This window comes from Amblyomma mixtum, chromosome 4 (genome assembly GCF_055824585.1).
Source record: "Amblyomma mixtum isolate Tamu chromosome 4, ASM5582458v1, whole genome shotgun sequence".
Classification (NCBI taxonomy): domain Eukaryota; kingdom Metazoa; phylum Arthropoda; class Arachnida; order Ixodida; family Ixodidae; genus Amblyomma; species Amblyomma mixtum.
The window spans coordinates 46012360-46156538 of NC_143015.1; the positions used below are offsets into that span (position 1 = coordinate 46012360).

General features: G+C 47.1%; 4 protein-coding genes and 1 pseudogene across 9 annotated transcripts; 1 reads left to right on the top strand and 4 right to left on the bottom strand.

Moving 5' to 3' along the window:
• Positions 1-10478: 10478 nt before the first annotated feature.
• Positions 10479-24497, bottom strand: LOC149346409 (uncharacterized; annotated as a pseudogene).
• Positions 23291-117740, top strand: Eip63F-1 (Ecdysone-induced protein 63F 1). 6 transcript variants are annotated; one of them, XM_089586408.1, is made up of 9 exons: positions 23291-23868; positions 24213-24232; positions 33381-33505; positions 58319-58427; positions 63583-63628; positions 112437-112580; positions 114400-114533; positions 114921-115032; positions 117418-117740. In XM_089586408.1, the coding sequence occupies exons 3-9, from the start codon at positions 33390-33392 to the stop codon at positions 117438-117440; spliced, it is 684 nt and encodes a 227-aa protein (XP_089442534.1). In that variant the 5' UTR covers positions 23291-23868; positions 24213-24232; positions 33381-33389; the 3' UTR covers positions 117441-117740. The 6 variants fall into 6 exon arrangements, with proteins under 6 accessions (XP_089442534.1, XP_089442533.1, XP_089442536.1 ...); XM_089586407.1 differs by having other exon boundaries at positions 23292-24232; XM_089586410.1 differs by lacking the exon at positions 33381-33505 and having other exon boundaries at positions 23296-23868.
• A 5201-nt stretch (positions 117741-122941) lies between these two features.
• On the bottom strand, positions 122942-123495 carry LOC149346411 (uncharacterized). The gene has a single exon (XM_089541319.1). It carries the CDS (start codon positions 123493-123495, stop codon positions 123136-123138), a length of 360 nt encoding a protein of 119 aa, XP_089397445.1. The 3' UTR covers positions 122942-123135.
• A 1696-nt stretch (positions 123496-125191) lies between these two features.
• LOC149346412 (uncharacterized) lies at positions 125192-129341 on the bottom strand. Its single transcript, XM_089541320.1, has 3 exons — positions 129338-129341; positions 127513-127766; positions 125192-125449 (listed from the first exon to the last, which is right to left on the bottom strand). Exons 1-3 carry the CDS (start codon positions 129339-129341, stop codon positions 125192-125194), a joined length of 516 nt encoding a protein of 171 aa, XP_089397446.1.
• A 69-nt stretch (positions 129342-129410) lies between these two features.
• Positions 129411-133079, bottom strand: LOC149346413 (uncharacterized). Its single transcript, XM_089541322.1, has 3 exons — positions 132868-133079; positions 131906-132192; positions 129411-129460 (listed from the first exon to the last, which is right to left on the bottom strand). The coding sequence occupies exons 1-3, from the start codon at positions 133077-133079 to the stop codon at positions 129411-129413; spliced, it is 549 nt and encodes a 182-aa protein (XP_089397448.1).
• Positions 133080-144179: the final 11100 nt, after the last annotated feature.

The following is a 144179-nucleotide window of genomic DNA, read 5'->3' on the forward strand; positions in this document are numbered from 1 at the left end:
GAAATATGGCAATTGCAGTTTTTCTGTTTACCAGGTTTTCGATTGTTAGCACATTGTTCTTCTTGAAAAGCGGGGCAGAAAGAGTCCTGTAAGGTGCATTCTCTATAATGCGTACTATTCGTTTCTGTAATGTATATAACCTATCTAAGTTGGTTTTTGTTGTAGTTCCCCAAACGGATAAACAGTACTGAAGGCGTGAATGCACTAGACTATAATACAGCTGAATTTTCAGTCCAGCTTACGTTAAAGGGGTCCAGCTTAAGCTAAGAACAACGCAGCGAGTTATAGAAAGAAAACGATACGTGACACGTTTTGAGCCCGGAAGCGGGCAGATTGGGTTAGGGAACAAACGCTGGTTACTGATATCATAGTCGAAATCAAGGGGAAGAAGTGGGCTTGGGCAGGGCATGTAATCCGCAGGCAAGATAACCGCTGGTCCTTAACGGTAACGGAGTGTATTCCAAGAGAAGGCAAGCGTAGCAGGGGGCGGCAGAGAGTTAGGTGGGCGGATGAGATTAAGAAGTTTGCGGGGATACAGGGGCCGCAGCTGGCAAAGGGCAGGGTTAATTGGAGAGACATGGAAGAGGCCTTTGCCTTGCAGTGGGCGTAGTAAGGCTGCTGCTGATGATGCTGGCGCGCTTTGACCACATATGGCTTTGCGCCATTAGAAGTCACCACGCTCAACATCACTGCTGAACTTGCACCCGCCTATTCTACAAGAGCATGCTTAGGTGAATGGGTGAGATAGAACCGCTATAAAAAATGCGAGAGCACTCATACTAGGTGTTGCATGACTTCCAGGATGTTTTAAAAGAACAATAAAGCCCTTTTGCACGTACAGATCTCTTAAATATGAATGAAAACAAATTATGAAGACTCAGTTAAATACTAATACATATTTCTGTTTAAAAGGCACACTTTTTACTCCTTTTCAAGTAGATTTTCCCATGTATAAACGCGCTGTCTTGTGGCTTCGGTCTCTCTCCGTCTCCTGTCATGCTGAAAATGATACTGTAAAATTGCGCAAAGTTCATCTCAACTACAATCCAATAAATCGCCTTTTTCTACTAGCTGGTTCTTTACTTTCAATTTGGAGTATCTGTAAGTTATGAGAACAGGCAAGTACAAAGTGATAGCAAAATTTGGAGTTGGAGTTCAAGTTGTTTATTTTCTTTCTTACAAAAAGGACCCCGGACGAAAACTTGTGGCAACAGCTCAAAAAGGATTCCCGGCTCTTTGAGGTAACTGAGAACACAGCAGTAAGATGACTGCGGTTAAAGATAATTACATAATATTACAAAAGGAGGATGACAATCGTCGCACAGCATTTCATATTTCATACCCCGCACCTCCACCAAATATGTTGCGGGAAAGAATATATTTACAGATATTTACAAATAGACAAGAACAGCTGCGAGCGGCACCGAGAACACAGTCCGAACTTCGTTGTCGTCTTCTACTCTTCCCACTCGTGCCATCGCTGTTTGTCGTCGTCGTCTGCCCGCTTCAATATAATTGAAAACTGAAATGTATATCTGTTTGACCACAAAGAATAGAAAGAATTACAGTGGTCGCTCTTGAAAATGTAATTTTATGTTATGTTGGCCACGTTACTGGAATGTAATTCAATAACAATTTTAAAATCTAATTTTGTAATAAATCTCCCAAATAACAAATGTTAATAGTCATCTTGGAGGAGTTCCCTGGTACGAAAAATCAGCGACAAATTTTCAACAAAAGAAGTCTAATTACGCATGCAAGCCTATGGTGATCGACTCGAAACTTGTGCGTGTTGTAGAGCAAATATTCCACATGTCGATTTTATGACTCGAGGCCCGACTCGTCCTGTACTCTCTTCTTCGACGTTTTTGCATTTTCCCTCTAAAAGTGAACTGGAGTCCACTTCAGTTGCATTCATGTAAACGCGGCTTTACACAGAAATGTCGACTTCAACTCGCTGTCCGCAGGCGAAACATCTGGCCTCCGGAGACAAGCTACGTAACTCTAAGTCTTCGTAATAACTGCACGACCTTCATGTCGTACATAGAGAAATATTATCTTTTGTTTGTGATGACAAAAGCAAATAAACTGGCGCCGCATATAAGGAGAAAGGAGGCGTAATTTCCTCTATCTACTGGACATGTTTTCCGAGCTCGGCCATCATGTTACAGTTTGCTAGACGTGTCCGAACAATGCCGCTTCTCTGAGCGTCATGAGTGAGCGTCATGAACGCTTCCACACGACAGGTGGGCGTAACGGAGCTGAACGCTCCATCTCGCGCAAACTAATCGCGCGGAATGCTGTCCGGCGGCGGAATGAACCCTGTTTTTAAAACAGCCGTTGAAAAAAAACTATCGTGTTTCTTATTGGAACTGAGTGTCCTTTATTCGAGTACTCTTGGAGAACATGAGTGCAAAATCAATTCGTTTCCAATAATTTTCAATCGCACCTATGTGATTCGTCCGGTGAATCAAATTGTAGAATTTTTTATTCGTATTCGACAATTTAGAGTATTCGTATACCTCCACTTAGGGTGTGGCAATTACGTATAAGCCTTTGATGCGTCGTGCACTTACCTTCTGGTCTGTCGGGGTTTTACGTCCCCAAGTGACTCACGCTATGAGAGACGTCTCAACTATTTTCTTTGCACCTTAGTTCTTTGCACCTTAGTGTTCCGCGCACAAATCCTCCGAAAAAAGATGCCAGATTATAACTCCTTTCCTCGCTGGCTTTGCCTTTGTCCCACAAACCCGTGGCGATTAGAGATCTGGCAGTTATGTACAAAAGTTTTAAACCCACTAAGTTTGCAAGGCCAGTTATATGGAGGAAATTTAGGACGACGTGTGGCGTGTAAGACCTCCGTATGGCTGAAGAAAAAAGCTGCCCCTCAGCCTTTTCTGATTCGCAGTGCTAACAATGCCACATACAGGTGCGCCATAGGTCTCCAATGCATATTCAGGGGTCCGGGTGTTTTTAAAGCAGACGGTAAGTGCGCCGTTTTCCATATGTCATGCGGGTTGTCTGCCGCCTCTCTGCGTCACAGCTTTACTCAAGTAGGCCCTCCAGACAATTCCGGTCGGAATTTACCATCCTGGGGAATCCTGTGGCACTGAAATCTTTCTTTTTTTTTGCTTATATATGCTGCGTTCTTCATAGCCCCGGTTTTTACATAGCATGGGCCGGGAGAAGAGCTGTTTAGAAATGTAATATTTCTGTTCAATATTGTGAAAAGAGCAAAAAAAATGAAATTCTTAAATTCTACGGCGTAATTCAAGGGGCGTTGATGAAAAATATCAAACTGGGCGAGAGTGGCAGAGAGAAAGAGAGAGAGACAGATTTTATTTATTACAAGACAGATGTGCCTGGTAGTTAACCTGGCGTACTACTCCAGATGAGGGTGATCAAAAAGCGTGAAGAAGAAAATAAAAATAAAAGGTAAAGTGCCGCATACAGAACACTCGCACGGTCACAAATACAGAGCACCTTCAAAGTGTGTCTTCTCAAACCCGTGTTCCTAAGATAAGGCAACAAGGCTTTTGTCCCACGCGCAGCCGAAGTCCCGTGCGCTCCAGGATCCAAGGACACAGGGCGTCGTCGTGGAGTCCCAAAGTACTTAATAATGTCATGTGTTATGCATTAAAATCTTGCCATCAGCAGACCAAACGTTGAAGACGGGTAGAATATTCCACAGGAACACTACCGACGTTTTTCCCACCATCAAAGGTAGCTGAACTGCTGAAAAAACTGCAAATGACAGTCCCGTAAGCTTTCCGGATTCAAAGCGCCGGCGAAAAATGAACCGCGGCGACGTCATTTCTATAAATCCTATGCGGTGCGACCAATCACAAGCGCCACTCGCATAGAGCAGAAACGCGGCCGGATACCAAGAAACGGAAGTTAACAAATCAGTGACCACGGCGGCAGTGCAGGCCGCCTCTACTCTCCACTATTCTGATGGGGACTCTCCTCTGCATCGCGTGCGTCTGTTTAGGTTTGGCCACGGTGGCTCAGTGGTTACGGCGCTCGGCAGCTGACCCGAAAGACGCGGGTACGATCCCGGCCGCGGCGGCTGAATTTCGATGGAGGCGAAATTCTAGAGGCCCGTGTGCTGTGCGATGTCAGAGCACGTTAAAGAGCCCCAGGTGGTCGAAATTTCCGGAGTCCTTCACTACGGCGTCCCTCATTGCCTCAGTCGCTTTGGCACGTTAAACCCCCATAAACCAAACCAAACCGTGCGTCTCGCTGCAAGGTCCGTGGATTCAAAAGAAACTAGGTGAGTTAACGGGGCATTCGCAGACTGCAGAACAATACTGCTGATCACACACACGAATATATACATCGGTGACGATGACGCGAACGTGTGGCCTTCGGTGTGTTGTGTGCTGTCATGAAGTGCATGCGCAAGCTTCGAGGCATCCTGAAAAGCGTGCGAGCATCTGTGGTTTTCTCATCACATCATCTCAGTGAAAAAAGTGAATACTCACTTTTCATCAAACGGCGCAATGTGCTGTCGATTACCGCGTGTTTGATGATTACCTACGCCGTAATTACGACTGCAGACATTTGTGATTGTCTCTGCTTGGTCGTTGCGACTTGTACGTTCATGAATTGCTGCCTGTTGGTTGTAGGCGGAATGAATAAGGGTATGTTCTGCCTGATTGTAGCCTGTCACCTCCCGGCTTTAACTGTCGGCAGGGGATGGACGCGTAACAATGAAGAACGCGCATCAGCCAGGTGGATGTTTTTCTCGCGGAAAGCCCTGCCTGGCATGCCGGCGCGTCGCGTACTACGTGTACGATGACCCGCACTGGCAAACGATTTTCTTTAGTGATGGTGCATCCATGTCATCATCATCAGCCTGATTACGCCAGCTGCAAGGCTCTCCCATATCCCTTCAATTAACCCATTCCTGTGTCAGGTGCGGCCCCGTTTCCCCTCCAATTTCGTAATCTCATCCGACGACCTGACTTTCTGCTGTCCCTTGCTACGTAATAAGGGAGTAATTACTGATCAACGAAGGCTATATATTGAAGCGATGTACCGGGGTGTCAAGCGGTACAGGGCTGGCTCGACGGCTGCCTGGAGGGGTCTCTTGCATGGGCTCACGGGTACCCAGCACACTCCACCAGACTGTAGCGTACTTGCTGACGAAGAGGGCTTTATTAGCAGGCACGAAAGGGAAGGCCAGGCCAGCTGGGGCAACAAAAGCGAGAGATTCCACACGGCGCGAGCCGTACTTCGTCGTCGTCGCCCTACTTCGTATGCGCCACCTGGCAATACTAGGTGGCAATATAGGGGTTGGTTATATTCCGCGCATTTCTCTATCACCTGATTGATAGTGTGAATGTGGTCTATTGTCGAGTATCCTTTACGAAAGCCTGCCTGATCATTTGGTTGACTGAAGTCCAAGGTTGTCCTGACTCTATTAGCGATTACCTTAGCAAATACCTTGTAGGCAACGGACAATAAGCTGATTGGTCTGTAATTCTTGAAGTCCTTGACGTCTCCTTTCTTATGAATTAAGATAATGTTAGCGTTCTTCCAAGCTTCTGGTACTCTCGAGGTCACAAGGCATTGCGTATACAGGGTGGCTAGTTTTTGTAGCACAATCTCTCCTCCGTCCTTCAACAAATCTGCTGTTACCTGATCCTCACCAACTGCTTTCCCTCTTTGCATTGCTCCTAAGGCTTTCTTTACTTTCCCCTTCGTTACTGGCGGGATGTCCGATTGCTGTGCTCGACTGCCTCCCTCAGTAACTTGATGATTACATTCGCTACTGTATAGATTTGGCGTACGCTACCGAGCGCACGCCGACCACGGCGGGCCTTGCTCTGAGGGAACAAAGGAACGACACACTGGCTGACACAAACAAGGCATTTATTGCTACAGCAACAATAACGCCAGCTAGCAACAAAATACACTGAGGAATCTAGGATGTCCGACTCACCAGCACGGCTACGAGCGAACGTTCGCCCACGGTAGGGCAAAGGGAAGATCCGAGGCCCGACGGGACGGGGTGGCGGGAGCAAGTTCCAACCACAAGACGCCCGCGGCGAAGAGCGGACCGGCGCGCGGAAACGTCCGCGTGCTTCCTTTCTTGAGTGCGAGGTGTATTGCGCTGCAGCATGTTCGAACTTTTCGACATGCTCAGCATGTTTTTTGTGAAGTTTTCTTCCTGGAGTTTCTTCAAGAACCACTTGGTCCGCATCGAGAGAGCGCGAGGCCTAGCGCCCGCGGAGTTGCCGAGCCCGAAGCGAGTGAGTACGGAAGCCGCGTGGGTGGTCCGAGTTTTCTGTATATATTTTCTCGCTGTCTCTTTTTCGACTCTGGGAGTCGCGGCTCCGGGAGCCGGGTGGCCTGAGCCACGGGTGCCGTAACGAGCTCGCTGGTATTGCAGCTCGGCACCGGGCGTTCCGACACCGTCCGATACGGTGGGCGCCGATCGCTCAGAAGCTGCTTTGTGCAGTGAGCGGGGAGGACCACCCCACAAAGCTGATGTCTCCTCGCGGCTGCGCGCACGAAACCCGTTTCGGGTCTTTCTTTTGTTGGGGTCGTCGACCGTCACTATGGTGGTGAGGCCTAAGGCTATTCATAGCTGCCTGCACCTTGTCAAAAGTGACATGACCACCGGACCGTGGTGCTGAGAGGGGGCGCACTTTGCTGGCCACCCGTTTTTTTTAACCTCGCATGAACCGAGCATTCTCGTTCAACTCAAGAAAGGGCTTTGTTCACTCGAACTTTGCGTTGCACTGCCGCCCGACACGTTTTGCTAGCGAGTTGAGCATTGAGCCACGAGGCCCTTGTGTACGCCGTTTCCCCTCCCGTGACCTACGTTAAAGGCATGCGGAGTGTGTTTTGGCAATCTTTCAGATCCAGTGGAGCCACTCCGGCTTGCTGGCGTGTGCACATCATCTCGCTGCCGCCTGCTGCGACGGAGCGGCCTGTATCCTGTTCGCCGCATCCATCCGGGGCAGCCGTGGCGAGACCAGACAGCAGCCACCTCTGGCTGCTGTTACCCTGGCGACTACTGCGGAATCTTGGCCTGCAGTGGTCACATGGCCCTCTTCGCGGGCCTGCGGACACATAGTCCGCGGGCCATGCGAGCCGTCCCAGCGGAGACCTTCACGCCGCCTTCGGAATACCGCGGAAGACTGCGTGCACGCTGTCGGCGTGACCTCCGCTGCAAGACCTGCCTCAAGTGCATGAAGACCAGGAGACTCCTCCATAGCATGTAACTTGCAGGCGCGGGGGTCTATTTAAGGTTGGGGGGATGTGGGGACGCTTTCGTCCCCTGCGTTCGATTTCCCTCAACGCGCTAGTTCCCTGTGGTTAGCTCCTCCGCAAAGCACTCCTCTCGGTTCGGTGACTTTCCACTAACAGGGGAGGGCGCTCGCGTCGCAGCGACACCAGCGCCACGGATGGCGTTTTGCTGCGCGCTCGCGGGGAGCTACGGGGTCTCTTCTCCCTCGGCACCGGGAAGCGAACGGACGTTTCGCTCGCAGCTTCGCTCTTCGTCGACGAGCGCCTCTTGGTCGGAACTTACTCCCGCCGAGCCCGTCCCGCTCGACCTCGGAGTTTATCCCTTTGCCCTACCGTGGGCGGACGTTCGCTCGTAGCCGTGCTGGTGAGTCGGACATCCTAGATTCCTCAGTGTATTTTGTTGCTAGCTGGCGTTATTGTTGTTATAGCAATAAATGCCTTGTTTGTGTCAGCCAGTGTGTCGTTCCTTTGTTCCCGAAGAGCAAGGCCCGCCGTGGTCGGCGTGCGCTCGGTGCGCGCTTTGAACTGTCAGCTGTGCTTAAACGGGGAATACGTGTTTATCCCCCCAGTTTCAACCCCACAAAGATTATCATTCATTGTTTCAACACTGGTCGTCTTCTTCAGTTAAAGCGGAAAATCTCTTTTCCGCTTTAACTGAAGAAGACGCCCATAGTCATGCCTGAATGTCACAGGCTAGTGATGTAAAGAACCAGTGCCGAGCTTGGTGACCGTGACCTTTATGCCAGTGTCTGCAGTCGAAAGGTTCTAGAAGATGGTGAAATATCTGCACGACACTGCTGTCGCAACCTCTGCCGACGCTGGGACTATGCCTATCAACGTTAGCGACTTTTTATAACCTTAACATGTCCGTAATCGGTATGCGCTATTATTTATTTTGAGCTTATTTGCTAATGGCCGCTCATGTCGGTTATCAATGGTCTGAAACGAGGCCCGTGAGCACGGCGATCCCCAGTATTTCTTATATACTGAGAAGTGACTCGGCAAAACTGGAAGCAGTTTCACGCCCTCCTTTATTCTAAATGTTCTTTGTTTTGAAAGGAATTCCGGCTGCAACCATCTCGATGAACTACGTTAGCGTAATCCAGTTCACTGCCTTGTTCTGTATCCCAGGAACGACTGCTTGGTAAGGAAGTCCCTTGTATCACTTTGCTCATACATGCATAACTGAGCCGAAACACCGCACTAGAGAGCAAACCCATTCGGTGCGTTCCACAGGCGACAACGACACTTTGTTTGTCTAGCCTAGAACATGCTGCCGGCCTTGAAAAGATTTCTAGCGTCAGCATTCTGACATTTTATTTTGCAGCTGTGTTTATGTCATGCTGGCCGTGAGACGTTCAAACGGTTTTATCCCAGCGGTAAATCTGTCATATCTATAATCTTGCTTTGTCCCTGGTTATATGTTTTCACCCCAAATGCAAAACATGCGGAGGCCAATTAATTTTTTCTATTCAAAGTCGAATCACTTCAAGCAATTTTGAACAAAAGCATTTTTTGAAGAAAGAATTTCTGAACGCATTTTTTTCATACAGTGTAAGGTTTCACTATAACAATAAATATGTCCATTGATCTCCCCTCGGAAGGCTTGCATTTTTTGCTATTAACGTTTTTGCTATTATCAAAAACGTTCCCCATTGCTTTCATATGGCAGTGTTAAGTGTTGAGGGCGAGAGATAGAAAAGCTGAAATATTTTGGTACGCTTTGGAAGAATAGATCATAATCTTCAATATTTGCATACAGTGTCTTACCATATTGAAATATTCACAATTTTTCCCCGAGGATGCAGTATTTGAACAAATGAAACCTTTTTGGAGGATCGCGCACAAGGATGGGAAAATTCCGTGTCTATCACTTTCCGCTAAAAATCTAACAAACTGACAGGCTGTTAACAAACTCAGTTACTTGTTTTTCCTCAAGCACCACGAAATACCGTTTCGTGTATGATATTGTCACGGAACCAAGGCAGGAGACACCGTTCGCCAGCAGCGCTAACAGAATCAGCCCTCAGGGCGCGTGAGCCAACTCGCACCTCTTTTTCTTCTGATGCCACCAGGGGCCACCTGGTGGCATTACTCCCCCTCCCGGAAAAAAAGAAAGGAAATACGGAAAACCACTACGACGCCACGAGCTAACTGAAGGAAGTAGGGGAACAACAATCAAAGGGGCAAAATGACAGGGGGAAAACGGGCCTGTGCGAAAAAAACAAAAACCGAAACAACTGTGCAAGCGCTGTCAGTGCGTGAAAAAGGGCTTCATACGCAGTACGTGCACTACTTCTGGCTGGGGTCGACGGCGCGCACTGTGCACAGAACCGTCGGGCAGAACTTCATAAGTCACATCTGTTATGCGACGCAACACTCTGTATGGGCCGAAGTAGCGGCATAGGAGTTTTTCCGACATGCCTGGGCGACGGACAGGGGTCCACACCCACACTTGGTCGTCCGGTTGGTACTCGACGTGGCGGTGTCGCTGGTTGTAGCGGCGTGCATCTGAGCCCTGTTGCCTCCTGATGTGCATGTGGGCGAGTTGGCGGGCTTCCTCCGCGTTTTGGAGAAATTCTTCGGCGTGTGGCGTGAGCGCCCGGTCGTCAGTAGTGCATGGAAACATGGCATCCAACATGGTGTGCACATCGCGCCCATAAACAAGGCGAAATGGCGTAAAGTGAGTGGTTTCTTGTAGTGCCGTATTGTACGCGAAAGTCACGTATGGAAGGATCTTCTCCCAAGTCTTGTGCTGGACGTCTACGTACATAGCGAGCATGTCTGCTATAGTTTTGTTGAGTCTCTCGGTGAGCCCATTGGACTGCGGGTGGTAGGCAGTAGTTTTGCGATGGCTGGTATGGCTCAACTTGAATACCTCGTGCATGAGCTGCGCTGTGAAAGCCGTTCCCCGATCGGTGATTACGCTGGACGGGGCGCGGTGTCGCAGAACAATGCGATGCATGAACAACTGCGCAATTTCAGACGATGTTCCACGCGGCACCGCTTTGGTTTCGGCATAGCGGGTCAGGTAGTCTGTGGCGACAATTATCCACTTATTGCCGGCCAACGATAGGCGGAATGGGCCGAGAATATCCATGCCGACTTGGTCAAAGGGCATACGAGGAGGTGCAACTGGTAGGAGTAAACCCGCGGGCTTGAGGGGAGGCGACTTGCGGCGCTGGCACTGACAGCAACCTCGGACGTAGCGGCGGATGGTGGCAGCAAGTTTAGGCCAATAATAGGCCTTGCGTACTCGAGCGAGAGTGCGTGTAAACCCCAAGTGACCAGAGGTGGGCTCGTCGTGAGAGGCAAAAAGGATGTCGGCACGGAGGTCTGCCGGCACGACGAGGAGATAGGCGCGGTCGCCGTGGCTCGAGTTTTTCTTGAACAGTATGCCATTGCGCATGCAAAAAGAGGAGAAGTTCCGGGAAAACTCCCGGGGTATGGTAGCAGTGCGGCCCTCCAAATGGTCAATGACGGGTCGTAAGGTGATGTCATCTCGCTGCCTCGCCATTACGTCAGAATCGCTGACCACTCCAAGGAAACGACTGTCGTCCTCTATGCTGTCATCAGCTAGGCCGGCTGGTGCGCGGGAGAGCGTGTCGGCATCTTCGTGCTTGCGTCCAGATTTATAGGCTATGGTGTAGTCAAATTCCTGGAGGCGGAGGCTCCACCTTGCTAAGCGGCCCGATGGGTCCCGTAGATTGGCTAGCCAGCACAATGAATGGTGGTCTGTGACGACTTTGAAATGGCGGCCGTAGAGGTAGGGTCGAAACTTCATCGTGGCCCACACAACCGCGAGGCACTCCTTCTCCGAGGTAGAGTAGTTAATTTCGGCGCGAGACAAAACGCGACTCGCATATGCAATCACGCGTTCCACGCCATCTTGGTGTTGGACTAAGACAGCCCCCAGGCCGATGTTGCTGGCGTCTGTGTGGATCTCGGTGGCAGCCTCCTCATCAAAGTGAGCAAGAACAGGGCTGCTGTGCAGGCGTCGGCGTAGCTCTATGAAAGCCTCCTGTTGTTCGGTAGTCCACACGAACGGGGTATCGTCCCGCGTCAAACGGGTCAGGGGTTCGGCAAGTTGGGAGAAGGCGGCGATAAAGCGACGGTAGTAGGCGCACAGACCAAGGAAGCGTTTCAGCGCTTTCTTCGTGGTAGGAACCGGAAATTCGGCCACGGCGGCAGTTTTGTCGGGATCGGGTTGGACACCGGTGGCGCTCACAACGTGGCCTAGAAACTTCAGTTGTTCGTAGCCGAAGTGGCATTTTTCGGGCTTGAGCGTTAAACTGGCCGACCGAAGGGCATCTAATACAGTCCGCAAGCGTTTAAGATGTTCGTCAAAGGTTTCGGAGAATACGACCACGTCATCCAGGTAAACTAAACAAGTTTGCCATTTGAGACCAGCGAGAACTGTGTCCATCATTCTCTGAAACGTTGTCGGCGCTGAACAGAGGCCGAAGGGCAACACCTTGAATTCGTATAGACCGTCGGGAGTAATGAAAGCTGTTTTTTCCCGGTCCCGCTCATCAACTTCAATCTGCCAGTACCCGCTCTTTAAATCAATCGAGGAAAAATATTTGGCGCGGCGAAGGCGGTCGAGCGAGTCGTCTATGCGGGGCAGTGGGTATACGTCCTTTTTAGTTATGGTGTTCAATTTCCTGTAATCGACGCAAAAGCGCAGCGTTCCATCCTTCTTCTTAACTAAAACAACAGGCGATGACCACGGACTCTGAGATGGTTGAATAATACCGTCAGTGAGCATCTCCTTCACTTGTGTTTGGATGGCCTCGCGTTCTTTAGGTACGGCTGTTGGCGTATGGGACGGGCGTCTTCACTCGTGAAGATACGGTGTTTCGTAATGGCTGTCTGTTGAACTTTCGAAGAAGACGCAAAGCAGGCTGTGTATTGGTGTAGTAAGGTACGGAGAGCGCGGCGTTGAACCTGTGACAACCCTGAGCTGATGTCAATGTGATCGAGAGACATATTCGGAGATTCCACGGCTGTGCACGCAAAACATTCCGAAACATCAGCTAATTGGTCGGCGAACGCGATCGCTGTGGCGCGGAAGAGGGGCCGAAGTTCGTGGGTGAAATTAGTAACCAGTAATTGGGTCTTACCATTGCGTATGTGGACGAGGCTTCGGGCCGTACAAATGCCGTGTGTCAGCAACATTGAAATATTGCCTTCGGCGACTGCAGTTCCGTCACGGAGCCCATCGCAGTCGACAGTAACAAAAACGCTGGAGCGTGGCGGGATGAAAACACTCTCGGAGGAAATGCGAAGGGCAGAGCGACATGGGCGAGTGTGGGAAGTGTCATCGGCGTTGTCTGTCGAAAAAGTAACTGTGCGCTGACGGAGATCGATGATGGCCCCATTTTCACGGAGAAAGTCAACGCCCAGGATCAGGTCACGAGAACAATCACGCAGAACCAGGCAGCTGACAACGAACGTGGAGTTGCTGATCTGGACCCGAGCTGTACACTGGCCAAGCGGAGTGACGATGTGGCCGCCAGCCGTGCGGATCTGCGTGCCAGACCATGGTGTCGTGACTTTTTTGAGGCGAGCTGCCAATTTGCCGCTTAAAAAGGAAAAATCAGCTCCGGTGTCCAGCAGCGCGCTAATGTTGTGACCGTCAATAAGTACAGGTATGTCGAGTGAGAACCGGTCCTCATGTTCTGAAGCTGTGGGCGTCGATGTCGTCACGTTCCTGCCAGCCGATGTTCGCGTTGTGGGGGGGACTGTATAGCGTCGAGTTCCAGCGACCCCGCCCCCGGAGGTCGCTGCCGTCAGTTTTCCCGGCGAGGGCTCGGCGACCGGCCTTGCGCTGGTCGTGAGAAGTTATGGCTTGCCGATGATGGTGACGGTCGGCGAGGTGACGGCGATCTTGACTGCCGTCGCTCGGAGGGTGGCAGACGCTGCAGAGACAAGTATTCTTCAATATCGCGGGGTCGTTGACCATATGGAGGTCTGGGCGCGTCGGCGGGGAAGCCCTGGAGGCCGAGCTCACGATATGGGCACTGGCGGAATAAATGACCGGGCTCTCCACAGTGGAAACACAAACGCCTGCGGTCGGGGCCACGCCAGACGTCCGCCTTGCGCAGAGGTGGCCGATCATTCGGGAAGTACTGCGCCGGTTGCACGGAAGGTAACGGGACGTGATGGTCAGGAACAAATTACGCAGATTCTGGGGCAGGGCGTCGCAGGGCCTCAGCGTATGTCGGCCGGTGGTCAGGAACACATGACGCAGATGCTGGGGCAGGACGTCGCAGGGCCTCAGCGTATGTAAGGTGGTGGAAGTCATTCCGGTAGGGCTGAGGTTTGTCACCCAGCAACGGAGGTCTGATCACTTGCTGCACCTCCTCGCGGATGACACTAGCAAGAGAGCCGACCGCTGGCTGCGACGCACCGCAAATTTTCTGGAGCACTTCACGTACAATAGAGCGGATCATTTCATTTCATTTATTTTACCCTCAGGGCTTTCGCATTACAGAGGGGGTGGGACAGTGAAGAAAACAATACAGAGATCAAAAACAGGGCTATATATACGAACAATATTGAAAGATCCTAGAGACATAGGATAGACCCTGATGTCCCGTAGGAGATCAAGGTTTTGTCCGAATGCCGGGAAGGACTCTGTCACGGAAGCAGCAAGTACTGGCCTGTCGTATACGGTGGACCGCCTCTGAAGGACCTGCTCCATTGTAACCGCCTCCTTCAAAAACTCAGCGACAGTACTGGGGGGGTTGCGTACGAGGCCAGCGAAAAGTTGCTCTTTGACTCCACGCATTAAGTGGCGGAGCTTTTTGTCTTACGACGTAGCAGGGTCAGCTCTCCGGAACAGCCGCGTCATGTCTTCAACATACATGCTGACAGTCTCATTGGGCATCTGTATACGGGACTGCAGAACCCGCTGAGCTCGTTCCTGACGATCCACGCTGTTGTATGTCTCGAGCAGACGACGGCGGAGCTCATGCCATGATGTTAGAACTTCTTCACGATTCTCGTACCACGTACGAGCGCCGTCTTCCAGACTGAAGAAGACATTCCGAAGTTTTGCGGCGTCGTCCCACTGATTGAAAGTTGCGACGCGTTCAAACTGCATGAGCCAGTCTTCCACGTCCTCAAGCTGACTGCCGTGGAAGGGCTTCGGCACTCGTGGATTCTGAAGGGTGTAGTAGAGTACCTTGCATGGCAGGTCGTGGGGCAGGCGCCGAAGTAGAATCCAGTGGCCCGTGCGCAGGGGGTGGTAGTCCTAAGTTGCGGCGACTGACTCGGTGCACTGGTGTGTCGACCGGCAGAGGCGCGAGGTCCGCAGTGCGAGGAGGTGTGTGTGACATAGGCCAGGAAAGTACCCAGCGCACTCCACCAAAAATATGTCACGGAACCAAGGCAGGAGACACCGTTCGCCAGCAGCGCTAACAGAATCAGCCCTCAGGGCGCGTGAGCCAACTCGCACCTCTTTTTCTTCTGATGCCACCAGGGTCCACCTGGTGGCAATATTGCCGGAGTTCTGATGCTTTCCATGCTAAACTGCTGTAACGGGTGTACAGATTAAAGAATAGAACAACCGACATAATTAGCGGTAAATGAAGTTTAACAGAGTACACTGTGGGGCCAGTTGGTCATGCATAATCTGAACGAAAAAACGTAACCTTGAAACAGGACACAGAAAGATGAGGACAGGACGGGGCTACAACTCATTCATTCAGTTGTAAGTTTTAACCCCGTCCTGTCCTCATCTTTCTGTGTCCTGTTTCAACGCTACGTTTTTTCGTTCAGATTAGCGGCGTATATTAGGTTGGGGCTACATAAAAAAGAATTAAAAATAATAAGCCCCTGCCTGCACAGCTGTTTCGCTCTTGTTTTCTCCTTTCTGCTCTTGCCCACGCTGCAAGTTTAGGCAACTCTATGAAAGCGCTGGAAATCCAGCCTGCCGCTTCCCATCCGAAGCATCACGACGACCACTTTCTGCTCAACGTCATCAGAGCGAATCGCGACAACGTGGGAGCCGACAACGGAAGTGACGCCACAGAACAGCAGTTTGGGGCCAGTTGGTCTTCACCGAACGTGACGGTCACCGCTTCGCCGCGCTGCCGGCCAACCTCCTCGCAGCCGAGGCCTTTGTTGGCAGGAGCTCGGTGCCGTTGCCAGACTACGCATCACTTGGCGCAAGACTGCTGCTCGAGTGGCTCGAGTTCGCCCGAGCGGCCGCTCGAGAACCATGGGCTACCCTTGGCTCGCCGATCGGTTCATATGCGAGTCTGTATCTGAAATCTTCGATGAGAAACTGGGCGACGAAGAAGGGCGCCTCCTGATTTGTGAGCAGTGGGCCTTGGCCGGGGCGTTACAAGCAGCCGACGCGCATCGTCGAGACACCAGTGCCGCCAACGGTCTGTCATCGCTAGAGGAAGCTAGCCACCTGTATTTGTACCCCCTTTGTCAAAAGTAACCGAGCAGGTTTTTATTGCGAAAGCAGTACTACTTGCACTTTCACGCCTTTGCCGTGCCGCGGCGGTGACCACCATTGACCTTCATTTGACCTTGATTGCATTAGATTGGATTAGATTGGTTTAGATTGGATTGGATTGGATTGGACTGGATTGGACTGGACTGGACTGGATTGGATTGCATTGCATTGCATTATATTAAATTAGATTAGATTAGAATACATTAGATTAGATTAGATTTACATTGGATTGGATTGGATTGCATTGCATTTGATTAGATTAAATTAGATTGGATTAGAATATATCAGATTAGATTGGATTGGATTGTATAACCGATGCATCACCACAAGTCTAACCACAAGCACCATCACCAGCTACACTACCAGCTGAACCATGGCGTAGGTACGGATATTGCTTTCGCAATTACCGGGCTTAACCAAGCTACGCCACAGCGAATTATTGTTTCTCAACTGTATAATGAAGTCGTTATGGCACCCCTAAAGAACAAAAGGTGTCACACCGTGAGAAAAAGAGCTCACGTTACTTTACACAGATCCTTAGCTTAAGGGCTGCCGTGCGTGCTTCGCTACGCGGCTAAGAGACAGACCACCTGTGCCCGGTTACTGTTGACAGAGACTGTACATGTGGTTCTGCCACACACTGCGCGGGGAAGAAGGTGCTCTTGCGCGCGTTTGCCGATACCTGGCCGCTCACAGTCGACACTTTTTCTTCGCGTTCCAGTGCCATGTGGCGCCACCGCTAGACTGCTGAAGCATGTATTTTTAATTAGTTCTCGTCATTTTTGTTCGCACGCTTCTTGGCTCTGTTTGAGTATTCGTTTAAATCGTTACCACGCGGTTTTTTGTATATTAAGCTAACAGACGCAGTTCAAAGTGCCCGGTTTTAGTAGCACCGTTCCTTGCGACAACTTACCACTGAAACCTGAGGGAATTCTTAGGGCAGTATTCGCTGACTGCGAGTCAAGGCACAGCTGTTCATTGCTCTGTTCTGCAAATAATTGCTGTTGTTATGTCGGTTTTAGCTAACTAAAGCTACGCCATGCAGGAATGTCTTGCATATTTGAAATGAGCTTCATCTACCCCAGCAGCCTAACATCATTACTCTGTGCCGAGCACAGCAATACTGCATTATTCAGAAGGAGCGAGCCAGATTTAAGAAGCCATGGTTATTTGGAAACACAACTAGCTTTGACTGCTAATCATTTTTGGCTGCTGTTGTGCACAGCTACAAGCCTGAGCTTGTGAGCTGAGCTTGTTACAGTTGAAAATAGCCAGGATAAATAAAAAATTTCTTTGTGGGGAATAGGAGAACAGGAGGGGCGGGGGGGGGGGGGGGGGGCGTATTGAACCGTGTTTATTCGAAGATGAACACTTAGGTCGCAATCTGAAGAATCCTTTCGAAGCAGCCTTCGTACATTTTAGCCTTGTCAACAGCGCGAGCATCTTCGTTGCAGTTGAAATCTTAGCATTGCTTAACCTGCACTTTTTGGACCAGAGCCAATCTTTCAAGAGTTGAGCAATACTTACGTCGAGCACGCAGCCCGTCGCGTAAACATCCAGAAGTTGAACGTCCGTAAAGACGCGTCTTCAAGACGCTGTACAGCAGGTCCTATGTTTCTTTTTTTTTTCTCAAACCCTTCACGCCTTGGTCTCCCATCGGAAAGATATTCCTGTTCTTCGATTCATAGCAAACCGCTTGTTCCGTTATAATTCAGCATAACATTATGCACAACACAGCAGAAACTCTCGAGCGACTGCTGGGGACTGTGCACCGAGAGTTAGCCTCTTTTACTCTCATTGTTTTTCCACTCATAGCATATGCAGATCAGCAGAAGTAAAGCCGATTTGCATACCGGCCTACAGATCCTTTTGAAGCAGTAGAATACACTGCACAACCGCGAAACCAAACGGCTTAAACGCAGGTGGTCGAAATTTCCGGAGCCCTTCCCTACGGTGTCCCTCATAGCCTCAGTCGCTTTGGGACGTTAAACCCCAATAAACCAAACTAACATCAATACGAATTTGTGTTTCTGCTAGAGATCATTCCGGCGAAGAATGCGCGAGCTCAAAACTTGCGTAAATTTCACAGTGAGCGGAAGTTTGCATTTTGAAATCTTGCAGATCATATTTTGACGCAGCTAATGACAGCAGCGACTAATTCTGTGCGGTACCATCGCTTGATATACGTTTGTAGTAGCATGTAGTAGCATGTTTATTTGGCCATATTATATACAATATGCCCTCGAGGTGAGGCTAAAGGAGGTAGACCAAGCATGCCTCCTGACAAGGCCTACACCCCGATCACACATCATGGAAACGGGGGCCGAATGGACAAAAGATAAAAAACAATGAGCAAACATGATCACAGTAGAAAATAGTTAATGATAGACAATAATAAATATCAATTAACAATAAACAAAACATTCCATAATATGCACATTCAAAAAAGCAGAACACAAACACACACTCAAAAAAAAAACTAAGTATACAGAATTAGCTAAATTTAACCGGGGGGGAAAAGAATCGTCAGTTTTTTCTTGAATACAGACACACTATAGCTTTCTAAAGCAATTTGAATAAGAGACTGGTAGGCATTACACAATGTTATAATTTGATAATCGGTTGTTTGTTTACCATAATTTGTTCTGGGTCTTGCAGTAGATAGGGCAACGGAACGTAGACCATACGCAACGTTTCTAGAATTATAAGTATTAGAAAAAGAGCTAAAGTCATGCTTGACTTTATAAAAAATGTGAAGAGCCAAACTAAAATTGTATGAATGAAAGAAATTGCGAACATGAAATGTTTCGAAAAGATTTGCTTCAACAGATGAACTTGAACTTAATAAACGTAGAGCTCTTTTCTGGAGAGAAAGCAATTTGTATGAATCGGTTTTGTTGCATGTACCCCAAACTAGGTTGCAATACACCAGGTGAGAATGAACAAGAGCAAAATATAACTGTTTTTTTAACTTGTAGTGGGAGGAGATGTCTAACACGATAAATAACATAAATAGATCTGGCCATCTTTAGTCTAATGTAGTTTATATGATCAGTCCAACCCAAATCGCTACGAAAAAACACACCAAGGAACCGGCAACTATGAACTTCCTCGATGTTAAAGTCATTAAAAAATAGTTTGATGTGATGATCTAATGGTTTGTTTTTTGGATGGAAGAGCATAAACTTTGTTTTGTTTACGTTTAATTGAAGTTGATTAACATAGAGCCAAACCGTTAACTCCTCAAGCCAGGCATTACATTGGTGTTCAATTACTTGGAGACTGGAGCCGGAAAAAAAGACATTAGTATCGTCGGCATACATCATGATATTAGGAGTTAATGGAATGTTTACAATGTCATTAATATAGAGAATAAATAAAAGTGGTCCCAAAATTGAACCCTGAGGGACACCGAACTTTATCATACCAAAACTGGATTTTAAATCATGAATCTGAGTGTACTGTACCCGTGTAGTTAGATAGCTTTTCAAAAGTGAATTTGCCACTCCACGGATCCCGTAAGTCTTTAATTTGTGGAGCAGTATTGTATGTTGCACAGAATCGAAAGCTTTGCGCAGATCAAGAAAAATTCCAACAGTAGAAAGCTTAGTTTCAAAATTGTTAATTATAGAGTTCTTAATATCTAACAGAGCAGATTCTGTTGATTTACCGGCCTGAAAGCCATACTGTTGGGGGCAGATAAGATGTTTAGCTTGTAAGAAATTGTTTAGTCGCCTATAGAGTACACGCTCAGCTAACTTCGAAAACAGAGGCAATACCGAAATAGGACGGTAATTATTTGGGTCATTTTTGTTGCCTCCTTTGAATAAAACGGTAACGCACGCGACTTTTAATTTGCTAGGGAATACACCAGAAAGTAGCATTCTGTTACAAATATGCGTAAGAGGGCCAGCAATAATATTTACAGCACATTTGATAGGAAAAGCAGCAACTTCGTCATCTCCAGGTGAGCAGGTGTTCCTAAAAGAATTAATGATAGAAATAACTTCATCTAATGAAGTAGGGGACAAAAATATAGATTCAGTACTGCAAGAGGGTAAGTATGAGTCTACAGTCCGAGTTGAATGACAGCTAGCAGAGGGTCGGGATGCTCCGGCAGCTAAAGAGTGTTCATTCAGCATATTGGCAAGTGAAACTCCAGCATAATTCACCCCATTGACTTTCAGCTCAGAGGGAAGACAATTCTTCCTGTTCCCTATAATAACGTCAATACCTTGCCAAAGTAATTTAGGATTGTGTAAGATTGACGAAAACTTATTAATATAGAAAAAATATTTAGCTTTCTTTAGATCTGAGTTTAATTTATTTCGAAACTTCTTAAACTTAACTAAATCATCCGGGCATCGCGTTTCCAAAAAACGAGAGAACATTTTGTTCTTTTCTTTAATTTGTTTCAAAAGTGTTCCTGTCATCCATTCTTTTCTAGCCTTTCTATGTTTTTTGATAGTTTGAGTTGGGAACGCAGCGTGATAGCATTCAAGCAGCTTCTGAATAAATATATCATAAGCACGGGACGAGTCATTTTCACCATATACATCTACCCAATTAATTGTAGACAACAAGTGACAAAATCTGGAGAGATGCTCTTTTCATCATTAACTCTACGAGCGTAAACGGGTTTATTCAATTTGGTCGTATCAGGGAAAAGTGAAAAGAAAGGCAAGTTATCACTAATCCCAGAAGAAAAAACACCGGATATGCAACTCTGAGGTGGGAAATTAGTGAAGCACAAATCAATTAATGTTTCAGAGTGCAAGGATATGCGAGTAGGCAATTCAATAGTATTGTCACAACCATTAGACAACATTATTTCATTTGAAGTAATCTTCAGAGCGTTATCCTCCAAAAAGTTAATATTGAAGTCACCTAGCACAATGATACGCCAGTTGTTTTGGTTTGCAAACTTCAGAAAACAATCAATGCAGCGAAAAAAAATTGTCAGAATTTCCTTGAGGGGGGCGATACACAACCATAATAGCAACTCTATGAAAAGCAATGCAGACAGTTTCAAATTCAGTACAAACAAGTGAATAATCCGACAAGACCTCAAAGCACAAATGATTTTGCACATATAAAGATACACCACCACCACGCTTTCCATCTCGAAATACTGAAATGGGTTTGTAACCAGGAAACTCGCTGACATCTGCATTTGAGGTAAACCATGTTTCAGTGAAGGCAATAAGGTCAAAATTAAAGTTCAGTTTAGCTAATTCAGCTTCTACTTCTTCTGATTTATTTTTTAGGCTTTGACAGTTCAAGTGGTAAAGAGATAGTGTGTTGCGAGGATTGTAAGCACCGTCCTTTAGAAAGTGGGTGAATGACTCGGCAGTAAAATAAGCCATTGTTGAGCAGGTGTACTGCGCAGTCTCGCAGCAACAGTGACTAAACCATCTTATCAATGTCCTCCTCACAAGCGATCCTGATGGCTCGTGCACCAGGTTGCTTTCGAGCGTAGATCTTTCCTTCCTTTGACCAGACGAAAGCGTACTTCATTTCCTTAGCCTTCATTTTAGCGAGCCACAGTAAATTCCTGCTAGAAGCCGTCAGGTTATCAAAGAATCGAATGTCATGTTCGCATTCTTTGCGCTTCGAAATCCAGTCTGTTTTTGTGGATCGGCTCTATCTCGTGCATAAGGACAGCTTTCTATGAAGTGTAGTACCGATTGAAGGGGAGCTGTTGTCACCTACTTACTCCATCTGTTATTGATGTTTAAATCTGCTGGTAGCATTTGAATAGTAATGCAAAAGTTATTTTGTATTTTCATCGATTGCGTCTATTCAGATCAATGCTTTGGGATTATGGGTGAAAATTCTCCAGATGTGTGCACCGGAACAGAGCAAAGGTATGGCTTCTGTTCGACAGGAGGTACTTCTTGGTCTGGTTTCAAAAAAGTCTGGCTGTTTGTCTTAGGCTGAGTAATTTGCGTGTGCGTGTGTGCGTGCGGGCGTGTGTGTGTGTGTGTGTGTGCGTGCGTTTGTGTGTGCGTGCGCATGTGTGCGTGTGTGTGTGTGTGTGTGCGTGTGTGCGCGCGCGCGTGTGTGTGTGTGTGTGTGTGTGTGTGTGTGTGTGTGTGTGTGTGTGTGTGTGTGTGTGTGTGTGTGTGTGTGTGCGCGTGTCCGTGTGTGAGTGTGTGTATTAAATGGTTTATAAGTCGATGAGTAGCAGTTTATTGATGGCTTGGTTTATTGTTTATAGCATTTAATTTCCCAAAACTACTCAGGACGCTGCAGTGGAGGGCTCCTCCGGATAATTTTGGCACGGCAGCACACGGGCCTCGGGCATTTCGCCTCCATCGAAATGAGACCGCAGCGGACGGGATCGGATCCGCTTCATTCGGGTCAGCAGCCGAGCACAATAACCCCTGAGCCATCGCGTTGGCTGAGTTGATTGTACCTAGTAGTAGTTGACTTGACGAGTAGTAGCTTAATCTACCGAAAAGGAGTTTCAAATTTAACGCAGGAAGAACACATTTCTTAGGTATTGGCAGTATCTGTTCATGTAGTTTACTTCTTCTTTGGCTCAGATGCTGCTTGGAACAAAATGTGCCATGAATATACCGGCAGATTTTGTTTTAGAAACTTTTCGTTACATTTGATGCGTGGTACTTCAGTGAACGCAGAAAAAAAGTTTTCATATAAATATCTACCGAGTTTTGCGAAGACTGCATGAAGTGTATATATTTCCTTCGGTTTGTTTTGCAAATGCGAGTGCTTTTAAATGCTTGAAATTTGACGATTTGTTTAACATTGGCTTCTTATGAAAAATGGGTTAAAAACGTACTTTCCTCCTAAATGCACTCCTTATAAATGATCTGCATGTGTTAGTGCGCGACAGAAAATGTCAGATTTAATCTTCTTCGAGGATGGGAATTTCCTCTGTGCAACCTTCGCTTATGCTGTTCACGAAAGCCTGACAATACAAAACAACTTTTCCTCCTAATGGGTTTCTTGACAGTTCGTGGCTGGAGCGCATAAAAGATAACGGTCTCCCAGGCCCACCTGACAGATGCACCGCTTTCTACGATACGACGTGACTTGCCATTTGGTCAGCATGCCTTCAAAGCTCGCGGCGCGTTACACCGCTGGAAATGCGATGACAAACCGAGGTCGTCCTGGGGATTATTTTTACCCGAGCAGCGAGTCGCCGCGCGTTCTTCACGATGATGGATACGTGGCATATTGCTTTGAGCGCCAGACGAGAGAGGGGCAGCACAATGCCCTTGCGCTGCTTTCATTGCACCCGCGCTGTTATTTTATGCCAAGCACGGAGCATAGCGGATGGGCACAAGGGGTGACAAGCCGCTGGCAATCCCTATCCACGCGCACCGAGCGTGCCTCTATTCGAAACAGCGAAAAACACACGCTGAGCTCAAGAGGGGCTCAGTCGGGGTAAAAATAGCCCGGCGAGCAGAATTGTCCCGGCTTGCCCCCCTTTTTCTTCTTTTTGTAGTCGTTGATGTTCTTGTTGATGCGGCCTCTCTTCTCAACTCAGTTCCTTCACTTTGGTTCTTCAGACCCCTCAGTGTTTCCAGCCGCGACTGAGGATCCGGGCGGACAGGCTTTTTCTCCGGGACCCCGCCGGCACCCAGAGTGCGTGTGTGTATTCCCGGCCCAACCCCTTCCCTCCTCATTTCCTCACTCGCCCCCCAACTCCATCGTCGATTCCCGCACCAGCTCTCTTCGTCGTCTGCTACTTTTGGACGGCGCCATTACGCGGCTCGTGGCCGGGACCCGGGCCTGCCAAAACGAAACCGCTGCCCCCGACGAGCGGACGCAGAGCACGCCGACCGCTTCCTTCGCCTCACCGTCCGTCCCGAAAGGCCTTCGCTGTGATGCGTGGTGCCCATTGACCTCCGGCTTTCAAGCTCCGCGGCGCACTTTCGCCCTGTGATCGAAGCGTGGGCGCGCCCTGCCAATTTTCAAGTCCGCCGTGGTTTCCCAGTACCGGCCCAACCATAGCAGAGGACGGGCAGCAGCTGCCCGTGCTAGTGGCCGCCTGTTCGACGGCCGTCGTCTGCTTCAGCGTGTCGCTGTGCGTCTGCTTCTTCTGCTCCACCGTGGGTCGTCTGCTGCGACGAGTGATCTGCTGCCTGACGGTCTGCCCCGCCAAGGTGCTTCTGTTCTGACCCACCAACCGTCCCGTCGTAGCCCTCTCTCTTTCTCTCACTCTCACTTCTGTCTGCCTGCACACCTCAACCACCCTTAAAACAAAAAGCCTGGGTTAGCTCGTCGCCAGGCCCGCACGTCTTGCCCCCGTTTCTCGTCGCACCGCCTTGTCTCTTCTTGCCCGTGTGTCCCGCTAGTCTCGTAGTCCCGTCCGGCCCCGGTGAAAGAAAAAGTGCTCCTCTCTCGGTGCTCGGTAGATTGTTGAGTGTCTTTGTGCCGTGTTTTTCTGTGTTGCGAGTGCGCGAGTGCGCGTTTTTAATCCTGCCTGTGGTTTCGCCCTTCGGTCAAGATTGAGAAGAAGGAGGAAGGGTGAGTACCACTGTTGTCTATTTTGCCGGGTCCATCATGCTTCGTGTGTACCTTCCTGCATGCGTTTGACACATTGCTAATGAAAAAATCAAGAGTTTTATTGGCTTTGATTGCAGTGTGAAAGATATCGAGATTCTAGAGTGGATTAATCTCAGTGTGACTGATCAAGCTTGCTACTGATGCGCTTGCGGCGGTAGAGAGACGCGCGACCAGCTAATATTAGCGGAAGACTATCCCGATAAGCACTCACCATCTCCCTATGCATCCCGTCATATTTTGGGCTTAGTCAGCGTGCGCAATGGGCCGGTTGATTTCAAGGTGGAAGCGGATATCTTGCGCGCCATGAGCAGGAAGGTTTTAGTCGCCATGAGCAGGAAGGTTTTAGTTGTTTGTTTTAGCATGATATAAGCAATGTAGAAAGAGCGCCCGTGTCTGAAAGCTGCAGCCTTTAAACGAAGCTACTATGCGGAACCAGTGTTTCCCAGCTCTTGCTATCTCACAAAAAAATAGAAACTAATTTCCGAAAACCTTTCATGTCCGCGTAAGCAGCCATTAGAAACTGCAGGAAGGCTTTGAGCGGAATGACTGGATAAATAGCACGAAAAACTTGTGTGGCGTTCAAAAGTAGGAGCGTGAGAACAGGGCCTGGTTGGTTCTACATAACTTTACATTGCTTTTGACGTACTCTGCACTTTTGAGGTACTACCACAGAATAATTAAAATGGACCCGCAGAGCGATAAACTAACAACTGTTTGTTACAGTCATGAACGTTTTCAATTTTTTGTAGAGAAAAATACTTATTAACGCATACACTACGGCTATTAATGCGGTTTCTACACTTCTTGATTAGTAGCTAATTTCGATTTTTTTTTCGTTTCTGGGCATTTGTAATTGAACACCTTTTTTTCATACTGCGCTTCACCGCTCCATATTTCATTCTTTGTTATTCTGCCTCTGGTGTTACGGTTGTAAGACTGTGAACATTATTAGGCTTCGCGTATGCTGTGTAGCGCGTTCCTTGCTTTTATTCACTGGATAGCGCCCACCTTTGTTAGAGCAATATTTTGATAACGATATTTGGAAATTAGCCGACAACAAAGGTGATTTCCCGTCCATAAACTTAATGCGTACGCATCTTATCTGGTCCATGTAGCCGACAACAAATAAGATAGCGATAATGAGCGCGTCAGGAGACTCCGCTGCTTACCAAAGATGACTTTCGTTTTCTTTTTTAATTAAAGTTGCACAAAAGGAGGTTTGCTCAGCAGGTGGTGGCACTCAGATATCTTCATATGGAACTGAGCGCTAGTTTAGTATTGGTAATAGTATTAGTGCATTTAATGAAAAGCAAGCGAGCGATTATAGGCTACCGTAACTGCTTGTCTGTGGGCGAGCACACGAGTGACAAAGCGCTCCAATTGACGCAAGAAAACATCGACACTAAACCTACTCCCTATAAGTGCTCGCGTGAAGTGTTGCTGTCGAATATTTTTTTAATGGACAGATATGTTTGTTCAAGCAAGCTACTTTATCATTCTGCTTGTAGTTAGTTAGTGTCATTCCTTCATTGTCCTTCTGGGTAGCCGACCTTGTTTTGGTTTGCCAGCAGTGCGGAGATTAAAGCAAGGTTAACATAATATTTATCTGTAATGGTTTAGGTAAACAAAAATAAAGCATTGTTAGCAGAGTGCCTAAAAAGTCTTAAAGTGTCACGCTTGGGCAGTGTGCTGAGGTGCAAGAATCAATTTGCGTAGGGGTTCCCCATTGGGCACTTAGTTCCACTTGCGTAATAACGCGAATAACATCAAACTGAAAAATTTTCCTAAGCAAAGCACAGGATGTATTTTTCCTCACTTTCTTGATTACTTCCACCTTCCTCCAAACACTCGCTTTTTCGTAGACTCCCAATACATTTTGTCAAAGTCTTCCACAGCACCCACCGGTAGAGAAGTAGTGAATCTTTACTTCTTCCTGTGGCAAATACTACTGTTCTGTAGTTTTGAATGCGCCCTCCATGTGTCAGCCATTATATATGAAGCGCTGGTGAAAGTCAATGCGGCAAAGTGTTAAAGCATTTCCGGATTGCAATCTGCAGCCGTAAGCTTGCTACGACGGTTTCCTTTTTAGCCTACGGACTTGTCCCGAGAGGCGTTATTATTATAAAGCAGTTTTTTTTTTTCAGTAACCAGTTCCTTAACAGGGTCAGTGCCTCTCGATTGTAATCGCAGATCCTGTGTGTAAGGCTCTGCAAGTATAAAACCGTTAAAGTAAAACAAAAATAATTCACAGTTAGAGGGCGAAGAGGAGTATGCTAAAACCTCAGCAAAACCGTGCAAGCTTGTGTCATCACTTCGAATTCAGATTTAATGAAACGCCGGTCGAATGCATGGCTGCTTGTGCTTAGCTTACAATCGCACAAGTTTATCACAACATAGTATGAAGAAAACTGCACCCTGACTGTGTTCTAGTGTGTATATATTACACAGCCTTACACCTCTCAAAACTTGCGCAGGTTAACTAAATCAACTGTATAATAGATGTTGCATATTATAGTTTGTGTTTCCACTGATCTTCTGTGAAGGCTGTGCCAAGCGCCCATTTCTTCGATAATTACTGAACATTGTCGTTATTCGTGCTCGGTATAAAAAAACTGTCGCCCTTACTAAAAAAAAGCTAGCAACGGATTGTCGCAATTTAGAATACAGGCTCCTTGCCATAGTGACAACTATGCTAAGCAAATGTACCGTACATATTTGCAGCGGTGCCACAATTTTAGTGCCCGCAAGATGCGCATTGCTTTCTGTTCTTTGGCCTATTCAAACATGCAACGATAAGAAATAAACATGCAACGATAATTTTCCAAAAAGCCCACTGAGAGTGCAAAACGATGGCACCTTATGCCGCACAAGGCCGAAAGAAGATAAGGAACCAAGCTTAGGTGTCTTTGCAATGAACTGTACACATTTTTGAACTGGAGGGAAATGAGGAAGCAAGATGAACACAAACTCCACACAAGAACAGCAGCGTACCACGTGCGCTCACACAGCGCACTTCCTTTCTCCACGTTTATATATTTCTTATGTCCGAGAAGCCGTTAGAGCTAGTAGGATTTCGCACCTGAGCCAAGGTAGTTATTTAAATCAATACTTCGACATCTGAAACGGCCGCCACAGTGGCTGAAGGCACCAGTACTTCTTAACAGGAAGTCTATACCATTAAACGCTAAGTAAAGAGAGGGAAGGGCCACCGTGGTGGCTCAGTGTTTACGGTGCTTGGCTGCATGCTAATCCGAAAGACGCGGTTTCTATCCTGGCCGCTGCGATCGCATTTGGGTGGAGGCGAAATGCTAGAGGTCCGTGTACTGTGCTTGTCAGTGCATGCTAAATAACCCCAGGTGGTCGAAATAATCCGGAGCCCTCCACTGCGACGTCTCCGATGTTCTGAGTCAGTTTGGGGCGTTAAACACCATAAACCAAACCGAACGTAAGATAGTGAAGGGCAGAGGAACTTCGAGGAGGTTAACAATAAGAATGTTCCTGGACCCCATACTACATTCGTCTTTTATAAGCGTCGTAGAAGCTGTTAAGAATGCCTAGAAGCTCGTTTGCACCCAGAAAGTGTCACCGACGGTCTCCGCGAAGTTGCATTATCGGGAAAACACGAGGGTTTTGGATGTTGAGTCCGAGTTAGCCGGAGCAGAACTTAGCAAGCCAGAGCTCTATAGCCTATGCGCATTACTCAACTCCAAGTAAATTCCACTTGGTGCTAGCGTAAGTGCCTATAATGTGAACCTCACTCCACGCGAGTTCGTTGAGCCTCGGTTGAGGTCCCCGTTTTAGCCTCAATTAGTTTAACCATTCCCCAACTTCCGCCGACCGTGGAGCTAACAAACCCTCGCAGCCACCAAGCTTCGTAGAAAAGAGTACCGCCGAGAGTTTCGTCTGCACAATAGCGGATCATGCTTTTGCTCCGGGCGTGCTCAGACGAAAGAGAGAGAGCGTCCACGGGGTGCGTCTCTGGGCGTAAACAAGCTGGCTGGAGCAACTACACGCCCCGTCCCCGTTGCTTTCGAAACATTTTTGGCCGCGCGCCCCGGGGTCACTCTGAAAATACGCCCGGCGCCATGAGCGGGGATAGCCCAGTCCCCCGTGTATAGCTTGTACCGGCGATATATATAGAGAGCGGTATACATTTATTAGCGGTGCGGCGAGATGCAGGGCAGGTGAGCGTAAAACACGGCTAGCGCCGGACAGGCTGGGTATAGAGCGAGGAGTTTATTTGGTGACCCGGAGGTTTGCAGTCACCTCCTATCTTCGGAATCATTATAGCGACGGCGCAGTTATGGGGACCGGTGGAGGCGCCCCGTAGTAGCTACTGATGTTTGTGCGCGGTGCTGAGTTGCACTGCGCAGCGGTAAACGAATGTATTACACTGAGGAGATCTGTATCGGCATTGCTTATAAGATCGTTGCGGGATTTGAGGAGGAGGCGTGCTGACGACGTGCATTGTATACTTTTCTTCTTGCGTTCGGCATACAGTCTTCGCCCTGCAGTTCTTTGAACTTTACAGTACGTCTTAATTAATCTTAGATAAGCAACGAAACAGCGAGCCGTACATAGCGATCAACCTGTTAAGGCACCGAACATCTGGTCAGCTAGCAAACAGTTATTCTCTAAAGACGAGTTTTGAACTACGCTGGCGTGCTAACACATCGCCCTATTCTTACTGCCTAATCAACATTGTGTTACCATTCTTTTTCTCTGTTCAGTGCATAACTAAGAAAGGTTATATTGGTCTCTTGATTGTAGTGTAATGACGTGTGCCGTCATTAAAGCTTATCTTTCAGGGAAAGGGCAGCTTACTAGAAAGCGTGGCTTGCCTGCGCACTATTCGTTCATCGAGGACCACTTTTCTCGATTACATGCGCTTCGAAACCCAGTCCTATAATGCTCACTACTGCTACACAGTCACAAGTACATGCGTTTACTGTGACTGGATTGGAAAGTAGTTCTTTAATCGTTGTCCTGTTACCAAAGACTGCTAGCTACCCGCGCGACAAACCGCGCACAAATAAAAGCGACAGTTGGCCACCTAGTATTGTGAAGGACAACACTACCAGGAAAAGGGCAAGTAATTTTATCCCTGTCAGAAGCAATTATTTTAAAGTGTAGGGAAAACGCAAAGGATAGAAGTTACTGAGCACGACTTAATGAAATGCATGGGGAATTTACATTTGCAACTTGCGAAATCCGACTGGTCGTTACATAACCCAGTCCAAAAACCCAATTCAAAAGTTTATATTTGAGTGTGGTACATTTGCAGGCTCAACGTCGCCCCCGAGTTGCGATTACTCGTTACTAATTGCGATTTTTTGTATTTTAAGACGAATGGAATACTGTCTCAATCGCTTGAATTAAAACGTTATTCACGGCAGAAACGTTCCGCACTGATAAATCTGTGTGCAGACGTAAGTTACGGCACTAGTTGTGCAGAAGAACGCTTTGCAGATCAGGGCAGTGCGCGATTTCTTCACAACAGCAAGTGCAATAAACTTGCGTGAAATCAAAAAACAAAGTGCACACATACCAAGAACAAAAAACAACGGTTTTTGATAGTGGCTGTGACGGCAACTTTTTGGAATGCATTGAAGAAATACTTCTTAACATTCCTATGTTTCGCAGAAGAAGCCTTTGTAAGAGCAACTTACATGTTCCCGCCTTAGTAGTGTTATATAGCGCTTGTACTAGACTCGTATGGTCGCATACTGCAACCAATAGCATCCACTTTCCTCGGATACTGCTCTTTAGATGAGCTTCAGCAGGAAGGATAAATATCTCACTTCGTGAAAGGAATAAGAGCAAATAGGGATGATCAAATTTTTTTCTAATAATAAACAGTAAACAAAAACAGTGTGTTTAAAACTGCATACGCACACATAATAAACGACCGGGGTATTGCGTGACGTTTACGTAAAGACAAACATTTCCAGTGCATGTATATACGGCCCACGTAAGATAGTATTTGACCTGTACTCCCAAACAGAAAACAGTGTAGCCACTTGAAATTAGCGTATATATTAATATGATGAAAAAAAAAACAAATCAACGTTAGGGACGTCTTTTTGAAAGCACGCCAGCGGTAAATCAAGTGGTTAATTTGTTAACGAAGAACTTCTGCCGATCGAACAATTTCTGTGCAGCTTTTATGCGCGCTAGTTCACCTCGATAAGTTCGTGTTTGTTTCGAAATAACTACACGACAGAACTTTACGAAAACTGTGCAAGATACCCAACACCTAAAACGAGTGGGAAAGGAAACAGGCGACAAACAGAGCGCCATGCTCACAACATTTTTCGTTTTGTGTTTGTTTTATTTTTCGTTTCTGTTCAGGAGCGAACGACCATTTCGTGCAAGCGCGTGCTGGTCAAATGTACGGTCTGTTTCTTTCCAGCATTAAACATATTAGATGACGCGTACAGCGGTGCGTCTGTCGCGTCTATGTCCGTGTTTTTTTAAATAAATATTTACCGACTAGCCGATTCGTATCTTAAACGCTCTTTAGCCGAAACCAAGCGACCACTGCAGCTCACCTTTCTCGAATGGGCGCTCTCCGTGTTGGTTTCGTCTCAACAAAGTTTCCACCTATTCTCATAAAGCTATCCTCAGTGTACAAATATATGTACACGTGTACTCTGTGTCACATGGCGGACCACTCCATTTCACGCTACTGAATGACCCCCGAGTTCCGCCCTCCCTTTCAACTCTTCCGAACCGCCGCCACAACGCTCTTACTGCAGAGCTACCACGGGTCTCGTCGCTCGCTTCCAATGCGGGTCACGTCGTCGTCGTAGATTTATACACGTGCTGCAGTGAGAGGCGATAGCCGATTCAGTTCACGCGCGCCTATCGCGACGCACGCGGCGGTCGTGTTGTGGTTCCCCGCGTGAACGACAGGCCGTGACGGACAGTGCCGGGGACAGGACCTCCCGTTCGTCCCCCGCTTACACTACGGTACGGCGGGCGGCCGCTGATCGAAGGCCGGACAGACTGACCCTCGGCCCCCGCTGCGCCGACCTTGGCTTTTGTTTTGGTGCCGTCCGTCAGCGTGATCCTGTCAGTGGACCGCGCTGTACAGTGAACCCTACTGTCGGCGCCATCCTCGCTTCTGCCGCAGAAAGCAAGGAGTATACTCTCGAAACGTGCGGCTAGCCGCGTACACAGGTTGCACAAGCTGGCTTCAACAGCGTTCTGGAAAACGTAATTTTCTTTCGCCGTTATCTGAGAGTCAATAAGGGCTCTCAAAGAAACTCGCCGAACGTTTCATCATAGCGAAGTAACATCGCATTCCACAGCTGAAGGGGCAGTGTGTAGCAAATCTTGTTCCTGAATCACCGGCTTCAACAGAGGCTTACTTTCGCCAGCGCCCGTGTCGTAACTGCGTTGAAAAATGAACTAGCCTGCTTGCAAAAGAGCGGTCTGCGGAAAAGTGATGTGTTTTGCCGCGAGCCCGCGTGTTTCCGCGTTTACTGCAGCCGAAAGAAAACAAAGAGAAGGGAATAGAGAAACGCGTGAGCAGTTTTTTTTTTTTTTTCGGAGAACTAAATCGCGCAACCGTTTCTCAGCTTGCAATTATTGGAAACTTCTTAAATTGTGATCGTCGGTAAGTGACACAGCTACTTTGTGTATAGAGGAAAACGGAAGAAAGGCAATTTAAAAAAAAATCGAAGCTTTAGCCCATCCTTGGGGTGAAGAGAAAAAAAATAGTAGGTATGCACCCTACCCTTGTCCATCGTGCGTACTGACTTGCATGAGTATCCTCTAAAGTGCCCACACGCCAGCGGAGCCGAATAACATCACACCATATCACACCACTTTGGTTCCTTGAATGCTACCTTTGGTTTGTTCAGTTGAGCGATTGACAGAGTGTTTTGTTATATAAGAGACCAAATTCGATGAGTACCTTGGGCCACTGAAGCACTGAAGAAGGCCGCTATAATGTAATTAAACACAGGCGAAACAAGTCGTTGGAATAGGCATTTCACCGAGAGTCTTGAAGTGGGTGACCAGCGCGTGTGATGTGAAGTGGAGAGGGAGTATGCCTTACTGAGGGATAAAACTTTCGGCACTAGCACCACAAAAGATGGATCAGCGCACAGAAGAGGTACACAACCAAGGTTGTAATTTTGGAGATTATATGCTAATTTTTTTTTCAAATTAAATTAAGTTTAATTCATAGTTACAGTATATGGTTATGGGGTATAATACATCAGGAGGCCCAAAAGTCGAAACTGCAAATAGGGCCTCCTATGGCTACATGAACAGAGTACATAAACCGGCGCATGCACAACAATCCGAGGTAAAAAAAAAGAAAAATTCGTGTCAATACGAAAAAGGAATGACTGTGGTGGCCCTGCTTAGTACAGTGTGGAGAGCACCTGGGCTTATGAATGATGAGAGTCCCAGGTGGCCAATGCATACGCCTGTAGTGGGTCATGCTGGCAGTGTCAAATAAGTGATTTTTCAAGAAAGCAAAGGTTTTATTAGTGGGCGATATTACGTTAGTCGATGAAAACGCCAGGTTCAGTCATTACAAATGTTATAATGCTTAAATAAGTCAACAAGATGAGCAGCAGAGTTGGAAAATATGCAATGGAAGGAAAAAAGGTAACGGCTACTGTTAAGATACGCTTATCAATTCATTTCAGTTAAGTGTCATAGAGCACTACGGACAGAAGTGTGGCACGTGGTTTATGCTATCGTGGAGGGTCTCTTGATACCAGGGGTTAATCACTGGACGATAAATAATAGGGGGTAACACACTATTTTAAAAGAGGCATGGTAGGGGACAGAGGTTGGAGTTCTCTGGGACGTCGAAAGTCTTTTGGGAGTTGATTAGACAATTTCTTATTTGTAAAGAGGACTGAGCGATGCGGTGCGTGAGGAAGTGATTAATCCATGCAAAGATATTTCGATGTAGGTTCAACTGAGAAAACTTCAAAATCAGGCTCTTATTAAAAAACTAGCGGTTGTTTATGGATTAATATCAAAATCTGTGTGAATGTTGCGAGGAATGGAAGAAATTATTCGAATCTGTGAACGGTGCCTTGCGTGAGCGCCCACTTAAATGCCAACGTGTCCTTTATTGCAGCAGGCCCACATGGGAAATGCTCCCAGCGCACAAGAGCTGTGTGGCGGGGAGCTTTCGGTTAAGACGCACCCCAGCGCCGTTTTCTCGGAAGTCCCTTGTGCTGCCTTGTTAGCAGTGCCCGACAGGTACCCTTGTTTGCGATGCTATTGAAGATTCCGTTCAAACTTTTTTTTTTCTTCAGTGGAGGAGACGTATGATGTCTAAGGCGGAGCGTAAGGCCCTGTTGGCACCAAAGTTCATGTTTTGTTTCTTATTCTGGCCATTCCTCCACATCGTACACGGCCTAGTATGCCCTTTGAAAAGGCAAGAAGAATAAGAAGCGCCCCTGTTGATGCATTTGAAAGGAGTCAACAATCATTGAAACCAAAAGAAGCATAGGCAATTTTTTTTTCGGCACTCGAAAGTATAACGTAGAGAGAGGCCAGGATTACGAGAGTCTTTACAAACCAGAGAAACAGGACAACGGTTGATGGGGGAACCTGAATTTGCTACGTGAGTTGTTCTACAAGAGCACGAAAACATTTAAATTGTTGAAACGCTGACCTAGCCACCTCAAGCTTCCCCTCAAAACTTGTTCACTGTGTTTGGTGTTGTACAAAGTAGAACGTCAGACAGCCACTGTCGCAGTTCAGTTCGTAAAGCACCATACGTGACAAGCTGTGGTAGGGGGTTCGGATCCCACCAGATGCATGTGTTTGTCGTTTCTTGTGTTTTCTGTTAAACTATATTTGATGGAACATGACATACTGAGCTCCTAGTTTCAAACAGATGGACATCACAAAAAAAAATCGCCTATGCTCTGCAAGGTTTCGATGACTCTTGGCTTCTTCTAAATGAGATTGGGCCCTTTTCGATAAGCTGACCATTTTAAAATAGCCATTCCGCGTCAGTCTGGGCTTCTGCCAATGGTCACCCAGATTTACCCGCGGCTTTCAAGCGTCTGTGGAAAGTGGTGAACTGTCCATTATGTAGAAGGTGATCGAACCTCATCGTTTGTTGCATATCGCAGAAAGTGGTCAGGTCCGCTCGCCTGCGGTTGACAGAGCGCTGCGATGCACCTCACCACTCGCTGCATATCGTACTCAGTGCGAGCCAATGGTGAGGTTCAGTCGCCAACCAACCAATGGCCGGGTCTCTTTCCGCAGACGCTTGAAAGCCGCGGGTATATCTGAGTGACCAATGACGGAGGGTCAGACGGACGCGAAATGGTCATTTTAAAATGAACAGCTTACAGAATACGACCCCTGGTGCAACATAAGAAAAACTGTTCATTGATGGTGAATATAGTTGTTAGTTTTAGAGATGATTACATGTTCAGAAGATAACGATATGGACACAGCTGTGCCTCGCTTTGTGCAAGTGTGCTGTGATCGCAGAAGAAGGACGCTGCGATCAAAACAGACCATCAAATATCTGTCCTTGCAATTGTGTTTTGCGGCACAGCTGCGCAGTTTTGGATCTGAACAACAGGTCCAGTAGATACGATAAAAGGGGGCCAGCAAAAAGAATTCTGAAGGCCAGGGTAGATTCAAAGAGCGTGATTCTGAAAAAAAATGCCGTCTCTTTCGTCCTCGGTAGCAGATCTATGCTCGAAATGCTTGAGCTCAACCCACGCAGCACTGGGAAGAACGGTGCTAGCCGAATTCTTTGAATGGGTCTCGTCCCGCTCATGCAACTGCGTGCCCAACCACAAAGCACTTCTGCCGCCTACCTCGTCAAAGCGCAGAACCAGCGAATAACGCATGCGCTTGCCCGTTAACTACATAGATCTGCTACCAAATATAGTAATAACACCAGAGGCGCGTTCGGGCTCCAGAGAGCGGGCCCTGGCCCATCCGCTATGCGGCTCCTTCACTCTTTTTTTCTTGGAATCAGCTTCATGCTACTGGTTGTTGTTGAGCTCCCATGTGGAGCAGCCTGGAAAGGTAACCTGACATTTGAGTCACTTACCAGCGATGAGATGGAATCACTGTAGCAAGCACAATGACTTAGAAGCACACGCAGCACTCTTTCCGTCTTCATCGTTTTCTTGTGTTCGCTCTTTATGCGCGCGCATCTCGTTCTTAGAAATGCACACAGTGCTTCAGCTCTACCGGCGGCCACACGATGTTCGGCTTGCGTTAGAGAGCCCGCTCCGCGCGCCTGCGCTCAGGTTGCTTCAGGGTGCGGCGCGGAAAGCTCACAACCGTTTGGGGGCAAAGTTTCGGAAAGTTTGCTTCATGCTCTTCCTCAGGGTCACCGCAGTTCCCTCGCGGTGTTCGCCCGAGTTTTCCCAGAAGAGGAGCTAAAAGTATTCCATGCTAAAAACCAAATGCATTCAAATCGTGTACACCGACAGTCAACACGGTGATGGCATGTTTGCTCCGGCTGAAGCGTTTTAAAGGATTGTTATAAAGTGTTCATTACATTTCTAGTACTTCGGAGGAACTGATGATTAAGCGGATGTACAATTTAGCAGAACAAGTATCACAGGAAACAAACAAACAGCATTTTCTTTGGTGCGCTCCTTCTTTGAGGGTACGCGTCTGCGCCAGGACAAGGAATGGTTTAGACAGCCGCAGTTAGTCAGTTATTCACTGGAAATAGTTGTGACATAAGTGAGCTGCTGCTGTAAACGCCTCATTTCACCATGCAAGTGAGAGAAAACGAGACGGGATAAAAGGTGTGGTTCTCACTACTTGTTTCAGCCGGCGTTGAGTAGGTGAAGATGTCGTGTGTGCCGCTCAAGGCCAGTACCCGCATACGCAGCCTTGCTCCTTACCCAAACCTCAACGCAGCGGGACGTTGACTAATTGTCGAAAGCCTTATTAAAGCTCTGCACGGCTGGTGAAGGTCAAGGTGCCACGCTTTCTGCGGCGCCTTCAGTGAGATATATTCTTCTGATAGCAATCGCTGCACCTGCACGCCGTTAATAACACCTGTCTACCCCAGGACGACGTGTTCGGCAAGCAGCAGCCGCTTTTCAAACTTTCCAATAGTCAGTACTCTGTTCAAGCTCGGCCTTTGCAACGCTACATCATAGATATCAGCTGGTGTGATTACCTTTGTGGACAAGGCTGCTAAAGTTTATGAAGGAAAACGTAATGCTGGCATTGAACCCTCTGAGCACAAAGTTCTTTTGATTGCGTTCGTTCCAGTGTTGTCACCCCCGCAAAACAGAAAAGCGCTGCAACTGCTCTAACGAAATGGGTAGAAGCGTAACGAGGATGTCTACGTGTATTGCCTCAATTTGTGCCATACTCGCATATAGTAGCTTATATGCCACAGCCTGTAGATAACTTCGTACTGCTCTGAAAAGAAGCAAGAAAGAGAACACCTTTTATGTAACAACGGACCTTTCCAGTCAAATATATTTTGGATTTTTCTCATTTAGGGAGTTTTGGCAAACAGAGGCAACGGACAAATATCATGTAGTAATAGTCATAATTGGTCGCAAATTTTTTTGCACTCGTTTCTATTAAATACGCGATTTATGCGAGTTTTCGGGTTAAAACAAAGGATAGTAATAGCTAATTTAAAAGACAACATGCCTTCTGTTACTTAGCCATTTCTATCGTGTAGAACGTTTAAGTTAGGAACCTCAGCAGGTCGTCGTGAACATGAGTGCTTCCCATTTTCTGAAAACTCGCTAAAGAAATTCTGCTTGCCTCCTAACTAGCAAACGTTCTCTTCACCTGCCGTTTCTGCACACATCATTACGAGACCAAGCATGTGAAATTTTAATGTAAGGTAGTAGCACGCCTTTCGATCCCATCAATACCTTTAATATAGAACTGAATATAATTTTCCTTTCATGTACCTCTTGCGAGTTCCATTTCGACTTTTTATTATATTTCCAGCGTTTAACCCTTTCACACTTTTTTGTGCAAATGCCTGCCCGCTTTTCTGTTGCACTCGAGCGCCAAGACCTGTCAAGCATCAAAGACATCTATCGCACGCTGCCTGGGTTATTGAGGACCTTCGCTTCGAAGCGTTGTTGTCTGCTGATCGTTTCACGTCCAACAGGTCGGCTACCAGGGGCCGTATTCCATTTGTAGTCCATTTTAAAGTGTCCATTTCGCGTCCGTCTGGTCATCTGTCATTCGTCACTCAGATCTACCCGCGGCTTTCAAGCATCTGTGGAAAACGACCCGGACATTGTGTAGAAGGCAACCGAAACTCATCGTTGGCTGCATATTGCAGCCAATGACAGCCAATGGTGAGGTCGCCCGCCAACCACCCAATGTCCCGGTCGCTTTCCACAGACGCTTGAAAGCCGCGGGTAGGTGTGAGTGACCAATGACAGAGGACCAGACGGACGCGAAATGGACACTTTAAAATGGACAGCTGATAGAATGTGAACCCAGACACCTTTTTTTTTCAGAAACGGCTGCACAGCATGCCTGCTTCGCTCATCGTAACAAAGCAGGCGTTCCGTTTTCTCGCTTTCACCTTTGCTGTAACTAATGCAGTATAGAGACACTGGTGGTCACTAACGCACAGAAATGTTCAGAAACGAATTATCTTCAACGCTAACGGGACATGATCTTTGGAACACAATGACGTTGCTACCTGTCTGACATATATCTTGGAAACAACAAAAAAACCTCAAATCATACGCTCAGATTCCCAATTTGTGTGTAATGTCGCAGTGCTCAGAAATTCCCTCGTATAAGGTTAGTACGCTGGGAGGGGGAGAGCATTGCATAAGATAAGCACAATGAAGCCGAAGCAAGAAAAGAAAGGCAAAAATAATTTCCCAGCCCGCAAGGTGACAATAGGGATATTAAGGCAGCAGTAGCAAACATGCATTAAAAATAGGGTGGTAAAGAAACGGCAAAATATAATGACCAAAATATAATGAGAGTAGCAGTTTAGTAATGGCAAATGTATCAAAGCAACAAAAAAATTGCTGAGGCTCAGCTTGGCTAAGCCTGGGGAATGCGAAGCATATTAGTGGCTAGGCTTGGTAATACATGGCTTTCCTTGGTTGAATACTTGGTCATTTTAATACAACCACTAGAAGCCTTCGTCGTGGGGGAAGACAACGGTATGGCTACAGCGGAAAGCCGACTAACCCCGAGACGCGCGTTGGGTGAGCGCCTGGATTGCCACGGAAGCCGCGTCTGCCTGCCCGGTGGAGCGAGCATTTCACCTACACCGAGTGTGAACGCGCGTTCGAAATGCGCGGGAATGCGCGGGTGTGACGGCTAGCGGTCCCACGGCGACGGCGCGAGGTGGAGGCCGGCTCTCTCATCCGATGTCACATGGTGTGACGTCACGGTGTCACGTGGTGTGACGTCACGGTGTCACGTGGTGTGACGTCACGGTGTCACGTGGTGTCACGGCTAGGGGTCCCACGGCGACGGCGTGAGTGGTAGCTCTAGCAATATGCTTCGCATAAAAACAAGAAAGTAACAAAACAGAGCAAAAACAAGAGCCGATAGCATTAAGAAGTAACTAAAACAAGAAAGTCACCACGAGAAAGAAGGAAAAAGTATCAGTAAGAATGCATTCAAAACTTGAATACAGTGCGATCGTAATCCAGTTGTAACTCGAAAACATAAACGCAACAAGGCAGAATAAATCGAGGCAAAAAAAGAAAAGTATAGCTCGGAATAATGCAGTTGCAGACAAAAATAAAACACCAATATCAGAGTGTATAAGTTGCTGGAGTTTAGAAAAGTTTAAATCGGCGACTTATTTATGACTGATTATTCAAGTCGACTTATGGGTGCGAAATCAGAGACTTCCAGAAAAGGGATGAGTGGCATGCGATGCATTCTAGTTTGAAGAGGTGATCGCACCGTGAAAGGATGATTGCGGGTGATTGTAAGACACCCCCGAGAAGTGACGTTTATAGAAAAGTGCAAGATGTGACAGCTTGTGGTGATAAGGGAGGAGTTCAGCCCAATTTTATATTGCCACCGTACGAACCATTCAGTGGCCTCCGTACCGCGGCCGAACTGTTGTAGCTGCGACTTTCCATGCCTTGGGCATTCGAGGGGCTCGAAGACCGTCTTCCTCCTCGCTCGAGCTCCCTGCTGTCTGGAACGCCGATCTTGTCTTATAAAACCTGAGCTGTGCTCTTCAACTGTTTGTCGGTGACATATTTGGTGGAGGTGCTGGGTAGCGTCCCATGTACTCAGTCTGCGAGGACACTCTCGGCGCCTGTTGTCCACGCGTAAACACAACACCCGTCCACAAAGCGAGCCGCCGTCCGCGAGGCCTACAACAGGCGTTCGCTCAACTGACAGCGCCGGTAAGGGCGGTAGGAGCCATGACATCCACCGTGGCTAGCCAGACAACTCAGCATTCCGGGAATGCCCAGCCATTCGTCCTTCACGCACCTCGGCCACCGCCACCGTTCAACTGGGACAGGTTTGAGGACGTCGAAGACTGGTTGGCCAGCTATGACCGAGTGGCGGGGTTCAATGAGTGGGAAAGCGTGCGCAGATTGCGCAACGTTTACTTTGCGCTGCAGGACTCGGCCAAAACATGGTTCGAAAATCACGAAGCCTACTTTACCACCTGAGAGGTTTTTCGTCGAGAGCTGCTAGCGACATTTACCACCAGCGAACAAAAAGAGAAGGCAGAGGTCGCCCTGCACTCGAGATCACAGCAGGCAAACGAGAGCGTCGCGATGTTCATCGAGTACATGACACGACTGTTCAATCGGGCCGACCCTGCTATGCCCGAGGCCAAGAAAGCGCGCCACCTAATGCGCGGCAGTAAAGGAGCAGCTGTTTGCCGGACTGGTCCGTGACCCGCCAAGAACAGTGGTTGACTTCACAAGGGAGGCAACGGGTATCGAGCGCTCTGCAGGAACGGGGCGCGCGCTACGGACGTGAGGCTACTGTAGCAGCCGCTTCTCAGTACACGCCTACGTCGCTGCCCGCCGAGGAGCTTCGGGAGCTTGTAAGCAGCCTTGTTCGCGAGGAACTGGCGAAACTTCGCCTTGAAGTTCCACAGGCCAGTGTCGCTGCCGTAACGGACGCGGTCCGTGACGAAATCCGACGAGCTGTGCAGCTGCCCCCAGCTCCACACCCGGCGCCCTCCGTTATGACGTACAGCGAAGCACTACGAAGTCCTGGGCCAGCGATGCAAGCCTTTTCCCCCGTCGTTCCCGTGCCAGTACCATCTCTGCATTACCCAACCGCAGCAGTACCATCCGTGCCGCAGGAGTCCAGGCCCCCCATGAGCAAAGCGCACGTGTGGCGGACGCTAAACAATCGGCCGCTCTGGTACCACTGCGGGTAGCCCGGCCACATTTTCCGCCACTGCCCCTACCGCAGGGAGTTTTTTCGTCGAGAGCTGCTAGCGACAATATGAAGTATCCGCACTTCCGTGTGTATTTAAATACCGGCGACAGATCTATTCTCACGGATAAATTTAATTTTCTAAGCTGCTTTGCTGACGCGTTCGAGCAGAAGCGCAAAAAGCTCAACTTCCCGATTCTTTGACTTCTCTCTGACTCAGTGACCACCGCGCCGACACTAGGGAGCATAGCAGACAATTTAACGATGAGTTGCTCTTTTTTGATTTCATGCCTACACCAGTTCAGAGCAGAATAGAAAGCAACTTCAAAGACATTAAAGGAAATGATCCCCGTAATTGCGTCGGATCTTCCCGCGGCACAGATGTAGCGCAAGGCAGATGATATCCTTCTTTAGCAAGTGCGACGTCCCCACAGAAAAGTTCTTTTCAAATGCTGATGAGTGGGAATTTCGTCTCGGAGATTTCAGTGCCTGAAAATGTATCGAATGACAGAAGGTAGACGCTAAAGGGACACTGAGGAGAGCTCTATTAATATTTTTTATAGCAAAATCCGATAGTTCGGCATTTCATGGCTTTGTTGTCACTTGGCCGGCAGCGAAAGCTGCATTTATTTCTAAGAAATTTGGATTCGAAGTTGAGAAAGTTTTTCCGGCCGCTCTGATTCAAACGTTGGATTCTCCTATGACGACACATGACTAAGTGACGTGAAACATGACGTGCACATGACGTAACGCAGACTCCGTGATTTCTGGCGGCCAGCAGTGCAGCCCAGCAGCAGCCGAAAAGAAAGCTACCGCCGGCCGCACGTTGAAGGCATCTATCGGCTATTGCGGCCGTCGCTTCGTTTACGTTTGCACCGGCGTTTTGCCAGCGTTACGATGGAACCCGTTCTCGAAGTCGTCAACGAAGTTCTCGTAAATAGACACCGTTAGCGGAATACCGGGAGCCCCCATACCGCTGTGAGCAGGCGCTGATTGGTCCCGGCGCTGCAGGAGCGCGCGTAGCTGTCGGGTACGTGGCGCCATCTGGCGACGTCAAGAAAATTTGCGCATGCATTTGCTGCGCCTCAGTGATTCGTGGCTTCTCGTGTCCTAGTGTTGCTAGAACTATTGGTTCTAGCAACACTGTTTTGTCCTATGACGTCATGAAGCTTGTACTTGCGAGTTTGGCCTGTGGCGGCGATACCTGTATTTTGGTTCTTGCTCTTTTCTACGTTACAAGAGCTTTGTTGTCAGTATGAATGGCGTTTTTGTAATCAGGAGCTGGTATTCTGTCGATGCAAGTCAACTTCAATTTCTCCTCAGTGTCCCTTTAATAAGGAACCGACACTGCAAACAATGGACCTGGCAATTTACCTAATACTCGGTAATCTCGAAGAATGGGGACTGATGCCAAAGACCGCTTATTATTCCTGCCCAAGCTGGAGAGCACAAGCTGTCGGCAGAATAAACAAATTTGATGCTCACTGCGTCAAACGCAAAGTCTCATAGACAGCTCGACTCCAGGGGGACCCATGCATCAGTTACATTCTAGCCCGGATATATCTAAGTATTGTTTATACTGAACAGAAAGAACGTCCCCTTCATTGACTGCTTTCTTTTATCGAACTCACGGTCAGCGCTACATCCCATATTTCGAGTGGCACGCATCCCCTCTGCATGTGGCTCATCTCCCAACGACGCACTGACAGGTTGGCAGCCTGACCTTGAGCCCCTGCTGAAAGCGCGAGCGCTCTGAAGTTGTGTGACGCGGTGAACATACGGTGTTACTGATGGTGGCCTTCAGTTCGTTATACTGATTTTCGCAATGTAATTTAGTTTTCCAAACCATTCTAACCATCAAAAACCTAGCGAGGACCTTCATCTTGCATATTTCCTTCACTTCACTGCCGAAGCCGTTGGGAAAACCAACTTTGCCTTAATTTTGATCGGGTTATTTTAATATTTTTTTAGTGGTAACAGGAGAAGACATCTTATCCCGTTACTACTTCCCCATCTTATCCTGGCAATGCATAGTGCCAAAGCACACTTTCCTGCTGCTGCGATGCGGGGCAGATTAGGCCTAGCAACACCTAGTGAGATGTGCGCTTCCAACATGGCAGCGGGCGACATAGTGCTACAAGAAGCGCGTGACGTGTATTCTTGCTTCTACATCAAAGTAAGCTCATCGATTTTCATTTTATGCACATATTGAGTTATATTTATCGACCTCCCTCGACTCGTATTTGCAAAATAGGCCAACATTCAAGCCCTGCTATTCAAAACTTCACCGCAGTACCTTCCTCTTTGATATGGCAAGTGACCTGCGAACTACAGAGCATAGCCTTTCAAAGCACGATACCTGGTACAACATATTTTTTACACAGTTTGTAGATTACTTGCGACGAAGAAAGACTGGGCCAGTAACATTTCGACTAGACAGGATACAGTACGATTGACTCCATCTGTGCACTGCCTATATTGTGCGTGTAATTCGCGCAATACCTTTCCATGACCGGTATCGAGCAGCTAAATACCACCGAAGGCAGACTGGAAAAAATCGACTTAACCTTATCAGCAGAAGCACCGGCGCGTGTTCGATTTTTGCAAGGTATGTCATGAAAATAAAGTTTCATTTTCTTCTGTCAGAAAACCCAGATGTCTAATGCCAGCTTCTGAGTGCATGGCGCACCACCAAGGGGCTTGTTCCTCTTGGGTGTCTTGCACGGACAAATATGGCTTGACTCCAGCTGGTTTCTTGGCAGGGACTGATGAACGCCGAACTGTGCCAGGCAGTGCGAGGCGCGCAACGCTAGACAGCAACAAGGACAGGCCACATAGTTGACTGATGCGGCCTGTCTTTCTTGCCTGCTGTCCCACGTCTTGCGTTCAATCAAGCCTCGTGCCGACGACCACGGACATCCAACTCAGTTAAACAAAGGCAGGAAAGAGTAGGGCAACTCCTCAACAATGTCATGCTTAAATTAGTACGAGCTTCGTGTGTGCGTAAGGGAGTGGCAGAAGTATTGTGTTTCCACTCCAATCCGTCACTGCCAGGGTGTGAGTGACCGGTGCCAACAGGATTTTCGGCAAAATGCTCGCGCAATCACGCCGCACTGCGCCAAAGGTTCGCCTGCATTGAAAATGCTGAAGTGTGTCTCCCGCTTGTGCGGTCATAAAGGAAACTGAAAACAACAATTTTGCCAGCTGATTACTCCATAGCCGGTAACTGCGAGGAGCGCTAATGTCTATTACGGGTCAGCAGTGGCACCGTCCTGCAAACTGCCCTTCTGACACTGTCTTCCGGAAGCTGCGTCAGGAGACTAATTCATTAGTGCTAAAGCACTCATATGCTCACCAGCACTCACCATGCATCGCGCCTCGATCTTTCCCGTAGCATTGCCTAGCAACAGCGAGGCGATGCCAAATCTTTAAAAGAAATCCAATATCCACGACTGGGAGTCGAACCCACGATGGCGCGAGCATATCAGCTTCGCTGGCGGCTGGGCGAGAGCAATATAGGCTACCTCCGCGTCGTGTCACGGCTTGTGCCAAACTGCAACACAATTCAGTGCATTGTATTACATGTCGCCGTCTTCATCCCTTCCATCTGCGGCGCGAACATATTAGACCAGCTTTACACCGACCAGAGCTTAACTTCAGTCTTATAATACTTGCGACGACCCAGCAATGAATAATCATGAGCCAATGAGGCTAAACACATGCTTTCGCACGTCTACTCGGTTTAACTACGTTAATACTAAATAAATTTTTTATTGCACCGTCAAGCGCTGTGGGTTTGCAGAAAAGGAGGTGGGGGCAACAAAACAGTCACTGACAAAACCGGCAAAAGCTATAGATGAATAAAAATACCTGACATGAGCAAACCTCTAAACACAATAAATTCTGTCAGATCAAGGGGAATGAAACGGCTATATAATATCGAAAGATTACACATAAAATTATATTTCAATAGAAACATGATCAAATGTCGTACTTCCTCAATGTTACGGTAGCATACATTGAAACCCGACCCTGCAATATTGCAGTCAAACCCCACCCCCCTTTTGCCTACAAAAAAAAAACGGATTCAAAATAGGCAATCCCCAAACACTGGTGGACGTGGGAATTATTAATTTATTGGGTCATGTGAATACCACCATGGAACTAGCTGAATGTCCCTTGGATGTCTTCATTGGATATGTCCTAACTTTCCTAGCCTCACCACTCGCTCTCGACCGTACCATTAATCTCCGCAACTTCGGCTTTCACAGCATAATGACAGCCGCTTCGTGTAGTCCTAGAAAGCGTCCTGCTTCGTGCAGTGCAGCTGAACCGGTGCTGTCGTTGAGTTCTCCAACAACCTACATTCGTGTTGACCGCACATCAGCTAACCTGCATGAGTTTAGGACTCGCATAATTGCTAGGCATTAAGAACAGACTGAACTTCTCAGCAAAACTGTGCAGAGACAGTTAAGTAGCTTGTATTTGATGAAGCTGATAAAATTTCGTGTTTAGCATTTCATTCGCTTCAACTGCGTAAGATGTTTCAAACAGTCGTTTCTTTAGCGGCAGCAGAAACCACAAAACGGCACGACTTCTAAACATTGGTCATTTCCTGACCATCTTAATTACTTCCACCGTTGTGCGCCTCAGGTCTATGCACATGAGACAGCGACCGTATCTTGCTTTTCCTCATGAACTTCTTCATGGGAACTTGCCACTGTTTAATTGAAAGGTTTTGGTGTACCATGGGCAGTTTTTAAGTTGTTTTATTATACTGAAGTGATTCAAATGGAACGATTAACCTACTGGCTCATCGCTTTGGTAGAAGCGTGAAGTAGCATGCCGGCAGGAAATGGGCCGCACAGGGAAGCTCTGACGTTCATATTAATTTTTAAAATTGCCGAACCACTGCATAATGACCAGGAAAAATCCCGCACACCAGGGGACACAACGAGCTCGACACGAACAACTATAAACGAAACCAGAAAAAAAAGCTTCCTTTCTAGCGTTTACAGCTCTCTTTCTGCCTTGTTTCTAACAAAAGAGAAAAGAAGTGCCTTAAGAAATATTTCTACCTATCTTTTAGCTCGAAAGACAACATCAAGCGCGAGAGTCGAAATTCGGTGAGAAATGCTGACCGCTAAAATTGCAGAAAATAAATTGCTGCCGTCATGGTTATCCACGCACAAGCATAAGACCGTCTGTTTTCAGCCGAGATACTAACAACACAAATTCTTTATTTGGTCCTTGGTCTAGGCAGGAAGGATACGGCACTTACGTGAGGTACCTTATCTGACTACATTTATCCATTCAGACCGAACACTGTCTGATTTGATGCACCATCTAAGGCCGTATATTTACGGTTAAGCAGCGTGTTCTTGTTTTTTTTTTACTTTGCACCCAGAACTAAGAAAGCCAGCCTCTTTACTACAAGCAGCGTATACTGTCGAAATTTCAGCAAGTTAAATGAGCAGCCATTTTATTTTTAGTTGGACTGGTATTGTGCTTCATATATTCATTGTTCTCACACTTCCTTAGTTCAGGTCTTCTTTATTACAGGGTACGGCCCATAGAAAGATTACTCGGTAGCGAATAAATGAGTGTAAATAAACCTGCGCAATTTTTCTTCCCTTTGTCACTTCGCAGGCAGTGCCTGCGTAATCGTGTGACTTTTTCTGGTAACCATAGAGAAAATATCGCGCACAGGTTTCTTCCAGTGACCTGCCTTGATATGTTCCAGAGGACATTTTCTTACGCATTTCATCACTGACCCGTTTTATGTACTCCTTGCTTTCTGCATATTTTTGCTTTCTGCATATATTGGTTCTGGATATGCTGCGTGCAAAATAAGTGTAAAGCAGCAGGGGAAATCGTTAAGTGCAGCAGTGAACATTATGCACGAAAAAGGCGCCAAGAGAAAAACTGCCGACCGAGAAGAAGCACACAAAACACATATGTCGGTGTAAACATGTTTCTCTTGTGTGTTTCTTCAGATGATAAAGATGTCTGAAATTTATTCGCACAAGGCCAGTTTGGGCCTAAGAGTGCAATGGCACAAGCCATTTTTCTTTACATTTTCCAAACATTTCACCCCAGAGAAGCCGGGCACCAGTCCAGGGGATCGCTTGTACCCATTGCATCAGCAGTGTGCACCCGGTGGGACTGGGGATCGAACCACACACCTCGAGCATATGAGGCAGATGCTAAAACAGCCATGTCGCCGCTACGGCCTGAGTGTTTCTTGTATGGGCCCAGTATTTTTCTTTCCGCACCTTTTCGTAGAGAGCACTGAAAGAGCTCTCCCCAGTACTACATTTTAAGCAACTCTGAACAGTAATACTGGGAAAAGTTGAGTACATCTCGTAAATTCTTCACGAGCATCACAACAGTGTCGAACCAATGGGCCTGCAGCGCTCTGTCACAACACTTTGAGGTAGCTACCTACAGACGAGCACATACCCAAGCGTCTTCTTACACCACATGCGTGCCTCGCTATACCCACACACAATCCTGCTATGTGAGGAACGCCCCACAGAGTATCACCCTACATGGGCTTGTCAAAGCATGCAGGCAGACACGAAATCCCGAATTCAAGATCTGAGCAGTGAGAGGACGCGCTGGACAGCTGAATCCTAGAGGACCAGAGACAGCTGGCTCAGCCGGTACAGCAAACAGCTAAGTCAATAGGAGCCCCATACGAAGGGCTCCTCGCATTTCGGGGGGTCAAAGTTTCTTTATTGAATAAAAAGGTTTGTCACCATCATCACGTGACAAAGTAGAGCGTCATAATAGGATGAAGAAGGCAAGCAGTTTGCGCGAATGTGCGTATTCAGTGCTGTTTGGTCGCCTCCCTTTGCCATAGGCTACCGTACGGCCTTTTGTTCGACACTATGGGGATGCTGCTAAAGAACTGACCGGGTGTACATCCTTGCAATAAGATAAACAAAACAAGAATGTTTCAGAGACATTTCATAGAATATTTCACAGCGGTGGCTTGCGTTGGTACACTTTTTATTTACTATAAGCTTGCTTAACATTAAGTAGTAATGTAGTTTTTGAGAAAGGAGCGCACATTTAGGCTTTTCACTCTCTGCAGAGGCAGAAGATGATAGCACGTTTACATCAAGAGCCACTAATCGAAAATACATAGGACCTGGTCATGCCTGTGGGTCAGCTATGGCTACTGATCATCTGTAACAACTGATGTTGAGTTCAACTAGAAATTTTTTCTCGTATCATTTGAGCAACTCCACCTTGAAACCCGGCTAAATCCCTTGGCCACTTCGTGCAGATTAACAGACGATGGGGGCACCTATGAACTAGGCAGCCATCTATCGGCGGCCTTCTGTAAAGTTCTGCACCGCACTATATGCCCTGCAGTAGTACTGAGCAGTTTCTTCGAACGGCATTGTTGGCATGACGGCCTGCTAACCACAAGATCTCGGCTTATTCAAAGCCGCAGATTTTTATTCACGGGTCGCACGGAGAGTTGTGCGAATCGTATAATTAGGGTTGGTATTTTTCCATTATGCAAAGCTATACTGCACTAAGGCCAAACCATGGTCCCCATAGCTGGAGAGTGAGATATCTTAATCAATGCTTCCCCTTTTTCAATACGAGCCGCACATCTCGCTTCGCGATAGGTTGCTTGTGGACCGCTCTGTTTGTTCGCTCGTCAGGACATGGTGCCAGTGACGGGGAGCGGTGGCTTACGTTATAGGGCATCCTGCTGGAATGGCTGCCGGTTGTTCCTTTATACTAGAGCTCCACATAGAGAAGTAAAAAAGAACGATTTTTTGTTCGCCGATTTCTCGTATCCACCTTCGTAAGCCTGACTACGCCCACTGCCACGCCAATTAACCCTGTCCTTTGCCAGCTGCGGCCGCCGTATCCCCGCAAACTTCTTAATCTCATCCGCCCACCTAACTTTGTGCCGCCCCCTGCTACGCTTGCCTCCCTTCGAATCACCTCCGTTGCCCTTAAGCACCAGCGGTTATCTTGCCTTCGCACTGCATGCCATGCCCAAGCCCGTGTTACGTCGCTATTAATCTGGCTCTCTTTCCCTTTCATAACACGTGAGGAGCAGGGGCACGAAGGCTAGCAATTAGTACAGCTGGAGAAAGGGTGACAGGGGAGGATTTGACCTTCTGGAACCTCATAAAACGGCTGGCAATGAAAATCAGGAGATGTTGCTTGGACCAAATCACCACAGAGGGTGCAATCTCGACAGGGCTATCTTGGAGCTCAGCTGGATAACACACTTATGCTGCAACACACAAGCCTGGAAGTTTCCATTTATTGCTCCCGGCAGCGACACCAAGTTTATTGCACGAATAGAAGGGACTGGCATGTAGGCTAACCAGGTATATGCGTAGTTGGCTACCCTACCGAGAACAGGAGATAGACAGCAGAAAAACTGAGTTTGTCGAATAGTGGAACGTGCTTATGACCGGGGTTTTATTGCGGTCAATACATAAATGAGTCATGTGTGTCTGTAGGCTGAAGCACAAGCCATCTGCGGCTGTTATATGCCCGAAAAGCTCCTTGATGGCCTCTGCGATCAAAACTGAAGCCGCGAACCCAGAATTTTAGATCCTGCTCGGAGACCTCAGTGCTAACATTGCAGAGCTGCCTCTAGGAAGCCGGGAAAGTGGCAGAGTCAGTGGCCAATTCTGTAGCCTCATTAAAGGCTCAAACCTGCCATGTTCGCGTTGGAGACCACGTTTCCCAATCAGAGCTCGAAAATTCCACTGCCAACTCCGCAAGGAAATGTCCCATATGCGAGTATGACTGCATAAGAATGGGCGCTCCGGAGTTGTAAGCACCACATCAAACACCACCCGGACAAACTGAAATAAAGCCGATGGAAGACGTGCCAAATTGCGAACGCAACGCCATGGTGTGCACCCTTTATACCCCCCGCCAGATTTGCTGCATGTCATTCTCGCCGTTGGGCTGCGAGCCAGATTGCATTACTGACCCTCCTCGTCGGTGCGCTGCCATCGCGCTCGGAGCATGCGCCGCGGGGGTCGTCCCACCGGCGTGTGTAACGTTCCTTCACTGTGGTGGGATGCACTTGTGTCCTCAGGCCGCGTGACACGTGTAAACAAGGGGACCGGGCCAGAAATGAATCGCTGGCAACGCTCAGGGCGCCGGAGCGTCGCCACGAATGTGCTAACGACACCACGGTGCGCATAATGCGTCCGGATTGCACGACCTCTAGCTGTGTCATATGCCTCAGATGATCGAGTACCTGCCTGGGTTGCAAACTGCGCATTGAACAACACGCTCCGAGCTTCTGCCAGCATTGTGTAACTGATCCTGGACGTTGCCGGTTCATGTTGCCCACTTCAAGTGAAATATATGAAGCAGGTGTGGCCGCCCAGCAACCTCAGCTTGCTTTGCAAAAAACCACAAATGACACCAGTATTAGAAGAAAGTGAGGCCATCTTCCATCATAAGAACAGAGCAGTCAGGGAGATAGTAGAGGCATTTTCCATTCGTAAGGCCGGCAGCAAGTGCGTCAGGCCTCCCTGCATCGCAGTACAACAGAGCGAAATTCCAATCTTAGATAGTATTATGTGAGCTTGCCGTTGTTTCTTTTTCCTGGATTCCTGTTTGTATATATTTCCTTTTTCGCGGGAATAAACCTTCAGTTGAAAGATAGCGCCTGTCTTGTCCTCTTCTCTGTTGTCTTCGTTGTTTAGCGCTATGATGTATAGTTCAATCCATCTAGCCCAACTTTCCGTTATTCTAAGAGCACGGAAAGCTGGTGGGAGAAGCTTCTTCGAATGCAAGGCCTAGAGAAAAGGCGCTTAAATATATGTGAACTAAGAATTCTGCTTGCTACGAATACATTAGTGAACTGGTTGTATTCATTCCTGCGTTCTCCTTTTTTTGTAGCGTAGATAAACCAACAGAAGCGTTAATTGCGATGCCACGCAAGACGTTACCAATCGCTACGCGTCAAACGTACCTATATTTCATAGAAAAGACGCAAGTTCCAGTCTATGCCTCAGGCAAAAATAGTGATTTTTCATATTTATGACTGGTAGCGGGAATGTTCTATGCCGATAAAGAAGAAGGCGCGGTCTATATACTTGCACCCTGGCCAATCCCTTTCCTCTATAAATGCTCCTCTTTCCATCAGTTCACCACCTGTGTCTTGGCCACTCCCCCGTAGTGGGTATGTGCCATTTTATTTGAGGCCAACCAACCAACCGATCCCCCGCCGTTGGTATGTGTCATTAAGCCTGAGGACATCATCATCATGAAAGCAGGGCAGCAGAAAAACTCCTACGGTAAAGGCTGACATACGTGAGCAGGGCCTACTATATGGCTTTAATGTACTATATTTCATGGAATGTTTTTTACATGCTCATTCCAGCTTCAACATTGCACATTGTTCGACAGTATTTCGAGCTGCTCTTATTCTAATGCCCTTTATAACAATGAGTGTGAACGGAAGGCAAAACAATAAATAAACTAGTGCGGAAAAAAGCTCAGTCGTTATCATCCTCGCCACGATTCCATTGTGCATGCTGTATCTCTGCTTAAAAAAAGCAGTATTTATCAGCTTAACCACAAATCTGCAGGGCTTGCAGTATCTCCACATTTTGCCAGTCCCTTCGAGGTTGTAAATATAAAGGTATAAGTTCTGAGAGAAATCAGGAACAGCACGCGTTACTCTTGAGGAAGTCATAGTTGTTTACAAACGCTATTGAAAAGTGGTGCCTCATTTCTAGTAAAGCTCCCCTCTGTGATGGCCCAGACAAATACAAGTCCTCTTGTCGAAACGCCGGCTAGCTGTGTGAGGCTTTCATTTAATCTGTAATTGTTAATTCTGTTTTGTGTTGCCCTTTTTGGTGGATAACGTGGTAACAGGAAGGCACGACTGTTTGCAAGCATAGAGCGTCAGTACGCAACAATTACCGGCTTCATGAACACATACCGCTCCAGCTGCCATTATTTGGTGCAAGGACAGCTTTCTCAGAAATTTCTTTTAATTGTCAAGCAAGTGTGGAATATCGTAAGATACTGTTATGAGCGTATTCTAAACTAAATGGTCTAAACTTCCGGTGCATAGCAAAACCTTCCTTTTAAAGTGTGTCCCGTGCTCTCACCGATTTGTTAATGTTGTGAAGGAAAACCAATCGGGTGCCCGTAAGACGATAAAAAATACAAGCTTCCGGAGGAAGGATCTGAGGATATTTGAGGTTTAAGGAGCAGTAATATGAAATTCCAGAAATTGCTTTCATAAAAAATTTCTCTCGACAAAATGTGTTTTCCCACAATTTCTGGGTGTGTATTTCAAGCGCTCGTATCCAGCAATTCTGTGCAAAACCATTTTTCGATTGAAAATGGTTTATGAAGGCAATTTTTCAGTTCTTGTATGTGTTCAATATAACAATCACTATATACGCAGATCTCCACTCAACAGGTTTGCATTTTTTTGCTATTAACGTTCTTGCTATCATCGGAAACCTTCGCCATTCCTTTTCTATGGCAGTCTTTACTACTTGATGCGAGCTGTGAAAAAGATTCAAAGAAATATTTTCCTGTGTTTTGAAAGGGTGGACCATTACCTTCAATATTTTCATACCGCGGTACTTTACACACGCTCAACAATTCTGGAAAAAAGCATTTATTGGGCGAGAAACCCTTGATAGAACCATTTTTTTCATATAACGTAAGATTTCACTGTAACAATCAATATATCCACAAAACACCCGACGCCAGTCTTCAATTTTTTTTTATCAACGTTTTTGCTATCGCCAAAAGCGTTTCCTATTGGTTTTCTATGGCAGTCTTAATTGTTCAATGCTATCGATGGAAGCATTTTAAAAGAAGGATTTTGCAACATATCAGAAGAATGGCTCATTAACTTCAGTATTTACATAATAGTATCTTATAATTTCTCAATTTTCAAAATTTCTGACCGTGAATGCTGCACATGAATATTTCAATATTCAAAATTTTTGTCCATGTAAGCTGGACATGGCACATTAAAGGAAGTCGCATATACCAGTGTGTGTAAAAAGAGGAGGAATGCACTCCCACTTGTCGTCGAAGAAAAATGTCTTTGTTTAATTTTATTTTGGATTTGTTCGATTCAGTGACGAAGAGGCATGAGTTATTGGGCATGAATCCTTCGCGCAAAGCATGCACTGTGGCATACGGTGCGAGCTACACCTCGTGTCCTGAGCGGTGCTACCAGTGTCAGAGTCGCGATTCTCGTGCATATAAAAGCTCCGGCCATTCCTACGTCTTTCAATATTTTTTCTCGCGCTTGCACTCGTCGCCGCTTTTGCAATGTTGTCATTGGCTCGAGTTTCGAAAACAATGGCGAAACGATTTACCAGCGATTCCTGTTGTTGTCGAACATGCGGTGTCAAGGTCTTGGACAAAAGCTAAAGAGAGAAAAGGGGCCAACAACAGACTCCCACAGGATTTGGGCCGAGCGCCGGCAGCCAACAAAAACACGCTGTTCCTTCCCTTGTTTTCAATTTCGAACGCAACGGCGTGACCTTCAGCGTCGATCAGGCGGTGTCCAACGCACTTTTCAGTTTGGGTTTTCTACCTCGAGCCAGTACAGTGTAAAACAGCTTTCCTCAAACTACGCAGCAATTTCAGCTGCGGCTGTAGGTAGGTATTAGTGTGAGGCTTTAGGTAGTTTCATCCACATCGATTACCGCAATATTTACACGTTGCAGAACTGCACAAATCGTGCCCCGAGACAGCGTTACAATCACTGACGGTAATAAAATTTTTAGTCCCGCGATCGATTTTTTCCCCAATTTGCTTATTAGTTCACCTATTAGTGCATAAATGTCTTGACAATTAACCTTTTAAAAAGATTTGCTCCTGGAAAATGGAAAACTGAACAACAACCGAACACGTCGCTGAACAGACTACTTTATAACACGTTATAATACTGCAAACAGAGCAGCAGTTCCGAAAGAAGACTGCAGCCGGAAGCTGAGTGACAAGCGTCGACTACCAGAGCAACGTCTGGCATCATTTATGCTGACTGGGCTAAAGAGAACATCACCCAGTAGAGGTATATAATATTAAGGCGATCAGAATTTCACCAAATCATGCGAGAACGTTCTCCTTTTTTTCTCATTCCTGCAATGGAGACAGCAACTTTAGTCCACATTGGGGAGCGTAATGTGTGTCATCGGGAATAGCAGAAACGCGTTCCAAGTTTGGCTTTATTTCGCAGAGATTAACTGGCGACAGTATCCCTGTTGAGAACCGTGTGTTCTTACTATCCGACCCTGACCTCGGCGCACCCGGATATAATGTAGAAGTTATAACTTTGGAACACGCCATTGGTCGGGAGAGAAATACAATTGCTGGTACGCTTCCAAACTATCAGTCACCATGCCCCCCCCTCCCCCCCCCCCCTCTTTCGATGTGGAGGAGGTGACATCGCAGTTCACACAACGCTACGAGCTTCTTTCGGTAGCAATAAGTGCTTTCGCAGACACCTTCGAATGTTCGCAAACCCAAACGGCGCACCACCCCTGTTCATAAAATGTCCGCCAATTTTCTCACAATGAAAGCCAATGCTAAAAGTTGAGAGTCCCCGTCCAGCACTGCTCCAGCAAAAATATACGGTTAAGTAACGAACGCCTGCAGCCAGGTGGGGCCACGGCTGTTTGTTGCTCCGGAGGCGGAGAGCTCCAGCTACCATATTTGGGAGGCATGTGGGATGTATGATGGCCATCTTGCATTATCCGTCGTATGGACCGACATCTAGGTCATGCCGTATACACGATAGACACAGACGAGGTTTGGGCATGAGCTGCCGTAACATGTATTTCTCTCCTTTTCGATGGAATTGTGTGCGCTGGCTATTGAAAAGCTGACTGCCGATGTGCGTCCGCTTATCACTTGTGCCTGAACAGCTGTCTGCTCGCGTGTACCTGTCATGTTATTACAAAGAGAATAGGGTGCCCGCAGCTGGCACAAGACAGGCTTATTTGGAAAGATATTGGAGAGGCCTTCGGCCGGCAGTGGGCGTAGTCAGGCCGATTATGATGAAGTTACTGTATGACAGCTGTAAGTGGAACATGCGTCGTATGGCTATGGCCACAGTCCTGCTGGTACAAGTCGTCCTTTCGGGAAAGCGTGTCACAGTCGAACACAATTATAACGCCAGCAAATAAAACGAACGCTCCCTGATTACGAATCAGGGTAGCAGTACCGTGAAGTAATGCTTTAGGATAATTTCAATTCACCTCCGATAGAGCGAACGGCAGCCGCACCGCTCGGTTACATTGGACGAGAAGGCGCCGTAACACGCCCCTGCAATATAAAAACTCGCACTTCCAATACCTCCACTAAACGCAGAGATTTAGAGCGTCTCTCAGCCCTCGCTATGCCTACGCGGAAGGAAATTGGCGACCCATAAAAGCAATGAAAAAGCTACATTGGAACCGTAGATAATCGCCGGCCCAGCCCCCGCCAATGGCCTACAAGGTCAATCATTACGTGTTGGTGGTCTTTCTGCGCAATGCATCTGAAGAGTCACGAGAAGCATGATGTAAAGCGTCAAAAGTGAAGCTACTGCGAACGGTTGTGGTTTAACGGGGACATCGATTTGAGAAGTTTGAATTTCTTGCTGTCCCGCTGGTCCTGTAGTATGCGTTCCTGCTCAATCCGCTCTCCACCTTTTGTGCTCCTACGGCGTGCAGACAGCGCGCAGGTTGCAGACGGTGCATACTCTATATGCGCGTGCGCTATGTTAATTTCGACACATCATGGGCCCAGGAGAGACAGATGACTCTGCAGCAAATCCACGTGATTCGTCGCATGCGGATTTCTGGAAACGCGCAGGTGCATAGCTGGCCGCCTTTCGCCAGGGTTGGCCACATGTCGCCAGGCAGGCGCCGCTATCGCAGAGCCGTGCTATAACGAACCAATTTCACACGACGTACGAGCATTCTCCATCCACACGCCGTGTCGTTTGAACCACGATTAGTTATATCGCGTCCCTCAGGCAGGCTGTTGGCAGCGAGGGCCTCGGCGGGGAGGATATGACCGGGCTGGAGAGCCTGGAAAGCGCCGTGATAAAGTATGTTTTGAAGTAGTAGGCGATTATAACGCACTTCATAAGGAATATACACCACCTTTTTCGGAATTCATATTTTGACTGCTAAATCCACTTTCTACGAACATGGGGCACAACGAACGCCATCAGCATGACCATCAAGTTCGTTATAAGGGAACACGACTGTATTCTTTTCTTACGACCGCTAATAAAAGCAACAGGACTGCTGCTTTTCGTCAGTGTAATCTTTCCATAGAAGTACAGTTTTGATCTGATGTCTTAAGACCAAAGGCTTTCCGCTTGAGCAGCATAACAGAGCCATTAGGGCACTGTTAAAAACCGAATGACCTTTAAATGCTAGCAGAAGGTTTCGATTTGCAGTAGAGAAGCTTCCTGCTTGTCTTGTGTTGTAAATGACCCACTACATGGAGCATTCTAGGAACATTGATTTCGCTGCGGCTTAACTCTGTGGACTTAAGACCTTGGACCAAGACTACGCAAGTATTAGTAATCGCGGCTTGTCCTTTGAAACATCCATAATTGACTCTTCACCGGCAGTGCCAGTCTGCGTGCCTCAGGGATGGATTGCAAGGCCGCTCATGCCTCAATATCGTTCGCTTAACGCTGTTGAGCGCCCATGAAGGGGAGCTTTGAAACTGCGAAAATCCGATTCCATAGCCGCCATAAAGAAAGGCTTTCGGTTTCGCAATGTGTCCTTAAGATATGGCGTATCATCCGCTCTCTATAGTTTTCCCCAAGCGATCCATCAGCGGCAAATAGTATTTTTGCTAGTAAACACATATACGTCGTAAATACGTACGCTTTTACATATGTATGGAGCCGCCATGCTAGCTTAGAGGCTATAGCTTTGGCTGCTGAGTCCACGGTGTAGGGTTGGATGAACCACTGTAGCAGAAAGCCACACTACGATGGAGGCGAAATACAAAAGCGCCTGTGTGCTACTGGATCTGAGTGCATGGTAAAGAACCCCAGATTCGAAATTAATTTAAAGTCCTGCACTACGGCGTCCTTCACAGTCATGTGTTATAACCACTTGGTTATAGCCACGCTAGAATGACGCTATGACCAGCTTCACCAAGCGTTTGCTCTGCAAAAATTTATTGTTTGATATTTCTGACTGTTGGTCTTTGGCAGCAAAAGGCGAGTTAATGATTAGGAAAACCGTAGTTTCGAATGCCAAACTTTTTCCAGTCCAGCCAATCGATTCAATCTTGCGTCCGCAACGTCAAAACAGACTCCGTGGTCATAAAATTTAAGGAAAACCTGGTGAGTTCCGGTATCTGATATCCACAAAGAAAAAGCTGTTGACGTCACTACAGTTGGGTTCCAAAAAGCGATGTGTGGTGGCAAAGCCTATAATTAATTTTTATTTTTTCCTTTGTTATGAAAGTACATTTTAGGAAAGACCTTTTTTTATTAGAACGCGATGATCAGTGGTCAATTTCAGTGAGTCTTAAGCGTCTCTTTAAACCCTGCATATCATCTACCACAGTCTGTCCTCCAGGTAGGCCTAAGAATTTTCCTGTTATTAAAAACTGTTCTTCTCTGTACAAAAAGCGCGAACAGACGAGGAGAGCAGTGTCGCAAGAATAAACACATGCCTGTTAGTCAACCTTTTACTGCCTTTCATGAAAAAGAGTGCTCCTGGGTGGACACGCCTAACATATTTTTCGGTTTGTTGACAATGGTTTGCGCATAGTTTTTTTCGCTAATCCAAACACTTTCCGACTTTCGTATTAAACCCTTACTTTCGTGTAAGCGTTTGAGGTGCTGGTTCCTATCATTGTCTTCATCTGTTTCTGCTGCATTTATTTGTATTTTTTTTGCAATTACAGTACCGGCCAACTCAACAGTCCGTGTTGATTTTTAGCAAGCGCGTGATATGCGAAGGCCGACCACTCAATGGACTGTTTTCAGGAGATTTGCAAAAAACAACTGAGCTAAAACACGCTTTAGATTATCGGACATGGCGGTTCTGTTACATGCGCCAGTATATGTCAGCCGGAATGGAAAAATAGAATGCTAAAAGAAGCAGCAGTTGTACGATATCTGAGGTGCAAGGGTGCACAAGCCGTGCACAACAGCTCTGACAAGCGAAGCCCGGTTAAGGGAAAAAGCTTTGTTTCGGACACTTCACTCGGTTACTCAAATGTTAGCCATCTGACATCAGAAGTCACATCAGAAGTGCTGTGTCACAACGAGCGTCCTTTAAAGCCTTCAGGAACCTTATTAAATGCTGTTCCTGCAAAAACGATGACATTCTGTATGTCTGTCTGCTTATTCGGAAGGGCTACTGGGGCCAAGTTTCAGAAAATGTTCGGAGCGCGAAAGAGGAAAGTATACTACGGAATTCTATCCGGTCGAATCCGAGCCGCTGGTTCACATTCGCAGAGTAAACATCTTGCATTTCTACCTTCACGCGGCATGTTTCTGCTGTCGTCTTACGTCTTACCGTAATCCACTTCTTTGTTTCTTTGTACATGCTTCATGGTGATTCTCAAATGTGAGGTAACTGACCATATCTTTTTTTCTTTTCTCTCTTTCCACGCATTCTTTTTCCCCATCGGTGGCTTCCTACCTGATGACTTCCGTGCACGCCCTCCCACCGGAACCGGAAGTGCTGGCCGGGGGCGGGTTTCGATGCCGCTTCCGCCGCCCCGGAAGGCCACCACAACAGGCAGGTCGGTAGCACCCCGAGCCGCCTCGCCGGTCAAGGCCAAAGCATCGGTGAGTGTTTTCATTGTGCGCGCAAGACGTGCTTGGAAATCGGCAAGCTGAGCGAGTCAGGCGTACAGGCGTTCTGCTCTGCTAAAGGACACGGAAGTCTTCTTGCCGATGTTTGTTACTCGTAGCGACGCACAACTGAGAGCGGATAGTTCTTGGAATAAAATTTTCGTTTAGTAGCACAGTAAAAAGCGGTTCAAGCTAACAGAGTTAACAATGCCGAACAATTCTAGACAAAAGCATTTTTGAGCGAGAAATAGTTTATGAACGCAATTTTTTTTTAATGTGATGTACGATTTCAGTATGACAATCAATATTTCATTTTTATTTCATTTCATTTATTTCATGTACTGAAAGGACATATCTACAAACCGCCTGACGGCAGTCCTGCATTTTTTTTTTGCAGTTAACGTTCTTGCTATCATCAGAAGCATTCCCCATTGGTTTCCTAAGGCAATCTTAACTGCTCGATGCGGTTGATGGAAACACGTTAAAAGAAAGGTGCTGTAACACATTAGAAGACTGAATCATTATCTTTCAATATTTCGATATTCAAAATTTTTATCCGAGAGTGTTGGACACGCATGAAGTGATAGCAAGAGATCTAGCTTGGTTAGACGAGAAACAGTCAGTGGTATCCGAAGAAGCAGTCGACACGGTCAGAGCATCAAATTCGAAGGCAAGATAACCGATGTTTCCGTAAAGTAGCGGTTGGCTCTCAACACAAGGCAAATATGGCAGAGTACTGTGAAGAGCACGATGGGCAAATGAGATTGAAAAGTTATCGAGATTAGGGTGGCTAACGCCGGCCTTTGTCTGGCACTGTAGTTTGGCTGAAGAGAATTTTTACGACGATGCTGAAACTATAATGCCGGAAGCAGAAAAATTATGCAACAGAAATAGTTCGCCCACATTCGATTGCGGCACAGAGCCACAGAGTGCTGTGAACAGCTCAGGAGATTTGCTGAAAAGGGTGATAGAGAATCGTTTAGGGCGATAAATACTGGTCATTCTAATATGTCTTTGCTCCATAGTCGATTTACCTTGGCTGCAGCTACGTCTGTACTAAGAATGGTGATAATGGTGAGGGTGAAGCTAATTTTCTGTTGTGTCGAGGCATGAGAGCTTCTGCTATTATATGTGGGTCTACTGAGAAGTATTTTGTGCCTGGTTCCCGGCGTGGTGAGACGTGGTAATTAAAAGAGCAACGTCCGGCGTTGCATTCGCTTTATATCAGGACGCACAGCCTTCGTCAACCACATACAGCCCCGGGGCAATCCTTCTGAGGGGTGTACTGGAACTGTTTCAGTGCCTTCGTGAGTCCTAAGCTCCTAAGAGGAGAGAATGCGAGCTTGATAAAGAGCACTGTGTTAGCATAGACGCGGTATCAAACCACTTCATCAACAGAAAGTTGAAATTAACAAAAAAGTGTTATAGGTGTGTCATGCTGCCTAGGGGTTGTCGTGCTCAGCGCGTCATGAAGGAGGGGTAAAGAGCCTGTCACTACTGAAGAAACGCTAGAAAACACCTCACCTTCGATCTCGTCTTCGAAAGATCTGGAATTCTCATGATGCGAAACTAGCCACAGGACACAACTCTGAAGCAACTTGTGGGTTGTTTATTTTAGACTAAGTCTGCTCCGTTTAAGTTGCATGTGACGCTGGCGGGCGCAAGCAAAGTAAGGAAACAGGTAGTGCATGTATATACACTTACTTGATAAACAGAATGAGAGACAGACGCTGCAGTAGCTCACTTTGATGAGCCTCGCATTTCAAATGCGGAGGTCATGGGTTCGGCTACCACCGGTGGCATGCGCATGTGTTTTCATTTACACCTTCTGAAATGATCTCATGTCTAAAACGACCGATTATAGTTTGTTTTTAACAAACATTACTGTTTGTAACAATAGCACATTCCCTTGCTCCTTTCTGGGCTTCATGGACTGACTGCTCCCTGCATATTATTACGTGGCTGTGACACATGTGGTTGCGATCCCATCAACTGCCCTAGTTTCGTCTACGGTTGGAATATTTAGTATGTCTAGCAAACTGACATTCAATAACGCCGTTTCTGCACGATGTGGATGCCAGCAAGCTTGAACATTGAAAGTCACGAATACGGCCAGGCTGCTAATTCTAAGTTGGGGCCTTCCAGCTGACGCCAGGCCACGGCCTTGTTCCTGTTATCGCCAGAGCCGGAAATAGTGGTGGTGACAGTGTGCTCAGTACGGCCGCCCGCGTTGAGAAACAGGCCAGAGGAACACTTCCGCGCCGCTTCCTTTGGCAGCATTGCGGCCGTAAAACTAAAGAGGGGTAGCGCGACACACTCCGGCCGCCGATTCGTTAAAGGGCCTTTGTTCCTTTCGGCGCTTATGGCCTACGACTCAGCGAAGCTTCCGGCCCTTTTTTAGGAGTCGTAAAACGCTGGCTCGTTTACGCCAGTTTGTGTTTCTTCTTCCCTTTTTTTCTGTCACCTCTCTAGGGGGGAAAGCAGCCCTGCCAGATCGCAGAAGCGGCTTCTGGGTCATGGAAAAACTTTTGGGAGCTAAGCCTGCTTTGCGCGCCTCCGCTGCTCGCTGCAGTCAAGCTTTCTTACTAAAGAAACTTCGAAGTCATGCTGTTGGACAAGTCACGAAGGAGGCTAGTTAGTGCACTAAGTGTTGTCTCTAAATTTTCGCTTTTTGAGCTGTGCATCGAAAGTATGTAATTGTTGTAAGGCCAGTATGATACAATTCTTCTCATCCGATTCTATGCGACTCTTAGCATCCGTCTGAGAGACGGACTGATCTCAGCGGCAGCGAGAGCATAGAAAAATGACGAAGGGCGAAAATAATTGCAATGAAAGGGATTTCCAATAAAATTTTTATTATATCACTCCCGCAATGAACACCTAAGCACCACATCACAATACGCGCACGACGTGATGAAGTCGTAGTAGATACAGTCATGCCCCAAACTGTTCACGCTTGAAATGTGCCCGTTAGTCATTCGTGTTCAACGATACTTGCTAGCAAACAGTGTCCCGTATATACATAGACCTTTCTGGCCAAGGGCCGCCGCGGTGGCTCAGCGGTTATGGTGCTCGGCTGCTGACCCGAAAGACGCGGGTTCGATCCCGGCCGCGGCGGCTGGAATTTCTTTGGAGGAGAAATTCTAGAGGCCCGTGTACTGTGCGATGTCAGTGCACGTTAAAGAACCCCAGGTGGTCGAAATTTCCGGAGCCCTTCACTACGGCGTCTCTCATAGCCTCAGTCGCTTTGGGACGTTAAACCCCATAAACCAAACCAAACCTTTCTGGCCAAGGAAAATCATGACTTCATAAACAGGCTTGGTGCCTGACAACAACTGCGCCGTCATAACGCGTTCTTGCGCAAACATTGTTTTTACTTCCCTTAGGTATATTGTAGGCCATGAGGACGAAGTAACGGAATGGCCTGCGTTGATCTTGAGCGCTTATGCTTAATTTAACTTGCACTGCATACCATTGCACAATGGATTTTGTATTGAGCATAGGCCACAACGCGAACTAGCATACATTGTGTTGAGGCCTCGGCGGTCGCATACGAACCAGCGGCTTTGTGGTCAATGCCAGAACGCGTTATTTACTGAGCCCCCGTGTCACGTGCGACCGAACAAAGAAATGTGCTCGCGAAACCTATCCTCTCGCTGAGTTGGCAAGAGATTTAGTATGCTAATTCCGCTTCAACTGTGTCACCCAACAGTACATGAGCAAGGTGCTGGCGTCACTCGCTGGCTGGCAGCGTAACCGCGTGCAGAAGCCATGAAAAAAGGTCATTTTTTGTGGAAAAGGCTGTCAATTGGTATGGCTACTGGTCTCATTTTTTTAGATAATTGTTTTTTCTCTGTCTCAGTACTGTACGTGCTTGCCCTCAATGCTCGTCTAGACGTTCCGGTCAGCTATGATTGCATGGGAAGAACGAACGCATCGCTAATGAAATAGTGATAGTGAAGCTGGTTATTAGACGGTAACATTATCGTCTAATATTAGCCTTCCTGCAATGTGATCCATGTTGAGCTAATCCTTCGCATACGGTCTCGCCCCGGTAAAAACTACGACCGCAGCTGTATACTGTGGAAACTTCCTCTATTCAAAGCTTTCTCTCCAGATCACTGAAACCAAAGAACTCAGACAATAACATCTAGCAACTGTTCTATCGCGTTACCCTGCTAACGTCTATGTAACAGCAATCTTGAGATATATTTTTACCCCGACGCCTTAGGAAGAACGTCTGAATGTGCCGTCGAATCAATCACATAACGAAGGAAATAAGTTCTTATGGAGAAGCGAAAACTGGGCCAGCTGGTGTGTGCAGTCATATTTAAACAAGGCGAAAAAACAAGACAAAGCGAGAGACGGGACACAACACATGATAGACTCCGTTTGTGTTGTCTCCCGTCTCCCACTTTGGCCTGTTCCTTCGCGCTGCGCAAATATGTATTGAGTGCTTGCGTGCACCCGAGAGAGAACGGCGATGGGGAACATATAATATAAAAAAATTAGACAGCGAATAACAGCCGTTCTACTATGTCCTCTTAAAACGTTTACTTCCAGCAATATTTTTTATTTATTTAGAAATACTGTAAGCCTCTACAGGCTCATACAGGAGTGAGTCACCAGACAGACAAACAAACAAAACACAACGGCCCAAATAACAGTAAAAAGCATACCCCAATTTGATAAATCTGGAGAGAGAAAGAAAACCAAGCAAAAAAACACAAAATACAGCAGGAGGAAACATTTCAAAGTTGGTAATGCAGTCAAGGGCGAGCCATTGCGAACACTGTACGCGTGCTGGTTAACAGCTAAAGTGAAGTCACTAAAAGCGGCACTGCCACAAAGCACTGCGCATTAATAGGCAGATCTATTCACAGAAAAGTTCGCGAATTTTGTTTCCAAACAGTTCTATGCAGTCAACATGCACAACACCCTCTGGCAGACTGTTCCACTCTTGAATTGCAAAAGGAAAAAACGAGTACTTAAACGTATTGCAACACGCAGGGAAATGCCATTGTGATCTGTTCATCTCCATTGTTGCCTTATGTACTGTGATATGAAAGCACCTTTTTCTTCTGTATTTATTTGAAATTGGCGCAGATATTGTACTAATTGTTTCTTCGCCTCCTTCTCCCACAATCAGGGCTCAGAGTGTCTCCTGTCCGCACTGCCGGATTCACAGATTAAAGGTAAGAATCTATGCCGCCGCTATTCTTTGTCTTTTCTCCCGATTGGTCTCAACCTTCCAGCATGTTTTAGATTTTAGATCAAACCAAACCAACTACAAATCAAATTTTATTTTCGATGTTTTCTGCAACGTGGATACTCCTCCTGACAAGAAGTTTAAGAAAAGCTTTACTCGGGCACGAATCCCCTGTTAGAACTGAGGAGAGTGCATGTTAGTGTCGTGTAAACAATATGCAACAAATACTGCAAGAAAGGAGCATTTAGAACAATTTCGTAGATATATACACGGGTTAAAATGAATAGCTACAAACATTTCGCGAAGTTAGGCACGTGGAATTGACGCATGTTAAGCATGCTATACGAGTAGCTTCTGTGAAATTATTGATATTGTGCAGTGACAACCGAAATGTATGACGTGTGTGACAACGATGTTAAAGAAATGTATCAGAACCACGGGTTCCGTAAACCTGAGTAGCAATGGTAATTCTGAGGGTTACATAGTAAACGGCAGTTGTAGTTGCGCATTACAATATGTTGTTCAAATTAGTTTCGACTGGCACGAATAAGCTACGTCGTTAAACACAATCAATAGCCTTTTCTTTTCAAGTGACACCTTGCATTAATGTTTATCTGAGTAGCTGTACGCCATACTAATGTGCAATACTTCAAAATTCAGCGTAAAGATTGCAGTAAATTTTAAGGTTATTGCTCGCCGGGAATACACCACGTCACCAACATACTACCCCAACAGCATTATTCTAAATATGTCAACATGAGTGTCTGTAGGCGTAGATTAAGATAACACTAAGAGTGTGTGCTTTTTTTTATTTAACGGCGTTAATGTACCATGAACGAAGTACTACTGCATAATTAACAGCGACCTTTTTATATTAATTTTCAACTGATACGCTTTTACATCAAGGCGTTCATTTTTCAGCATATTTGTACAACTATAGGAGTAGCTTGAAGAAAACTTTATCGCCTAAAGAACAATTCAAGGCCTGTTGTAACTAGCCTTAAAAGGTTTCGTATCAAAGGTTCCGAGCACAAATTGGTGAGCTCATCAGTAGATAGGACGTTACTTGACGCACATGGAACAGAAATTGGCATTAAACAATACCTCGAGGCACACCACAAAGCACTTGCTAAGCCGAAAAAAACACAACTGTCAGCTACAAGGCACTGCTCACAGGCGGTGCTTTGTGATCGCATAAATGGCCAGGCTGCCCCAAAGGTGCCGTAATGACATAGCTTTCTCAGTAGAATAGCACGACAGAGAGAATCCAAGCCTTTAAAGTTATCGGCAAATATTTTAGTGGTTCCTAGTGGATGTTCATTTCCTTCAATTTTCCTCAAATATTTTTGTACCACGAGAGCGCATTTCCGAATGCTATGCTGACATTCTCGTGGCTAGCAATATTTAGCCAGGAAACTGACATATCTCGAAGAAAAAATTTTCTGATGCTTCTCAATAAAACTGGCAGGGCAGATATCGGCCTGTAGTTTGCCACATTTTTATTGCCTCCTCTAAAGAACGCAGAATATCTTTGCGCGTCTCATACTGCTTAGTAAGAACCCAGGTGAATTCTAAATCAAGGTTAGAATGTATGGAAGGGGTTGACAAACAAGAATAAGTACGCACTAAATCAGCCCAATTAGTGATTAGGCAACATGGAGGGCTTTTTTCTTCAGGGAATAACATGCACAGCGATATTTCCTGTAACATGTAGATTTTAGGCACATTGCGTTAAAAAACATTAGATACTCACTGGCATGAGTCGTTTTATTGTACTGCTGACAGTGTTTTAAATGCTGCGGCGGTGCCGTCAGTGCACCTATTTCAATTTTGAGCTTTGTTTTCATGTTCAAAGAGAATGCTGCCACTTGCGAGGGCTTCAGTCACAATTTTTCGTACATGGTTAGATGATTACTTTGCTGCCTCCATAAATTACAAACAATACCTTTTTTCCGGACTGTACTCCGAGCCCGCTGTATGACTTGCAGGGGGAAATTCTATTCATGAGAAAAATAACTTTCGCTAGATTATTTTCACCGGTAATATACTCGGGCGGGCCCACATGCAAGAATATGTCAATTCCGTTTTTCCACAGAACGCCTCACTGTGGTGCGCACTCTTATTTTCGGAGGCATTGAAACTGTCTTTTTGGCACGCATATGCTACCATACGATGGCCGCAGCTGGCAGAGGACAGGGTTAACTGGAGAGACGTGGAAGAAGCCTTTGCCCTGCAGTGGGCGTAGTCAGGCTAATGATGATGATGATGACGTCCAGAAGTTTCCTTCCTACGGGGTGAAACTCCCGGCTTTAATGCATAATGTGAATCGGATGCCTCTGAGTGGCCATGAGCATTATTTTCATTAAAAGACGAGTCAAAGAAACAACATTCTACGTAATTAAGATGTTAGTAAGTGCCAGTGACTATGCATAGAAGTAGTTTGCTGTGCGATGGCAACAGAAACGTAACTTTTGCCGTAAAAAAAACAACACATCATGATGATGAGAATTCTTCTGTACAGGACATGCTATGACAGGTAGACAAACCGGAAAACAAAATTGTTGCAAAGTCTGCACCGGTATATAGTCCTAAAAATTCGAAAATTTTACCTTTGTACATGTATAGTCTGTGAACTGTGTGCTGGACATTACAGTAGTTTTCTATGGTTCCCTTTAGCTTTAGCTTAGCCGCGAATAGATTTTTGAATTTATAAACACTGTGAAAGGGATTGGTTGCGTTGTAAAATTTTAAAATGAACCATGAAGTTCGTTTTGGTGTTTTTTTGTAATCTAAAGGCTTCGTTATAAAGCATTGTTTAACCTGCTTAGTAGTAAGATGCTGATAGTTAAACTATTTCTGAGCTTTTGATATTTCCCCTACTCCGTAGACTCACAACGCAGTCTACGCGGCGGATTAACCAATATTCTTCGACTGACGCATATTCAAGGGCGTCTATTTATAAATTAATTGAAGCTGCTAATTTTTCCTGAAGGTGGATAGCGGAAGAAACAGACTACCTCCATCATATTCTTGACAGGGCGCTTGCAATTATCGCCATAAAAATAAGAATTATCACTAAGAAATTACCGCTGCGTCTCACCTCCAGCCCAGAAAAAAAAAAGAGATTATACGTATTCACTAAGTGTACAGTATTATGTGAGTTATGCCGTCTTTCTTTAGGCATTAATGATGTTGAATCTCAAGAGAAACTGATCAAGAAACATGGTAAAATTATTTGTATTTTCCCACCGAACGGACGTTCAGGTGTACAACACAAGCCGGACTGAGTTGAGTTGAGATGCTGTAAGCTACAGGTGAGGTTAGCCTTGCGGTCTCTGCCGGCAATTGCTCCACCGTAACGACAGCTACGATAACTAAATCACATAATCCGGCACCAAAGTCAGAAACACAAAGAATAGTCACTCGTGCTGTCACCATGTGGAGGCTAGGTCCGTGTCCAGTAAGTACTTTGAAAGAAGGCGTGGAGCCTACTTTCTGCAGAATTGGTGTTTTCCCGCGCGGGAATGCTTTTCACATTCCCTCTTTGAAATATGCCTTGTCTGTTCGCTTTGCTGAGGTCGTGTCCTCCACAACGGCAGAAAACTGTGCCATTCAGGTGGCTCTCAAGAAGCTAGGGTCTTGTACGGCTCAACCTGTTGTTATCCTTTCCGATTCAAAGTCTGCCCTTCAAATCTCAGAGCGTGGGTTCCCTACTGATGCTTTGCGTCTTAGCTCTCTACGCTTGTTGCATAATTTTAGCAGCACAGGCTTCTATATACGGTTCAGAAGAGATGAGGCTTGGGCATGTTGGTATGACATACTTAAGGGAAAAAATAGCGCACAAGAGAAGACGGGACAAGCGAGGAGACACAGACAAGCGCTAACTTTCAACAGACGGTTTATTGCAAAAACGGGAGCTTCGGTTGCTGAATGCTTGCATCGCAAAAGGAAGGAAGCTTCTCGCCTGAGTCATGAACAAAGAGCAGAAGACAGGAAAAAGAAAAAGGATAGAGGAGACAAAGAAAAGTTGGCGGTGATACCTTACATGCATAAGGTATCACACAACCTCAAGAAGTTGGTCAGCGGTCTCATGTTAAGGTTGTGTTCACTGCCCCTGAGAGGCTGGGGAGATTGTGCAGGATGAGTTGCCCGGTCAAAATGCGTAGACCCGACTGTACTGTCAGACATAGGCAGACCTTCGTCCATTGTCGGCTGGGGGTAGTCTACAAGATCCCCTTGTCCTGCGGTAGATTCTACATCGGGCAAACGGGCAGATGCCTCAACGTTCGCCTAAAAGAGCATGCGAAGAAAGTCAGAGGTGGTGTCGACGGGCATCTGGCTTTGCATTGTAAGACATGTGACTGTGACCCTCCTTGCCGTCCAATTTTTGAAGATACTGTAATCTTGTACCATCACCGCGACCAACTTACCAGGGAGATTGTTGAAGCGTCGAACATCGTGTGTTTTGGACCGGATTGTGTCAGTGAACCTTCCGTTAATTTGTCGAAAAAGAGCTTGCATATCTGGCACGATAAGCAGATGGCTGTCGAGGGGGTGTGTGTTATCTTCGATCCTGTTCTTTGTCGCCTTTCTGGACATGTGTATATATGCTCCCGATTTTGCAATAAACCGTCTGTTGAAAGTTAGCGCTTGTCTGTGTCTCCTCGCTTGTCCCGTCTTCTTTTGTGCGCTATTTTTTCCCTTAAGTATTCTATATACGCCTCCAATGGGTGCTCTCGCATATAGGTGTCATAGGCGAGAAGAAGGCGGACAGCCTCGCCCATAGAGCGCTGACTGGGAAACCTTCGAGAAACGTTCCTCAAGATTACAAGAGACTCCTCAGAGAGACAGTATTGAGTCACTTCACTTCTTTGTGAGGCTCACCCACCAAGCCATGTGTGACCACAGGCTTCCAAAGATCCCAAGCAACTTTACTGTACCGCGTAAGCACTGGCTCTGCTCGTACTCCTGCGTGGATGTATAAGACGGCCTCGGCGTCGTCTCGATGATGTTCAGTGTCTTGTGAGTGCGGTAATCTAGGACATTAATTAATGTGCTGTACTCTTAACAACGCGGAAAGGTACGTGTTATTCAGTTCTCTCAAGAAGGCAGGACAAGCCGGGCAGTGCACACCACCGCAAGGATTTCCACATTCTAGTTGAACCGATTTTTGGTACGGAACAGTTGTTAGACAAAAGAAAAAAGTAAAAAGAGATATGCCATGATGGACTAAAATATGCAGTTCTCTTTTCGGAAGCTTTTCAACAAAAACATCGCGAGCATGAGGATTTGCACCCGATTCCCATGCAAGGATGCGAGGTCGCGCGATGACCTAGTGATAGTCAACGGCAGCAATGGGTTCAGAATTTGGTTCAGGATTGTTTCACAGGAGAAACGGCTTCGTCAAAGAACAGCATTCATCATGAGTAATCATACTGCAGTCATCTGTTAAGCGCTGGACGGTAACCGTTCTTTTAAGGATCCGAGATGCGGCATCTCGCGTATCACTCAGCCACGGCACAAGCTCGTCGTGCCAATGTGCTCAGGCTGAGCCGAAGAGAGTCATTAACGAGGTCAAAAGGGAACGAAGGAAATTTTTCGCTATCAGAAACTCGCAGCCTGCTTACCTTTACGTAACTGATAACTGTGGGCGGCATATGTGCCCCGACCCACATCACATAAAAGCGTTCACGATAAGGCGGCCGCTGACCAGGCCTATTTGGATTGCGCAACCATGCAGAGTCCACTATGAATAAATAACCTCCGCGATCCATCTCGGTAACATTATCGTAGGCCAGCACGTGATTATTTCATAAGAGGGCAGTTACTGCAGCAACGTATACTGCGAATTCCTGCGGTAAACAGTCGCTGATTTTCAAACGTTTTGTTCCTTAATGAGAAAAAAAAGGAGGCTATATTTTTCTCCAGCAATAGCTTGCGATTTTTCCCACTGAACAAAGTCGCCCGCGTCAAAGGGAATCGCAGGCAGGGCTCGCGGCAGCGGGCGGCCGATGTGTGCAGATGTTTGGCAAAGCGCCATCCCAAGACCGTACGTCGCTACGGATAACACGCGTAGACACCCTACAGCTCGCCTTTTGCTTCGCTTCCAAAACTCGTTCAATATGCGCTGCGCAAAAAGAAAGTTCCGAGAAATGTCAGAGGCTATTTAAAGTTCGCCACGTGTTGATGTTGCGTGTTTTGCCAGGCAAAAAGCTAACGACGTGTTTTTTTGGGCGCTTTTCGAGTATAGTTGCTCACCAAGCAGAATCGTTGTACAGTCTTTGTCAAAATTTTAGAGCCCAGGGGGTTCACTTCTAAGCTTTATAATGAGACTTCAGGAGCATTCATGGAAGTCCTACCTATTGCAGGAGGCAGCACCAGAAATCTTCTCATGTCCAGGAAATTTGGAGCACTAGAGATCCGTTAAGAACGACACAGTGTGGCTCAAAAGACAACCCCCTGGGCTCCAAACTTTTGACAAAGGCTGTACTTATTCTTATGGTAGAGTGGCGCCGGCTTCAGTCACGAAGCTGCCACATAATCGCTGTGGTTTCCAGCGTTCATTTTAAAGTTGCAGGACACTTAGGCTCCGCCTTAAGGGTATGACGCGACAGCTTATTGCGTTAATTCCATATATAAAGAATTCGCCATTCTCTACTTTACAATCATATATCTCTGGGAGTCCTCATACCCTTCTTGGCGCAGTGGTGCACTGGTTAGGAGATGCGCCACTGGCCTGGGGAGGCAGGTGCTGCCGCCGGTGGGGTTTGTGCGATCCAGATTGCCCTTCCCAGCACTCTCGCTGTCCAATCATTAATTTAACTGGCATCTGCCACGGCGGGCAGTTTGTTCCCAATCCGGTGGGTAGGTTCTAACGACACCAACAGGTCACGTGACCTAGATAGTCCATCTGCCCCTGGGTGGCTTCTTTGGGGATTTTTCGTGGATTTTTCGCTCATGGTCAACGATACTGACGCCAAAAACAGAGGCTACCGTGTCCTTAACGCTCCTTAACGATACCGCGTTCAGACACTAACTCAAGTTGCCGATCATGGAGTGAAGTAATCGCTACTCCCTGCGCTCTGCTTTGCAAAGACGCTACCCGCACCGGCTTCGGGAGGTGGTGGGTTCGACTCCCGTGGCCAGCCGGGTGCCCACCGGTTCTCTTAAAATGGGTACGAGCTATGTCTCGGCCTGGTGCTCGGCTTCTCAGGGTGCATGACTTGTGAAAGGAGCCAGCGCCCTCAAATCCCAACACAGTGAGTCTGGGAAAAGGGCCACAATTGGCTTTTACTGCACGAGGCGGATTTAGGATTGTTTGACGGCGGAACGAATCACTGGCCCGTCAACCAAACGTTTGGTCAAGGCCTATTTTCCAAGCATTTCACCACAGAAGAGCCAAGCACCAAGCCGGGGGAAATCTTGGGCCCATTAAAGAAACCGGTGGGTACAAGCGGCACCGGGGTTCGAACCCAGCACCTCCGAATGCTCTACTCCAAGGCCACGCTTCGGTATATACCGAGAATATATGCTGAGAATGCTGAGAATAACAGGCCTCCACCAATCTCCTCAGTCTAGCGGGAGGTTCAGCGTATAGACAGCGAGTGCATATAATTTTAATTTTGTATTTTCAACGCGATACAATTAAAGGCCTCCTTAACCACAAAATCGGGTGTCGGTGTTGTCGGCGTCGTCACTGTGAGCGAAAAGTCACGGACATGGCCGTGGCAGGTGGTCCCCAGAGAGCAACCTTCGAGGCAGGTGAACCATCTATAGGCCACGAGACACTGCCCACCGTGTCAGGTGTCAGTGGTCGCTCCGGAAGAGCAACCTGGTCGCACAAGGCCCACCGCTGGGAGCACTGGCGCATCACTTAACCGCTGCACCACTGCGTCAGGAAGGGTACGAGGACTCCCAGGGATCGATTATTGTACAGTAGAGAATGACCTACTGCATGTATGGGAATTAGGGCATTATGCTATCGCGTCATGCCCATAGGGCAGAGCTGAAGAGTTCCTTCCCATTTTTTTTTCCGCTTTTGTTGTCGTTGGCACTTTTGCTTATACTTTTTAGTTGTCGCTGTACTTTCATATATCATTCTACGTCAAGGGAGAAAAAAAAACGTTGTGGCGGCTCATTTTGAGTCGAAAAATTTTGCAACTGCAGAGACCGGTAGGGGACTAATTTCTGCCGCGGAAAAACTGGCCGCTTGCACATTAGGAATGTAAGAAATGTAAGGAAGAAAATAAATCTAGAAATGTAAGAAAGCGTATGCAGGGAGCCCGAGCCTTAGCACACCCATTTAGGCCGAACGCGTTCTGCTGCTCTTGCGTTTCTTGTATGCAAGTCTTACAATGTAGTTTTATCTTCCCCCATATACCAGTCAGGAGGCTGTAGTAACTAATCATAACGTGTGCCTTTTTTTTTACTACCAAGGTTTATTGGCAATTCGGAAACTAAGTACGCTTCGCGCGCAAAATATATTTTGCGCGCAGAGACGTTGAAGAAACAGGTGTTTTTCGAACAGCAGTGCATTTCATGAATTAACCATGTAAGCTCAACAATTATTTCTCATTGCTTCGTGGCGTCGATCCACAGGACAAAAAAAAATGTTCACTGAAGCTTCTCAAGCGGCAGTAATTAGTAGCCGCGATGAAGTTAAAAACAGGAAGAACTCACCTAACTGAGTTTCAATGTCCGTTGATCAATAAAAGTGTATAAAAAAAGTAATATGAATCGCATTTGCGAGCTCTCATCTCGTAGCCAGAGAAGCTTGTTACCAGCATCCTTGAAGGTAGTGGTGGCATGGCAAGCTGCAGTAAAATTAGTGCAAGAAGTGTCAGCGTCTACTTTTCAATAGTAAACGGTACGAATAGCGTCGATAGCAGCAGGACAGACGATTTAAGTTTCAGCGAAAGCGGAATCTTAACTACCTGACTCATGACGGCGCCGTTGAAGCGGAGTGAGTCGTAGTACCTGCAGAACTAGCAGTATTGGTGACAGTAAAGTTACAAAACTCAGAGTCTAACGCAGTTAGAAGTAATTAAAAAGTAGGACACCCTGTCAGGCATAGGTGACAACACTACCTTTCAGAAACTGCACTCTACAACTCCGTTCTCTAGGCTCATTCTGAGCTAGAACCCCCACCCCCTCGCCCTCACCTTAGCGTGTCCTGTGATCAGCTGTATTTGGCAACAGCTCTGGTGAGTTGCCAGATGCTCTAAATCGGGCGTCGCCGGGTGACAGATGGTCGAGGAGGTTGCAGCAGAAAGGGTGCGTGGTGCAGCGGGCGACCTGTTTTGCTCCGCGGGCGGGTCGCCGGTTGTAAACCGGAAAGATCGGCCGCAGCGATCTTGACACGCCGGCCCGACGCCGAAGCACGCGCTTGCCACAGCGCTTCTCCGAGCCCGACGCCGTCTTATTTTTGTTTAGCGCTGTCATCGCGTTATGTTCGCGGGTCGTTTGCTTTCATTTTCTCTGAAGCTTCCCTTGAAGGGCCTTGAAAGGAGGTGTGTGCCCGAAAAGACGAGAAAGCTTTATTGTACTAAGGCATGCGGTATGAGTGTTGGCTTATAGAAAAGAACAAAGAGATGTCAATAATCTATAAGATGGATGTGCACCCATCTCCATTTAAATGCCTTATAAAAGCAGCAATAATCATGAGGAAATCCCGCTCCCTCGTCCTGATAAGAGTGCTTTACTTGGGTGTACTACGTCAGATCGCTAAGCACTACGTAGACTCCTAGCGCCGTGACAACTTGGCATCACCAGAAGCAATCCTCATACTGGGTTTCATTGACGTAAATACCTCTAGTTGATGCTGAAGGTGAACTGCACCGCCAACGTGATGATCCTGTTGAAGCCATAGTTCGTTACGCTCAGTTCACCGCTCGCTACCATCGGAGGCAAAATATTTGTCGCGCTTCAATGTCCCACCTCTGGGCAAAATCACAAACACCCAGAGGAAATTCACACCTTATGTGAAACAGTTCGGAAGCAGACGAATCAAAAGCGCTCCCCTTTGGTTTTCTATGGCCGTCGTAACTGCTCGATGCGAGTGACGGAAAAGCATTAAAAGAGAGGTTCTTCTGCACGGCGGAAGAATGAACAATTACCTCCAATATATACATGACAGTACTTTACAATTTTCTAATATTCAAAATTTTTGCCATAGAACATTGAATTTGAAACATGCGGATGAGATTCAACATTTACCTTGCGCCGGTTCAGTGAAATTCGAGAGATGGTGTTAATACAGAAGTCAAAATGCCAGAGTACCCGCGCCAATGGATCAGTGGCTTCGATGTTCATGTTCTGCTGAATCCAAGCTCGCTAGATCTAATTCCGACCGCGACACCGCATTTCAATGAATGCAAAATGCAGAATACGGCCATTTGCTGGGAGATGTCAGCGTCTGTCAAAAAAACTACAGGTGGTAGAAAATAATCCAGATCCATTAGGAACGCTGTCTCTCAGAACTCGTGTGTAGCTTTCGGACACTAAACCCAACAAATTAAGCAAACGAGCCAAAACACGTAAACAACAGCTTTCGTTTTGCGTACTACGTCGCAGCCGTTTGCCCGGCCCTCCTCCTGCAAGAATCCGGTCCACTCTCGCCGTCACCGGCACTTATAGAAACGGCCGATCCAAGCCTTCCTTTGTGCCATGCCTAGGTTGGTGCCTTTGATCGACCCGCGAGGCCTTGATAAACACTGGCCAGACAGGCATCGTGATAGCGGAAAGTGTCAGCCACTTGCTCCAGTGAAGTTGTCTGCCTTACCGAACTGATTCTTTCATAGGGGGCTGGCTTGAGGAACCATCCGTAAAGCACTGTTCCCGCTCGTTCACCTTCAGATAAGAGTGCCCGGCCAGGAACACAAATCTATTCTATCGCCTTTTCTGACTATGTTGTCTGTTAGACAGGAAGAAATGAACTTGCCATAAAATCGGGTATTACGATATTCCCGCCACCAAATTCCAACAACACTTTCCTTTGAGCTAGTTGCTGGTAGCATGACATAATTTGCAGTTGGGAGTAGTCGCTAATCCTGTCTCATGTGTGTTTCTCTCCGTCTTTTCGTGCCAGTGCGCCTTTGCGCAAATTATAAACTAATTCTAACTTGTGACGTCAAGATCGAAAGGTCCTGTGTGATAACAGTTTTAAATTCACTGGCGATGCACTGTAGCCACAGATATGTGTACGGCAAAAAGAAACAGTTGTGACTTCACCGCAATTAAATTGCGAAAACAGCCCATGATGGCAGCACCTGTATAAATTTTCTTACCTTTTCTGTCATATCAAAGCTACGTTTTTAAGAATAGTATAGATTACAGCTTTCTTACGACATATCGCTTTCCAACACAAATTCTACCTCAGTGTCCCTTCAAATGCTGTCGTCTGCTTAATGCGTACATCAAGCATGAAGCACTCGAGGATATGCCTGCACAAATGGTTCCGAGAGTTCTTCTTGTCCCTTCTAAAGCCCCAATCAAGCATTTAACTGAATATTCTGCCGTATTGTGAAGGAATTGCATTCCTGACCTAAGTCAGCACGACAGGGTTATTCGCACGTCGGCATCAGGAGACACGAAAGCTAGTTCAAGCGTTTTACATCGGCAAATGTGAGGACATACTCTATACCTGAAACGAGCTGCTTTTATAGATAACCGGTGAACCTTCCCTACCAAGAAAAAATTTTTGGACGAACACAAATTGTTATCCTATTTTCTTCTATATATTCATGCTTTCTTCTGTAAAACATTCCAAATGCAAGATAAGCGCTGTGTTTGTATCCAGCTCCCTTTCTTTTCGCCCGCAATTTTTTCTTTTGTGATCGTCCGAATTCAAACGTTAAGAAAGTAGAGTCGTCAGGCTTGGACCTTGAAAATTACGTATTAAGTATCTGCGCCAGAGAGAACTCTTTTGTTGACAAGTTCGTAACGCATCTAGAACGTTAGCACCTGAAGTCGTTACTGCCTTTTTAAACGCTTAATCTTTAAAGGTAGAATATTGTAGCATACACAGAAAAATATACAAAAAGAAATATCACTTCCTAAATTTGAAAAGTAAAAACGTAGCGCAAAGAGACAAGGATACAGAAAGACAGACAACACACGGCGCCGTGTGTTGTCTGTCTTTCTGTATCCTTGTCTCTTTGCGCTACGTTTTTACTTTTCAAATATGAACCAACAAGCCCAAGCATACACCCTTCTTAAAGTTGTTTTTGTAGGTGTGTGCGAAAAGTAATTTTTCACCGAACCCAGTATGAATAATGTACCTTTGCTTCCGAATGGAATACGAATAGTGTAGCTAAAAAGTGAATCAAATGCAAATCGAACAGTGATCACACCGAATTGAATACGAATGAAACATTAGTAGTAAGATTCGCTACTTCGGCGAATATTCGTACAAAACGAGCGATCGTGCGAAATATCGAAGCGTCAGTGGTGGCACTATTTTAAGATGCTACAAGTTTTAAAGTAATGAAATTTCAGCTATAGATGCTAAAACATGCAACACTTATTACCACTAAGGGGTCGCAACACGACGTCGCTATACTAGCTCTAAAACCGTCAATTTATAGGTAATGAAAAATTACCATTTGGTTCGCTTGGTCAAGGACCTTTTTCCCAAGCATTTCACCCGAGAAAAGCCAGGCACCAGGCCGGAGGAAGCCTTGTACTCATCAGACAGCCGTTGGGTACCGGGTGGCATTAGAAACACACCGCCGGAAATGAGACTGGTGGAACCTACGTACGGGCCTTGACCTGCAAGATCGGGCGTTAAGCGAGGATTTTGCTCAATTTTCTTGAGTCTCGCTCGCCACACAAATGCACCGTTCATACTTTTCGCGGAAGGATGGGGCGCGGCGTCAGTGCGGGCCGTTTTTAGGAACATTCATTGAAGAAAAACCCAGCGGGCCTTATTCGAACCACCCGTTAGTACTTGAGGCCTTTTCGAAAATTTGACAGCGTATTTCATTAGTTTAGAATAATTACGAAAATGCACTATTTGATTGGCTAGAACAATCGAATAGAAGGATATTCGGTTCGCTAGTCGAAATCTTCGAATATTCGCACGCCCCTATATTTTTATTTTGATTGGTGGGAAGGGCCGCGTGCAGCTTTAACTTTTTGGTGCTACGGCATGCTGTTTCACCAGGCACGATCTATCTTCTAAAATCTTGAGCCGTCTAACCAAGGTAATTGTTTCATAACCCTCGTTCATATTACCCCCGTCAAAAGCGTCCACAATATACAAAGCATAAAAGAAATTCAAGACAGCTTCACGGTATCCACTGAGGTGGATTGAGCCGCTGTTGCGAAATATGGTCTCCATACAGTGCGAATGGTCAACAAGACGTATTACTGCGTTATCCACGCGTTGCTCCAGGCATCTCATAATATAACTGAACGCATCATACAAAAAGCACAAAAGAAAAATAACACAAGGCTTCTTGTAAGGCTGATAAGCCTTGTGTAGTGCCAGTTCCGGTCCCTTCATATGAATCTTTCAAGCTTTATCCGTTAAGAGTGCACTCCTTATTGGAAGAAGAGAAAAAATGCCTAAATTGGTACCATTCACTCGAATTTCGTGCTTCACTTTTACAACTGAGGCTAGCGTCGGGTGTCTGCAATTTCCTCCCAAACCGAGGCTAGCGCCAGGTGTCTGCCAATTTCCTCTCAAACTGGTCGTCGCCCTACCATGAAGCTCAGCAGCTGAATTCGGTAACTGGAAAAAAGAATCAAGTTAAGGCTGCAATGTCGTAAGTTCGCCCAACGAACGCATAAGCCGCAGCCGCCAAAGTGCTACTGAGGCGACCGGCACAGCGTACTGCGTATCGCTGATACCGCTTTGATGTGAGAAACGTGCAAACGTGGGCACCGTTGTATTAGCACCAATCGCAAAGGTGGCCCAACGGTAGCGATATACGTGATAGTGCGAGAGATGACGCAAGATAAAACACCATTTTCTTGTTCTAATAATGCTTGGCAGCCAACCTAAACGTCCCTTTGTCATTAAGGTCGTATATTAATGGCAGTTACCTGCCAGCAAAACAAAGCAGCGTTAGTGCGAACAGGCTGTGGGCGTGGCAATGGCAAGGTAATTGTCCTCAGCGATGGTCGCTGTATAGGCATTATCTCGGAACCTTTTTCGCGGCTCTCTTGGGCAGATCTTTGCGCAGTTGCAGTGGTAGCAACTATTGTGCTGAGAGGAGGGTCGAAGGCGGTCGCAAGACAAGTATTTCCGCACTGATATCAACTGTGCCGTTCTCTTGCACTTTTTTCTAGTTTGTAGACAGCTTGGTGCCATGCCCTGGCCGTGATTTTAGATTTACGCGAAAATATCATTGTCCGAAAAAAATGCTCTCATTTCCCTGCTCATTCCTGAAATGGCCTGAATCAGCCGAAGATAATATTTTCCTTTCATGCCTAATATTATGCCGCAAATTCCCTGGAGAAGGGAAAACTTCCCGAATGGAAGATCGCAGAACTCAGTGGCAGTTTTTGGGCGAAACCTGGTCGTCCAACCGGACATGCTCACCTTACTAAAACTGCAGTTTAGGGTACCTGAGTAATAGCTAATGCAGTGAAATACGTGGCCAAGGAATTCTTTCCAAACCTTGTTCAATTCGTCGCCCGAAGGCTCTTTAATTAACCACACAGGTTACTACAGCCTTACATTGTAGCGATTTAAAAAGAAAACGGACGCTAAACGGAAAACAACAAAACATGGACCACTGCTGTGGTGGCTCAGCGGTTATGGTTCTCGGTTGCTGACCCGAAAGACGCGGGTTCGAACCCTTCCACGGCGGTCGCATTTCGATGGAGGCTAAATGCTAGACGGCCGAATACTGTGCGATGTCAGTGCTTGTTAAACAGCGCCAGGTGGCCCAAATTAACCGGATCCATCCATCACGGTGTCCCTCATAGCCTGAATCGCTCTGGGACGTTAAACACGATAAAGCCAAGCCAAACAAGACATGGGTGCACAAACTGTGAACTGATAGTTCATTACGAAATACATTCCGCAGTTCAAGCGCCAGTTTGCGTATCCATGTTCTGTACTGCTTCCTGTACTGTTCCGAAGGTTTTTAAAAGCTCTGCAATGGAGGGCCATGAAAAAAATTAACCAACTAGCCCAGTTTACAGCACTTTTAATGATCGTATGTTACGGCTGTTTTCTTTAGCTGTAGTCCTCCTATAGAGCTCCGCCGGAAGCGGAAAGGCACTCAACTTTTGTTCTATTCAATATTTAATTTAATAAACACCTAAGCTGCCCAATTCACTCATGACTGAGATGAATGCTTCTACAAGATGTCATTCACATTACTAGATTCCTCACAAGGACGTGGTGCATCATCCGGTCTTCTAGCCAGCTAAAACGCCGCAATAAGGAGTACACTATGTGACAAAAGTAATAAAAACTAAGTGGCGGTATGGAAAGCTCGTAGCAGTATCCTTGCAATAAAAACGAAGAAACAGCCATCTGAAGAGCCAGAATGCGATGTCTTCAAGGGGTACAGGCATCAAAATTTGGAAAGAAAAAAAAGCGATATGGTTTGTTTCATGAGCGTAAGAGATGTCTGTTTAAGTCGCAGGCTTTGAGTGGAACGTACTATCGCTCTCAATATAGTTGCAACGCGCGGTCATCGACCGGGGCTCGTTCTGTGGTGTGCCTCCTCCAAACAGTCGCTCGGAATTCTGGGAGAAACTGCTGTTCCAGGAAACAACAGCACCCCCGCTCAGGAAAAAGTTTCTCCCAGAATTCCGAGCGACTGTTTGGAGGAGGCACACCATGGAACGAGCCCCGGTCGATGACCGCGCGTTGCAACTCATATTGAGCGCGATAGTACATTATTTTGAGCGTTGTCCGAGAAAAAGCTCGACATTTCCAACCGCATCGAGTGACGTCATGGTGCACTTGCCCCTATTATTGTGAGCTCACCTAACCCAGTAGCTGTTCACGGGAAGAACAAGTGCTTGTTGGAGATGCCAACGTCATCAAGAATATTGTCACGTTGTAGTGACGGCAGTCCAGAGGTGAGGAAGACACCGACTAGTCTTGGAAACGAAGCTCTTTATTTGGGCTGACTTGCGCCCGCAAAATAACTGAATCACTCGGCGGCGGCGTAAGCAACAAACGTGCTCGTCGGTCGTCGAACTACGAATGCCCGCTGCTCGCGGCATCGTTCAATTTAAAGCCGGCAAGGAAACTTCGAGATAACAGGTCCAGATCATCTAGAGTAATCTAGAAACAAGTAGATGCAGCTGTTCATGGCTGTGAACATTCGAGATTAGTCCGGTCGCTTCTCGCGTCACGAACAAAAGTGATAACCCTTTCCTGCAGCCTTGAGCGTGAGCGAACAAACACTACAATGATACGTGGCATTACCCCCCTTCCAAAGAAGCATCGTCTCGATGCTTTAAATGAAATTAAACACGGAGAATGCTTCGAGAACTTAGAGTCCTTTAGCGTTCCTAATAAGGTGTAAGGGCAGCGGTAAAAGCTTCAAGTCTGGCTGTGTCGTCGTCGTCGTCGGTGTTGTCGTAGTTTTTTGTCGTCGTATTTGTCGTCGTAGTAGTCGTCGTCGTCGTAGGGATCGTCGTCGTCGTAGGGATCGTCGTCGTCGTAGGGATCGTCGTCGTCGTAGGGGTCGTCGTCGTCGTAGGGGTCGTCGTCGTCGTAGGGGTCGTCGTCGTCGTAGGGGTCGTCGTCGTCGTAGGGGTCGTCGTCTTCGTAGGGGGTCGTCGTCGTCGTAGGGGTCGTCGTCGTCGTAGGGGTCGTCGTCGTCGTAGGGGTCGTCGTCGTCGTAGGGGTCGTCGTTGTCGAAGGGTCGTCGTTGTCGTAGGGTTCGTCGTTGTCGTAGGGTTCGTCGTCGTCGTGGGGGGCATGGTCTTCTGTTTTCGTCGATGGAGGATCTTAATTCTTGCGCTCAGAAGCAACCCCACCTCCAGAGACTGCCCCATTCAGTTCAACCCTCGGGGGCTGGGGAAGCGTCTACGCACTGCGTAGCCTCGGCTAGGAGATACTTAGCGCTGTGACGATGGCGACGGAGAACGCGATAGGCGGCCCGGCGATGAGCATCCCTCCCGACGCAAAAAAATCCGATTTCGGCTGGTCGCTGGCCGGGTCGGGGTCGTGGGGCGTCGTAAGGGAACCCTCGGATGCCCATTCTCCTGTATGGGCAGTACCGGCGAATGTGACCGGCTTCTCCGCAGTGGAAGCATCGTGGGCGGCGCTGGCCGGGTGTTCTCTTTGTCGACGCATTTCCTCGGCCGTGTACGACGCTCGTAGGGCGGGCGAGTTGGGGCGAGAGGGCGGCGCTCCAGCGCAGCTGGTTAAAGGCGATAGGGGCTTGGGTCCCGTCGTCGAGGTACAGGACGGCGCACTGCTGCGGCGTAAGTCATGGCTGGAGGCTCCAGAGGCTGCGTGATAGACTGGAGTCAGGTCTTCCGGCGAATAACTCAAAGGGCTGGCGTCACGACTTGCAGGGGTTGTCCGGTACCAGGAAGGCTACCCCGCACCTCCACCAGATGTCACGTTGTAGTGACGGCAGTCCAGAGGTGAGGAAGACACCGACTAGTCTTGGAAACGAAGCTCTTTATTTGGGCTGACTTGCGCCCGCAAAATAACTGAATCACTCGGCGGCGGCGTAAGCAACAAACGTGCTCGTCGGTCGTCGAACTACGAATGCCCGCTGCTCGCGGCATCGTTCAATTTAAAGCCGGCAAGGAAACTTCGAGATAACAGGTCCAGATCATCTAGAGTAATCTAGAAACAAGTAGATGCAGCTGTTCATGGCTGTGAACATTCGAGATTAGTCCGGTCGCTTCTCGCGTCACGAACAAAAGTGATAACCCTTTCCTGCAGCCTTGAGCGTGAGCGAACAAACACTACAATGATACGTGGCAATATGGTAGTCAAGGTTCGCCAGTAGCCCGTGCCGTCAAGGTCCTCTTCAGCGCTGGCACCGACCCAGGCCCAAACTGCCGGTACAAGATCGCTTAAAATCAATTATCACCGCGGCAAATCGGTGATTTGAGCTCATTTTCATGATTACTAGGCCCAAAGGCCACTTTAAATAAGAAAAAAAAATGGACACCCAAAATGTTTGCGTCTGTACTCTTTAAGGCCAATTTTTTACAAGTTCATTTCGAAACAACTATTGGCTGACGTCTAAAAATTTCGAGCACGTAGTACAAGCTGCAAGCGAGCAAGCTGATAACGGCTGAAAACAGGGTGTGATGACGAGGTACGCAATACGTGTTACCGATAGGAGTCAACCAAACAGAGGGGAAAAACACTCATCACGGGGAAACATGTAACTCGGGATATGACTCGTTCGGAACAGAACCAGCGGAGACGTTAGCAATTTTTGGGACTAACTTTAGGCTTTAATCAATCTCCGTTGCTGGGCGAGTTGATTAAAAGCTGCTGAATAAACAGAACGTCCAGGCAGTGATGCAGTCGCTGCATACCTGAGTGGGTGCACGCATGAGCATTCCAGATGTGCGCTTCTGGCATTCGCGCAAAGCTGAATCGCGCTGAGGATTTCACGTCCTCGCTATTTTATTCTATCAAATAGGTCTGTAGGCTGCGAACGCTGGCAGAGTTCTTCATTTCGGTCACTGGACGAGCAGTGAGTTATTATTAGTGCGTAAGCATTTATAGGCTCATCAACACCGACCAGGAATCTTGTCAGTTACGTATGTAAATCAAAATAAAATAACTACTCACGACTTGAAGAGTGCGTGCGTGCGTGTGTGTGTGCGCGTGTGTGTGCGTTTGTGCGTGCATGCGTGCGTGTGTGTGTGTGTGTGTGTACGTGTGTGTGTGTGTGTGTGTGTGTGTGTGTGTGTGTGTGTGTGTGTGTGTGTGTGTGTGTGTGTGTGTGTGCGTGCGTGCGTGCGTGTGTGCGTGCGTAGAGTGTGTGTGTGTGTTACATGAAACTTCGTCTCTTTATTCTTTTTTAAATAGTGGGTTATACAGGTGCGTTTTGTTTTAAGCTTCGTAATTCGCTGATTCCCTTTAGAACATTTCTGTGCATGTCGTTCACTCAGACTTACCTGCCCTGACTTACCGATCAAGTTTAGTTCCTTTCGGAGAAATCCATGCGCATCATCAGATTTCCCACCACATTTCGTTCACTCAGACTTCCCTGCGCTTACTTACCGATCAAGTTTAGTTCCTTTCGGAGAAATCCATGCGCAACATCAGATTTCCCACCAGATTTCATTCACTCAGACTTACCCGCACTTACTTACCGATCAAGTTTAGTTCCTTTCGGAGAAATCCATGCGCATCATCAGATTTCCCACCACATTTCGTTCACTCAGACTTCCCTGCGCTTACTTACCGATCAAGTTTAGTTGCTTTCGGAGAAATCCATGCGCAACATCAGATTTCCCACCAGATTTCATTCACTCAGACTTACCCGCACTTACTTACCGATCAAGTTTAGTTCCTTTCGGAGAAATCCATGCGCATCATCAGATTTCCCACCACATTTCGTTTACTCAGACTTCCCTGCGCTTACTTACCGATCAAGTTTAGTTCCTTTCGGAGAAATCCATGCGCAACATCAGATTTCCCACCAGATTTCATTCACTCAGACTTACCTGCACTTACTTACCGATCAAGTTTAGTTCCTTTCGGAGAAATCCATGCGCAACATCAGATTTCCCACCACATTTCATTCACTCAGACTTACCCGCACTTACTTACCGATCTAGTTTAGTTCTTTTCGGAGATATCCATGCGCAACATCAGATTTCCCACCACATTTCTTTCACTCAGACTTACCTGCACTTACTTACCGATCAAGTTTAGTTCCTTTCGGAGAAATCCATGCGCAACATCAGATTTCCCACCACATTTCATTCACTCAGACTTACCCGCACTTACTTACCGATCTAGTTTAGTTCTTTTCGGAGATATCCATGCGCAACATCAGATTTCCCACCACATTTCTTTCACTCAGACTTACCTGCGCTTACTTACCGATCAAGTTCAGTTCCTTTCGGAGAAATCCATGCGCAACATCAGATTTCCCACCACATTTCTTTCCTCAGACTTACCCGCACTTACTTACCGATCTAGTTTAGTTCTTTTCGGAGAAATCCATGCGCAACATCAGATTTCCCACCACATTTCATTCACTCAGACTTACCCGCACTTACTTACCGATCTAGTTTAGTTCTTTTCGGAGATATCCATGCGCAACATCAGATTTCCCACCACATTTCTTTCACTCAGACTTACCTGCGCTTACTTACCGATCAAGTTTAGTTCCTTTCGGAGAAATCCATGCGCAACATCAGATTTCCCACCACATTTCTTTCCTCAGACTTACCCGCACTTACTTACCGATCTAGTTTAGTTCTTTTCGGAGATATCCATGCGCAACATCAGATTTCCCACCACATTTCATTCACTCAGACTTACCCGCACTTACTTACCGATCTAGTTTAGTTCTTTTCGGAGATATCCATGCGCAACATCAGATTTCCCACCACATTTCTTTCACTCAGACTTACCTGCGCTTACTTACCGATCAAGTTTAGTTCCTTTCGGAGAAATCCATGCGCAACATCAGATTTCCCACCACATTTCTTTCACTCAGACTTACCCGCACTTACTTACCGATCTAGTTTAGTTCTTTTCGGAGATATCCATGCGCAACATCAGATTTCCCACCACATTTCTTTCACTCAGACTTACTTGCGCTTACTTACCGATCTAGTTTAGTTCCTTTCGGAGAAATCCATGCGCAACATCAGATTTCCCACCACATTTCATTCACTCAGACTTACTCGCACTTACTTACCGATCTAGTTTAGTTCTTTTCGGAGATATCCATGCGCAACATCAGATTTCCCACCACATTTCTTTCACTCAGACTTACCTGCGCTTACTTACCGATCAAGTTTAGTTCCTTTCGGAGAAATCCATGCGCATCATCACATTTCCCACCACATTTCATTCACTCAGACTTACCTGCGCTTACTTACCGATCAAGTTTAGTTCCTTTCGGAGAAATCCATGCGCAACATCAGATTTCCCACCAGATTTCATTCACTCAGACTTACCTGCACTTACCGATCAAGTTTAGTTCCTTTCGGAGAAATCCATGCGCAACATCAGATTTCCCACCACATTTCATTCACTCAGACTTACCTGCACTTACTTACCGATCAAGTTTAGTTCATTTCGGAGAAATCCATGCGCAACATCAGATTTCCCACCACATTCCATTCACTCAGACTTACCCGCACTTACTTACCGATCTAGTTTAGTTCTTTTCGGAGATATCCATGCGCAACATCAGATTTCCCACCACATTTCTTTCACTCAGACTTACCTGCGCTTACTTACCGATCAAGTTTAGTTCCTTTTGGAGAAATCCATGCGCAACATCAGATTTCCCACGACATTTCTTTCACTCAGACTTACCCGCACTTACTTACCTATCTAGTTTAGTTCTTTTCGGAGATATCCATGCGCAACATCAGATATCCCACCACATTTCTTTCACTTAGACTTACTTGCGCTTACTTACCGATCTAGTTTAGCTCCTTTCGGAGAAATCCATGCGCAACATCAGATTTCCCACCATATTTCATTCACTCAGACTTACCCGCACTTACTTACCGATCTAGTTTAGTTCTTTTCGGAGATATCCATGCGCAACATCAGATTTCCCACCAGATTTCTTTCACTCAGACTTACCTGCGCTTACTTACCGATCAAGTTTAGTTCCTTTCGGAGAAATCCATGCGCATCATCAGATTTCCCACCACATTTCATTCACTCAGACTTACCTGCACTTACTTACCGATCAAGTTTAGTTCCTTTCGGAGAAATCCATGCGCAACATCAGATTTCCCACCAGATTTCATTCACTCAGACTTACCTGCACTTACCTATCAAGTTTAGTTCCTTTCGGAGAAATCCATGCGCAACATCAGATTTCCCACCACATTTCATTCACTCAGACTTACCCGCACTTACTTACCGATCTAGTTTAGTTCTTTTCGGAGATATCCATGCGCAACATCAGATTTCCCACCACATTTCTTTCACTCAGACTTACCTGCACTTACTTACCGATCAAGTTTAGTTCCTTTCGGAGAAATCCATGCGCAACATCAGATTTCCCACCACATTTTATTCACTCAGACTTACCCGCACTTACTTACCGATCTAGTTTAGTTCTTTTCGGAGATATCCATGCGCAACATCAGATTTCCCACCAGATTTCATTCACTCAGACTTCCCTGCGCTTACTTACCGATCAAGTTTAGTTCCTTTCGGAGAAATCCATGCGCAACATCAGATTTCCCACCAGATTTCATTCACTCAGACTTACCCGCACTTACTTACCGATCAAGTTTAGTTCCTTTCGGAGAAATCCATGCGCATCATCAGATTTCCCACCACATTTCGTTCACTCAGACTTCCCTGCGCTTACTTACCGATCAAGTTTAGTTCCTTTCGGAGAAATCCATGCGCAACATCAGATTTCCCACCAGATTTCATTCACTCAGACTTACCCGCACTTACTTACCGATCAAGTTTAGTTCCTTTCGGAGAAATCCATGCGCATCATCAGATTTCCCACCACATTTCGTTCACTCAGACTTCCCTGCGCTTACTTACCGATCAAGTTTAGTTCCTTTCGGAGAAATCCATGCGCAACATCAGATTTCCCACCAGATTTCATTCACTCAGACTTACCTGCACTTACTTACCGATCAAGTTTAGTTCCTTTCGGAGAAATCCATGCGCAACATAAGATTTCCCACCACATTTCATTCACTCAGACTTACCCGCACTTACTTGCCGATCTAGTTTAGTTCTTTTCGGAGATATCCATGCGCAACATCAGATTTCCCACCACATTTCTTTCACTCAGACTTACCTGCACTTACTTACCGATCAAGTTTAGTTCCTTTCGGAGAAATCCATGCGCAACATCAGATTTCCCACCACATTTCATTCACTCAGACTTACCCGCACTTACTTACCGATCTAGTTTAGTTCTTTTCGGAGATATCCATGCGCAACATCAGATTTCCCACCACATTTCTTTCACTCAGACTTACCTGCGCTTACTTACCGATCAAGTTTAGTTCCTTTCGGAGAAATCCATGCGCAACATCAGATTTCCCACCACATTTCTTTCCTCAGACTTACCCGCACTTACTTACCGATCTAGTTTAGTTCTTTTCGGAGATATCCATGCGCAACATCAGATTTCCCACCACATTTCATTCACTCAGACTTACCCGCACTTACTTACCGATCTAGTTTAGTTCTTTTCGGAGATATCCATGCGCAACATCAGATTTCCCACCACATTTCTTTAACTCAGACTTACCTGCGCTTACTTACCGATCAAGTTTAGTTCCTTTCGGAGAAATCCATGCGCAACATCAGATTTCCCACCACATTTCTTTCACTCAGACTTACCCGCACTTACTTACCGATCTAGTTTAGTTCTTTTCGGAGATATCCATGCGCAACATCAGATTTCCCACCACATTTCTTTCACTCAGACTTACTTGCGCTTACTTACCGATCTAGTTTAGTTCCTTTCGGAGAAATCCATGCGCAACATCAGATTTCCCACCACATTTCATTCACTCAGACTTACTCGCACTTACTTACCGATCTAGTTTAGTTCTTTTCGGAGATATCCATGCGCAACATCAGAATTCCCACCACATTTCTTTCACTCAGACTTACCTGCGCTTACTTACCGATCAAGTTTAGTTCCTTTCGGAGAAATCCATGCGCATCATCACATTTCCCACCACATTTCATTCACTCAGACTTACCTGCGCTTACTTACCGATCAAGTTTAGTTCCTTTCGGAGAAATCCATGCGCAACATCAGATTTCCCACCAGATTTCATTCACTCAGACTTACCTGCACTTACCGATCAAGTTTAGTTCCTTTCGGAGAAATCCATGCGCAACATCAGATTTCCCACCACATTTCATTCACTCAGACTTACCTGCACTTACTTACCGATCAAGTTTAGTTCATTTCGGAGAAATCCATGCGCAACATCAGATTTCCCACCACATTCCATTCACTCAGACTTACCCGCACTTACTTACCGATCTAGTTTAGTTCTTTTCGGAGATATCCATGCGCAACATCAGATTTCCCACCACATTTCTTTCACTCAGACTTACCTGCGCTTACTTACCGATCAAGTTTAGTTCCTTTTGGAGAAATCCATGCGCAACATCAGATTTCCCACGACATTTCTTTCACTCAGACTTACCCGCACTTACTTACCTATCTAGTTTAGTTCTTTTCGGAGATATCCATGCGCAACATCAGATTTCCCACCACATTTCTTTCACTTAGACTTACTTGCGCTTACTTACCGATCTAGTTTAGCTCCTTTCGGAGAAATCCATGCGCAACATCAGATTTCCCACCATATTTCATTCACTCAGACTTACCCGCACTTACTTACCGATCTAGTTTAGTTCTTTTCGGAGATATCCATGCGCAACATCAGATTTCCCACCAGATTTCTTTCACTCAGACTTACCTGCGCTTACTTACCGATCAAGTTTAGTTCCTTTCGGAGAAATCCATGCGCATCATCAGATTTCCCACCACATTTCATTCACTCAGACTTACCTGCACTTACTTACCGATCAAGTTTAGTTCCTTTCGGAGAAATCCATGCGCAACATCAGATTTCCCACCAGATTTCATTCACTCAGACTTACCTGCACTTACCTATCAAGTTTAGTTCCTTTCGGAGAAATCCATGCGCAACATCAGATTTCCCACCACATTTCATTCACTCAGACTTACCCGCACTTACTTACCGATCTAGTTTAGTTCTTTTCGGAGATATCCATGCGCAACATCAGATTTCCCACCACATTTCTTTCACTCAGACTTACCTGCACTTACTTACCGATCAAGTTTAGTTCCTTTCGGAGAAATCCATGCGCAACATCAGATTTCCCACCACATTTTATTCACTCAGACTTACCCGCACTTACTTACCGATCTAGTTTAGTTCTTTTCGGAGATATCCATGCGCAACATCAGATTTCCCACCAGATTTCATTCACTCAGACTTACCTGCACTTACCGATCAAGTTTAGTTCCTTTCGGAGAAATCCATGCGCAACATCAGATTTCCCACCACATTTCATTCACTCAGACTTACCTGCCCTTATTTACCGATCAAGTTTAGTTCCTTTCGGAGAAATCCATGCGCATCATCAGATTTCCCACCACATTTCGTTCACTCAGACTTACCTGCGCTTACTTACCGATCAAGTTTAGTTCCTTTCGGAGCAATCCATGCGCAACATCAGATTTCCCACCACATTTCATTCACTCAGACTTACCTGCACTTACTTACCGATCAAGTTTAGTTCCTTTCGGAGAAATCCATGCGCAACATCAGATTTCCCGCCACCTTTTCCTTCTTATCGAATAATAGAAGAAGCGCAGTAGAGATAGGTGCGTCGCAGCGCTGGTTGCAGACGCTGCAGGGATTGCGCGCACTTGAACGATAACAGATTCGCTAGCACCGGGCGCCAAAGAGGCCAGCGGTATACAGCAGGCGTGGCGTCCGTCCAGAGTGAATTGCGCGAGATAAGGGTGGCTTTGTCGGCATTCTGACTCCGTTGACTTGTGATTGCGCTTTTCACCTTTCATACTGACTCACGATACACTCACAAAAGCACCAGACTGGACACGTTAGAATATTTTCACACCGACTACTGACCACCCCGCAAATAACCGGCTATCTTTGACGGCACTATCTCTAAGATAGGCTGCACAGTCAATGCACCCGTCGAGATGCAATATGAGCTCACACGATACAGCGAATAATGATAGGCGTCGTTATAGGACACGCCGCGAGGTATGTCGGAGGCTGCTGGCCCAGTTTTTAAACAATTCCTCACTTTATTTTGATGACATTAAATAACGCTGAGAACAAAGTAGCTCAACTTCATTCTTTTTGTCTCAGTTTATAGAGCCGTATAATGTTAGAGAGCCGTATACTTTTGACGTATAATGAGTGGTTCGATGCAAATATACTGACAGTCAAGAGAAAAAGTGAACGGTTTCTTCAGACACTGGCAGTCTGATAAAAACTGTGACCTATTAAAGTAGAAACAAAGTATTTTTAATGCCGCAATAGTTTAAATTGAGTCCACTGTTTCAACATTTGCAGCGCAACTTGTTCATTAACGTGGTGAATTGCTTTTCAAAGCAACCTTATTTCTGAACAGTGAGTTCTTACGAAGGCTGACAGTCTCTCGACCAATGAGCTGATACGCAATGCAATGGTGGGCAGGTGGCAATTGGATTGCGTTTATTTTAGTTAATTTGACTTCCAGCTGCCATGGTGGCAGGTGGCACATCTGCTTTTTCGTGACTCGGACGGATGAACGCCGGCTTTTCTTGTGAACGAGGCGAGTAATGGTATGACAATAAAGAATAAATTTGAAATCTTTAGACCGAACAAGTCTACCATGAGCGTCAAGTACGCCAAATGATGCGGCAATTTTAACACAAACCCGCATCGAGGCTTGCGCTCCAAATAGAGGGTAAGCGCTACAGTCACCGCATAACAGTGAGCCTTACGTAAATAAAAGTAAGGCTTACCTGAGTGAACATATGCGACGTTCCCGCCTGTGGGGGTTAGCGGCTACTCAAACAAATTGGTTTCACTCCAAGAGTCCTGCTGATAAGGGCAGCAACGATCTAAGAGGACGGTTTCCTGGCCAAGCACGGGAAGTGAGTTGTTGTTTTGTGTTGTCACGGGACTGGGCTTATATAAGCCAGTTAAAGGCAATAAACGATATTGTCAGTCAGGGCTTGTGTTTGTGTCAGTCTTTATTGTCCGTGTTCCGACCGCGCTGTTGTTTTCAGTATGTGTAACCAACAAGCCAGCCACTAAGTATTAAGCAAGTTCGTCTCTAGTTCTGCTGGCCCTCCTTTTCCTCGTGATCCGTGGCATCTCGTTCCCCACATTGCAGTGGCGATGTGCAGGTCCACAACGTATGCCTTTTGCATTTGTCGGAAGCTGCTGCCAGCCTATGTCCTTATGCTCTTTGGCGGTTTCATCCTAACTATGGGTCATTGCACTCGTATTTTCAAGTTTCTGCGATCCGAGTGGCAGCGTCAAGCACGCCTGTACAAGGAACACCTTCGCCTACTTCTCAACTGCTCACACAGTGTGGATGTTGCAGCGTGGCGCTGGCATCAAGTATCCCGTGTCATCAATAGGACCACTGAGATCATGTGGCAACAGATACTGCTACAGCTGCGGCAGGGCCTCCCATCGAAGGCAACGCCATCCAAGAGTGCCAGGCACCCGGTTGGGGATGTACAGTTGCCAGCGGAAGTTCAACATACCCTCAACCATGGTCCTAAGTTCGCCGTACAACCGAGAAAGAATGCAGCGGAACGGCTCGCGATGGTGCGACAAATCTCAAGGGTAGCCCCCGCAACTGAGACTGAAAGGTGTGTCTCGGAAGGCGTTGACGTGCTTTTGCGTCACCGTGTGACGTAAGGGACTTCTCGTTTGATAAGGTTGTTGCATGGCTACAGTACGGATGTCTGAACTTGTTACCGGCCGACAAAGAGGATGAGCTTGTAGTTATGTCAAGAAAAGCTTATAAATCACGAACAAATGAAGCAGTAGCTTCGGTGTATGATAGGCATGACGATGTGTCGCTGCGCAAAGTTAGACAACAGGCCATAAGGATGTGCGAAAGTTTGAACCTAGACAAGCTTGCTCGGACCATTCAAAATTACGGTAAGCACTGCTTATATTTATTTATTAGTGCAAAACCCATAACCCTGACTGCCCGATAAGGGTTATTGTTTTCGAGAACGGAGCATGGCGGAAAGACCTTGCCAAATTTCTACAGATTCATCTAAATGTGGACGCCATTGACGACCCTTCTCAGGTGAATGGTTAAGAGCAGGTAATTGAATATCTTAAAGACAGGCACAGCGACAAAAACATTGGCCATTAAAACTACGTACGATGGGGAAGGCTGAAGATCCGCTCAATACTGGCTGAAAAAAAAAATGTAGTTCTCCTCCCTCAAATAGGGGTTTAATTCTGCTCCGTTCATGCTTGCTGGCCTGTGTTCTGCATGGCAGTCTCGTGGTTCTTCATCACTGAATCGATGTGCGAGGTCTCTAGTCATTTCGCATCTTGCTGCACAAGCGCAATCCTCCCGAACCCTCCTCGTATAGATTTGAAAAGGTTATCTTTCCCTAGCTCCTCAAGTTGGGACAGCCACTTTTTCAATAGCGTCCAATCGGACGGTCAACTGAAGTCTTCTTGGCTCCAGTTCTTTCAGTCGAATATCCTCTGGAATCGTTTCCTTCTCTACGGCTTTCTGTTGAACGTTTTGCGTCCCGATGGTCATGTCTTGATAACTAGTTTAATTTGCCGCTCCAAAACAGACCTGAAAAGGGCGGCATGCCTATCATGGGGAAGACGGTTAAGGTCTGGCGTTGATGCCATTTGGTATCGGTTCAATTCCGTCCGTGGCGGTCGAATTTCGATGGAGGCGAAAGTCTAGGGGCCCGTGTACTGTGTGATGTCAGTGCATGCTAAAACACCCCAGGTGGTCGAAATTTTAGGAGCCCTTCGCTAACGGCATCCCTCATAGCCTGAGTCGCTTTGGGACATTTAACTGTCACCAAAACTAAGCCCAAGCCATTTGCCAGCAACGCCTCCTGGAGGCCACTACTGCCTGCACGGGGAATCTGCCAGGTCCGTGAAACAGGCCTGCAATAAAGGCCTGACAAATGAAAAAGACCAAGTCTTTCTAGTTCAGGGTGGAGAGGGTCATTGCTTGTGTGAGAAGACTTGAAACTGTCGCTTCGCTGCCACTTCTTGTATAATACAGGGGGAGTTACCTCTGTTGAGCAGGTAGGTGCTGAAACGTCTTGACGACGCGACCGGGATTGCTAGCATCGGACAGGAATCCTTGTCACTGACCACAAACAATGGAGTGTGATTAAGTCAATTGCAATGCCTCCTCTTGTCCCGGCGCAAGAATAGTGGACTGTTATCATTACGAAGGTTTGCACCATGTCAAACTGCGACGTATCGTTGAAATAAGTTCTTGGAACCCCTCTGATGTGAGTGATGGATAGTTCTCACGCATTTGACACTTCACACATGAACACCGCCTTCGCCTTTATAAATCAAGGCCATATAGGTACAGAGGGCAAAACGCTTGTCTAGAACACGTTCTGGGCGTGTTTCGGTCTCAACACGCGATATCTAGCAATACCATTTGGTTACAATGGTCAGGATGTAAGTATGTACAGCTAAGCTCATTAGATTTCATCTTCATTTTTTCCTTCCCTGGTCGCAGCGGCATTGCAATCTGCGGAACACACAGTTTGGTCGTTCTACACATGTGCTTTGCCCTCTGTACATGGCCACTTGTACACATGGCCGAGTCAGTAGGAATACAGGACCTCTGTGTTCTTCATGCTGCCTGGGAAAACTAGGAAGATGGTAAGCGAGAGAAATACTAGAAGAAGAAAAAGAATATAACTTCTATGAAACAACACCAACAAATGGGCTCCTATGCGAGCTCCCATTGGCGCGATAATCCCTCATCAATTGCAAGCGCAGCTTCTAGGAATTCATTTCTGCAGTAGTTCGAAACAGCTCTTTGTGTGCGTGTGTGTGTGTGTGTGTGTGTGTGTGCGCGTGTGCGTGTGCGTGCGTGTGCGTGTGCGTGTGCGTGCGTGTGCGTGTGCGTGCGTGTGCGTGTGCGTGTGCGTGTGCGTGCGTGTGTGCGCGCGTGCGCGTGCGCGTGTGCGTGTGCGTGTGCCACACGAGGCGGACTTATGGTTGCTTGGCAGGGGAACTTATCACTCATCCGCCAAGGCAACTGTTTGGTCTAAGACCCTTTTCCCAAGCATTTCACCCTAGAAGAGCCGAGCACCAGGCCAGGGGAAATCTTGTACCCATTAAAGAAACCGGTGGGTACCCGGCGGCACTGGGGATCGAACCCAGCACCTCCCGAATGCGAGGCGGATGCTCTACCACAAGTCTAAGAAGATCCTGTAACTCCCAGTCTGTGGTGAGGCACAGTGCGCATGCGTGTAGAGAAAGAACCCATCGTACTCTCCCTGAAATAATTGACATGACGGGCGCCAAATGGTAACTACTGCGCGAAAGCTTGAGCTTGAGGCTGATACAAGTTTCTACATTAAGCTTAAACTGCTGTCGTGAGCCTGTTGAGCACTTATGACGCTACTGTGTCAGTATTGTATATGTATTAATAGCTGATAACCTCGTGGTTCGATAGTAAATATTAATGCCGAGGTTAGGAAAGAGGCAGTAAGTTAGATATTAGACACAAGTACGAAACTGAGGGAATAATTGGCGATTCAAGAAAATTTAGGTTAACCGACGTAGCAGCTCTATAGGACCGCTAAAGGTGGAATCAAAAGAGAATCCCAATTCACTTCCTACAGTGAGAATGCCTTATTTGTTGACTTATTGATTTCTTCAAGACCAAATTCTACCTTCAACGTTTTTGCGCCACTGACAATATTTGCTGATGCCGCTGATAAAAGAGGTACTGATAATTATCGCTCTGGAAGCTTTAGCTTGGACCAGTCACCTTATTCAATGGGCCTGCTAGCAATCGCGGAAACGTTTGCTTGGAGTACATACTGCATTTTTAAATTGAACTTTGTTTGCATTTACAAATTCGTTGGCACGTGGTTACTGTTCGATAGAGAAATTTGATTTATTCGCCCATTTTCTCTGTAATATGCAAATGTATGTTAGCAAAATCTTCAGAATTTTCATATTCTGATCTTATAGCTTTGTCGGAACTTGAAGAAAACTGATTTCCAGAAATTTTGGGCCCAATATCTCAGATTCTTGAACTAAAACAACTGAAAACATCAATAGTCGTAAAATGCGTTCATGGGAATCCCCAAAAGGAAAAGATGTTAATGAAGGCTGAATATTCCTTCAGATTAGAACTTTTCTGTATAAGCTGTGTAGCTTTCCTGTGCAGTCCTATAGTAGCACTTGGATGGATTCTAATGAGTAATTACTCCCTCACGTCAGTAAAAATGTACGTTAAATTCACTCACTATCTAATTATCTTCGTAAATATATAAAATATTGGCACAAGGCAAACTGAAATTTCTCATCACCATTTAGCCGAGCTTGGCACCGGTAAAAGTCAATGGTGCACAGCTTTGATGCTTATTTTTGTTAGCGGGCGGCAAATCTTAGAACCTCGAAGATATAAAACCTCCGAAGTAGGTCACCGTGGCACTGTGACATCAGGGACAGGATGAGGATTTGTCACGAGTTCGCTGAGAACGCTTTTTTTTCTTCTTCGGTTGCACTGTACAATAGTGAGGTAGCCTTTCTCGATAAGACGATGTAAGTTCAGACCTTGGTATGCTTTTGATTGCTACATTATGTATAATCTCGATGCGCATGCTCAAAGTGCATTCTATTTTTCTTCCTTTAAATATGTGCCTTGTATTTTGAATAAAATCAGTTGTAAGTTTGCGCTCGTCCCGTAACCTGTCTTGTGAGTGTGTTTCGCGCAACTGCCATGTCTGAAGTATTCAACCATCTAGCCCGACAACACGTTCTGCTTTTTTTTAAGTGCAATGTGTTTCAGACAGCTTGCTCTTGCGACTCCTGTACCGACCGCCTTCATTTGTCGTGATGATAGGACTCCTAGGATAGCAGCTGCTTTTCTAAAAACTATCCTTACTTTAAAAAACAAGAAGCATACTGTCGACACTACGTTGACGTGTTACAGGACCCCATCACAAATGAGGGCAAGTGTTGGGAAGTGTTGGTTGGGATTTTGTAAACATCAACAAGAGGAATTAAACTAAAAGAAATTAAGAGGATGCTGCAGAGCTGAATGGGGAGCAAAGTTTTCTCCAATGTTTTTCCGTGGCTTTTCTGCAAGTTGTCAGGCTTGCAGTCTTGCTCCCGCATGAAGACGCGATAGGCTTTTGTCAGTCAATCCTTCAGTGAATTTCGAATGTTACTAATCGGCTTCACCCCAGCAAGCAAGCATGCGCTCTGCAGAAGCTGATCCTGTCTCCATGCGAGCTAAACAATGTTCGAAAAGTGACAGGACGTTTGGAAACATGCGATAGCGTGAAACCAAGCGCTCACAGCAACGGTAACCTCGCAAACGAAGTGTCCGAAAACTGCATCGGATAAGCAAATGGCCGTGGCAACAGAAGCATCCAGAAAGCAGCCCTTTGTTCCTCTTTAGGTCACGTGAGAGCACGCGGCAAAGTTCCTGTATCGCAACAAGCGCCGAGAGGGAGTTAGTGAGAGAGACCTAGTCAGGGCGCGGCAAAAACATCGATGCTCGCGGTGCGCACGCCTGAACAAGCTCTTATCGCGTTCTCAGCCAGCTCTGATAAGCGCCGACCGAAAGCCGGGCGAGCTCAGTTGTGTAGGGGATCCAGAGCTGAGCGCTGCCGACGCCGTGCGAGTCGCGGGTCTTCCCGACGGCCCGAGCGCCCACAGCGCTTTCTGTCAATCCAGCCGGACTTGTGGTAGCAGTCTGTCGACGGTTCTTCACGGACCCGCACCCTGACCAAGGAAGTCTTGCTTGACCAAACATGGAAACCATGGCCCATTGACAGGATTACTTCACGTAACATTTCAGTCCTTTAACCTCAACTCAGTTTGTACTAGTAGCCCCCGGATTATTGTAGTGTCTGGTTCCGGTTCCGCGCTAGAAGACTGCTGCAGACATCTTCGGCGACATGGCTTCCACAACCTGCCTTCTGGTTCCTGATTTCAACGCTGCTAACAGTGAGAAGAAAGGTCGGTTCTCAAACTTTTCTCTTGTTTAAAGGCCAGTTTCTTCGTGTGCTTTTCAGCAGCTAGCCCGAAAGCTCATGAGTAATCTTAATCGCAAACGCGGCTATATTGCTGTGACTGAAGCAATAGGCGACTTCTAAAGCTAAAATTCTTGGTAAAGGAAGGAACACTTCGGGGGAAAAAATTCCAATTCTCTCATGCATAACGACCGATTCAGACACTGGTTCTGCCCTCAATAACGAAAAGCTACACGTAAGGATCAGCAATGGCTTCCATCCGACTGTATAAAATATTGATACTGTCATACACTATCAACCCCAAAGTAACAGCCAATCGCTCTTGTTAAGTTAGGCGCAGAGCTGCAGGAAAACCGAAAAATTGTTTAAGTTGTAGCCCCAGGGGTAGCTACGGCAGGCAGTTCCGGATGTTGGGTACCTGGTATAAGATTAAGTATTGAATAAGGGTGCAACCTCTGCAATGTATGGCCCCTGGGAAGAAATGAGCAGCCGTGCTTGCACAATACAATCCAGTTGGGTGACCTGATAAACGACAATCGCCCAGGGACTTAGTGCGCAATACATATCTCTTATTGCATGGTCATTGCTAATGATCATCCAAGCGTAGCAGGGGCCGGCAGAAAGTTAGGTGGGCGGATGAGATTAAGGATTTTGCGGGGATACGGTGGCCGCAACTGGCAAAGGACAGGGTTAATTGGAGAGACATGGGAGAGGCCTTTGCTGGTCAGTGAGCGTAGTCAGGCTGATCATGATGATTGGATGGTGGTTCCTTGATTTAATTCATGTAGGGTTTTTGCCGCCACCCACTATGCACTGCTGTCCTGAAACAATGCAAGAACTGCTTTATCGTTTCCTTTTTAATCTCATGATGCTAACGGCCAGACAATTAATTGCAATCTTGTGCGCTTCTATGCTTTCAAAACCGTGAGTTCAAGCATTATTTCCGGTTTTAGCAGGCGACAAATGGTCACCATCGCGTTGATGTCTGTTTTCGACTATGTTACGCTTTGGGCTCTTGAGCGCCTTTCTTTTCACATATAGTTTGGGATTTTTATGCTTAAGTTTTCATTGGGCGCTCACGCAGTTTTAGGCAGACTTATGAAGAATAAAAAGTGATCTTAACTTCGCAGAGTTGAGCGTTCCCGCGGGTTACATTGCAAGCATGCATTGCAATAGTAGGCATGTAATTTTAAGCGTTCAAGCGTGCATTGTAAGCATGCATTATAACAGTAAGCACCAGTCTGTACGGAGGAACATTTGCAATGTCCCTCATAACGCACGCCAATCCCAGGGTCACGCCAGGTGTAGCTGTTAAGCTAGGCGAAGTGTGTCCACAATAAGATGCTGATGACAAGAACTACTATAGATTTTATATGCGTCATAGGCCTACGTCAACGGCCTACGTCACATGGGCGCAATGAGGAAGCGAGGTCCGCTGCCTACTGCGCATCTACCGCTTAGACATCGCAGAAGTACCCTGCCGGTGCCGACCCTTTGCGATTTTATTTTCAACACTTGGATGATGCCAGCCAGACTCCCGGATTGAACATCCCTGCCAATCGGGCTTGCCTGAAGGTTCTTTACGCAAAAGAAGAGGCTGTATTTGGAAATTAGCGCATTATATTAGGTATGCCACCTGATGGCCCCAGGCGGCACCGAAAGACATGGAGGTTGAGATTTCATGCGCCCTGGGAGCTAGAACGCTGTCGGTGAACGGTTCCTCGCTTCTTCGTTTCGTGACATATTCTTGGAGGAAGTGATGGGACGCGATCCTCGTACCTCTAGCAGAAATAAACAAACATGAGCGGGAAATACAATGCCATGCAGTCCTAACCGATGGCCAGTTAGGGTAGTGGAGTGGATTCAGAGAGAAAAAAGTGTCAAAGGACGGTACTGGGCCAGGTTTAGAAATTTGCGGTGATAGGCTGGTAGCAGCTGACACTAGGCATGGATAATTTTATCTCAGCAGGAGACGCTTTTATTCAAGAACGGACGCTACCAGGCTGACGGTGAAGATGATTTCTACGAGAAAATACGCTCGGAATGTGTATTTCCAACCCCTTTTCGCATTTTGAACTGCAATTACAACCACCATTAAAAAACAGTGATGTCGCTTTGCATCAGAAAGTATAAAGGACACGCTGTGAGCACTTGGCGGCGGGAGTTTCGATGCCTAAAACAAGTTTTCTTATACGTCAATGGTGAATCAATTTTCTCACGCTCACCTGAATTTTTTGCCCTACAGAACACGCTGACAAATATGTGACCCCCCGTCTCTCCTCATTGTTGAAAATTTTTCTACATGCTACATTTATATGACTTCGTGTGAACGTTAGGGCTGAGAACTTCGAGCATAAGCATCTTTGCAGTCACTGGTGTTGTTGCAACCGTCTTTTGTTCAGAAGTCCAGATTCGGGAAGGACCGTCATGACGAAGGTTATACAGAACTTTGGAACAGTTGCTCAACGTGCACCTCTTCGCGCTGCCGTTGCATACATTAGCGAAGACAGCCTTTAGCAGTGGTCGCGTTTTTTCGGCTATATAAGTCTTACAAGCCGCGCTTCGGCACAAGTCACGTCAACAACTAATTTTAGAAATCGGAGAATATCACCACGGCTTCATCCCAAAAGAACACGGCATAACTTTCAGGTGGACAGAGCATGTCCTACATACTGGGGCAAAAATTTTGAAAATTGAAAAATTGTAAGATACTGTTATGGAAATATAGAAGATAATGTCCCTTCTTTTGACATCCAGCATCCATCGATCGCATCGAACAGTTAAGACTACAATAGAAGCCGATGGGGAACGCTTTGGCGATAGCAAAAGCGGTAATAGACACAAAATTGAAGACTTCCGCCGTGTGATCTGCGGATATATTGATTGTAAGAGCGGAATCCTTATATTATACGAAAAAAAAACTGCCTTCATAAACGGCTTCCCACTCAAAAATGCTTATGTCCAAATTGTTGAGCATGGGCGCTGAGGCATCAGAAGGGAAACTTCCGGGCGGACTTCAGCACCCGATCTACCCGCAACGACTCTCGCAACTGTCCCTATCTCGAGGATTTGTAGTGCTCTTGAGCCACTAAGTTATAAAGATGGTTCTAATGTCTTGCAGATGTGAGGTCAGTCCTTTCCTTCATATACACGGCACCGCTGCATGTATGTTCTAAAGAAATTTCGAAAGGAAACGTGAAACTGTGGCAAGTTACCTAGTAGCCATAGCTAAGTCACTTTCACTCAGTCACCCAGTCACATTCTAACATTTAATACAGCATAAACGATTTCTTGGACTACCTTGACAAATTAAACGGGGAATAGAAAAGATCTGCATTCTTCGCGATTTAAAGAGAATGCGAATGAAGGAAATGTTTTCGAAGTTAAACGGGTTTTCTTTTTTTGTTGTTGAGATAGTATACATGAATTTTGATAAAGCATCTTTGATAAAGCATTCGTGTAATGGCCACCCTGCATTGTTATTGCTTATTATAATTAGAGCCAGCTGTATTCTCTACCTCCGCCCCCCCCCCCCCCATCATCGTTATCATCAGCAATGTTGCATACCATGTTTATGACTCATCCCCTGGCGACAAATACCGATGTGGCGACAATTCCCATGTTGAGTCAAGTGCGTCTACATTGTTTCCGAGTTGTAGGCGCTCTCCCACTCCCGCCCTTATTTGTCTCCTCTTTGTTTTCCGCCATTCGTCCACTCGTCCAATGCTGTGCATTTGCTTTTGTTAGTTTTTTGTATGTTTACAAGGACACACCGTGTGTAGTAATGGGCGCGCCTGTCGCGAGCCCCCTTCATGCCGTCCGCCCATTGGTCCCTGGCTCCACTGTGCGGTCCCTGCCTCCTGTTGAAGTTTGCATTGTGCATTGTGAACTTTTACTTGCTCAGCTGATATGAGACTGGCTGCAGCCTTCGACCCCCAGTACCTCATTGTTTCAGGCACGGACGAGCGCTAGATTAGGCGTCGTCCCTCGACAAGAGGCGTCTGGCTGAGCAATCATATTATCTTAAAATAAAAGTTTTAAAATACAGCGTAAGCACCCCCCCCCCCCCCCGGTACTTTCAGAAGAGAGTCCAATCACGTGTACTAATGTCCTTCGCCCCCGTTTCAAGGGTGTCTGCCGTGCGTATGCCTTATCAAAGTATCAAGATAACCTCTACAGCTGTTTTCTTTTATACTCCAGTGGACTGAAACGCGATGCTTTATTGTCAGTAACCTTTGTCTCATGGACACCTATAAGTGTTTCTAGGCTAAGAAGTTTTCCCGCTCCTTTGCTGCATGAGTCAGGCAAAAACGGGCAGCACTTTCGTGGCAAGTTCTTGAAACACGGTGCTCCTTAAACGGGCTCACATTGCTCAAGCAAATAGCGCGAGGAAAGGCTTGTGTTGATCCCAATCTTTACCCAAAGCAGCCTAGGTTTATCACGGTTAGAAAAGACTACAGTTGAAAAACATGTGAAATAGTATGCCGCACATCTGTATACCAATCGTCGTTGTTCACGCATAAAATAAACCAATTGATCCGGGTAGCAGAATGTGTCGTTTCAGCCTCTACCGACGCTTTTCCAGTTCTGCTGATGAGTCACCTACGAGCTCCAGTGTGAGGGTTTGATTTGGTTTGGTTTATTGGGGTTTAACGTCCCAAAGCGACTCAGGCTATAAGTGACGCCGTAGTGAAGGGCTCCGGAAATGTCGACCACCTGGGGTTCTTTAACGTGCACTGACATCGCATAGTGCACGGGCCTCTATCGAAATTCGGCCTCCGCGGCCGGGATCGCACCCGCGTCTTTAGGATCAGCAGCCGAGCGCCGTAACCACTGAGCCACCGCGGAGGGGCCCGCTACAGTGTGAAAATTGTATTACTGTGTTTATTTTACTTTTTAACTTTTCTGCGCACCTACCGTACTTCTGGTGCGCTGTGTTCTTACCTTCCAATCACATATTTTTGCTGCATCTTCTGGTTTTACATGTATTTTCCTCTCCTGCCTTGACGATTTGCCATGCTTTTACTTTTTTCTACTTGACAATTGTACCTCGGTTTCGCATGATCACATGTCGCTTTTTGTAACCCCTCCTTCCCCCCCCCCCCCCCCCCTTTACTTTAATGCCCTCAGGGTGCAATGTAGGTACATGCATAAATAAATAAATAAATACTTGTAAAGCCGCTGATTTTTTTTTTTTTTTCAAATAATTTTGGTCTGTTCGGTGGTATTTAGGTGTCGCCTTCTGGCGTCATGTTTAAGAGAGTTATGCGTACAATGGATACGAGCGCGGAGATTATGAAATTGTGAATAGCCCTCTGCTAAAATTTAGTTCGTTCGCTTTTTTCAGCACATAAGCCCATCAGTAAACGTTACTCCTGCCAACAAGACAAGGTTTATATGTTGCACAATAAGGTAGCACGAAACCAGTTTGTATTTTCTGCACAAGGGACACTCATGTCTCGAGCAGCAGGAGCGGACTTCATTTATGTTAACCTTGACAAGAGCACCCTTTCAGTGAAATTACATGCACATATAAGAAGAAATAGTGTTTTTTAATTGGAAGTATTAATATTCCGGCTGTTATTTACCGAAGGTCATAGAGTGGGCTTTCCTTCTACGAAGCTCGCTACCTTTGTGTCCCGGCTAGATTCAGATAATTTCGTGAAATTTTCGCTTATATTGCACGCAAGACGTGGCAGAAAATTTTTTCCACTTATGCACTAGAAACAAACACACGCGAAAATTGAGCTGGCAAACCCCAATGTCACTTATGACATGGGAAGGGCGCAATAATCTGTTTTGCTCTGTCGCAGTTGTTCGAAAGCGCGTTCATGTTTGAAACGATGGAACACATTAGCCATCCGCAATTCGTTTTCGCATTTTGGTAGGATCCAAAGCATTACATCCTAGCGGCCTATCTAGTAAACTGCGAATGGCGTAGGAAATTTAAGTCTGTGTTTAACAGAGACGAGCCAGACGACGGCCTATTTATGTCTGCTACTCGTTTGGCTGTTTCTAATTCTGCAACGATCGGTATCACCTGCACTGTCCGGTTCAGCATGAGCTTTGTTGCTGCTCTTTCCAGCTTTGCAGGCTCATAGAGGCGAATACGTAATTCTGCAAAGAAAAAAAGCGCGCCCTACGTTGGTAGCGCTTGGCCCCAGTCAGAATAAGCCTTTTAGTAGCCAATGCCGGTGGGCGCGTTTAAATATACACAGCAGAATGGGCCATTTCGGAACTATGCAAGAATCATACTGCCGCTTTGAGCACACAATTTTGTGCCCCTGTATCACCCTGTAGACGTTTGCAGGCTGCTTAAATGTTGCAACTGGGGAGAAGCACGTGTGCAAACCACGACACCAAATGTTTGAGGACAAACGGATAGAGATTTTTCGTATGAAACGATTTCAAGGAAGTTAAGTTGATCCTTGAGCTCCAGTATGTTAATTTCGTAAGTAAAAATACTTTGCTTGAAAATTTATGTCCCAGGGTGCACTCTAAACGAAATAGATTGGGCAAAAAGTGAGTTCGACGTCTTGGCATGCGTCCTACGTTCTAGGACGGGAGAGAGGGCGGGATTGTGTGAATTTCCGTCGGTCACACGGCTCGTACTCTCTTTCGGTAAGGTACAGGTGTAGCACGTAATTGAAGAAAAACATAAAGAAAGGAAAATTCACAGAGAAGTTCCTCAATTCCAAAACAAAACTAGAAAAGCTGCGGCTTTCAGCAGTTGTCTCAGTCTGTCTTAGCGAGGCATGAATAGAGTATTTAATTTGTATTTTAAAAGTATAAGGACACTCGGTGATAAAATTGCATCAACACGACTTTCTGGCAGCAATGTTGAACAGCCTGCAACTTCGGCATCAAGTCTAATAATCTTCCAGCGTATACTGTGCAATCGGTAAGTCCTTTACCAGTGCAAATAGATGCTTTGCTTGTTTATGTTTGCGAGCTTTTGTTTTTGACAAAAAACTCTTTTCGTTCCTAACTTGTGAAGAGGTCTCGCTACTCGAATACACGAAACGATTGCAAGCAACTGATAAGGAAAGTGAACTCTGTTGTGTGCGCGCCGGCAGCGTTTTAACAGCTGCGCGTAGTCAGCCCCCTCTATCACGTGCAGAGAGCAGTGCGATAACAACAGCGTCTATGCACTGCTTCAGTGCAGGACTGCATCGCGCTGAGTTAAGCAGCTGGCGGAACCAGCAGTCGGTGCGTGCTCAGAATCGTGGAAAACTTGGGTCGGCACACAAAGCACTGCAGGTGGCATGCATTGTTGATCAAGAAATTCCCCTGCTGATGTTATTGAAAAAGTGTGTGGTAGTAAAATGCGGCAGGATATAAACGAGGGAAATTTAGGACTTCTCGGCAGCTTGGTGCATTTTTTTCTAATCGGACCCTAAATTATGATTAGTAAAATATAGAAAGAGTTCTTGACTGATGGTTCTCTTCCATGGCATATCTGTTCCTTCAGCAGAACACGGCGTGCAAAATGACACATGGCAAATATTTTTGCCTAATCCGTCCGGCCATCCCTATTATTCACAACATACCAAACAATTCTGCAAAGCAGACTAAAATACTAATGTTGCCTCAATTTCGCACTGCTTTTTTTAACCAGGTATGTTTTATAATTTCTTTAGCGTCACTATAAATGCCTGCCCTATTGAACGGCTTTTTCCACAGATTACAGTGAAAAAGGTGCTGCAGTCTGCTGCGTGATCGCACAGGACGATCCCATGATGATCTCAGTTCATAAGAAATGGAAAGTCTCGGAGACGAAAGAAACTTCAAAACAGTGATAAGTGCCTCAGGACTCCTTTAGTATTTCTTTCCTTGCATTTGCTATTTAGCTGGACCTAGGGTCTTTCCTTAGCCTCTAGTTTTTCGTAGCCTGCATTTACAGATTACAGGCTATCCTGCTTTTCTATACAGCGCTCGAGCCAGTTTCATTTGTAGAAAGTTATTCTGAAACATTCTCCTTGCATTTAATTTGCAAGGTCAGAGGATTCTGCTTAAAAAGGCCACTGTAGCGGGGAAATATATCGCTATTTTAATTAATCGTATCGTGATGCCTTTGCGTTCAGCTGCTGATCAAAGCGTCGCGGTGCGATTCCGGCGTCGGCAGCCGTATTTAGAAGGAGGCGATACTAAAAAACGATTGTGCAATGCCAGCGCACTTTAAAGAGCCCCATTTTGTCTAAATCCATCCCGTCCTCCACAACGGCGTCCTTCATAGCACATACGTCACTTTGGCACGTTAAAGCTTAAAATCTACAATTTTTGGAATGAAAAAAGCTCCACTTCTCGCATCCAAAACTGAAAGTCAAATGACGCTTGGATTTGACCTCTAACTGGAGGCTCACTGGAGGTGTGGCTGTGACGTCATACCATGTGACTTGTCGCAGCTGTTACCGCTCGTTCCGCCGCTGCGCCGACCGCCGCTCCGACCGATCGCACTCGCCAGTTGTGTCACGGGACTAACCACGCGAATCGCTCTTGCTTAGTAAACCAGTCACCAGGGCGAGTCGTTCGGCTGCGCATTGCAGGCGCCGGGCTGCTTCTAGCGATATCTAAGACAGAGAGCGTCACGATAGAAGCCGAGTGTTGGCTGGAGATAGGTCGCGAAAGAGGCTCGTCTAGTTGATGAAGATGATGAGGAGCGGAAGGTACGGCTGGAGAAGCAGCGGCGCAAGCAACAAGAGTATCTCAAACGGAAATATGGCAGCGGATGCTGCTAAACCCTCCACGTCGACACCGGCCGCTGGTTCGATTGCCTTTCGCTCCGTATAACCTGGCTCAGCCGAGTTGAGCCACAGCTATTTTTCACCAATGGACAATTACTTATAACCGATGAAAACACTGCCCCGGAAGTCACCGAGTCACTTTTTCGGCGGCCCATCAAGTGGAGGCCGACGAGCACGTGCTTTTGTGTTCAAGGACCCTCGTTAAAAGGCGGTTGAGTCACATGGCAAATGCGGTTACAACCGGGTCGCGCCGATTAGAGCAAGTAGCCCCCTTTATCGCAGCGCCACGCACGTATCTAATCTCCGTGCCGCAGGTCTTACAGACGCTCGAAACAATAGCGGGCATGCGTGGGAGAGAGAGGCACGGAACACTCGCCACCGACGCGATTGTCCGACCACGGCCCGGGTACAGAGTGCGAGCATGAGCGGCGGGGATGCGCATTATCTGTCGCTGCGTTGCCGGCTTTAAACGCAAAGGCCAATCAGCGCCCGTCAATTGTGGGCTTGTTGAGCTACGCCCCGGGAACCTGGCTGCTTGCCTGGATGGACATGTGAGCACGTGTACAGCGGGCCGCGAAGGCCCTAGATGCTTGTGATATTCGCGCTTCGTTTGGACGGTCTAGTATCCATGTGCTTACCCTTTTGCTATCTGAAAAAGGTAGTTGGTGATTGTTCTGCAATGGTATCTGTGGTTTTGGGCTTCGCCTTTATCTTAACAATGTCTAAAGCTTGATGGTACGGTTATCACTTAGCACATTCAAACCACAGGCACCTTTACATCCCTATTGCACGTTTGCCGTGTTCTTTTGTGAGGCGAGGGTCATTGAAAAGCAAGTGGCAACTATCCCTTCGAGAACAGGCTGGAGCTCTCACAAATTAGAGCAAAGCCGAGTGGCAGTAAAGTTACATTTTGTAAGCAGCTCATAAGAACGAGCCTTTTCATACGTGAGGAGCCGCAAACAGTTCAGCCTGCCGAAAGACGCAGGGGAGGCTAAACTTTTTGTATTTTCTTCAAAGTTTTCAGTGGTATAATTCTTTTTATTCAAACTCGCATAGTCATCACGTCAGACAGTGCAACTGATACAAGAAACATGTCTGTCGGCTAAAGTTATTCTGTTTTGTATTAAATTAAAATGGGCCGCCGTGGTCGCTCAGTGGTATAGTGCTCGACTACTGACCCGAGCCGGGTTCGATCCCGGCCGTGGCGTTGAATTTCGATGGAGGCGAAGTTCTAGAGGCCCGTGTACTGGGTAATGAATTGAAGGTGATTTAGAGTAAATCAATTGTGAAATAATTGTGAATTGAATGAATTAATTTCGAATCAAAAGAATTAAGTGTGAATTAAATAAACTAAATGTGAATTAATTGTGTTGAAATTCTGAATTAAGTGAAATAAATGTGAATGAAATGAATTGACTGCGGATTAAATGCTGATTAATTATCGAGTAAGGTGCATGAAATGTGGCTTAAGGTAAAGTATGTGATTCAATTGTCAGACGCGACGTCACATTTGCATAGAGACAAAGAGGAGCTACTAGAGGCAAAGAGGAGCAATTAGAGGCGGCGAGGAGACGTCACTGCTCCCGCATTACTCCAATGCGGTTTCCGCAGTACCCTCTAACGTTTTTTGCGCTATTATGCAGGAATAAAACAAGGACATCTGATCACTCTGATATGAAAGAGAATGAATGTGACACAATTAATGAAGAAATTGTATCCAGCATTAAGCCTTAATGCTTGCACTGAGCAGCGCTGTAAGTGAGATATTCTTACAATTTCCGCAGCACATCCATAGGTGACACTTAGCTTTGGTATGCATAAAAAGGTGACGCTGGAATTGAACAGAGTGCTGACTCAAGAGTCGTCAAGGCTTTCGAAATGCTTACTGACAGACCCGCAATGTCATCCCTACGTAGCAACCGTTAATTACGAAGCCCTGAAGCAAGCAGTACGCCAAGATTAGGCCACATGCTATTCATGAATTATCGTGTGAATGCCCTCGTACCTTTGGGCCTTCGTCGATGAGTCACGGGCGATAACAGCTGCGCCGATGCAACCATTCTTTGCCAACTTGCAACACAGAACAACGCATCAGCACGGTATGGAATGCGGAAGTCTACTCCGTGAGGAATCACTATTCGTACTTGGAACTATTGCATCCCTCAGTAAAATTATGGTTTATTGGTTTATTGCGGTTTAACGTCCCAAAGCGACTCAGGCTATGAGGGACGCCGTAGTGAAGGGCTCCGGAAATTTCGACCACCTGGGGTTCTTTAACGTGCACTGACATCGCACAGCGCACGGGCCTCTGGAATTTCGCCCCCATAGAAATTCGACCGCCGCGGCCGGGATCGAACCCTCGTCTTTCGAGTCAGCAGCCAAGCGCCATAACCACTGAGCCATCGCGGCGGCGCTGAGTGAAATGAGTGCTACTGATGGCGTATTTCAGGGCGATATCTCCAAAAAGAAACCAGAGTATTCTGGGTTCAACGCCTAAAAGCGTGTTTTCTGCTTCTCCTCCAGGCGATTATGACCTATCTTGGAGAAAAATAACTAATTCCTGGCTAAAATAACGCACTCTCCTCGGGAGAACGAAGGGAAGTTATAGTTGTGGCAGCAGGTGTCAGTTCAGTGCTCCTAATCTCAGGAACACTCGGGTAACAATACCACAGGTCGCATCAGAGCCCTTTGATCGTAGCTGTTGCGAAGATATACTTTGAAAACCGGATTTCACCCGTAGCCACCTCGCGGTGGTTTTCAGCAGGTGTCATCGCTCATGAGCTAGGCAGCTCGCTATAGGTGATCACCTCTAACTTCGGTTTGTCTACTGCTTTCGTGTTTCAGAAAGCTCTGAGCAGTTCGTCCGAACACGGTGGTGGTGGAAAATTTGGGATATTTTTTGGGAGGGGGTTTTTGGACGTGGATTATGTTGCTCATAGCAGTAGGATCACTCTTAGCGTCCAGGAGGAGGAGAGTAATGCAGTCCCCGAACACCTTATATGTACTGACAGTGTGCTAACTGCCTAATTTCGGGACATCGATGCACGAGATTTTTATACAGAGATTCAGAAGAGATTTTCGCTACCAGCGTAACCAAAGAACTCTGGGCCGCACATTCTCGTAATCGTCTATTCTACTAACGCATATATTTTATACTTCGGGCTTACCTTGGCAACACCATCACGCTGGAAAAAGTAAAGCGCGGCAGTGTTTTCTTACAGCATTCCACTGTACCAACACCCAAGGTAGTGCTGCTTTCTCAGGTTTAGGTTCCTGCTATTGCTATCATTGTCGCATCGATTACAACGATGTCAAAAGTAACATCAGGAGCGCCGTTTGAAGAATAACGGCCACTGCAACAAACAGAATTAAAATTTTCGGGCAAAATTTTCGTGAAAAAAGAATAATACCTGGTGGCTTCCTACACTGCAAGAACACATTGTGCCGATGCCATTTGGTTTTCCGTGGATATTCATTTCAGTCCCTTCTGTTTTTTGCACAGCATTTAATTTCCGTACCTTGGTGCTTCCACCCTTACTCTTTATGATAAATTTATTCAGCATTTCTTTCTCTGCACTAACAAATGCAAGGGCAAGGAGAAAAAGCTGCTGCATGAGCGGCTGACGAGACAACTGTTGTTACCTCGGTTTTTGGCAACGGGTAGGTGGTGTGTCCAGCAAAAGGAGTGCGCTTATCACTGAACCTCATGTAGAAAGAATGTAGCCTAGAAATAATATGAAAGAGTAAAATGCAGCAATTTAAAAGCCGTGCTTATATAGATTGGATATAATTAAAAGGCACAACATTCAGCATAAGAAAAAGGACAAGTCTAGAGTAATCACTGATAGCATACACATTTGGAAACTCGTACACGTCCAGTAATCTCCTGCATGTTCGCCACACCCTTGCATGGAAGACTTCCTGGCCGTTTCCATATTTCTCGCTGAACAGTTATACGCACATTCTTTGCCACGCGTTTACGACACTCCTAATTGCGCGTGTTTTCAGTACTGAGTGTAAACGGTGGAAACGTCTATAGCAAAGCTTCCACTTTGTAGCCTCCAATGCCCGCTTTTCCTATTCCGCTCTCTGTGTCGGTAAAATTATCGATAAGATTCATCCTTCGCCTGGACTCCTCACCCACCTAACCCGTTTATTCCACCTGGTTCAATCACGTGCGCTCTGGCAGAGGACGCGGAATCATTTGTAGGCCGTGTGGGGCTTTAGGATCGCGCCGCGAAGCTGTCTGAAATCTTTAATTGCAGCCGATTCCATCCGCAATATCTTGTGCACAGTTCGCGCAGTTTTCACCTCTTTGTGTAATAGTTCGCCATGTAAAGGAAGAAATAAATATACCTCATACGATGATATTCTATATGAGAAGTGCGCATGGTTAATTTCTCTTATCTTGTGAATAGTTTCGGTATTTCATTATGCTTTGCTGCGTCCTCGGCGGGACGAACATGTTTCCTTAGGAGAAAGGTTCTTTTCCTGGGATCGTAGAGTTGTGTTACTGATTATCTGTTTATTCTAAGGTGGTACCAGTGTTTGTTATTTGGAGCAAGTGTTGCTAATTTTCATGAAGTAATTACATTCTGTGATCTATATCACCACTGTCGCACTTTGTGCTTACTCCATTAATTCAAAATCCGCTCGAACTCGCTCTCTTTATTAAAATTTTCAATTAACGTCGCGAATACGTTGGATGCACTGCAACTATCTACCAATACATGAAACAATGTTGTTAACAAGGCAGATATACTCTGCCTGACAAGGCCCTTACATCTGTGCATTGTTGAGCAGCAGTGCAATGAATTCTTTTAAATACAAGAAAAGAAATCGAACAAATTTGCACCAATGAAATTGAGGAATACACTGCCCAAAATAGAGTGAATTAAACGAAAATATAGTAATAGTAACGATAACAAAGCGGACTGATACTTAGAAAAAAAAAGGCCATAGTCCTTGAACCATTGAGAATAAGCACAAAAAGAAAACTCACCTTATGATTGCGGTGTTCTGCAATTCGCCATTGAGCGCCGCTATAAAGCGATTTATTTCAATGGCTTGCACTAGGACATTAGATACGCACACCAATGTATATCACGCTGCGCTCTTTGTTTACCCATAACAATCGCCTGTTTGTCATCTTGCCCAGTGTGAACATTCATGGCGCAACAAACACACCGGCACGTGGCAGATAAAACAACAGTACACGAGAGCCAACTCCCACTAAATGCTTTTATTTGGGACGCAGAGATTTAAAAAAAACTTTCTGGAAAGAAGCAAATGCCTTAAAGTGTTAACACCGCAACGGCAAAACTCAATACAGGAAACTGTAAAAGTTGTAACGCCCTTCTTCCTTTCCACCATGTTTTTCTTCAATTCCATGACTACAGCGCAAAGAACGGGACAAGAAGAAGGACACAGGCAGAGACACAACACAGCGCTGTGTTGTGTCTCTTCTTGTCCCGTTCTTTGCGCTGTAGTCATGGAATATCGGAACCAACTCGCCCAGCAACTTAACTTTTTCTTTAAAAAATCTGTGCGCGAATTGAAAGCGGGAAGTGGGAGTTAGCACTTGAATACTCTCCTGATTCCCACGTTCCCGTGTGTTTGTTGCGCTGTTAATGCTCCCATTGATTACCCATCGACCCGAAACCTTACACTGCTATTAATACGAGATCATTAGAAGCCCCATCGCAGTAAAAAAAAAAAAATCGGCGTCGTGTGTCATAACATTCGCTGATTTGTCGAGATGATGTGATGTCACAGCGACGTCGTGAGACCACTTAACGAAGACATGTGACGCCACAGTGACGTTACTGCACCTAAAGTGACGTCACCAGACCGGATCTTGTAGTAGCTGCGCTTCTTGCCGCGCAGCGCGCTTAGCAGCCTCCTTTCGTCGTAGTCGTCGCCGTCAAAAAATGTCCTTGCAACAGTTACCAGGAGGAGCGGACAGGTGGCGTTGGCTGCGTGCACACGGCAGTCACGTGATCGCTCCAACTCGAAGTAACATCCTGTGCGGGGGGGCCCCGCGATCTCCGGGTACATCATGTCCACCAAAGCTCAATCCACAAACAGCTGCGCTGTAACAGAACAAATAAATATGCAATGGTACTCCAATTGTCATATCAGCCCCGCCCTAGCAAAAGAATGAAATGATGTTGGCGCCGTCATGACGCCTCCAGCACCTTCTATGCTGGCAACTGTGGCAGCGGCGATAAAAAAGCTGATCTGGTGGCTTAGATCAAGCCCCGGAAGAGATTTCACTGCATAAAATTTATGAGCAGCCATCGCAAAAAAAAATCGTGCCTGCCATCGCCGCTCATCGTGAGTGGTCAGGTTATAAGACGCGCTAGCTATACCACTGCATTTCGAGTTTCTCTGTGACTAATGTTCATCCTGTGATCGTAGTACACATATGAGCAGGGCAGTCAGTGATTTTACGAGATACACGAGGGGGCGTGTGTTGTACGGCGAAATCATTACCAACGCCTCGTGGTAGGACGTTGTGACTTTTTTCAGCAAAGGCCGCCGCGTCGGCGCAGTGGTTACGGCGCTCGGCTGCTGGCCCGAAGACGCGGGTTGGATCCCGGTCGCGGCGGCTGAATTTCAATGACGGCGAAATTCCAGAGGCCCATGTACTGTTCGATGTCAGTGCACGTTAAAGAACCCCAGGTGGTCGAAATTTCCGGAGCCCTTCGCTACGGCGTCCCTCATAGCCTGAGTCGCTTTGGGACGCTAAACCCCAATAAAACTTTTTCAGCAAAAGGGTCTACGGGGGCTTGACAAAAAGTCTATCTTTAAACACTGTGTAAAGTCTGTATATACAGGACGAAACAGCCTGTATACAAATGAATCAGGACAACGAGGGAGTGTAACATCACGCCAGTGCAAAAGTATGTGCGCAGCTTGAGATTGACAGGACAACATAAAGGAGAGGACGGTTCGTAAGTGTACGTCACCCTCCCGTTTATATTGTCCTGTCAATTTTTAAGCAGCGCACATCTTCAACAGCATCAAGTTTTTAACAATAGCCCTTTTATTTCCCAACGCAACAAACGCTATATTGAACGCTGTCGTCAAGCTCAACTGCAGAGGATTATGGGGCATGTATCTAATGGTGTTTCTTTTTTTTCTTTCTACGCAGAGCTGAAAGCTGCCTTCGTGCTGCTGGACAAGAACCAGGACGGCCGGGTAAACGCCGCCGAGATCAAGCACATGCTGGACAACCTGGGAATCCTGCTGAACGACACCATGATACAGAACCTCATAGCGCAAGCGTCCGGAAGAGGTGAGGACCCACCCAAATTGCTTGGCACTGTTTCGCCACTTCGATTATTACATACTAATAGCCGCACCTCGCTCATTCCAGAAGCGGGCATCGCGAATATATGGGCTTTTAATCGGTTTATACGCTTATACTGTACTACAACGCATGAAGAGGTAACCAAAGCGGCGTTCTATCACCCCAGGAATGTCGTGCTAAGTGACGTCTGATGAATTCTTCGTAAGCGTATTCTTAACACATTTCACCACAATGGCCACGTTCCTCTCACTATTTTGCGAATTCAGCGGTGAATGGCGGACCCTACTCAGTCCTTGTAATGCTTGTGGGATTACTGGCACGGTTCGGACCCTGAACTCAGGGCCAACGCCACTCCGCTAGCTCGACCACACCTGCGGCCGCGAAGAACAGCACCTCCGAAGAATAAGCCCGCAGGCAAAACCTTTAATTGGGATCTCCCAATGTCTTTCCTCGGTCGCGCGCAGGCAGCAGCGGCAGGCAACAGGCACAGGACACAGGCACAGGAGACAGGCACAGAGCAGTTTGGGTCACCTGGGTCGCCGCTGGTGTCGCGTCCGCTTTCTCTCAAGGCTCGCTGTCAACTCTCCATCAGACTGTCCTGTCCGCGCGGCCCGCGCGGCCGCCGAAACCGAGAGGGGTGGGTAAGGAGGGCTGCCCACGTGACGACGCGTAGTCGCGGGCGCCTCCCCTCCGCTCCCTCCGCTGCTGCGCCGAGTGGGGGCCGCCAGAGGAAGAGCCGCGGTAGGCCACGAGAGAGAGAAGGGTGCATCCGGCGGGCGAGGTGCAACATGAATCCCCACATGTTTTTCACCGCCTATTTACACAAGGTACTCAGAGTACTGGATAGATAACTGTTGTGGATAAGAGTTAATGGAGGATACCTTGGTAATGAGCGATTCGCTTATTACAAAGCCTTGCTAAGTCCCTCAAGACATGAACTGCAAATCATGATCAATGAGTTAGACAGGCAGAGCTGCACTCTTTGTTTAAAAGTTAATATACAGAAAACCAAAGTAATGTTCAATAGTCTGGGATGGCAACAGCAGTTTACAATTCGTAATGAGGTGCTGGAAGTGGTAAGAGAATACGTTTACTTATGGCAGGTACTGACCGCAGATCGGGATCACGAGACCGAATTAACTAGAAGAATAAGAATAGAGCGCAGCGCATTTAGCAGGTTCTCTCCAGATCATGATTGGCAGTTTGCCATTCATGATCCCTGACAGTCCCTCATTGCAGTCCCTCAAGGGCAAAGTAAACAGCTCTATCTTACCGATACTGACCTATGGGGCAGAAACCTGAAGGCTAACGAAAAGTGTTCAACTTAAATTGAGAGCCCCGAAGCAGGCTATGGAAAGGAAAATGATAGCTGTAACGTTAAGAGACCGCAAGCGGGCAGAGTGGGTGAGGGAACAAGCGCGGGTTAATGACATCCTAGTCGAAATCAAGAGGAAGAAATGGGCTTGGGCAAGGCATGTAATGCGAAGGCAAGATAACCGACTGTCCTTAAGAGTAACAGAAAAGATTCCAAGAGAAGGCAAGCGTAGCAGGGGATGGCGGGAAATTAGGTGGACGGATGAGATTAAGATTAAGAAGTTTGCGGGGATAGGGTGGCCGCAGCTGGCACAGGACAGGGTTAATTGGAGAGATATGGGACAGGCCTTTGCCCTGCCGTGGGCGTAGTCAGGCTGATGATGATGATGATAACAATAAAATGGAAGGGCGACGTGTGCACGTTAAAGAAGCAGATATATACTCATTGGAAAATGTTACTATGGGTTCATTTGAATCTCCGTGTCTGCAGATGACGGGCTAATCAGCGAAGATGAGTTCCTAGCATGGATGGCTGCGCAGACAAGCATCAAGGATGACGTCATGGAGGACCTCCTGGCAGCGTTCAGGGTGTTTGACAAGGACTCCAACGGATATATCACCAAGGTACCTGAAATGATGTCAGCAGTATCCGCTATCACAACACGCCGTCCGCAGATGAAAGCCCATGCCATCATTTCCAGAAAGCAACGATTGCACTGGTCTACAGCTCGAGAACGCCCTGTTTCTATATAATGCCAGTCTCCCGCTGTTGTCCTCACGCTTTAATCAGGTCACACCTGCATCTTCTTCAATTCCCTGCACACCCCTGATTCTGCTGAACTTCAGCATCACACGTCAACAAGTTATTCCTGCGAGTCTTTTGATATCGCAGTCCTGGTTCCATCCTTGTACCCGTCAATTTTCTGTGCTGTGTAACAACATCCTAGGTCCCTCCACGCAACTCCTCGTCAAAAGCGAAAAATACTCAAGGTAAATCCTCCCCCAATGCAGGACGAGCTGAAGCTGGCCATGGAGATGATCGGTGAGCCCATGTCAGATACGCAACTGGACAGTATGATCCGCGCCACGGACATCGACAACGACGGGAGGATAAACTACGAAGGTGCGTGGAAATAAATTATGGCGAGAACTCAAATTTAAGACAACTCGCCTAAATAGTACTAAGACACGAAACCTTGATCTCGCAATCAACGTGCATATATTTTTCATTTTAGCCTAAAAGGATTAGTCGCAGCCTTTCAGAGAAAAATTTATTTGTCCTTCTTCAAAAAAGTTGGTAGACCTAAGATTACTGGCTTAGTGCATTAATCGCGGAAATCTCATTGCCACTAGTGGCCGAGGGGTCTTTAGTGGCAGGCCAATTTTGGCCTTTCCCGCCGCGGTGGCTCAGTGGTTACGGCGCTCCACTGCTGACCAGAATGAGGCGGGTTCGATCCCGACCGCGGCGGCTGAATTTCGATGAAGGCGAAATTCCAGAGGCCCGTGTGCTGTGCGATGTCAGTGCACGTTAAGGAACCCCTGGTGGTCGAAATTTCCGGAGCCCTTCACTACGGCGCCCCTCATAGCCTGAGTTGTTTCGGGACATTAAACCCCAATAAACCAAACCAACAAAATCAAAACCAATTTTGACCTTTCACAATCAGCTGCACTGTAGGGCGTCTCACAGGCCTGTTTTGGCGCTTCTACGCTTGCCTGCATACTCGGCCTTCTCCCCCTTGCGGTCTTCTATTGGATTGCGTTTCCGCCACACTTGGACTCCAGGGCCTGCTTGCGCGAAGCAGATTGGTCTGGTTCCCAGTGCTGTTTTATTAGCAGGCTTAACCTTGCGTTGGGTTTTAGAAAAGGAAGGCGTAGAACTGGCTCAAAGGGTCATTGGGTGGTGTCAAGCTATAAAATTCGGCAAAGATATTTAAAACTGCTTTGGTGTGAAAATGTAAAAGCATTAAAGTGCTGCATCATGCTACTTTGCAGAATGACTGTGAGGCACGATATGGACACTTTGTACGAACTCTATAGACCTTACATTACGTTACTTCTGAAGTGCTGAGTCATGTTCACGTGTGCCATGTGCGGGTGTGTGTGTGTGTGTGTGTGTGTGTGTGTGTGTGTGTGTGTGGGTGTGGGTGTGTCATACACCAGGCATGACTCAGCACTTTACTTCTGCAAAGCATGAATCAACCCCTCAAAAGTGACATATAATGTAAGGTGTACAGAGTTTGTACAAAGTATGGAGAGTCATGCCTTATAGTCATAGTCTTGATTCATGATTCATAGTCATTCTGCAGCCTCTCATGACTCATCACTTTATGTTTTTGCACTCTCATACACAAGCAGTCTGAAGTGTCTCCGCCGAATTTTGTTTAGGGATGCAGGTGGGTTAATTACGCGAGCGTCTTTTCTTCCCACCAAAATGCGAACGATTCTGCCATTTAGACCTTTTCCTGGTCATCGGAGCGCGCCAAGGGAACGAACGATCTTTCCCCAAAGCAATTTGCATGAGCATTTCCTGAAGTGTTCAACCAATCTTCCCCTAGCCTGTCGCGGAGTGCGAGTGCATGGCATTACCCACGAAAATGACATCTTCTCATGAGAGCAGACAAGGGAAAGGAAAAGAGGGGCTCGTTATGACATAGATGATGCAAACTAATAGTCGCCTAAATCAAGGGGTGCTCCAGACGAGAAATTCACAGGTCGTGGCTTCGAATGCCACCGGAGGGATGTGGTTGTTTTTATGCGAAGCATATTAACGTAGGTTTCGGGCCTTCGCGCGACGCCCGGCGGTGGCCACCATTGACCTTGAAGTGAGATCACATTATGTGACGTCACGTGATGACGTCACACAGGCTGCAGATGGGGCCTCATATCGCGCCGTCGGACGTCGCCCGGCGGAGGCCTCCACGCTCCGGTTCGCGCCGTCGCGCGCGACGCGGCGGCGGCGCCACCATCGCTGCATCACGTGATATGTGACGTCACGCCAGGGATGAGGCGGCGCGCGCCCGCCGTCGCGTCAGTCTCTGTGCCCGCAACCGCGCCACCGTCTTTGCGCCGGGCGTGTATGCGGTCAAGATGCCTCCAAACGCTAAGGACGTTAATAATAAGAATGCAAAACGAAGGCTGCTTCGCATCCACTGGGGCTTAACCTTGATAAGCCTCCAACTTTTTTATTGTTTTATAATCAATTATCTTTAAATAACTACGCTATTAATCTCCTCGGTTTCGGCGACTGTTGGCTTCCGTCATGTGTTTGCTCATGAGAGGCATGCTATCTGAAACAAATTTTCATTGTGGCCTCCGAACGCTATCCGCCACAGCAAACTGCGCTAAGGAACAGCTGTTAATTGCGCCTGCATGTGAACATGTGATCTATTCTTGCTCCCTCCTGAGTAACGCGTATAAGCGCAAGAACCCAATGAGAGTACGAACTTCAAAAGACGGTCGCTTCTACCTGCAAACGACCAATGATCCTTTCCGTTTGCCTTTATTGCAGAGTTCGTCACAATCCTCCTATAGCGGTGTGATGTCTCGTGTCCTCAGCACCTGCCATAAAAGCCTTAACTTATACGAGTATGCCTTCCACCATCGAGATTATCTCATCGCCCGCTATAAGGGCACGGGCTCCCGACCGACGCACCACGCACTTCCACCACCCTGCCTGCTGTTTGGCTCGGCCGGTCGTCCGCTCCGTCCATGGCGCATGTACATAGAAACGGTGTCCACCGAAGCAATATGTTGTGTAAATCAGTACCTGGCAGCAAATAAAACTTGCTCCACAAGTCCGACAGAAAAAAAAAAAGCTTCTTGCTCTAATGACTCCTTTGTTGTGTTCGTCCTCATTTGTTTGTTATTCTTTGGTTCATGATACATACTATGTGCCGAAAAAAAGGAATTGATTATGGAATGGATTTTGATCGCTCTTGTGAAATAGCTAATCGTCTTTGTCATGAGACTAACGGCACCCACTGCAGGGTAGTGGCCTTTGCTACATCTCCCTAATTAATTCTCTCGTGTGCCTGCAGCAACTGCCTCATCCCCGCAAACTTCCTAAACTCATCCACCCCACTTATTCTCTGCCGCCCCCTACTACGCTTTCCTTCCCTTAGAATACACTTCGTTAACCTCTATGACGATCGGTTATCTTGCCTAGGCATTAAATTCCACGCTTTTTCCCATTCCTCCTTGATTTCGACTGATATCTGTACTCCCTTTCGTTTCCTCACTCACTCTTCTCTCTTCATTTCCCCTAAAATTAAACCTCTCATTTTTCTTTCCTGATTTCGCCTCGCTGCGTCATACTCAGATTATGATTCCACCTTTTAGCTGACCTGGCCATTTCGCTCTTGGGTGAGTACTTTCATGATACAACTACCTACCATACACTTTTCTCTAAAGGGGTATTAGTAAGCTACTTTGCTAATGGCCTCAGAGGGCCTGCCAAATGCACTACATAAAGTGCTTATTCTCCTTGTTACATTGTAACGCAATGTCTTTACACAAGGGAAATAAATGCAGTGAAAGAGACAGGCAGAGGCGCAGCCAAGCAGGGGGGCAATCAGCGTCCAGCCTACGGCCTAGAATGTATCACTCTCGTGGTCCGGATCTGTGGTCGCTATGTGCCCTAAGCAGATATATTCCGGTAACACTTCTTATACTTCGTTGAATGTATTACAAAATTATTCCTTGTTAAGTCCGTTGAATATTACTTTAGTTTTCCTCATTTTAAAATTTAAAAACTTAAACTAATTGTTATTCTATGGATTGTTGGTCTTAAATCATTTTCTGTAATTCACCCCTCTAATTACTTGGAAAATCACAGGTGATTCATCCTTACCTTTAACCGCAAGTCTTCGCAATCCATACATCTTAATGAATCGATCCTGCAACAAACACGCAAGGAAGATTGTGTTTGCTTTCCTGAAATTCTTTATCGTTATTTTTGTTTCTTTTCCTGTGTATCTCTATGCCCGCTGTGGGGCTGCTATAGGTATTGCCCACTATCTTAAGCTGTGCTCTTTTTGCAACCTGATTACGCAACGCCTGCATGAGTACTGAAGATTGCAGTATTCCATAAGGATTGTACCGACTTCTGAAGGCTGTATGGACAGCCTGATTCAGTTTTGGTCATTTTTTTTTTCAATAAAAAGATGAAGCATTTTATAGAGACCTGTCGTTTAGTGATGTTGGAGGTATTTGGCAACATAATAACGAAGTAATTACTCCCTGACATCCACCCAAACGCAGCCATACGTCGGTATGTTATCTGTCCATCCAAACTGAGAAAGTTACCACGTTAGAAAAAGCAATTTATAGATAGATTTCACTTGTCTCATATAGAAAGGGAGAGGGGGGATGACTGAACATGTAGACCATTTTAATTATAATGTTATGTTTTTATTGACCATCACGTCATACACAAACAAAACAGAAAACTTGAGCACAGCCCGTTGCCTTAAACATTTTGCCATCAAATATTAAACACAGTGCGGATGGAAGAGATCTTTAACTCCCGTTGCTGAGGGCTTAGATTGTTGACTTCACGCAACTTGGACTGCAAGCGCGCAGACAACCTCTCGTTCTCGCAGCATTTGCAGTAGTCACTATGCACGGTAGTTTGTCCTTCCCTTACCTATTCATAATATCTGAAAATCACTGAAGCGAATCATGCTGCTTTCAAGTTGCCCAAACATTTTCCTAAGAAAGGTATCCAGACCATGAAGCTTGCGTTATTTTTATGCACGTAGTCCTTTTCGTTTCTAGTGAGTCTATAAGTCATTTGCCAGCGTAAAGCATGTACGTTATACTTATTCGCATACTTAGTCAGCGCCACAATATCTCTAGTCCGGATATTCTCAATAGTTTATCATCAGAAAACTACACCTTTTTCCAAAAAGTGCTGAGGAAGACTTGCTTTCTGAATCTTCCTGCATAAAGTACACGCAAAGAGCAAACAGACACACAGCCATCTCTATGCCATAAAATGCATAACTTCAGCTAATAACGGCTGAGAGTGCACTAGAACTGTGTTTGATTATTACCGAAATAAAGTGTGTGCCGAAAAGGTGAAGATTGATCCAGTGCTCGATTTTGGAGCACAGGGAGCCGAGAAAGAATCCCACGGACCCAAAAGGTTCCGCAGATTTGAGTCTCAAACTGCCTGGTTTAGTCGTATATTTTGTGACGTATTTGTAGTTTATTTCTTGGGTCCTTGGATATTTACGACCATCTATCCCTTCCTTTTCGTGTGTCTTAATCGCAAGAATAGAGAAGAAAAAACAAAATAGCTAGAACTGAACCCACAATTTGCACCGAAATGGCAAGCGCACTACCAGTTTTATTGACACATAAGCCGTCCCAGTATGCCTTCGATTGAGTCGCTTGACTTAGCTCATAATGGTTCAAGCGAGCCTTGTATTTGGTTCGCCCTTCATTCAAAGCACATTATTTTGGATGGTGTGGTGCACCGAGATCAACTCATTTCGGTCTGTCGATGGTGTTGGCCATGACCCCCATAGGCGCAGTATCTATAGAAACAAAATATCGTATGGTTACCTGTTTGCAATTTTGATAATTAAAAGAAAATATCCCCTGCATGTGGAATTTCTCAGGCCATATATAGTGCGATACTTCCGTCTGGGAAAAGTGTTATGCTCTGTTTTTTTGTTCTTTATTCAGAGCAAACTCGTAGCGCCTCCACGGCATTATTGTGATACAAAGCTTTAGTAAATTTATCTGCAGTACTAAGGATTAACAAATGCCGTGGTGGCAAATTCAATTCACTAATGGTCCGCACAAAGAAAAACTGGTAAAAAGTGTTTATCGTGGCGCAGTACGGTTGGACCTTGTAACCGTCGTGTACTTGGGAAGATACAGAACGCGGCGGCGCGAATAGGAATTCCTATTTCATTTCGATAAAGTGAGCAAGACTGTTGTTAATGGAGAGCTCTGCGGCGTTCACTCAGTAGAACGCAGCCTGCTTACTTTGTCATGTTACTTGTGCTAAGGAAGTGATCGTGCAGGCCAAGAAGAAATCTGGCAGCAGCAGAGTGGATACGTCCAAGAATTTCTACACAAACACTGCAAACCGGAAACCAATCTGGACACGAATATTCCAAAATGGGCTTGACATAATCTTTATACACTCTCTTTCTGATTTCCTTGCTAACACGTCTTAAATTACGCTGAGGAAAACTAAGGGGCCTACCTGATTTATGGACCACGCAATAAATATGCGCCCACCTTGCACCGTCGTCAGAAAAAAGTAACCCCCAGATATTTATGCTGGTTATCGACTTCATTATTGCACTGTTTAGAGAAAACTGCTATATTAACTTGCCTATTTTGTTTGTTAAGCACACGAGGACACCTCTCTGTTTAAGGTTTACAGATATTCTGGAGGAACAGCACCAAACCTCACTATGTCTGAGCTCATCTATGTGCTGTGTGGAATCGGTTACGCTGGAGTCTCTCGTGTCTAAAACACAACTGTCCGCGAACAGCCGAATTTGAGACATAACTCTACCAGTAATACTGCCACAGACGCGCGAAGAGGAAGGAGGAGAAAAAGTGAAAGAGAGGTGGGCGCTGTGTCGGTTGGACGCTATCCGGAGCTGACTTGATACGCCTGGTACACCTGGCGTGAACCTTGAGTAAAGGTATTGTGCTCGTAAAAACTTGGTGAAGGTGCAGAGTACACGGTAATACGACCAGGAGTTGCTAGCGAGTGCAGGCCTGGCGGTGGCTTCTTCTTCCAGGGGCCTCTCGGGCACGGGAGGTGCTAGACCGGCAAGACGTCAACTCCGGCGAGTCTCAGTCGGATGCTCCGCTGTTGGTGAGGGTGTAGCAGCAGCAGCAGCCTTACGCAGCAGGAGCAGCACCAGCCGTCCTAGACGATGACGCCGAAGTTCCTCCGAATTGATCTCCCTTCTCGTGCAGGCGTCACGCGCCTTTCGGCTGCACGCTATCTCACATTCGAGCACTCCGGCCAGTAACTCAATCATTTCGTTCATCGAGCCGGCCTCATACTTTTTGGGTGCGACAAGAGCGTGCCCAGCTAGCCGCATTTATAAAAATTAGAAACAAAAACAGTTCCAAAACACACCCCTGGGGCACCCCTGACGTAACAGACTGTACTGGAGCACGTTCCATTCACCAATATCTGCTCTTTTCGGAACGTTAACTAATCCTCAGTCCCTTTCTGCACGGGTTGTTTATGTTTAGGCTGTGAAGTTTAACAGGCCTTAGCGACATCCCCGTCGAGTGCTTTTCTACTGGGAATGTGCACAGGGTGCGCACATATGCTATGCTCGCATTGCAATGCTTTATCCACTCCGCGAGCGTATAAACGCTAAAAACACGCATTTAAACCCGCCGCTGAGGCTAAGTGATTACGTCCTTCTGCTGCTGACTATGAGCACGCAGGATCAAATGCCGGCAGCGGCGGCCACCTTTGGATGGCAGCAAAGCACAAAAGAAAAGACGATCATGTGCTGGACGAGTGTCAGTTCTCGTTAAAACACTCCAGATGATCGACATTAATGTACGGCGCGTTTTTTTTTTTTCGTTCGATTACTTCCCACTTCCCACTTCACCCTTTACCTCATCCCGTGGTTAAGGTGTCCACCGAGGGCGAGAGTTATTGACTGCGTTTTTTTAACAGGCATCTAGTTCACTTCGCGTGAAAGTTACTACCTTGTAGTTAGTGAGCTGCTGCGTCTGAGATAATTAATGCTAATGATAATGACGTATGTGTACCCCTCGCTCCCAGGCTCTTTATCGGTGACGTATACTCTGTCTGTTACATGTATTACAAACGGTTAGCCTTGCTGGCTTCGCACAACACAGAATTTATTTGCACTTCGCCTTCATCTCAATGCCGCCGACGTGGTCGGATTCTTTCTAGCGATCTTGGGCTCAGCAGCCGAACACATGAGCCAGTGAGAAACCGCGACAAGTACTACAAGAGGAACACAGCTCGGCCATGAGAAAAAGTACACCAGACAACAGCCCACAGTACTTTGTGCCCGCCTTATAGATCATATTATTGAGCAATGCATCGTAGCAATCAAAATTTCACGTAAGGAATAAACCAAAATCGTTTTGTGGTACATTGAAAATATATTACGTGTTCTGTCGCTGGAAAATAAATGCCACGGAGGTAGCAGCCACTGCCACATCGTGGCCTTGCAGAATAACACGGTGCACGCCAAAGTCAGCCGCGACGCTTCGACCTCGTTCGGCGCCCACAGGCCCGCTTGCACGAGGCCAGTGCGGGAAACCGGTTGGTCCCCGCCAGGCAGAGCTGTTTGTGCAGGCTCAGGGCTGTGGTCTTGAGGCACCGCATCTTCTCTTCTCCGGGCAGCTTGACGGCGAAGTAGGGGTATTTGAGGTGCTTGACGGAGCACACACCCGACGGGGGAGTCCGGCACAGCGGAACGTATTTCTGGTTGGCAGAGCACTTGCGAGCACACGCCTCGTGGCTTCTGAAGAGGCCGCTGTTCTCCGTGGGACACTTGCCCGAGGGAAAGTCCCAGGGACGGCAGGCATCGGCCTCGTAGAACCACAGCCTCATCTTCAGGTCCTCACTGCGATGGGTAAGCGATACTCGAGGACAGTCGTTGGAAGCGGTTATACAATCGGAACTGTTCACCTTTTCCATTTTGCTTACGAAATATTGCTGTAAATATACCACTATAACTGTTTTTCCTGTAAGGATAAGTGTTTACTGAATGGTTCCGCACCTCCGGTACAGAGTTTATATTAACAGGAATCTTTGTACTGTCTGTTCACGCTTAAGGCCTGAGGCACTAAACTTTATGACACACTTGTGACGGGGGATGCGACCAGACTTATCTCGAATGGTCGCAGCCGCGCGCGACTGCCTCCACATTCATTGCTCTAATTGCTTTAGCGGCTTATCTCAATGGTTCCTTGACAGCATGCTTGTTGCTATAGTCGCCGCCATGACACTGCTTTTTGGGCGCAGGTCACCCGGTCACCCAATAAAATGTTTCTTTTGGAAGCCCTTTTCGCTGTGTCCCTGACTGCCGGACTGGCGTCACCATTACGTCACTACACTCACTAAACCATGGAAATGAATCCGAAACAAGCATGTCGAACAAACTGCTTGGTAGCAGAGGCCAATTGTGGCAGGACAGTTACTTTCACGTGGCCCTGACAGACAGCAGCCGAAGGTGTTGATTACTTCCGAATGTTTATTAATGTGTATACGTTATTTACGATAAATCCAGAGCAGAAACAGTCTATCGCAACGAAGCAGTTGTCTGGAGCTGCCCATTGCTCGGGAACGGTGCATTAATGTCGCAGCAAAGCAGCTGGAGCCTAAGAATCACGCATAACAGAGATACAACTTCTGCGTCTGGCTGCCACACTGCAGATGCCCTGGCTGACTACAAACGGAGGGTGACTGCGACTGCGGCCGATGCGACTGCTGTACTATCAGTTTTGCGTGTACTGCTTCTGTACATTGTTATTCAGTATAAGGCCTCCTGCATCAACCACCGGAACCACATAAAATCCCTACTATGCCTGAAAGCTTCGTGACCTGCTCGCGCCGTTCAAGACAGGAATAACTAAACATGATCTTGCATTCATGTTTCTCTCAGCCGAGCATTGAGCTACAACGGCCATTCTTCTTGAACACGTGCAAAAAAATGGTAAGGATACTAAGCACCGCCTTAAGGGTATTACGCGACAGCGTAATTGGTTAATTTATGACCACATATACGTGATTTGTCATTCTCGACTTCACTCATATATTCCTGGGAGTCATCATACCACAATTGGCGCAGTGGTGCAGCGGTTAAGCGAACGCCACTGCTCTGCGATGGCAGGTGCTACCACCGATAGGGCTCAGGTTGCTCTTCCCGAGCGACCAATCATTAATTTAACTGTCACCTGCCACTGTGGCCAGTTTGCTAACAACCCGGTGGGCAGGTTGTGAACGCCACAAGGTCACGTGACCTATAGTGGCCCACCTGGTTGGTTCTCGGGGATTTTGCTCTCACAATTCCGTCAGCGACGACGGCGCCAAATTTTCTGCATAACGAAAGCCTTAATGCTATAGCGTTAAAAAATAGCGGACAGTCGAAGAACTCTCTGGCCTGGTCAGCTAGCTCCATGCCAGAGTCGCTGACCTTCATCTTCTAAGAGGTAAAAAAATATTATTTGCTTCTTCAGCTCTACCGGAAACGTTGCGTGGTGAACCTGGACCCTCCTATCAAGCGCTATGCTCGCAGAGTGCCTATCTACAGACGTCTTTTGCCGTACCCTCCGCACTGCGAAAAGAGCGGCCGGTCCAAGCACCTGCCCGATGGGCGCCGGGCGTCCACGCAGTTTCGCTCGCAGCTTGTCCTGGAAGCGAACCGGTTGGGGCTGCGGTTGCACACCTCTACCCCGTACGAGGTGGCAACCGTCGAGCACGAGTTCGCCGCCCGGTCGAAGTAGAACTCGCGCAGGGGTCTCAGGCAGTACGTGTAGAACACAGCGCCGCAGAGGTGGTGCTCCTGTGGGCGAAACAAAAAGAAAATAAAGATATAGCGTGCCATCGTGGCCCGGCCACAGAAGACGACGACAGCCCCAGCACGCCTGCCAAGCACGCGCAGACTGGATTTCGTGGATGCTTAACTGCATGCCGGCGGCACGCTGTCCCGTTCCCGCCTGGCTGAGCGCGTCCAGCCGAATATATTTGTGGAGACCCGACGACGACTGGCGTCTGCGATTCGTCTCCACAAAGACATGCTACAAGACAGCTGCCTCTTAGCATTTAGCTTTACTGTTAATTCGCAATTTCACTCTAGATATCTTCTCACTGAATGCTTACGGGTTTTGATTTACAGCGTGGAGATGAATTATGGTAGCCAACCTCGAGCAGTTCTACAAAAATTGGGCAGTAGAGAACACCACTGCCCATGATCTTTTGCGCTGCTACCCTCAATAATGTATTACCAACTCGCCTGTTTAGCGGTTGTAATGAACTTCAGTTCTAGTACTTCGGGCTCTGCTACTTGTCCTCACCAACTAACCCTGTCCAGTGCCAACTGCAGCAACCCTATCCCCTCAAACTTAATCTCATCCGCTCACCTGACTCCCTCCCGCCCGCTGCTACTCTTGCCTTAGCTTCAAATCCAGTCCTTTACCCTTAAGGACCAGCGGTTATCTTGCCTTCGCATTACATGCCCTGCCCAAGCCCATTTCTTCTTCTTGATTTAGACTAAGATATCATTAACCAGAGTTTGTTCCCTCACCCACTCCGCCCGCTTCCGATCTCTTTAACGTTACACCTATCATTTTTCTTTCCATAGCTCGCTGCGTTGTCCCTAACTTAAGCTGAACCCTCTTTGTTAGCCTCCACGTTTCTGCCCAATAGGTGAGTACCGGTAGGATACAGCTCTTGTATACTTTTCTCTTGCGGGATATTGGTAAACTGCCATTCATGATCTGAGAGAACCTGCAATATGCGCTCCACCCCATTCTTATTCTTCTAGTTATTTCCCTCTCATGATCCGGATAGCGGTCACTACCTGCCCTAAGTAGGCATATTCTCTTACTGCTTCCAGCTCATCGCTACCAACTGCGAAATGCTGTTCCCTAGCTAGGTTGTTGAACATTACTTTGGTTTTCTGCATGTTAATTTTTTGCCCCACTGTTCTGCTCTGCCTGTCTAACTCATTGATCATGCTTCGTAGTTTTTGCCCTGAGTGGCTTAGCAAGGCAATGTCATCAGCGAATGACAAGGTATTCTTAATTAACTCTTATCCCCAACTCTTCCCATTTCAGGCCCCGGAATACCTCCTGTAAGCAGGCGGTGAATAGCATTGGCGAGATCGTGTCTCCCTGCCTGACACCTTTCCGTATTGGAGTTTTATTGCTGACTTTATAGAGAACTATGGTAACTTTGCAGCCACTGTAGATATCTTCTAGTATCTTTGAATAAGGCTTTTCTAAACACTGATTCAGCGATGCCTGCATAACTCTGTGGCTTCTACTGAGTCAAATGATTTCTCGAAATCAATGGAGGCTACATATAGGGGCTGGTTGTATTCTGCACCTTTCTCTATCATCTGATTAATAGTGTGAATATGGTAAATTCTCGAGTATTTTTTTCAAAAGCCTGCCTGATAACTTGGTAAATTGGGTCTAAGGTTTTCCTGAATCTATAAGCGATTACCTGAGTAAATATACGCCTCGGAGAGTAAACTGGTCGGTCCAATTTTTCAAGCCCTTGACGTCTCTGTTGTTATAAATTATGGTAATATTAGCGTTTTTTCAAGCTTCTGGTACGCTCTAGGTCATAAGGCATTGCGTTTAAAAGGTGGCTAGTCTTTCTAGCGCAATCTCCCCTCCCTCCTTCAAGATATCTGCTGTTGCCTGATCCTAGCCAGCTGCTTTACCCCTTTGCATGACTCCTAAGGCTTTCTTTAACTTCCGTTACTGGCGGGATGTCTCATTGCTGTGTAAAACTGCCTATCTCACTCATACCCTGACTACATTGGCTCCTGCATAGATTTGTGTCAATTCATGTAGATTTGGCAAAGCCTCCACAACATACGTCGATGTTTCAGCTCACCTCCTCCGAGGCTTCACTGGTGGTCCGCTCTGTCACTAGGACCACCGGCGACTGCCAGTCTTCCGGACCACCTCCAGTGATCGCCTCTATTTTGTCCTCGGCCGTAGTTTTCGCCGTCGTGAAATTTCTACGTGCTGTTGCGCCTGCGGTCGCAGGGTACGCAGCACGCAACAGGCCGGTGCGCACTGTGCGAGCAGGGGAACCGGACGTTTTCCTAGCTTTCGGGGATGGCGCTGCGGCGGTACTCGAAACATCTGCAAAATTGTAATGGAAAATTGCATTCTTGGCCTTCACGTCTTAATTTTTAGTCCTCCCGATAAAGCGTGCGTATTTCAGCTGTAGCCGCTGCTCCTTCTGGTAACTCTAGTTTTGGTTGTAAGCGACGCGACTTTAATCAAGCTCTGTGACAACTGTCAAAAAAGTTTTTAAAAAGTAACTGTTTCTCTCCTTTTCAGGGGTATTTACTCTATTTTACAGGTATTGTAGTCCAAACAGCGAGAGGCACTGAAGTTGTCCCACTTCATGTTGAGTGGCCCATGGGTGCCATGGTGCTGTTTAGTACATGTCGAATCCTCATAGGCCAAGGACACTTTCTATCGCTTTCTCAGCCATATTTTGCGCCTCCAGTGTACGGCAACACGTCAGCCTTTCAAATTTTGAGTCCGAATCGATAATAAGCCCGGTCTGTGTTCATGTGCTTAAAAAAAAAGACCATGCAAATCTTTCCGATAACACTACACACATGAACGCGAATACCATACACTGAGTACGTAACCAGGTAGGTAGGATGGTGGGTTATACAAGTTGTCCAAGTCAACATCGAACAGTGAGGAGATGAAGAAAAGGGGTAACTGCGTTATGACAGGGGAGCCTCTATGTGCAACCGGTGAGAATGTGTTTCTACTGCAGCTGCATCCACCAACTTGCTGATTCAGAAAAATTTTCTTCTCCTTAAATCATCGCAAACAACCCTCTGCACCATACAACATTAGCTAATATCTGGTTTTAGGCTGGCTGGTGAATGCGTAACGATGTGAATGCGTAATGTCAGTCGGTCATAACAGCTGCGGAGCCAAATTTAAAACATGAGGAGGGGCGTCGCCTGCAAGGCCAGGCCTTACTGGCTATCAAGGTTCGCCTATCGGAGCTAGGCGTTCAAAGCTCTGGAAATTGAATAAAATGCCGAAAATAGGGCAAAGTTTCGGTAGTGTTCACTACTTCGATTTCCTTGCTGCAACTTGTTCCCACCTGATGTTCATAAAGTTGCTACAAGTAGACGCAGTAGTAAGTCGGTGCTGTCAACTTGTTTAGTTCAACTGGGGTGATTAGGCTTTCTGTGAATTCCATAATTACGTATACTTGTGGTGTAGGGAATAAAAAGGAACGGCTCATTTTAAGACACGACGACAGGGTGAAATGCAGTCTAGCAACTCAAATATTACTTTCCTTTCTACTATAAGTCTCGCCAAACGGGGGTGGCGGAATCGAAGTCGGGCTCTTCTATGTCAGCAGTATGCTCACCCAGGCATATCACGCTGAAATCCAGCTATAGCCCCACCCCACCAATCTCTTAACATTATCACCAAATATTCATGGCGTCGCCTTCAGACCAGCACCCTTCCCTCCCGTTAGTAAACCGTGACGTTGGCGTAGATCTGTTCCTTTCACCTGCACAACTATGAGTCTGCAGCAGCCAGCGTCTTCAAGTGAAGATGCAGCACGGTTTTCGGAACACATCTAAGGCGTCGCGCAAAGGCCCTCGTGAGCACAGCGGGTCCGCCGCTAATATACCAAACCAAACCTTCCCTCCCCTATTTGCTCTCACCCATCCGGCCGGGTGCATATACCCCTTCTGTACCTAATGCACCCTCCCCCACGCTACTCTTACCCACATTAGGCTAGAATGCCCGGCAGACCCTCTCCCGCAGGGCCCGGAGCTCCTGACCACCTGGGAGGAATGGGAAACCGACTACGCTCGACGGACCCGACCAAGCAGAAGATCGCCACTGACCGGGCCGTCCACGTCATGGAACTCCATGAACTCATGAACGTTTAAAGTGCAGTCGTGCGGGGACTCAGGGACCTAAGTGTCCCAAATCCCTTGGTCAGTAAAGTTATTTCTTTCTCTCGCCTCCTCCTCTGGCCGGTGGTGCAGAAGCTGAGAGCTGAAAAACAAAATGGCGCCAGTGACGTCACGTTAATACCTCCTGTACGCTTACCATTCCGCAAGGATCTTACGCACCGCCTCTTTTGAAGATGAGCGTGCTAAATTTTCCGAGACAAGGCCAATACCACGCAGCATTGATTCCCAGCGCGCCATGACATCGCCGATAAGGCGTTCGCAGTATCGTAGATCCGTTCGATAAATCACTGCCGGTAATGATGTCGACGGTTTTATGGAAATCTGTCTGGTGGAGTATGAAGTTGTAATCTCAAAGCGAAACTCCGACCACCGAAGAAAGTTTCTTGACGGTTCGGCTCTCGCACAGGAGCCTTCTTCCCAATGAGATTCAGTCGCTAAACGCTGGCTGTTTACGGTGGAAAATGTGCCATAGGTAACGGGCATACGCGTTAGGAAGGGGACCGTCATTATAATGAAACGCGTTCTCGGTTGTTGGAATGATCGGGGATTCCAGATACAGGCATCTTCGCAGAATATTTTGTATTTTTAGAATGCACGAAGCTCCAGTCTGTGTTGTGCTCATTTCTTTCGGAGTGTTCTGCAAGTGCATTAAACGAGTCATTATTGTTTCTGACATCGTTGCGGTGTTGTTTTAGCCACTGCACAAATTTACCACTTTCACCCACTTTCGCATGGTCACAGTCACCGCATGTTATACTGTAGACTATGGCCGGAAGTTGTTTTTTTTTTTTGGTTGCGTATCTTGCACGCTTGTTCCACCCCATCCACTTCCCTTCATAATATACCACCTACGGAGCCACACACACTCTATCAATACATCTGGTCATGCCCACATCCCATCTGTGTAGAGCCCATTTACACACCTACCTCAAACCTCTAGGAGATCACCTTTCTGGCCTCACTAGCTGATGAACAGCGCAAGCTGCTAGACTGGGCTAGGCTGAAAGGTCAGTGGATTTCTGGGCTGAGAAGACCCCCAGGGAAGGCTTTTATCTTTGTTCTTGAATAAAGTTCATCTTCCTCCTCTTCCTTTCACGTTGACCAGTGCTTGCCTTAACTTTTCCGCCCACACGTGTGACACCCGAACGTCGCTGGAGCGTTACGATACGAGTGAAGTATTCACTCGTGCCGGGTACGTAGGGTACAGGAGAGCGTTTCTTGGACGGCAGCACCACTGTGAAATTGCGTGCATGTGACATTTGGCGTTCGGAGGCGTTAGCGAAACAACGACTAACTGCTTTCGAAAACGTATTTTCAAATTATTTGTTGTGAAGGTGTAGGTTGCGCAAACACGGGACGAACCACAAAGAAAAGACACTGAGACACACACAAGCGCCGTGTGTGTGTCTCTGTGTATTTTCTTTGTGGTTCGTCCCGTGGTTGCGCAACCTACATCTTCAAACAACATGTACCAACTAGGCCCAGCCGAAGTTTTATCGAATTCTTTTTCGACCAGCACCCAAGTCTCCTGGCTGAGAAAATGCGGTTGGCTCGATGGAAGAGCGATGTAACCACTGATCTCTTCTGAAACACTGGGTGATGGTAATTAAATTATAAATAACGTTCAGCATGGATTCCCTTTCTGTCTACGCTGAATAAGAGCGCGGATAGGTTCCGTTTCCATATGAGGCCCAAAAAACGGAAGCTGCCCGTTTTCTTCATTCTCGACTGTGAACTGGGTGACCCTTCATTGCTCTTGAGATGGGCCTTAAAACCGGGTGAAGCATCCTTCTTGATAACAAGAAAACGCTCATCGACGTACACACAACACTGCGTTGCTGGGCTAAACTAAGCGAGTGCGTGGCTTTCCAGCCATCCGATTGTTACGTTTCCGGCGATTATTGAAACTGAAGCGATCATTGCTATGCCGCGAACCTCTTTGTGAAACACCTGGTAGAAGGTAAAATAGGTGTTGCTCAGGCAAAAATACAGGAGCTTCTTGTGATAAGGAACATCTATTAGCGGACAGTCGGGCAAAGTAGCGTCAAGTTTTAAATCAGCCGCGCAAGCCTGAACTGCTAAAGGCAGGTTTGTACGTGAGATTTCACAGGCCCTACGAAGGTTTAAAAATGATTTATGCAATATTTCTTTAGGGTGGAAGGTGCGATGTAAATTAAAAATTGAAATGTTAGAAAGGAAGCCACCACAGCCGTAATCACACAGACAAACGAGGAGTACGTGTTTCACTCTTTGCATAGCTCGTTTTTGTTTAGCACGGATATTTAATGCCATTCTCCAGGAGTGCCTCACCTTTGACCAGCGCCGCTCCTAGCGGCACGCGGTGCGGCGACGAAACGGCGGGTGCGGGTATCAGCTGAACCAGCACCACAGCCGTGGCGAGCGCGAACAGAGCAGTGAGGAGGACCGTCACCGCGTAGCACACGCTCCAGCCGAGCGACACCCGCGACACGTCCGACTCGTCCTTTCCGTCGCAGTCGGAGGAGGAGGAGGAGTAGGAGAAGGCGGGAGACGTCCACTCCTGCGTCGGCCGCTCCTGCGGCCGCAAGAACGCAGACGGGTGCCGCAGCCCGGCGTACCTGCCCCGAAAGGCAGCAATGTAGCCTTCAAACTGAATCCGATTGTGCTTATCAAGTCTAGCCGAAGAGGCAGCAAGAACCAATGGGATCATGTACCTAGGAACACCATCTGCAGCTCAAGACCCCAACCCCTAAACCCAGTCCCATTTTGCGGAATAAAGTTTTATACTACTACTACAAACACTCGCCGAAAGCATTTCAAAAACTGCTCAGTGATAATTGTAATCAAAAGCTCTATGACGACACAAAGGCGCCAGGTGAAAGGGGCAGTCTCTGTCTCTGTCTCTCTGTCGGCCCGCCCAACACAAAGAAAGAAAAACATTTCCTTTATTTTTTGTGAGAATTTGAATCAGCCCCACCGAGAATTAATAATGGTAATTACGGGCTCATAACCTCTGCTTTGCCTGTCAACTGCGTTTTGACGAACTGTTTTATTGCGAAAGTGCCAAGAAGCGGTTTCGAGGAATTTCAGACGTGTATGTGCAAATTAAAATCAAACTTATAGCAGAAAAGAAATTGTTGGACTCCCGCTTTCACAGTTAATAACACGTCTTGTTCTTTAATCACGTCGGATATCGGTGGTTGAGCCACATTACGCCTGGATTGAAATGTCGTGCACTAGCCCGCATATGAATCCTTTTCCGATCATGCATATGTCCTCCGTTTTGAGCTTACCTGCTGGTCGTGGGGAGCAGCGCGGACCCGTAGCCCAGACGCTTGGCTCCCAACATGGCGCGTCGCTGCTCGGCCGGGCTGCAGCCTTCCAGGAATCGGTGCCACGAGGACAGGATCTCGTCGGTGTCCTGCGACAGTGACGTTGACGACGTCGGTGGCGTGGTTGTGGCGGTGCTGCTGTCCCAGCTTCGACCACTGCGGGTGCGATCCATGGAGTTCTCGATGCACCAAAGAAGGTCGCCGGCCGGAACCGAAAGAAGTGTTTGCCGTTTCTTCCTCCTCCTTTCTGCTGGATACCGCACGAGCGCAGCTGTCCGCCAAATTTCATCCTCTACACTGCCAGTTTTCGAGCAGGTCGTCATTTACCATGACTCGCTTTCCCGTACTACTTCAGCATAGTCTCGCATCACTGAGCCTATGCTCTGCTCCACATAGAATTTCAGAATAGCGCCGGCTACTCACCGTGGTAATTATGTTATTGATAGAATACCCGAGTGTAATGCCACAAAGTCTTGAGTAAAAGCATGCCTTTCAAGCTACCTTGTTCCAAGAGCCAGTCACAAGTCCAGTCACTGAGTTCACTGATGCGGGAACTGACCATTCCTAGCGGCCTAGCTGTCATTCGACTTGGGCATGAACATGTTCACAAGAGCAGCTTTTCTCCACCAGAAAGATGGAGAGAGTAATGTTTAATGAGAGAAAAGGTCGAAGTGTAGGCGTGCGGAAACGTCACCCTGGCCTTCACACGAGCGTGAGGAAAGCGTAAGGCAGAATACAAATGATAGGCAGTGGCGTAGCCAGAAATTTTGTTCGGGGATGGGGTGGGGTCTCATGTTGCAGCGCGGCCACCGCATAGAATTTGTGGAGAGATCAAACGCAAGAATCATAAATGCATTGCAATTGACAATGCCATTGTGTATTAGTTAACGCTACGCACTGTCTAGACAAGTGAAATATGTATTTTTTTAATAAACGAATGTATTTGCATGCCTTAAAAACGTGGCCGACATAACTGATGCCAATGCTTCCATGCTTTTGCGTATTTAATAAGTAAAGAAAATACCACACGAAGTCTAGAGCTATATTAGTCCGAAACGAGCAAAACAGTGCCTGCAGCTGATATGAAAAACGTAAAGGCCATTGAATGAGCGAGCAGAGGACAAATATTTTAATGAATCGTTGTTCAAGAACCCTTAAGTCTTTGTACAGATGCAACGGCCAGCAAAAAAATATCGATAACGCTGTCCTTCGGTCCAGTGTACTGCGCAGCAGCAGCTGTCACCGGTCATGTATTGCGAGTAATTGCACCGAAATTTTAGTCGCAACAGCGAGCACATGTATAAACGAGGAGTTCTGCAAAAATATGTGAAATATAGGAATAATAAGTTAATTGAAGTTCCCTATTTGAAAATCTAAAGCACGACTTTTGAAATCTCAGTGCAACTTTCGCGTCAAAAGTTTATGGGAACTTTATACCCTCTAAGTTTCGGAATTGAAATGCGTGGCTCCGTGGACTCCGCGGCCGCCGCGAGTTGCCGCGGCGAGCCCGCTTGCCATCGATAGGCCCTTGAAAGCTTGTGCTAGGATGGGGCTCCTTACGTTACGTGACTCCATGTCCACGGGCGTTGCCAGAAAACCAAACCGATTTAGCAATGTTCGTGCCAGAATGTCTTTTCTAGTCTGAAAAAGACATTGCAGGTGACAAAACCCAGAATGCCTTCCGGCGCCGGTGCTTGTTTTGGTCAGCGGTGCGTGACAGTTAGAAAAAATTTCGGGGGGGGGGGGGGGGGGGGGGGCTGAAGCCCCTTAAGAACCCCCCCCCCTGGCTACGCCCCTGATGGTAGGTTATAATGTCACAATATATTTCGTTGAAATTTACACTCGCACGCTGGCTTGCACTCGCCTGTCGCGTAGATACGAATACGGAGTGCCCGCTTTTCATGTAACTCGTCAGGCGGGGCCCAACACGATCACATCATTCTAAGAAACTAAATGACTTTGCTTGCAGGACTGATTATGGGGGGAACCACAAAAGAAAAGGCGGGGAAAGGAGCAGGCGTGAACCCTCATTTCAGAGCTCAGTTGCCTTTGTCGGCTGCAAAGACACTCCAGAAACACTCGAATGATTGTTGAATATCCTTTAAAACCGATTTGTTTTTACAATCTTGCTACTCACTATTATTTACTTCTTCCTTTTCTTTTAAGCCTTTCATCTTGCATTGTCTGATATTGTTTATCTTTTCTTGGTTCACTTCAAATATGTTGCTGCTGATGTTTATACGTGTGAATACCCGAATTTATAATTGCTCTTGGAACAGCGTTGAGTAAGATGCCACTGGCTACTCTACATTGTGCGCCTTTTTGCGCCTATGTTAAACCACTGCAGCGTAATAATCTCCAATGTGTACTTTGGGCTTATCGCTCGTGTTCAAGACAGCTGGCTGTTCGTGAGGGCCGGGTGCAGTTCACTTTATTCATATTGTGACGTTCCGTGCGTGAAATACCAGGGCCCATACCTGAGAACATTCTTCTGGAGGGTGAGCGAGTGTGACGTTCCGTGCGTGAAATACCAGGGCCCATACCTTCGGCGGAATTTTCTTTGTGCTCAACCGTCCTACTCCCTTGTCTCCCCTTAAACGGTCCGCGTTCGGCGGCGCCGCCTAGACGGAGCCCCCAGTGGCGGCAAGCCACTGAAGGGGTACAATGGTACAAAGGCGCCGGCCGGAGGGAAAGCCAGCCCAATTAGGCATGCCTGGCCGTACAAGGACAAGAGAAGAAAGCTGCCGGCGGGAGACAAACGACATTCCAACGACGGATGTCGGGGATGCCGCAGGGCGCCGCCGTGGAAAGGAGGAAGAAAAAAAAAAACATTCCAGTCGGGAAGACAGGAGATCGGGCGTGGCCTTGCGGAGCAGATATAGCTGGCGAGTGCGGACGAAAGGCACGCAGAGGACGAGATCGTTCACGAAAAAGGGTCCTTCAGCGCCGAAGCCGGACGGCGCGCAGCTTCTGCCAGCCACCGACGGATCGCAACTCCGGAGACCATCCATCGCCCCCATGACGGCGTCACCACGTAAGCTCGGACACCCCAGCCTCTGATGTACCATGTATAATTATTGATTACATCATTTTTTGTTTAAACTGAGCCATACGGTATCTTCTTGCCTCTCCGTCCCGTGTGGACCTGCGCATTATGTGGGGTCGTCACACTGGTGTCAGAAGTGGGGTCTCAAAAGCAAATGTCCTCTGAATGCTGCGACATTCATGACTTCAAAATTGTAATGAAAGGGGAATCACGGGGCTGATTGTGGGACTTTGACCCCCATTTGAGAGGCTTGAGGCACCGGAGGGCTGGAGCGGAAAAAAAAAAAATGTCTGTAACTGACGGAGCTCCCGCTCCACAGCCGTCGCTCGGAGCAAGCATGCTGGCATTAGGAAGCGTCATTCCGACGTTTACGGGAGATAAGACAGGGGTTCCAGTCTGCGATTTCTTTTCCATGCTAGAAGAGATTGGGAAAATGGGGGGGTGGTCCGATGCTCAAATGCTGGGAATGGCGAGGTGTAAGATGGCAGGAGCTGCTCATGATTTTGCTTGGCGAAACGAAAAAGTAAAATCCACAAAATCATTTGCGGAATTTAAGAAGCTCGCGTTCGAGCATTTCGACACTGAACCACGTCATGTGCGGGTACAGAGGTTCCGTGACGCCGGACAGATGGTAGGGGAGGACGTGCGAACGTTTGCGTCGCGGCTTCAGCGCCTAGCGCACGATACGCTGAGTAGGGAGGAGGAAGGAGACCAGCTAAAGAAGAAATACGCGGAGGAACTACTTAAAGAGGAAATGACCGCTTTGTTTTTGGCTGGTCTGCAAGACCCCGTGCGCCGGTTCGTGCTCTCGCGCAAGCCGAGCAATTTCGACCAAGCCGTGGCGGCCGCATTGGATGAGGAACGAAATGAGGCGCTAACGGCGGCCGCAGCGAGAGTTCGCGTCATAGAGAGAGCGGTGCCCAACCCTGAGGTTGCTCTCTTGACAGAGCGGTTAGACCGCTTAGAGCAGCTGCTATCTCAGCAGGTGGAACGCCAGGTTGAAGCGGGCGCTCAACGGCGCCCATTCGCTGGAAACCGGAGACCGCCACAAAGCTACAGGCGCGGTATGCGAGATTTTGAAGAAATCGCGTGCTTCGCGTGCCAGGGTCGCGGACACATCGCAAGGTTCTGCCCAAACGTGCGCCGTGGGGAGCCACAAAGAGAAGCAGGCGAGACACGCCCTAAGCAAGCCTACAGCGAGGCTCCAGATACAGGGACAAAAAACTAGGTTGTCCTCCCCATCCTGATGAGTGTGGGGAGGGAACAGTGGGTAATGAGGTGGTGGTGGTTTGTGTGGCCGACGAGGCATGCCCTGTTGTGCGTTGCAAGTTAAACGGTTGTTGCATGGAATTGTTGATAGACACGGGGTCAAAGGTGACCTTGCTTAAGGAAAGCAGCTTTAACACGCTTCGAAGGAAAGGGGATCGCGAGGTGTTGGAAGCGTCTGGTGGTATGGCAACCAAATTTGTAGGCATAACGGGGGATCCTCTTGGCATAAGTGGGCTCTACCGGTTACACTTCACTCTCGGCGGAATTGCATTGGAGCACCCCTGCTACGTATGCCCGGACTCGGTGTCTCTGCCAAACGGAGTGTCAGGTATATTAGGGCAGGATTTTTTGAGAAAAGGAAAGGTAGTAGTCTCATTCTCTGAAGAAGAAGTTAATGCGGGGGGCTCAAAAGTTCCGTTTTTGAACAGGAGCAGGGCTGAGGTTCGCAGTACCGATATTGACACCCGTCAAACAGTGGGATCATTAGAGAAGGTATATTCGCGGGTTGCCGTGAAGCTGGTCGATGAGGCTGTCGTCCTTCCGTGGTCGGAGCACATTTTGTACGCTTATGTGCCTGCAGATGTAGAGAGCGGCGCCGTGGGAGTGCTTGAACCGGTCGACTCTCTTAGTAATGGACTGAAGGCAGCCGCGTGCCTTGTGACTGTTAATGACGTCCACAGAGTGCCCCTACGGGTGGTTAACTGTAGCCAGCAGCCACTGAGCCTTCCCAGGAACAAAACATTGGCTTTCTTCACCTCTGCGATAGAGACACATGAGCCCACCGATACGGTACTCGCAGCTGTAGAGCATGCTAGTCCTTCGGCTCCTCCAAATGCGTTGTTCGATCTTTCCCACGTAAAATCCAGGGAGAGGGAGGCTCTGGCTGGTTTGCTGAACGACTACTCAGAGGTATTCGCCGCGTCCAACCTGGATTTGGGCTGCTGTGGCGTTATAAGGCACAGGATAGAAACCGGCACTTCATCGCCCGTTTACCAACGTGCGTACAGGATTCCTTACTCCCAACGTGAGGAGATGGAGCGGCAGGTGCAGGACCTTATTGATCGCGGCATTGTCGAACACTCAAAGTCACCATGGGGAGCACCGGCACTATTGGTGGAAAAGCCAGATGGCTCGTATCGATTGGTGGTGGACTACCGCAAACTAAATGCCGTAACTCGCATCGATCCATACCCCATTCCCAATATACAGGAGACGCTTTCTCAGCTGGGCTCTGCCAGGTACTTCACGGTAGTGGACATGGCGGCGGGATTCTGGCAGATAGCAATGGATCCGGCAGATGCTGAGAAAACGGCATTCAACACGCCCTCAGGGCACTATGAATGGAAAAGAATGCCGATGGGTCTGGTCAACAGCCCTGCTGTCTGGCAGAGAACCGCTGATGTTATCCTGGCGGGTCTTCTGGGGAAGCTGTGCTTCGTGTATATGGATGACATAATCATATACAGTGACAGTTTTGAGAACCACTTGCGCGATATTGAGCAGGTTTTGGTGCGACTAAGAGGAGCTGGTCTCAAGCTGAAGCCTTCTAAGTGCCAATTCCTCAAAAACGAGGTGAAATACATCGGGCACATTGTTTCAGCTGACGGCGTGCGACCGGACCCTGAGAAACTAAGGTGTGTCTCGGATTTTCCATCCCCGACTAGTGTCCGCCAGGTCCGGCAGTTTCTCGGCCTGATCGGTTACTACCGAAGGCACATAGAGGAGTTCGCCAAGCTCGCTAAGCCGCTCACTGCCTTAACAGCCAAAAATGTCGCCTTTCGCTGGTGCAAAGACGAGGAGGATGCTTTTGGGGCCCTGAAGAGGAAGCTAATGAGTGCACCGCTGTTGCGCCACCTGGATTTTAATTTGCCCTTCGTTTTGGCCACAGATGCGTCAAAGTTCGCAGTTGGTGCTGTGTTATCTCAGGTTATCGAGGGCAAAGAACATCCCGTGGCTTTTGCTAGCCGACAGCTGAGCCCCACAGAGCAGAAGTACGGAGCTACAGAAAGGGAGTGCCTCGCCGTTGTCTGGGCAGTAAAGCACTTCAGATGCTACCTTTACGGCCGCCAATTCAAGCTAGTCACAGACTGCCATCCTCTGAAATGGGTGATGAGTGTCAGGGACCCTAGCTCGCGACTCGCTAGATGGAATCTACAGCTGCAAGAATACTGCTTTGAGGTGGAGCACAAGTCAGGAAAGACACATCTGAATGCTGATGCGCTCAGCCGTACAGCTGCCGTGTCAGCTGTAGATGAGTTTGTCCCCGTAGTCGACCCCGCCGAATTACGCACAGAGCAGTGCAAAGATCCTGACCTGAAGTGAATAATCGAAAGCTTAGAGGGCGCACCATCTCACCCCGAACAGCTAGGTTATTTCATTGGCAAAGACGGCACCCTGTGTCGGCGCACGAGGCCAACCAGGAAAGGGAGACCAGAGAAAACCGCTTGGGAGAGAGTCGTCATACCTCGGTCGTGGACAGAAAGGGTTCTTCGCGCGTTCCACGATGCGCCGTGCGCCGGTCATTTTGGCGTAGCGAAGACACGCAGGCGCGTCGAGCGTTTGTACTTTTGGAGTGGCATGCGACAGGATGTTAGAGACTACTGTGCGAAGTGTCATTCCTGTCTGGAAAGAAAAACACCCAAGGGACGCAGGCCAGCACCAATTCAGCCGTTCCCTGAGGTTTCGGCTCCCTTCGAGCGGACAGGTATGGATATTATGGGCCCATTGCCCACGACCACTTCTGGAAACAGGTACATTTTAGTATTTGTCGAACACCTTTCAAAATACGCGGAAGCGGTAGCACTCCCAGATCAGAAAGCAGACACGGTTGCAAGAGCATTTGTCGAACAGATCGTGCTCCGACATGGATCTCCGAGGCAACTCTTGACAGATCGGGGAACGAACTTCGTGTCGCAGCTAATGAGGAGAGTTTGCGAGCTGCTTAAGATCACTAAGAAGCAGACAACACCGTACCATCCGGCTTGCAACGGCGCGGTGGAGCGACTGAACCAAACCGTGGCCGGGTTCCTGTCGCATTTTGTTTCGCGCGACCAGCGGGACTGGGACTTGTGGCTCCCGTATGCAATGTTTGCCTACAATTCCGCAGCACACGAGAGCACGGGCGAATCGCCATTCTTTCTTCTCTACGGCCGAGACCCGGACCAGCCTAGTGAAGTGCCAGAGGGCCCCCGTCGTGTCCCATACGCTTCACTGGACGACTATAAGGTTGAGCTAGAATCGCGCTTGCAAGTGGCGAGGGACATCGCAAAGGAGGCCTTAAAGAAAGCGGCGAAGCGCAGGAAGGAGGTGCACGATCGCGGTGCTAGAGACGCGCCGTTTGATGTGGGGGACAGCGTGTACATCGAAAACTGCCAAAGACAGATTGGGTTGGCTCGTAAGTTCCAGACGAGGTGGAGAGGACCGTGCGAGGTTGTCGAGAAGCTTTCTCCGGTAAACTTCAGGGTCCGAGACGTGAACCGCCGCTTGATAAGGATACACGCAAATCGCCTCAAGTCGGCACCGGTTCAGTATTCACGAACTGAGGAGGGGGAAAGCGCAGATTTTGATGGGGACCGAAGTGAAGCGGAGCGCGCAGATTGTTCGCAAGAAACGCCCTCTCCTGCATTTGTTCGGCAAGCGCCAGAGGTTACGGCAGGAATGCCACCGGATTTACTTCATGCATTGCTGGAGGAAGGAGCGCGCGAGGTTGCCGCGCAGATAACGCCAAGAGAGGCTCCTGCCACGAGCCCTCGCGAGTCTCAAAGCAGACAAGGGGTCACAGAATTACTTGGTACGGCTCATGAACGCCGATATCCACTTCGAAATCGGAAAGCTAAGTCGGACTAATGGCGTAAACAGAGCGGAGTTGGGGACTGGTTAAGACTGTGTAATGCTGCAGCTCATAACATTGATATGTGCTTATGTGTTAAAATATCGGAGTTGCTAGTTAAACCTTTCTGCCATTAAGTGACACTTTTACAGGATGCAGAACATGCCCGACTTCCTTTCGTTATCTATATATTTTTTTGTCTGTGCCGTGATTGTGCTGGAAGTGGGAGCTCCTTTGTAACTGTGGTAAATTTATTTCGTCCAGTTTGGACTAGCAAGGAGAGGCTTGGGTGCTGAGTTTCATGTTTGTCTGTGAAAGAAGATCAGTGCTGCCCCTGGAGACGCCAGTTATGACAGCTGCGGCATATGGTGCAGTGCAGTGGTGTTGTGTGCAGCGAAAAGTGTTTTGTCGGACGGAATGTGCGAGGCGATTCAGAAAAAGAAGGGGAGCTGCCTGGACTCAAATGTTCGGAGAACATTCTTCTGGAGGGTGAGCGAGTGTGACGTTCCGTGCGTGAAATACCAGGGCCCATACCTGAGAACATTCTTCTGGAGGGTGAGCGAGTGTGACGTTCCGTGCGTGAAATATCAGGGCCCATACCTTCGGCGGAATTTTCTTTGTGCTCAACCGTCCTACTCCCTTGTCTCCCCTTAAACGGTCCGCGTTCGGCGGCGCCGCCTAGACGGAGCCCCCAGTGGCGGCAAGCCACTGAAGGGGTACAATGGTACAAAGGCGCCGGCCGGAGGGAAAGCCAGCCCAATTAGGCATGCCTGGCCGTACAAGGACAAGAGAAGAAAGCTGCCGGCGGGAGACAAACGACATTCCAACGACGGATGTCGGGGATGCCGCAGGGCGCCGCCGTGGAAAGGAGGAAGAAAAAAAAAACATTCCAGTCGGGAAGACAGGAGATCGGGCGTGGCCGGCGGAGCAGATATAGCTGGCGAGTGCGGACGAAAGGCACGCAGAGGACGAGATCGTTCACGAAAAAGGGTCCTTCAGCGCCGAAGCCGGACGGCGCGCAGCTTCTGCCAGTCACCGACGGATCGCAACTCCGGAGACCATCCATCGCCCCCATGACGGCGTCACCACGTAAGCTCGGACACCCCAGCCTCTGATGTACCATGTATAATTATTGATTACATCATTTTTTGTTTAAACTGAGCCATACGGTGTCTTCTTGCCTCTCCGTCCCGTGTGGACCTGCGCATTATGTGGGGTCGTCACAATATTTTTCTTTCCCGCTTATAATTGTTGGTTAGTGTGATAATTTACACCGCCGAAGCATGATGTTGGCTTTATCTTGTGCATTTTTTTCTATATTGTGGCTGCATAAGCTTTGTTCTTCTTAATGTTCTTTTTATGAAACATGCACTCCTTTCAGATGCCTTTCTACAAAGTAAAGTCCTCTCTATTTAACACCGCAAAGATGCCAGGAGCACAACCAAAAAGCCTGTAGAAGGCTTCTCGAAGGATCTGATACCTTGTACGAAAACTGACCATCTTCAGCGAGAAAAAAACATCCTGGAAGGATTCCTAATATAGATAACTAAGCGTCTTGCACACACCCAGACGGACATCCCTAACACCAACTTAACAGACGGGCTTGCGTGTACCCGCAACTCAGCACACTCGCATATGGTCATGGAAAGTTTGCATTGTTAATAGTGCAGTTTACGTACAGCTTCATACACGGGCTGTAACAAACACACGCAATCACTGACAGCCTCACAGCTACCAGAAGCTGTCATTCAAGCGAATCTCGAAAAAAAACTTCTATTGTAAGGTATTAATGTGTTTACTATAGAATTTAGTTACGTGCATATATTTGATTCGTTTCTCATGTTTTCTGATGCCCATCTGAGAGTGTTTTCACGCTGTTTTCTTCGAATTCTGTCGTGAACCAACACCCGAACTCGAAGGTACCTCATGCAAACCTTTTACTTACTTGCCACGTAGCGCTAAATAGACACGGACACAAGGGAGACACACAGGACGGGGGCTAACTTACAACTGATGTTTATTGCATGAGACCAGGCAATATAGCAGAGAAGAGATAAAAACATTTGAAATAAGAAAGCACTCAAACAGCGTTATCGTCGAACAACATTTACAGATTAGCAGACATGAAAAGCATTTCCTTGTCAGATAGAAACACTGAGTCAGCGCTGAGGCATGTATCTTGCTTTTACGAATGTATATTGAACGCCTCTACCGGGTGTTTTTTTTAGAAGGTCCAAAATTTTTAAAGAAAGGTAAATTTCTTTAGATTTATTTTAACCCTGGGGCTATACTGAGGGCTACGGCGGATTCGCTGATTAACTGAATACGTTAATTAACTTTTATAATTTTTACTTTAGGGGATATGTTGTATTAGCAGAATTGGAGATCGTCTTCCAAACAGTCCAGCCAAGAAAAAAGATTTTCATTAAAAATTTTTTTGCGCGCGTAACGAACCGAGAAAAAGTCACCCTGGTAGGCAGCTTCACACTTTAACACAGCGTCTGTGAGCGCCTGTGACGTAGCTCACTCCACCCTGCACTTTGTGCCAATGCGTTTTTGTTCCAGCGCGGCATTCCGTGAGGCCGCAGAGCGAAGCGAGATAAGCAACGATAGCGTAGGCCGCCAGTCCGGGACGCGTGACGCAAAGCGCAGGGCGGAGTGACGGTGTGAAGATGCCTACCAGGGTGAATTTTTCGCGCCTCGTAACGTGCGTGAAAAATTTTTAATTAGAATTGTTTTTTCTCGGTTGGACTGTTTAGAGGACGATCTCCAATTCTGCGAATATAACATATCCCCTAAAACAAAAATTAAAAAGTTAATTAACATATTTAGTTAATCAGCGAACTAATTAAAGCAGTTTTCCTCTTGCCTGGCGCCCGCCGTAGCCTCCAGCATAGCCCCAGTGCTAAAATAAATCTAAAGCAATTTACCTTTTTCAAAAATTTTGGACCTTCTAAAAAAAACACCCGGTATAATTTCCTAGTAAGCTGATCTTTGTGGCAGTCAATCACAACAGAGCTTTCGAAATGCGGATAACAGCCAAAACACTTCTTTGTTTTTCCATCTTTTTCTTTAGCGTTGATGTGGCTAGCAATATGCCCCTTGACACCATTCCTCACATCATTGTTG

Bases quoted from the DNA above. Each gene is read 5' to 3' on its own strand.
- LOC149346413 (XM_089541322.1), bottom strand. From the start codon at position 133,079: ATGGATCGCACCCGCAGTGGTCGAAGCTGGGACAGCAGCACCGCCACA. The intron at 132,193-132,867 runs GTAAGCTCAAAA...CTTTCGGGGCAG, and splicing joins CTGCTCCCCACGACCAGCAG to GTACGCCGGGCTGCGGCACC. The intron at 129,461-131,905 runs GTGAGGCACTCC...CATTCCTCCCAG, and splicing joins AGGAGCGGCGCTGGTCAAAG to GTGGTCAGGAGCTCCGGGCC.
- LOC149346411 (XM_089541319.1), bottom strand. From the start codon at position 123,495: ATGAGGCTGTGGTTCTACGAGGCCGATGCCTGCCGTCCCTGGGACTTT.
- Eip63F-1 (XM_089586408.1), top strand. From the start codon at position 33,390: ATGGGAAATGCTCCCAGCGCACAAGAGCTGTGTGGCGGGGAGCTTTCG. The intron at 63,629-112,436 runs GTAAGAATCTAT...CTTTCTACGCAG, and splicing joins GCCGGATTCACAGATTAAAG to AGCTGAAAGCTGCCTTCGTG. The intron at 115,033-117,417 runs GTGCGTGGAAAT...CCTTTATTGCAG, and splicing joins CGGGAGGATAAACTACGAAG to AGTTCGTCACAATCCTCCTA.
- LOC149346412 (XM_089541320.1), bottom strand. The intron at 125,450-127,512 runs GTGAGCTGAAAC...TTTCGCCCACAG, and splicing joins CCAGTGAAGCCTCGGAGGAG to GAGCACCACCTCTGCGGCGC.